Raw genomic sequence first — 127,487 nt, 5'->3', positions numbered from 1 at the left:
TGAGGAAGGGGTTGTCACCTTCAGGCTGTGCAGGAAGGCTGCTGGATTTCTGGGACTTTTATCAAAATAAAACCAGCCAAGACCCATATTACCACACAAAGCAGAGCCACTCACAGATAAATCTATCAAATAAGATGATTGGGGAAACTTGAAACAGAAAAGAATATTTTTATATCTATTGAATACATAAACCAGCAAATCCTTAAAACACAATGATTGAAGGAGAAGGAGGTGCTTTCTGGTGAGGCCCCCCAGCCAGAACCTTTGCTCTTCTGTCTCCTAATTGTCTATTTTTAATTTTGGAGTTATTATTAAACTTTGGAGTTGTTAGAAGAGAGTGGAACCCATTTTTCACAGCCCCAGGCAGGGCTCTGGTGTCACCCACAGCAGCCCAGGGCTGGGCCATAAACTGGAAGCTGAGTTTATGACCCCACACACGGGATGGAACCACATCGATTTACTCCAAGCAAAATAAAAAAAAAAGGCCCATTAAAGCTCACAAAGCACAAACACTCCAATTGCACTTTAAAATCTCGGTGCAATTCCTGCTGCAGCCTGGTTGGGCTTGTGAAGGTCTGGAGGGACCATGACTCCTTTAAAGCTTATTAAAAACCCAAATCCTGCCTGTCCCCTCCTTACAGGAGCATAAATGACCCCAGGGAGGATTCACCCTCAAGGAAAGCAGCAGTTTGGTGAGAGCAGCCCAGGAATTCCCAGCAGGAATGTGGGACACACAGGGGTGCACAGAAGCACCTCAGTTCATTTACAGAAAAAAACCCAGTGTGCACAGCAAGATATATAAATTGAATTCATTTCCTCTCCTCCCATCCCTTGCTCCTTCTTTTTCCCCCCTTTTGTTTAAAAGGAATGCAAATTTTTTTGTTAAAAATTGCAGCAAATCCAGCAAAATTCAGCTTTACCAGCTGCTCATAGGGGCAAACCCAATCCCAGCACAGGCTGGAATGCACAGCCAGGGAAAAACCAGGCACATGAGGAAAGGGCAAAGATTAGATGGAAACAGCAATATTCTGAAATAAGCATTCAATTAGGGCCCTACCAAAAGAAATCAAATCCCAAATAGGGCACAGCTCAGCTGCAGAAATTAAAGATAATACAAGAGACCTGCCCATAACACACTCAGCCTTTGGTGTTCCACACATTTGGGGAATCCTAAGCAATAAAACTGCTGGAAAGGTTTTGGTACACCTTGCAAGGGATTGTCAGCTGAGCTCCAGGAGAGATTCTGAAGGGAAATTATTGTGGTAAAGGCACCAAAAATGAAATCTGAGAGGGTTTGAAGGACTGGGAATGGTGCAGGTTGTTGTCCAGCTGACAGCACAGCACAGCCAGCCAAAATAAATCTGGTCCCTCTCTGCAAGCAGTCCTTCCTCAAATGCCTTCCTTTGGAGTAACCTTTTATTTTAAGCAAAATACACAAACAAAAGAAAATAGTGTCAGTTTTACTATTGTATACATGAATCAAAAATATCCCCTATAATCATCACCAAAATAAATTATTGTCCCGGTCTGACATGGTGGGAAACTGCAGTTTTCCTTTCATTCAAGTGGAGGACATTTTATGGAAAGATATTCCTCAGGGATAACATACATCTTCATGGATTTGAGTCGAGAATTATCAGACACTTTATTTATATTCTGGCTGTGCATATTAAATTTAGTACTGTGGGAAACACAACAAGAGCCTGATGAGGATCTCAAATGGTCGTTTTTATGCAAGAGAAATGAAGGATGACACTTTGAAGGGGGAAAAAAACCCCTTAAAACAGCAGCTTCCCATGAAAATGAAACAGCAGATCAAATCTATTTTGATATTTGGGTGACTGCACCCTTGTTCTTTAGGCAGGTAGCTCCATGCAGCACTGCCCCAGTAAAGCACTTTACAGCTGCATTTTAGGACAGAGAACTCAGCTAAAAAAACCCTTCCCTGTCCCCGTTTTCCCTCTTTTTTTTTTTTTTTAGGCACAAAGCAAAAGAAGTTTTGTTTAAGGGGCTGGAGCAATCAGAGGGATCAGAGCTCAGGTTGCAGACGTGTCAGCTTTTCCACCACTGATCCTGTTCCTCTCAGCCATCCTGCATTTATTTTTAAAAGGTCATTAAGCAAGACACAAAAGGTGGAGTGCAACGTTACAGATTTATAACCTGGCTGGGCTCTGTCTGGAACACAAAGCTCAGGTACAGGAGTCTCTGTGCTCTGCCACATCAAAGCCCAGCAGCCAAAGATATTCAGAAGGGAAATTCATATCTGTGTTCAATCCCTCAGCTCCCTTTAGTCAGCCCTGGGTGTATTTTGTTGATTTGAACTCGACCCTTTCCCCACACTCAGCTTGGCTTTTGCTGTGTTGCAGCACCTGCCACCCTCATGGAAGAAAACTGTAAATTACAGCCAGAGGTTTGGGCCCAGGTAAATCAGTTAAACCAGAGATTTTGTGCTAAAAGCTGATCATTCTTCAGGTCACTCTTAATTCTTGCTACTTACACTGCAGTTACTTAGAGCAGCCAGATCTCTGGAGTACGTTAAAATCCAAATTTAATGTCTTTTTTAACTAAGCCACTATTTGAACACATACACACTGAAAACAATCACCTTCCCTCTCATAATTCATTCATAATCATTTAAAGGAAAAAAAAAATAATTGGAAGGAAAGGTAAGAAGTTTAAACACCCAGTGTGACATCCTTGCTCACATCTCATGGCCAAGCTGCTCCTCTGATATGCTGCCAACTCTTTATCAAAGAGCTTCCATCCCAACTCTCTTTGTTACCACTTAAATGCTGGGGCTGCCTGTGCTCTGAGAGTCTGTGGGCCCAGAGATTGATTCCCTGGCGTGTGTCTTCTAAACAGGAACGTTTATATAATCCAAGCTGCAGATAAAAAGGCACGGCCACATGGCAAGCAAACATTTCCAATGTGTTAGCTCCCGAGCAAAGGCACAAACAGGAGCATGTGCTCATGGCCAGTGAGCAGCACTGGGGCCTTCCTCTGTGGAATCCTTTCAAGGAATGTTTGGACACAAGAGGAATGGCTTTGATTTAAGGGGTTTTATTCCCTAGCAGAAGGAAAGCACCGTGCAACAAGAAGTGATCTTTCTGTCCCGCTTGCTGGAGGCTCTCAGCACAAACCTGCAGCGCTGAGCTGTGGCTGAAATCATCCCTGCATGAATCCCCAGAGCTCCAGCTTCAGCCAGGTCAGCCCTGGCTCTGCAATTACACCCTGGGCTGGTTTGAACTGGGAGGGCTGGGCCTGAGCCCCAGCTGTGTCCTGACAGCGCTGAGCTGAACAGGATCATCACACTCAAGAGTTCAAGGCTCTGCTCCTGACCAAGTGTGCCCAAATATTTCACTCTGCATCACACTGGGGTCTGTTCATCCTGCCCCAGGGCTGAGCTCTTCCTCCTCCTCTGGGAATCCCAGGTTTGGGCTGGAAGGGACATTGAACATCCTCATGCCACCCCTGCCATGGCAGGGACACCTTCCACCATCCCAAGCCCTGTCCAGCCTGCCCTTGGACACTTGCAGGGATCCAGGGGCAGCTGCTCTGGTCAAACCCCTCCCGTCCTCTGCCCTCCCCAGGCACCGGGGGACAGCTGTCACCTTGTCCCCCTGTCCCCTGGAGGAGGGCTCTGCCTCACAATGTCCAGGCTGAGCTCTGTAATCACCCTGTTCCTTGCATTGTCTCCCTACTCCAAACATCACAGCACAAACACCGTTTGTAAGGGGTTTGATTTGCCAGGGCTGGTGTTGGATCCTTATTTTTTTTCTTTTTTTTTTCTGGCCCTGCAGCAGCAGCTTCCCTTTGTTGTTCTGCAGCTCCCAACCAACACCCACGCTCCAGCTTTCCTGCAGCTCCTCCTCGGGGGCCCGAGGTTTATTTATAAGACACATCAATATCTTCCCCAACAAAATGCTGCGTTAGGTGACGGCACAATTTCACTGCATGTTAAACAAACAGGAGATCTAACCCAAAACTCTGCTTTCTGTATCAATTTCAGCGAGCTTCAAAGCAGATTATGCAGAGATGCAGCAATTCCTGGAAAAACTCATGTGTGATGTAAAGACTGAGCCAAACCTGTTGCCTCAAACTTTTTCATTGACTCCAAACACAGCATATTATCCATCACCTTTGCAGTTTATTTGTTGGTTTAGTTCCTTCCTTCAACCTCAGTTTGACCAAAACCTCTCAAATTCACGGTATAAAGACAGTGGAATCTGAAAGGTACTTTGAGAAGAGTCAGAAAGAACTTGGGATTCAATAGTTCTATGCAAAATAAACCTCAGAAAGAACCTCAGGAGCTCCCTGTGCTTCCCATGCTCAGGATCAGGGAAAACCACAGGATTTTAACCTCACACAGAGCTGAGGAACACCACTGAGAACGTTCGCTGCGGTTTGGAGACAGCATTTCCAAAACCCAAAAAAAGCCATCACACCCCACAGCTCTCCCAGCCACTTCACTTGGACTTTGCACTCAATCGAATGCTGAAAAAAAATCTCAGCAGCACCGAGATAAAAAATTGTCAGAGTACAGGGAGTGCTGCATTGCCAGCTCACACAAACACTGACAAAGCCTCTGAAGCATCTGCTGCTGTTTATTTTTTTGTTTGCAGGGGAGGGAAGTGCATGAACTCTGACCACCCAAAGCATCTCGTGACCTACCTGGGGACATCTCTGTGCTCTCATCAGGAGCTTTAAACACGCTGCTGAGGGATTGAGCAGGAATTACCAAAGCTGGGTGAGGTTCAGCCATCGGGTCTGTCTGGAATGACCCTAAACACAAATAAAAGCTGCATTTTACCCTAAGTTTTCCTCATTGGTTTCCTACGCTCACAACTCCCAGCGAAATTTAATTTCTATCAAATCTAGAAGCATCCTTAATCTGTTTTCTCCTTTGTGACTCATTTTGCTGAAGGGACCTTATCAACCATTGCTTTTCATTTTCACAAACAGGAAATCTTTTACACACGATCGAGGAAGCCGGAGGCTTGTCCCGAACAAAAGGCACAATCTCCCCAGCTCCTGACAGGTTTTTATTTTCCTGAAACGATAAATCAGCAAGCATGGATGACTGCATTTTACTCACTTCTTGCTTCAATTTACTGGACCTGAGGGAAAATGGATAACAAAAGGTATAATTAATATAATTAATCTCTACGTGGATGCTCCGGGCCCTGGGCCAGTGGCTGTGCCTGGAGCTCAGCACGTTCTCAGGACATGAGCACAGCTCACAGATAAATCTGGGATATTTTGATCCAGGAAAAAGCAGGGATGGAGCCTCCTGAGCCAGCCCAGGGGAGGACAAGGAGCAGGGGGATGCACTCTGGCTGGACCAGCAGCTGCAGAACAGATCCAGCACTTGGATCAGGCTGGAAAATGCCTTTGGATTTGGGATTTCAGGGAAGGGAAGGGACAGTGGTCACTCCTGTGGGCAGCAGGGTCCTGCAGGGTTGCTGCAGGGGGCAATGAGGGTTTGGCACGAGAGGTGCTGTTCCTGCTCTGTCCTTCCCCTCCCTCTCAGAAGCACCAAAAGCCACCCCAGGTCTGCAGATGTCTGACTGACCCACCTCCAAAAGCAGGAGAAGTTCTTCAGCTCTCCACACACACAAAGGGGCCAGGGAAAACCCCAGCACAGCTCATTCCCCACTGCCCCCACCTCACCTCATTTCTGAGCCCTCCTGCAAGACCTGCCCAGTCCTGCTGCAGGAAGCCAAAGGGATTCAGCAGCAGCAAATGGCTCCAGCTTGGGCAGGGATGTGATGCCTTCATCTCTCCCATGTCCCCTGCTGCACTCTGAACCAATAAAAGCTTTACCACTGACAGCAGCATGTATGAACATCCTCGGTAATTAGAGTTTTTTATCCTTTTAAATTCCACTTTCAGTACCTCAAAGTCTTAACAGAGGAAAATTCCTCACAGGAACTACTACAGCCCATATTCTTTATGTGGAAATTAAATTTTCCACACTGAAAATGCCCAAGTGACACCAATGACACCGTGAAGTGACCACACCTGGAAAGAACGACCAATGCTCTGAGAATTGATCACCAGCAAAGTGTCACCTCTCAGTGCAGCAGCAACATTCCCACCCCAGCCAGAGACACCCTGGGCACGCTGCTGCCTGCTAATCCTCGGATAAATACCCACCGGGCATCTCCAAGGGCCATAAAATAAGAACAATGGTTCATTTCCAGCTTAAACATCACCATGGTGCTTTTGGAAACACTCAGAACCGAGGTGATGCTGCTCCTGACATCAGCTCTGTGCAGACTTTGCTCTGGTTGCCAGCTCAACCAGTGCTCCACTTCCTGCCAGGAGAGCAGCAGGGCTGTGAGTGCAGCAGGGCTGTGAGTGCAGCAGGGCTGTGAGTGCAGCAGGGCTGTGAGTGCAGCAGGGCTCCCTGTGAGTGCAGCAGGGCTGTGAGTGCAGCAGGGCTCCCTGTGAGTGCAGCAGGGCTCCCTGTGAGTGCAGCAGGGCTCCCTGTGAGTGCAGCAGGGCTCCCTGTGAGTGCAGCAGGGCTCCCTGTGAGTGCAGCAGGGCTCCCTGTGAGTGCAGCAGGGCTCCCTGTGAGTGCAGCAGGGCTCCCTGTGAGTGCCCAGGGAAGGGGCAGCACTGTCTGCAACCATCAGCTCAGTGAACAAACAGCCCTGGCTGCAGCAGGGACAGCCCAGCACTGCCCTGCAGCTCCCTGAACAGACACCAGAGCAAAGCCTTCCTGCACCTGAGGGATCGCTTCACTGCTGGTATGGATTGTTTTCAAGTAATAAGTGTCATTATCATCAACAAAATACCCAACTTACCTTCGGTAAACAATGAAGAAGCAGCGAAGAATCGCTGGATGCACGCCCTGTGCTTCAGCTCTTGGATTGACAAAAGGCATTTAAAGCTTCGTGGAAGCAGCACAGACACTTCAAAGCAGGAAAACAGTTATTAAAAATTATCTGACAAGAAGTGACACTTCATCTGCATCCACAGTATTTAATTTGTTTGAATAATATAGTTACAGATAAACAGGTTCACTCCATATACAATTACCAATACCTTTGTTTTAATACAGCTCATATTCCAGTACATCAACACTATTTTATTTACAAGGCATTTATGTACATTAACATCTTTCTAAAGTCAGTGCATTGTCAATAAGTTTTATACAATAATTTACAAAGTGAATGTAGTTAATAGTTAACTTAATAAATTTACTACTAATTCTTGAATTAATTTAATTTAAAAAAATTAATTACAACCAATGTAACAAACACAGAAGATCAAATAACATTAGTAGATTGTGCTACCTGCTTAAATAAAACATTTTAAAGTAAATCAGTTGAAAATCTTTCACTTTTCATGGAGTTTGCGGAGGGAGGAGTAGACAAGTGGGTGTTGAAAAAGCTTCTAACCTAGAAATTCACAAGTCATGTTTGCTTTTCTTTAGGCTCAATGTTCAGACCACTTCAAAGAGAAAAGACCACAGAGGATAAGGAGCAACACCTGACAGGTAAGACAAGACTCATTTTTGGAACAGATTTGCTGTCCCCAAAGAGGCACAACCTCCAAAGGCTGGGAGGGCTCTGCCTGAGCAAAGACAGCCAGACCAGCTGATACCATTTCTTAAATGGATAAACCCCAGATCCTCCTGGAAATGATAAACTCACTGAAGGTTTGGCATTCTTGTCAAACACCCCACAATGAATCCCAACATTAACAGCAGAGAACCACGGGAGTAACAGTTCTGTTAGTGAAGGTACAAAAACCTAGAGAACTGGGAAGATGATGTACGACAAAATGAATAAGCTGCTGAAGCTCAGCTGGAGAACAAAAGGCCAAAAGAGTGAAAATTTTTATCTTCATTCAGATATGCAAACAGTTTAACACTGAAAATGTTTCAAGAAATGCCTGCTCAAAAAAAAACCAACCTTTTTTTTTTTTCCAGTCTCTGCTAAAACTCATGCAAGAAGCCCCTTGAATTACAGAGCATGTTGCAAGGGCATGGAAAGCAAGTCTGCTTTAATTGCAAGTATTTGCATAACCTGGTGCAACAAACAAACACAAAAAGGTAATTTGAAAAGGCAACCAAATTTTTGAAAACGAGAAACTGAGTTAGGAAACCAATAAAAAAAAAAACCAAAACCTCCATCCATGAATGCTACGACAGCTACCTGACAGCCACAGCTTCTTCCTTTGAAATACACAGTGGATATTCACAGCCATTCACTCCAGAGCCCTTACAACAACAACAGAAAAACCAAACAAACTGTGGGTTTCACTTGAATCAGATGCATTTTTTCCAAAGTGCAAATTTCAAAAAAGCAACACCAGTCATGAAACAATAAGCTCAAGCATCTCTCCTTCCTTCCAAAAGCTGGGAACGTTTTGTGCAATGTGCACATTTTAAGACACCGTGAGTGTAATCACAACTACTCTCTCCAACCTGAAGTTTCTTCTTGAGGCAGCTCAAAAAAGGGTTTGAGCCAGCACTCTTCAGGCAGAAAAGCCATTCCTGAAACATGTTGATCTGCACAGCCAACACGTGGAGAAAACACAAGTAGAATAAACCATTCAAGTGTAGAAATTAATCTCTTCTCAAATGATGATTTGGTTGTGCTCCCAAACACACAGAAAGAAAGCAACTGACACACATTAGTGGTGGCAAAACTGGAAACTTCTCTTCTCCCCATGACAGTAATTTGTTTCCATTTGTGCACTTTTCCTTCTCTTGCCTTCCCTGTTTTGCCAATACAATGCAATAAAACTGCAGGAAAAAGGAGGTAGCAATATCATGTTGTCCAAAGACAACACTACAAATTGTTTTTCCCCATTACTTTAAACCTAACGAGAGCCTCGGGGGGGTGTTAGGACAGTTGGTAAACTCTACCCTACTCTGTTTAACTCTTATTTGGATGTTTAATTCAGCTCTTATTTTGGTCCTAGTCGGCTTTGCTCAACCCATTGGATTTTAAAGGCCAGTGGCAGTCTCAGATGTCCAACATCAGAAACGTTTCGAGCGTGTAGTGAGAAAACAGAACAAAACGATACTACTGGATATTAACTGCTTAACCAGGGGGGCTCTTTTTGTGCTTTCAGCTCACAGGGGACCACGACAAGCAGGAGCTGTTCTCTGTCTCAGCCACGCCTGCCCCAAGGGCACACCCCGGGCTTCCTCCCTCAGCCCAGGCTCACTGCAGCACACAGTACTTCTTGTAGTCAGACTCGAAGTCCTCGTCCATGCTGCTCGTGTCTGCCATCTTCTTGCCATCGATCTTGGGCAGGAACTGGGCATAGTCCACCCCCTGCTGCTCGTAGAACAGAATGTAGGCAGAGTCCGTGTCGATCTCGTCCGGGTGCAACTCCTGGCACAGGGGAAACACCCGGGAAAAGCCCGTGGGATAACTGTTGTGCTTCAAACACACACTACTGCCCCCCAAAAAAGGGTATTCTTAACTGGGTGTAGCACCAGGAATCCCGTGTTCTGTCTCCCCTCTTTGTTAGCTCGCTCCACGAATTACTTGGGAACTCTGACAGTTTTATAGTGATGAAAGCAAATACTTAAAGCTGTCAGAGATGAGTTATTCACCAACTGAATACAAACTGCTGCCATCATGGAAATGTATTCCTGGCTTTCCATTCTTAGCCAATTTTCCATCTTTGCACGAAATAAGCATCTTCCCTTAACTGTGGGAGCAGCTGATGAACAGATGTTACCTTGGGAAAAACCTCACGTACAATTTCAGTTAATAATTTTAATATTTATCTGATGCAGCTTTGGAGATGCTCCTGATTTCAACCAGCAGCTCTCCACAAATGTTTGATTTAGTGGAAGCCCATGGCAGAGGGGTGGAATGTGATGAACTTTAAGGTTCCTTCCAACCCAAACCATTCTGTGATTCTAAAATTTCTTTAGCTAGAATTTCCCGTTCTAAATTTCTTTAGCTCTGGGTAACCAAGGCAAAAAAAATTATTTGAAATAATTATAATAATGATGTGAAATAATGAGGAAAAGAAGTGCTTTACCTTGCAGCTGCTGTCATTGTAGCAGTACCACTTGTTGTTCGGGTTTTTGGCATAAGTGACGTAATGACCCCCTCCCATAATTCCTGAATGGCACTGAGGAAAATGAAGAAGAAAAAAAAATCCTGGATCAACCATCCAGTGAATGATTCCCAAGTTCATTATCTGTGAGTGAGGAATCTGGACAATCTGGACAGCTGGAGCTAACTCTACACACACAAAGCAGAACAAATCAGCAGAGACTTTCTTCACACCCAGTTTTAGGGCAAATTTACTGCGCTGACTTTTACTCCCCTTCCCTACACATCCCCGTGCTGGCACGACCCCACCAAAGGCATTTGGCTTGAGATAGAAATTGAAAGCAGTGTCTCAAGGGCAGTTCTGGCAGAGCAGCAGCCACTCACCGAGATTGCATAAAGGTTGTAGATGGGGTTGACCCAGACATCATCTCTTTGGTCGTCGGCCGCGTCGTCCTCGCTGTGGTTGTCGCCCTGCCCGTTGCTGAGTGAGCTCTGCTCCCACAGGAACCCGTTGGCCAGAGTCCCCTCGCTGTCCTGCCCGGGGTACAGCTCGCTCTGGCTGCCCCCCAAAGCCTGCCCTTTAGTCAGGGCCTCCCCCTGCTCGTGCTCAGCACCGTTCTCCCTGTTTGCAGCCAGGTTTTCCTTGCTGCTGGACAGTTTGTTTTTCCCCAGCTGGGGCAGCCGCAGGCGCCCTTTGCCTCTCCCCAAAGTCCTTGGGCTGCTGTTGGGGCTGCTGTTTTTACTTGAAGGGCAGCTGGTTCCACTTTTCCTCCCCAAGGATGGAGATGCTAGGACAGAAAGCACAGAGATGATTAAGATGAGGGCAAATGCAGTCTAGGTTTCTTTTTAAACTGGTTTTTTTTTGAATAACCGAACATTAAACCCCACTGTTTCACTGCAGCTCGTGAGTGACACATAGAAATAAAATCCCATCTTTGTGCACACACACCCATACACCTAAAAACTGAGATTTAACTCTTTTATGCAGGAGCACTCCCTTCAAATTCCAGCCCACTTACACAAGTGCCAATACCTGCTGTCACTGAGCAACTTCTTAAATTTTCTTTCATTTTTTATGCCAAATCTTCACTAAGAAATGTTTCCAAGTGTAGTGCTTTGGCAAAAAAACCCAAAAGCTCCCAAACACTAAAATTTTGTACATAACAACATTTTTCCCCTCCAAACACCAGCACTGAGTGGAATTTCCCCAGTCATTGCCTACCTTTGACATTATTGAGGACAGCAGTGTTTAGGGAGGATGGACTCCTGTTCAGTGTGTCCCCTTCTCCAGCTGTGCCTGTCACCTGCACATCTGTTTTCCTGGTGTCCCCTTGGCCAGCCCGTGCCTCAGGAAGGCTCTCAACCTGCAGGGTGAGCTGCTTCCTTTGGAAATGACTTGGATCCCTTTGTACCAAAAAGGCACTTGGGTCAAAGTTTTCTCTGGGAAATTTGACAATTTTCTGGGATTTTATCCAGCGGCCGTTAACGAACTGGAATCTTTTCAGGTGAATGATCTAAGGGGAAACACAGTAGAGAAAATTATTAAAGAGGGGCAATGACATCCCAGTGAGTAATTTCACTGTTCAAAGAGAGATTTTCCCAAAACATACACATTTTGTTCTATGTTAGTAAAATAACGCTCTGTGTGACAATTTGGATTTTGGGTTGAGCTGGTAAAATATAGAACTAATATTTTCACGTGGAAATGATGGCAAAGGTTGCTTCAATTCAGTGATCAGCACTGTCTGTTTTGACTAGGAAGTATGAAAAATAAGAACTGCAGGTGTTCCATAAGCAGAAAGGAGCTGGTGTCACCATCTGAGCATGAGTTCTGTCAGAGCAGCTGACACTGAGCACAAACCACCACCATTTCCTGCAAGGCAGCAGCTAAAAACATTCAGAAGGTTTTGAGGTTTGCTTTATTTGCCTGCAAACTCAGTCAGTTTAATATTTATTATGATTATTATTTAGTCAGTGCCCCACCTGAGAGTGTGAGCAAAGCAAATTATCTTATTCAGAGCAAGGCCACTTGGGAACAATGTGCTTTGGGGTTGCTGCTGAGGAGGAAAACGACACAAGATCCTACCAAAATAGGGGGAAGTCTCCAAAGGTCCAGTTTTTTGGTGGCCAGACAGTGGGTCTTGCACTTGGAGCAGTAGTACATCTCATCCTCCCCCAGCTCCTCCTCACTGGTGAAGGCTCTCAGACAACTGTCCAGGTTGATGGGCTCTGCCTGGGCTCGGCGGCTTTGCTCAACACTTTCGTGTTCTTCCACGATCTGAAAGGGAGAGAAAACTTGTCTCTGCCTTGGAAATGTAACACACACTGCTCAGAGGAGGGTTCTCCTCCCAGGATCACACAAATAACTTCACTGGGTTGGTCAGAATTAAAGATAAAAATGAGATGTGGTAAGTTTTAGCAGAAATTTTATTTCGGTTATGAAGAGGTAGATAAAAGTAATTCACTGTTCTCATACTTGGGCTCTGCTTATAAATTATCCATGAAGCACAACTTTATAGATAAAACTCATAAATTGGAACAGTTATTCCAGATTAACCCAACTGCAGGCTTACTTTCAGATGTGTTTTGCTGGCTTAATGAGGAAATAGGTTTACTCACATGCATAACTGTTTATAGTTGGAGAAAACGTATCAAATTAAGACATTTTGTAATGTATTATGTAATATATTATTATATATCTTGACTAGCTTAAAAGCACTTCACCACAGACAGCAAATGCACTGCTGTGGTTCTTTAAAAGCTTCCCTTCCACACCATTAGACCACGTAAGAGATCTACCATCGAGACATGGATTTATCCAGAGCACACTGCCCTGTGACTGCTGCCTTGGGTTTAACACAAAATGGACAGAAGCAGCAGCAAACAAACACCAGAGGCTGCAGTGGGAGGTGTTTGAGAGGTGCTGACCAAGAGCCCAGGGGCTGTGCTGGCACTTTACCCGCTCCTGTGAGGTCTGGTAGCGCAGGTGCAGCGCCGTGGGGTCCCAGTCCACAGCAATGTAGGCATTGCCCACACAGGCCCTGTCCTCTGTGCACTCAATCTTACAGCCACGGCAGAACCTGCAGCAAAAAAACGTTGGATGTGGTGTCAGTGAAGTGTCCAAGCACTTTTACATTAATTCAGTTCTGCTCCTTGGTTTGAATCTTTCAGTGCAAGGCGTTTTTATGCAGGGTTATTTGTGTTTTTACTGCAAAACTTCACCTGAGTGAGAGATGGAAGCAGCTGGGTGAGCTCCACCATCTGCCTGCACATGAGCCAGTGGAAGGTGTCCCTGCCCATGGAAGAGGCTGGAATGGGATCATCTTTAAGGTCCTTCCATTCCATTGCTCCAGTGCTGACAAAACCCAGCTACAACCCCCAAAACTCCACTGCTCTGTCTCCACCAGTTATTTTCACCATGATAACTAATCCTAAGAGCTACAAAACACTTCTTAAAATATTAAGTTTATGGCCTGAATACCTTCCAGCAAGGGTCTGGAATTTTTATTAGCAAGTCTCTGTTTATAGAAAATTCCAAACATCCTTCCAGGGGTAAATTTCTTATTGCCCATTTTGGATCTTACCCTTCAAATGGCAAGGAACTCACAGGGGTAGATGAATTACATCTAAAAATCTGGATTTGTGACAATCCCCCCAAACCATGCAAGTCTGTGGACATTCAAAGCTGCACACAGAGAGAATTTTGTAAGGGGTTAATAGCTTTTGGATAATCTCATTTCTGTCTCCTAATTTAAAGTTTCTGTGGCAGCAGAACTTTCAGCTCTGCAAGTCATAAAAGCTGTGCTGCAGTGCAAGTCTGCCTGGAGAGAATTCTGGTGAAATTACATTCCAGATTCTTATTGTTTGATATTACCTCTGAAGTCTGAAATGTACCACAGACCCATTACCATAAATTACCTTTCTGCTGGAGTGATTCCCTGCTGTAAATGGAAAAAAGGACAATTTACCTGTACCATGGACACCAAGCACAAGAATTTCCATCCTTCTGAACTACCCTGAGGGTGAAGGGGTACTGATACCCCATGCTGTCATCACTGAAATAGAGGAGAACACAACATCAAACAGCAGCACTCACTGCAATTACCTCCCTTCACTGGAATTGTTATGATCACTTAAAGAAAACCCTCAAAATGATCATTTTGGTTACAAGTTACTATTAAAAGCTGCCTTTCCATGGCTTAAATTTGTCAGATATAAATAATTATCAATCACTGGATAAGAATGAAGCCAACATTTAAGTGCAGCTACATTTAACTGTACTAAAAAGGATTTAATTTTAATTACTGCCATTATTATGAGAAATCAAACGAACACAATTTTACATCTTGCAAGCAAGTGTGAGGCAGTGTATTCTAACTCAGATGCAAGGCTGAGGTGCCCAACTCACCAGTCCTGTGCATGGTTACTGGCTTCCTGAGGAGGGAGGGGGCTGGCCAGCCTGGAAACCTGGATCCACACAGCATCATAGAGGTCCCTTTTCCGGGTGTGAACTGTGCAGGGGACAATCAGTGGCATCCCAAAGAGACTGGGCCGATTCTTCTGAGATGAGAGAAAATACAGCTCTGTCCTCATCTGCGGGGAGCAAAAGGAGGAGTCAGATGTGAAGGTGCATTAACTCACAGTGCAGTAATCACCTGGATTGCTGACCTTGTGACTTATTTCAGGCCTTGGCAATTAAAATTAATCAATAATTCTATCAAAACTACACTAATTCCAGTATTAGACACTGTAAATTTTTTGCTCACTGGCTTGAAAAACGTTTATATTCTGTGCTATTACGGCGAGGTTATCTGAGCACATCAAACACAACCGCGTATAATTATCCTGTGGACATGAATAAAAAAAAAATAAATCTTTGCTTTTTTCAAAACGTCTTTGCAGGCCTGCAAGGCCACTGACCATTTTCCTGTGCACTGCAATGATGTAGCCAGTGCAGGGGCTGTCACACAGCGAGGGCACGTGGCCGTTGAGGGTCCAGCTGGGCGGGCTGCGCTCCGTCCCACATGGCACCACCGTGTTTGGCATCCCGTTGGGAATGAGGCTTGCCTTGGGAACATCCCCGTTCATCAGGATGCTGGGGGCTCCGTTGGCTGATGGCCCAGTTGAGATCTCTGCAGGCAGACAATGGAATTATCAATCACAGCTGATCTCGGGGGGTTTTATCATTTCTGTTCCGTGTGGGTACCGAGCGCAGCCCACGCCTCGTCCTTTCCTTAATCCTGGCTTAATGCTCAGGTTTAGTCCTGAGCTTCTGGCCACTGAGCGGTTTAAAGAAGCAGGAAAAGCAGTTTTCTCTCACCTGTCTGCACAGGGCTGGAGGCTGAGGTGGGGGAGCCAGGGATGGGGATCTCAAACGCACACAGGAAGCCGCTGACAGACAGCCGGACCTTCTGGTTGTCCTGAGGGAAGTTCTTCAGGAGAGAGGGAAAGCTGCTCAGGCACTTGGACACCTTCAGCTGGGACCAAAACGTCTTCTGTTCCTCTGCAAACTGCAGTTATCAGCTCCTCCCTCCCTCCCATCTGCCTCCTTACACCTTTCCGGGAGAATAAAGGAGCCCCAGCCCTCTGCAGGAGTTATCAGTGCTTCTCTGAACACACCAAGAGCATCTCATTTCAAACACTACAAAAAAAATCCACCTGGAAATATCCACACACACCCTAAGCCAGCCACGACTTACGGTGCTGATTCTTGTCTGTGTTTAAACTCATCACAGCACCTTGAGATTTATTACCTCAAGATCAATTTTTTTCCTATAAATACCATCAGCAATCAATTTTAATCTATTTACAGCAAGCCAAATTACTGTTTAAGAATGAAGTAAGTTCATACAGAGAGATAACTAAGCTGATTTTTTCATCATACTTCTAGTTAAATTATTTCACAGCTCTTGTAAGCAAAGTTTAAATGTCAAAAATAATAAAAGAAGCAACAAAACCACCCAAAGCAGGTTGCAGCGATAATTAATATTTCTTTCTTTTTACCTTTATATTGGAGCTGTGCACCTCTGCAAGCAGAATCTGCTCTGGTTTGAGGCCACAGAGTTCACTCAGCTGTTTTTTCAAGCCTGTGTACTTCTCATCCATGTTCAATCTCAGCCCATATCGAACAGGAGTGGTTCCATCTAATTTAATTACTGCAAAGGGGAAGAGAAACACCCTGCTCAGCAAGCCAGGCAAGTTTTAATGACAATAATACATTACAGCTCCCTCCTGATTGGAAAATACGTTTTCCCCAACTTGAATGGATGATTTATTTTATTTTCCCAGTCAATTTTTAAGGTCTGCAGGCGATGTCACAATGTCAGAACACCTCTTGCTGCAAAGGCAGTAGAAAATGGTTTCAAAGTTTATTTCACTTTTTTACCATCTTTCCTTTTGCCTCTTTTCCAGCAATCCACAGTTCCTTCAGAGCACAGCTCATGACCCATTTTGTAATTTTCCCCCAGCCCCTGTTTTTCCTCTGGGCAGATTTAGGACAACCTCCACAAGAGAAGGAAGAGAAGTTCTCAAAATCTCCATTTTAAAAAGGTTTTGCATTAAATCCTTCAATCAAGACTAAAAATGGGCCATCCTTTTCTATTTCTAAATGTTTTATCTTGGTTTAACTTCAGTGTTCCAATGAAAATTCTTGCACTCTATTATATTAAAATGGCCATATTATTATTAATAAGTGGTAACACAAAATTTGATGTTTTACAGCTGTTCCATTTATACAGATTTTATTTTAGGAATGACACATTCACTCCACTCACCTGTAATTTCTAGGTGCATGTAGCTGTCCATTGGCAAAGGCAGGGATAAAAAATTAAAAGGGTCAAACCTAACACTTATATGCCCACAAGTTTTACATTTCACTTGAGACTTCAGCTGCCCATGAAATAAATCTACAACAATGGATCTGTTTCTTCTCAGATGGTTTTCCCAGGCCTGAAACGAAGCACAAAAAATATAATACACAGTTAGAAATGGGAGACTACTTCATTGGTGTCCTAAGTTTCCCTGGCCTATGGGAGTCAAATTATTTACACAAAAGTTATTTCCTAATTTATAAGAAATAGGAAGTATTTAATTATAGCACAAGTCAAGTCCTCAACACAATAATCAAGGTATGACACCATTTAAAATATTTCTGAGAGGATCATCAGGCACCTTGAAATATTTTGATACTCTCTAATTTTGAGTTGTTTCAAAATGGTTGTGAAGTATCATCTTCATAATTTTATTACAACAATTAAAATTAATTTTCAGCTCAAAGCCGAAATTATCTCTGTAAATCACAGCTCTGACAGGATCCAAAAGCTGCTACAGTCACAAAAGTGTTGCCACAGGCAGCCTCATCAACAATTTCTCACCTTAGTACTGCAGAAAAAAGAAAAAACACCCAAAAAAAGCCCCAAAGCCCAAGATTTGAAGCCCCACCTCTGCTGCCACTTCCCAGTCTGGCCGACCATCACTGTCCTTCAGTTCCACGTATGGCTTATCATGAACTCTGTTCAAATCCTCGTGAAGCCCATCCAGAAGAAAAGCCAGAAGCTCCTGTGAGTCTTGCTGCTGAAAGCCATTAAACCTTGGAGCATATTTTGCTATTGTCCACTATTAAAAAAAAAAATCCAGAAAGAAACTTCTTTAATATCATGTAAAAAAATGTAAAAATAAAGCAAAATATTGTAGATTAGACACGTGCTGTCAATGAACACAACTTCAGTTACCAAGAGCTGAAGGGAGCCCCTTTGCTTTCTGAACAAAAGCTCATTTATACAGGGAAATGCATCACCTTTTGTGCCTAAAAAGAGGCTGTAAAAGCCACTTCTCATAGCACAACCTGCATCAGACCACACAGCTCCTTTGGCCTTATAACCACAAATTCCACCAGCTCTGATGAACACTGGCTCCTTCTAGGGAAGACTCTGAGTCTCCAAACTGCTCCAATACAGGTAACACCAGAAAAAACAGTGAATTTCTGCTTTTCCAAGAGCTCCTTGTTTTAACTCACCCTCAGCTTTAAGGGGGCTATGTTCTTCTGGGTGCCACTCCACAGCTCCTGGACCAAATCCCCATAGCACTTGGCCATGTGTCCTTTCATTCCTATGGGATTTGTCCTAGAAATCACAAAGGAATTAACACCAGATTAACATTTAAGCACAGCTCAAAAACCTGGAGATGAACAAGAAAAGCTTCCAGCTCCCAGAAACAAGAGGTTGTATTTCCACACCTCTAATGTAATATCTGCTGCAGAAGCTGCTAACACTGAATTTAAATCATTCCTTCACACTGAATTTGAGCCTGCAGGAGCAGAGAGCCCCAAATACATGTTCCAGCCCCCCAAATGGCAGTGCTGTCCCCCAGGAATTACCTGTTCAGCTCGTAGAGGTGCCTCCCTGAGATGAAGTAACGTGTCAGGGGCTGGGTGTTGCTGACACACTGGATGCTGGAGTTCATGAAGCACGTGTTCCCCAGATTGCTCAGGCCTGTGGCACCCTTCTCAGTAGGAACTGAGCAAAAAAAACAACCCCATCGTTTCAGCAGATGAGGAAATTCAGGAGGTTGTAGCAGCATCTTCTCACAGTAAGCAATTTAATTGAACCTGTTCACAGTTATGACACTACACGGGTGCAGCGGATGTTTAAAATATCTGCTCTCTCTCAACCCTGCTTCACAGAAATTTGAGGTATTTTGTTGATCTGATCCACCACAGAGAGCAGTGCAACCCATGCAGAATATTTACAGGTGATTATGGTACTGAAAATTCTGCGTTCATTTGTTAAAATCTTAATTATTCCTTGCTTGAACAAGATCCAAGGTAACAAATAAAAAATCCCACCCTCCCACATTTCCAGCATTTAAGTTGGTATAAAGGCCAAGCAAAGCAGCATAAAAGACCCTACCCAATGTGAACAGGATTTGTGTTTGAAAGAATTGTTTCAACATTTCAAGTCTTTCTTTGGATTTTTCTCATCATAATCCAGCTACTCTGTGAAAAACTCACCTTTGTGTCTGTCTATTTTACTGCTGTTTGCTATAAAAGACATCTCTTCTGGCCAGCTCATGTCTTTGTTTCGAACTAGAAAAGGACATGAAAAGGGGTTTTTAAAAATTGTTACTTACTCCAGAGAGCTTACACAGCTGAAGAGGTTTAATTAAAAAGTTCTAATATTTGGGATTAGAAATGTGCTTACTCCCAGCTATTATTTTTGCTAGTTTCCATTTCAATGTTTCTAATCATTATTGGAACTCATTTTAACACTGGCATCCCTCCAACCACACCAGTAACATCTTTAGGAAGCAGCCTTGGGATTGCTTTTGCTGTTGAATAGCAAATTTTTCAGTGCTTATTTTAATTCTCAATAAAGATCCACCAGGTCTGAGCAAATCAGCTCACGAGCCACCTCCATTATTTTGTGTTGTTGCAAACCAACAAGAGATCCAATTGTATTTCAAAATAGGGACAAAATACATGTAAACTTTCCTGAATTAGCTTTGCCATCACCTCCCCACAGGTTCCCTCTTTAAACCTGTATTTTAGAGGTATAGTCAATTCTACTTTTAATACCTTCTATTACTAAATGCTGCTCATCTTGGATTTTAAGGTATTCCAGTCTGTGATCTTCATCATCCAGCAAAGTGAGATAGTTCTGCAGGAGAGAAAAAACCAAAACAATCCACATCACAAAATTAGAGTTCTGCATGTACAACACTCTGAGGTGAAACTCCTTCACCTCAAACGGAAATTAAACACAAAAAACTCTGAAAAACAAACAGCAAGAGTCTTTAACTGTAAAGACATTTATGGCCACTGTGCATGTGTAGGTAATACACATCAACACACAACTCAGGGAAGGAACAAAACACAAAATACACATAAAATAACAAAGCAAGGAAGGGAAAGGAGCAGGATTACCTCGCTGTTGTAGAGCCAGAGGCGCATGTCCTCCTCCTTTATCCGTAACCTCTGGGACAGGTACTCGTGGATCTCTTTGATGGTTTGCATCCGACTGAAGCAGCCAGTGTAAGCCAGGACCCTTTTCAAAGGAGCATTTGGGGAAGGGACATTCCCTGCATCCAGTGAGAGAATGGATTTACTCACATCAAGAATTGTGCATTGAATACGCTCTCTGTAAAAAGTATTAACACTCGTAGTGCTCGTGTTTGTGAGTTAGGTGGGAACTCAGGTGTTACTGATCCTTTGGGACAACAAATTTGCTGTCACACAGCAGATAAAATACCTCCCCCTTCTTAGCAAAACCTATTAGAAAATTGCTTCTCTTAGATACTCGTGGGAAATAAAAAAATTCAGCAGTTTTACAGGTTTTCACCATTCTTTTTGTCTCTTAAAGATGTGGTATGAGAGGCAAAGGGGATTTTCAAAATAAAGAGCTTTGAAATTTCATATGGATTTCCTTTTTGAGAGAATGTTGTAAGTAAAATTAGGTAAAACACACCCAGTCTGACTATTTTTGGGAGTAGCATGACTTTGCTTCAGGTCTTCTGTGGGGATGAATGCTGCTCTGTGCACATGAAATCAGCCTGGCAGCTCTCAACAGAAGTCCTCTTAAAAACTAAATTTCTTAAAAACAAAATTCCTCAAAACATTCTGGGAAGACACCTGGGATTTCCACCAAAATTCCCCAACAAGCTCACATTTGTAACAACAAATTAACTGGTCAACACTGTTGCTCCTTCTAATGGGAGCTCATCCTGAAATAAAACATTTGCACTAGAGATGAGATCAACTTAAAGAGGGTGGCTTTTTTTGAGCTTTTTTTTTGTTTAAAATTCAGAAGTTCCCCACTCCTTATAAACATGAAAAGCTTTTATTATGCAGCCAATCCCAAACTAGGCAACTGCAATACTTAAGTCGCCTGAGAATTGACAAAATTCTATTTTCACTGTTGAAAGATTACAACAAAATAAACAGTATAACGTGAAAAGGTGCAGTATTACATTATCACATGCAATTTGACAAGAGAGTAAATGATACCTTATAAATCAGCAAAGCATCAGTCTGGCTTCAGTATACCAAGCAAAGTACTCAGGGTTTTTTTTAAAAGAAAACATCATTTTCTGAGATTAAGGATCAGAGGATTAGTTGTAAGATTACAGCAAGAAAGCACATCGGAGAACTCCACAAGATTAATAACAGATTGGACAATCAAATTAGTGCAGTGCAAAGTAATTCCAAATCAAGATCAAATTTGGCACACGAGAAGATTCTCTTCATTGGAATTTGGGCATTTTAGGCTGTCCAAACAAAGCAGTTTCCATTGGATTAGGTCAGGCAGGAAAGCTGAACTTGGGCAGAGGCAGTTTGTGCAGCACAGCTCGAGGGCACAGGCAGCTGCTGACCACACAGAGGGTTGAGATCCTACCAAAGCACTGAAACACTGAGCATCTGCACCAGGGTTTGACCCACGTTCTGACACTAGCAAGGCTGGAGGGTTGAATTTTCAGCAGTCAGGTGAGCCCATTTTTGGCCAAGTGAACAGCAGGGATTCCTTCCAGCCTCTTGTGCAAGGCCAACTGGGAACTGCAGAGAAATCCTGCAACACCTCAGCTGAAATGTGAAGCCACAAGCTAAAGATTACTCTTGTACAATCTTTTGGTGAGCATTACCACCACAGTCATGACAAAGAGATTTTAGCTGGGTGTTTGCATTTAATTGTCTTTTGAACTACATCAAATAATAGTCTTCATATTCCATTCATTTCATCGCTCTCTAAAGAGCATTAAATAATTTTGGGCATTAAAGCCCAGCTGCCCAAGTAACTGAGAAGCACTTGGCTGAGCATTAATTGAATTTATTGTGCCACTGCACTGTCAGGGAAGCACAGAGGCACCTACTCCATGGCTACAGGAATCACTCCCAAAAGGGGAATGCCCAGCTCTGCCTCTTCTGCTCAGTTCAGTCCTGCAGTGCCATTTCTCACTCCCAACTCACCCATAAACAGGGGCAACCAACTGATTCTCCCTGGAGGAGAGGGCAGGGACAGCCCTGCAAATGCTCCCTGCTGCCTTTTCCCTGGAGCAGAGAGCAGGGGGAAGGCCCTGGATGCTCCGTGGTGCCGCAGGGCCATCGAGCTGCAGCACAAACACAGCACAGGAAGCTCCTCCAGCTTGAGCTGGCCTAGAAACTGCACAGGAGGGGTGATGGTTCTTGCTGCATTCTTCAAGTTACCTCTGGGCAAATGCTGAGGGAACATTCTGAGGCTCATCATACCCATATTGACCCAGACGTTGGACTGCTGGGTGCGCGTGGCCGGCTGCTGCCGCAGGAACAGCAGGTACCGAGGGAACAGCTCCAGCTCGGGCACGTTGGTCTTGCTGTTCTTGATCACCTGCAAAACAGCACATTGGGAACACTTCAGAGATTCACCTTGCAAGTTTGGAGGGAATGGCAAGAGGAAGGGGAGTGATTCCGTCATTAAAAAGAGGTTAAATTATTAAAAAACCAAGGTTTTTTATGAGGAGACAAAAAAATCCGAATTTCTCGTGGGGTTTTTAGGCAAATATGCCCAGGAATGACAATTTCCTGATTCCTAAGCACTTTTTTGGAGCTTATTAGCTGCAGGTTGTCAAAAGCAAACACCTTGTTTAGTGCAGCATCACACCATGGAAAGACTCTTTTTCTAATTCCTGGAATAAATGTGAATCCACAATGAACCTCATTAATTCCACTCAGTGTAAAATACTTCCAACATGAAAGTTTCACAGCTGTTGAAAGAACTGACAAATGCAGGATAAGACATTTGGGTTGAACTTTGTGAACCACAGGATTGACTTAAAACCTTCATATTGTACAAACAGGCTGCAACCTACTTTGGCTGCATTTTGCTGTGCTGACAGAAATTACCCCAAAACACATTTTGCAGCTTTTCAGCCACCACTCCTACAAAGATTTTGCCACCTAGATCTGCCCAAACAGACAAGCAGAAATAGAAAGAATGTTCAGTCTTTTTGTGACCATGTGAAGCAGATGAAAACAGCTCAAGCTGTGAGAAGGAAGGTACCACACTGAAGTGCCACAGTATTCAACTTCAGCTACAACAAAAACAATGGTGATGACATTTTCTGAAGGGGGAAAAAAAAGCACATTATTTTGTGTATAAAGTGATGTGGCCTTTTCTGGATCATGAAAGGTGTTTGTTTCCATGGAGAATGTGTGGGAGGAGGTAAGAAGCCAGTGATTTTTCCCTGTAAAATCATTGTCTGCACTAGAGCCAACAGAACCAAATTGTCAAAAAACATAGAGATAATCCTCTTCCATCTGTGACACTGAATGTTTGTGACACCAACCACCAAAAATCTACTGCTACCAGCACAAAAATCCCATCACATCCTTTTTTTTAACTGCATCTCCTACAAGGGAGTACCTGACAGAGAACAAAGCAGCCAGTCTAAATAGACTCATGAGAAATTGAAGAGAAAGTTCCCAATGTTTCCAAGTGAGCAGGTTCCTGCAGCTCCCAGGAGCTCCTGAGCAGCCATTCTGACAGAGCAGAGCCTTGGTCTGTTCTTTTTCCTGGACTCAGCTATTGCCAGCTGCTTTGGAGCTCTTCCCCAAACTTTACCCACTGTGTTTCTGTGAGGCTGAACCTGAAGGAGCAATTGTTGCCTTCTCCCCAACTCCATGGAATTGTCAGAGAGAAGGAACAGGTTTGCAGAGCTGCAGGTGTCCCACTTGTCATTTTACAGCTTTTTTTTAAACATCTCAGCTTTTGAAGATGAGTGTTTTGATGGCAAAAGGTTTTTAAGTTGACCTCAGGTTTGCTTTTGTGTGCTTTAGCAAACACCAGCAGCATTCCTGCCCTGCTGCCAGACCCCCTGGGATTGTGCTGCAAACCTCCAGCTGAAGAGCCACAACTTTCCATCCAGGACCAGTCTGGAGGCTGCTTTTTTCCCAGTTTGCTCCTCAAGACACAGGATGAAGCAGGAGGCGACTGTAAGAGGTTACACCTCGTGCCACTGGACAGATTTTGGTTGTTAGAAAGTGTCTAAAAATCCCAACTCACCGGCCTGGGCAAGGACAGGTTTGCTCCATACCAGTGGTAAAGTGCTCTCCAAACTGGTTCTGGCACCATGACATAGTCCTTTCCTTCCACCAGCTGTGGAGATCTCTTTAACCTTCCACCCTCCATAGTTAATGATGCAGCCTTTAAATAAAATAAAATAAAATAAAATAAAGGTTTTGTCACATCTCAAGTGGAGAAATTAGTACACAGCCACAATGATTTTAGTTCATGAGCACAGAAGACTCTTTAATTATTAAAAGACTTCTAAGTAACAATTAGCAGCTGCTTTTCACACAGAGATGGTAGTTGAATGTAAGAGTAATTAACGTTCAAGTCTCATTATTTACTGCTCCTCTAAAAGCTTCTGCAGTACAAAATTCATGTGTTTTGCTCTTGTGTCACCTACTCCAACAACTCTGAATAGTAAACTCCCATCTCTGCTCAGCATTGATGCTGCTGCTCTGTGTTTCATGTTCTATTTGCATTCATACTGCAAAAAGGATCAGGTTTGTTTTACTGGATTGTTATGCAACAGCAGTAAATGCATATTTAAATGGAAATGCTGAAGTGCTCGATTACCGAAGTATTTTACATTTAATGCAGCAAGCTTTCTTTTCATAAACACCTTTCCAATTGTAAGCATATTTTGAGTGTTTCTTTTCTCACAAAACACAAGAGCAGCTGTAGAAGCAGAACACAATTTTTCCCTCTTGAAACAAGAGTGAGAAACCTCAATTTTGCTGTATGACAGAGCAGTGTTAATTCAGAATTCAGCTGAAAAAAAGCCAACATAAAAAAAGCTGCGATGAAAGAGAGCTAAAATATGCTTTTTCCTCTATTGCCATGCCCTTTACCTTCACTGGCTCCTGTGTCACCAGGGGCTGGTTATCAATAGCTCCTGGTTTCTGGGGGTTCAGCTGCAGCAGAGCATTGCCATTGGAGGCCAGGAAACACTGGTTGTTATTGTCTGAAGTGTTGTGCTGCCGTGCAAAGCTCACCTCAGAGCCTGGGGTGCCAGGGTACAGAGTGTCTGAGCACAAAGCAAGAGAAAGAACAGGAATCATTCACTCCCTGATCCCATAAACCACAAAGGAATGAGCTACACTCTTGTAGCCTTGTTTTAAAGAATAAAAAGTTTGCCGCCCTTCATCCTGCAGTGAAACATGCAACTCTTCTACCTCCAGAAGGATCCATCTATTCTCTCTCAGAAAGGGATTTATGATTGTATGTTTTATATATTTTATATCATGATTACACAAACACAGCTTTGAAACAGCCTGATCAGTTTTGCAGGGGCAAATGTGGTGAGCATTTGGGTGTCATCTGGATGTTTGGATATCAAACTCCTAAAAAAACTCTTTAAAAGATATATCCATCAATGCTTTGTTTTATTTTTCCTTGAAAAGGCAAATAGTTTTATTCTTATAAAAGCTGCTTTGGTCATGCAGAATTTCATGGAAATTTCAATTAAAATAAAAATAAAAAAGAAAGAACCTTTGTCTCTCTGCCCTTTGTTTTCCCACACCTCTATACTCCAAAAAAAATCACAGCATTTTATCTAATTTCGATCCAAGTTATGATTTTAAAATATCAGATGCAACCTTCAGATGCCTTACAAGGAAAAAAATACCCAATTCTCAAAAGAACTCATGGAAAAGCTGGAGTAAAACCTCTTCTTTCACAAAGTGACTCCTAGGATCTGCACAAACTCATGCAAATTTAAGTCACATGCCCTGTAAAACCACAACTGTGCTTTTCCTCATGGTTTTTTTGCTGTTTCTTCCCTCTTTTTACCATCATTACATGGCAGAGTATAGCATCAACCCTCTTAAAACAACTTAATGTGAAAGTGGGGGGAAAAATCCACTCAGAAAAATCAACAATAAGACACACAAAAAAAAAAAAAAAAAAAAAAAAAAAAAAAAAAAAAAAAAACCAAAAACACCTTGAAAATAATTCTGGAAATCAATCCCAGCATAACAGATGAAGTGCTGTTAAACCAGACTTTGTGTTTAGCCACCACACACTAAAAAAAAATCCTGAAAAAACCCCTACAAATCCTGCAATCCAAGCTGTGTTATCTCTCAGGCTGGGGTGGGGTCCATGCAGTGGGCAGTTTTCCCAAAAGCTGTTCTACATGAACCCTCCAAGGAAATAAGATGCTTACTGCTGCTGGTGGACTCTGAGGCTTCTGAGGCAGTGGAAATATTATCTGAAAACTTTTCTTCTGGTGCACTGGAGTCATTAAGACCTCCCATTTTGTCTTCTCCCTGCTCTGGGGTATTGGCTGCAGCAGCTACCAGGGGATTCTTACCTCCACTCAAGACAGATGAAGGCTCTATCACAACTGGGTTTGCATCCTAGAGTTGGGGAGAAATAGAAAAGTTAATTATCAGCCAAGATCAAAGACCTCTCAGCCAAAGCAGCCACCAAAAAGTCACAGTTCTGTGACTGCTTTTGCACGTCACAAGATTTGCTGAAGGAAAAATGCTCTCTACATTTATCAACAACAACAAAAAAATTAAGCAGAAATAAACACCCAGAATTGTTAAAACAATCAGGTAAACCATTCTGCTATTGATATATATATAAATATGTATCCCACTATTTGATTGTTAAATAAACAAGAGTCAGAATTCCAAAATTGTTAAATCAAATAAACCATTCTGCTATTGATATATATATAAATATGTATCCCACTATTTGATTGTTAAATAAACAAGAGTCAGAATTCCAAAATTGTTAAATCAAATAAACCATTCTGCTATTGATATATATATAAATATGTATCCCACTATTTGATTGTTAAAACAAATAAACAAGAGTCAGAATTCCAAAACTGTTAAAACAATCAAATAAACCATTCTGCTATTGATGTATATATATAAATCTGTATTCCACTATTTGATTGTTAAAACAAATAAACAAGAGTCAGAATTCCAAAATTGTTTTCCCCACCTAGATACATAAAAATACACCTGTTTTTAAACAGCTGTAATGACAGACTGCAAATATTTGAAGACTTGAAGTTCATATGGTTGAATGAGAACAGCAAGCACAGCAACAAAAAACCCACATTTTTTTTTCATCAAACCTACAAACATTTTCACAGAAATTCTGGTGTGTTTTTTTTTTAATTTCTGCTGGAGAAGTGCAGTGAGTAATGGCCTAGTGCATTATGGAAAGGATTAGGGATGAAATCCTGTGCACATCTGAGCACTCACACCAGGGTAAGGATCAAATGACCTGGCATTTCTGGCATTTCAGCCCTCACTTGGCCAATTCATTGTGCACAAAGAATAATGGTCATTACAAGGTTAGTTAATGCACACACTGCAATTTTCTGAGTACTTGCAGCTATTTGTTTTTATAAAACAAATCAAGTGCTTCTGTGATTACTTATGAAGGTATAAAAAACCTCTTTTGAGAGGTTTATTTCACTTGTTTAGCCTGCAAATAATATTTCTCTCCAATTAAACTTTATTAGATTTATTAAACATTTTGTATTTTGTACAATTCAGTGGTGCTTTAGCTTAAATATTTCAATTAAAGTGTATTAAGGAGCACCCTGTACCTATAAAGTTTTAGTAGGACTCCTTTGATTGGGTATTAGACTATTTTTTGTCATTGCCTCTAAAGCAAATTATTCCAATTTCCTCCTTCATCCAGAAAATTCAGAGTGTATTTGTGGCCCAAGCCAAGTCAAGCCTAAAGTGGGCAGCTTTATTATCAAATGGATCAGAAAACATGAAAGAAATGCTCCTGTGAGCATGGTTTTTATTTAAAAAAATTTATTAAAATGCAGGAATGATGAAAGAGATGAGAATTTAATGAAATTACAGCACCAAGCTCCCCACATAACAATGATTCAGCAGAACAATTCTTTTCCACCAAGAGACAGGAGATGCTCAATTCTGAGCATTATTGGTTCTGCAGTCATTTCCTCCACACTGGTTTTTTTTTTTTCCACCAACACATTCAGAAAGACAAGAAATCACTTATTCAGTATAGATTATTATTATTATTATTATTATTCTACTTACATATTTGACATATTCTTTCCACTGGTGCCACCAGGGCATAGCAATGAGAAACCAGTTGTGCCCAGGCTGGAGGCCATACCTGCTCTCTCTTTCCAACCAGCCTCTGCACAGAGAGAAAATGGGAATTTTTAGCTCAAACAGGGAATTCTCTGGTCTTTTGAAAACGCTAAAAGGTGGATGTGAAAAGTATTGAAGCTCCTGAGCAAAGCACACACCTGATAATCTGTCCTTCCTCCTCTGGGGTGGCAGGTCTCAGTCCCAAAACTATGTGACACACCTGGAGAAAGAAAGAAAAAAAGAAATCCCCATTAACAGGCCAAAAAAAAAAAAGCCAACAAACAACTCAGATGAGACTTTTCAGCATTTAATAATAGAGCAAGATTACTGAAAATTGAATAAATCCCTAATAAAAATAAAGTCTTTTGAGCTGTGAGATTCCCAGTTTGTTCTGACTGTTCAGATAAAAGCACCAAGAATGTCAAAGGTCACACAAATATTAAGGTGAAGAGACAAGCAGTTGGCATTATTTTCTGGCTGTGACAGATCAGATGCACAAATCAGGATGTCTGGGTGTGCTGGAGAGAGGAATGAGGAACTGGGAGAGGGCAGGTGGTTGGGAGAGGATGAACCAAAAGTTAAAAAGAACTGAGAGGGAAAAAGTTGGGAATGAGTGGCTCTATGTGGGACTGAAAGGGGAAAAGCTGAGAATGAGTGGTTCTAGATAAGTTGGAAAGGGAAAAAGCTGGGAATTAATGGTTCTAGATAAGACTGAAAAGGAAACAAGCACTGGAGAGGCTGAGGGAGAATTTCAGAGCAGAACAACCAACACAAACAATGGCCAAAACCACTCTGCCAAGTGCAGATCATTCTCTAAATGCTGATATTTTAATTTCTCTTGTTTTAAATTTAGTTTTGAGCTGAACCCAGAAAGAAAAGGCCCCGTCTCCTGGCCTGGGTGGGGTTTTATTCCCAGTACAAACCAGTGTCAGGTGGCTCCTGTTTCACTCCTGTCCCAGTAAAGCTCCTCCACTCTCCCAGATGGTTTTGCTGCTCACCCCATGAGTTACAACCTTCTCTCCTTCTGTCCCTTTTATCAATTTGTATCTCAGCTGGAGATTTCTAATCACTGCTAAGATGTCTTATTTAAATTTATATTACAGGGGGAGAGACCATATCACATTTGGAATGAAACAAAGGCCATTAGCCAGGGGGAAGCAACAGATTTTCCAGCACACACAACACAGCTGGGTCTGGTGTTTCTTTTTGAAATTTGTGTGGCATTGAGCTAAAATGAGATTCTTCAGATAAACCAAGCCCTCTGCAAACAAACCCATTTGTTGACAAGCTTTCCACTCAGAGGATCTGGCTTTTCTCTCTGCAGATGAGGTAAATGACACCTCAAATAAATGCCCCGATAAATCAATGGCAGACTCTGCCCTGTGCTTTATGTGATAAAGTTATTTAAAAAAAAAACCACATTAAAATTAAAATCTAAAATGAAAACACAGCAGCTATGCCAAGAGAAAAAAAACCATTGTAAATGAGACTTCCAGTGAGCAATGTGCAACAGTGGTGATGTGTAATCAGCATTAAGACAGATTTATTACATCTTCACTCACTCTTTGTCACGACTGCAGGGATATTTGTTAGTTCATCAATATTTAGTTATGAGGGGATATTTGATGCCAGACAGGCCAAAAATAAAGTCAGCCCTTCTGGAAGACGGTTGCAACTTCAGCAAACATGATGTAATTGGAGATAAAATGAATTTGAGGAACTTTCCAGCTGTGGTGTGGCTGGTGGCCTCAGGATACTCTCACTCAGTCACCCTGAAGCTCCTGGGAAAGCATCACTCAAAATGCAGTTTATAAAGTAGTCACAGGCCAGTTAGGATTATTATTATTATTATAATAATTTAAACTCCAAGTCTCAGCCTCAAAGGAAACCAGGTAAAGAACAAACTGCAGTGGATGAAAACACTCTTTGAGGGTTATTTTCTGCACAAAGCGAGCCAGAGCTAAAATATGGATTTCAAGGATTTAGAAAAATCCAATTCAAGCTCAATTAAATCTCAATTCAGCACACACTTAATCCTCAGCTTCTGCAAGTGAACAGTGATAGGATATCCCAGCTTTCCAGGACTGCTTCATTAAGGAAGCAATGAGAGGTACCTTAGAGGGCCTTTAGAGAAAGTGTAAAGGGAAACTGGTTGTAAAACATAAAGGGAAAGAATCAGAGATTTTTTTTCTCATTCCTTGGCTTACTTTCTTGGCAAAGATTTGCCACAAAAATAATTTCAAACACAGCTTTTGTCTAATGGAAAATGTAATTGCTGATACACTCGAAATTTCATTTTCTGCACAGTGCACCAGGTTCTCTTGAACAGATGAGGCTTTTGGGCATCTCCATGCACTGCAAGGAACAAATCAAAGAGAGAATCATCCTGCCAAGGCAGCCCAGAGCTGCAAAGCCACATCCCCTCCTGTGCACACAAATGCTGATGCTGCACTTCGTGGCCATGCAGAAAGCTCAGCAGTTAATTACTGTAAATTACAACTTTAGATTTCCCCTAAACATACCTGAAAAAGCAGATTTAAAAATTCATTGGCAAGAGAACTCTTCACACTCCATATCTGGTAGTCCTCCAGAGTGAGGTGTCCGAGCTGGAAGGGGAGAGAAGGGAAGGGGAAGGAAAAAACCATCAAAAGATGAACCTGGTTCTGATAAAATGCTCATTACCTGTCTCATAAAAGGCATAAATCCCCAGGGGATTGATAAAAATTAGCATCTACCACTACTTAAATAAAATTTGATCCAGGGAAAGAAAAAAAATCCAGTTTTAGCATAACACAGGCAACTTGAAGAACTGAAGAGCTCTGAGAGGGTGACCAGAGCCCAGTGTGGGACCTCTCCAGCACTCACACCCAGTGTCCATCACCTGCAGCCACTCCACACCCACCCTCCTCTGAGGGCTGGCAAAAACCAGTTTGGGGCACCAAGGCCTTGTGATCTCACCTAACAACACAAACCTCATTAATTCCTCATCACCTGCCAAGTGCCACTGGTGGAACCCTGACCATGTCAGAGGGATCTTCCAGCCAGAGAAGGGATCAAGCTGATTTTTTTTTTTAATTTCAATTTTTTTTTTAATATCTGGCAATATAATCCAGAGGCAATTTTCCAGCACTGGCAGTTACTCTGCCTCTCCTTACAGACCATTTTCTCCAGAGTTCACCCAGGTCAAAGCTAACACACGAAAAGAGGTTAAATAATTGATGTAATTACTGCACCATCAGCTCTTTCCAGCACTACACTGATGATGCAACTATAAAAATATTCTCAAGACTGAAGTCTTCTTTTTTAACTCTTTGTGGAATCAGGACTGCTGCACACTTGCTTATAAACAACCCTTTTTCCCAAGAAGCCAAACAATAAAAACCTCAAAGGATAAAGCAGAGAGAAGCTACAATTTCCACAGGTTTGGCAATTAAAGAACTACAATGAAGTATTTGCCCACCACTTTGTTGGAGCAGAAGCAGGCAAGACAACTAGTCAAACATATAATTAAGCATTTCTAGACATTCTTCATAGTTTTTCATAAATTATTTATTATTTCCAGACACTCTTTCCAATTAGTGAAGCAGAGGATGAAATAATGGAAGCACCTTCCACAATATTTTTTGTGGACATCTCCAAATTTCCAACTTCCAAAGAGCAAAGAGGAGACTCACAGATAATTACAGATTTACACCCAGCTCCATTTAAAGCACGACATAAACCACCAAGATTTTTCTGTTGTGTCATGACAGATGCTTCCACAGGAGGATAATGCGTCTTGACACAGCATAAAATAGAAGATAAACTTCTGCACTCTCTCTTTTAAGATCAATTTTAACAGGAAACAAAGAACAGTTTCCCCAGCACAGAAGTCAGGCATTAGATTTAAAACTGGTGTTAGTTATGCACAGCAGAGCCTTGCAAACCGTGCAAGGCTTCCAATTAATTTCATCTGGTTATGCATTTTGAGTTTAGCTTCAAGTATTAAAATGGCTTATAGAATTCAAACATGCTCTTTCTTCCACAGAACAACGTGGTAAGTTTTAATGGAAAACTGACATTTCTTGAAAATGATTCTTTTATTGACACATCTCTGCTCGAAAGAAAGCACTTCCTTATAAATAAACTGAAGATACAGGGCTATAAAAATGACAAGGAAAGAACAGCAAATTCCTACCTTTGTGTTATCATGCACATGTAAAATATCTTCCACGATTTCAGACAAACTCATGTCCAACTCCTTCAACAAAAGGATTAGAAAACAGAGTTAAAGTCTCCCAGCAGGACGTGCTCAGAATAAAAATAAAACTCTAAGAGAGACTGGAAACTCTCAGTAATTCCAACCAAGGGCTCCCAGACAAAAAGCTGTGGTTTTGTAGCTGTCTTTATGTGAAATAACACGAATTACAGACAAAGCAGTGAGCTTTGGGCAGCTCAGGAACACATTCTAAGCAAACCTTGTGCCTGGGGCAGGTGACAGCTGTGGGAGGCAAGGGACAGCCACATGTCCCCAGCTGAGGGAGCACCTCACTGAGCCCCACCCCAACAAGATGCACATTCCTCCTCTGGCAGGATGGCTCAGCAGACAGAAGGAAATCAACTCACAGGGATTTTGTCTGTCCTGTTGTCCTTCCACACCTCTAGAAGTGCCACCACCATGTCCTTGAGCTCGGTGCGAGACAAGACCCCATCCCTGTCCACGTCAAACACCTTGAAGCAAACTGAGGGAAAAGGGAATGACTTTGCTGTTAGAACCACTCCATAAATCTCTTTTTTTAATTTTTTTTTTCTTTATTCCTTGCAGCCCCTGAGCCTGCAGAGCCCCCAGCAGCTGGTTTTAGTGCTGACAGTTCTGGGGGATGCACGTGTGGAGGTGAGGAAATGGAGCAGCTGTGTTTAATAAACTCAAATCCAGATCCCTGCAATCCTCTGCTGTGTTTGCTGATGGGAAGTAGCAGGGGACAGATGTGCATTCAGAAATTTCCAGGGAATTACCAGCTTGGAAGTTGTAACAATGTGGTTTTGGAGAAGAAGGGAACAAAAAGTTGTTTCAAAACACAGGAACCTTGCAGGGAGGCAGCTGGGAGCTGGGCAGTGAAAAGCCACAACATGCTATTTACCACAAGACAATCAAATAGGACATTTGTTTTCTATTATAGATAATGAGTAGCTAAGTGTTTGCACTTTCTATATTGAGATACACACTTCTGCCTCAAAATGCAGAAACACTGCAAAAATAACTTCTGAAATGTAGTTTTTCCCCAGTTAGATAATTTACATGGAACTACTGATCAGCTGTAAAATACATGGAATTAGGTTTAATCATCCTTTAGAAAAGAAAACCGTGAGATTTAAAATTCCTCTGTTTTTTTTTTATAACTCCTAAAGTCACCTTTCACAGACTTGTTCAGTGGGAAAACAATCTCAAAAAGGTGAGAACAACTAAACCTCATTGTTCAAACAGAAAAAAACTCCTCCCAACTTAACAGTTAAATTTTGCATACTTACACTTCTGTCTCTCTGCCAAGGGTCCCCTGCAACATGCTGAGAGCCCACAGGAAATTTCTTTAAAATCTATGTGATTGTCTCGGTTTTCGTCAAAAGCATTAAACAAACCTGCAAACCACAAAAGCATCTCCTGTTACAGCACCTGAGAGAGGCACCCAGCACCTCCACCAGGGGTTCAGGGGCAAGGAGAAGTACAAACACTGGGTCATTTATTCTCATCAAGTGTGATAAAGGTAATTAAGCACTGCTAAGGCCATTTAGAGGTGGGTGAGGTGTCTCCTGGATGGCTGATCCAGCCAGGGGTGGGGAAGGAACCAAGAATTCTGAACAGTTCTGCCTGGTGCTCACACCCTCCTTGTAATGACTGATTTAGAGCAGAACCAGCACGGCCAGAAATTCCTATGGAAATCACGGAATTCCACTGCAAATCCAGCCCTTAAGAGCTGTAGCTATCAGCCTTCAAAGCATTTAAGAGCTCAAATCATTCAGCATTATTTATCCCATAATTTATTTTTTTTTAAGCAACAGTGCCTCTACAGAAGGCAAAGAATGACCAGAAACCATTCAAGTTTTCCCCACGGCAGCTGTGGGGAAGTTTAAATCACTAAGTAGATAAAACACACTTAGAAACAAAAGGATGTGGGGGCATACATCTCTGCAGAACTGGACATAAATTGTGATTTTTATGACTTTCCCATTTGTTACTTACTGCTGCCACTTATCAGCAAAGCCAACCTTTTGGTAATAAAAGAATTGTCACTCCAGGACTGCAGCCCAGAACTGGAGTGCAAGTGGAATGTCCCTGAATGCCCTCGTGCCATGCAGCAAATGGCAATGGGACAACTGCAACCTCCAGTTATTACCAGAGTGGCCTCAACTGGACAGACCAGTTTGTTTGTCAGGAGAAATAACAACCCACCAATCTCCTGACTGAGTCTCCTGAATAAAATCTTCCTTCCTTTGCACTGTTAGGGAGGAGTGTTTCATTGGCTGTGTGGTACAACAGCTGACTTGCACACTGAGCTGTCATTTCACAGCTGAAACTCCCATTTGGCAGTTTAAAAATGCTCAATTTTCTCTCATCCGGGGCCAACAGTTTGTTTTGTCTTCACAGAATCTTAAGAAAAAAAAAATTTAAGCAACTATAGGGCAACTTCTACACGAAATCTGATACATTTGCTGCCAGCTGATAAGAATGCAACACCTCCTCCAGCATTCCAGATTTCCCAACAATGAGAGCTCTCTGTTTTCCAGAACTCAGGGAATCATTTCTGATCGAGCTCAAAGGCCATTTCAGAGCAGACACTTTGAAAAGGCATCCCACTGTAAGTGAGCAGAGGCTCCTCACTGATCTCATACCTTCACTCAGGGATTGATGGATTGGGGGGGACACCAAGGGGGCAAATGTCTCCAAATCAAAGCGGCCAGTCCTGGATTGAGCTTTCAGCAGCCAGTAGCGCTTCTCCAGGTCGATGATGTCGGATTCTTCCACTGCAGAATCAACCAAAAAAATAAACCAAAATTACCTTCTTTGGCCACAGAATCCTCCTACCTATTCACCATCGAGGAGTTCACCATCAATCACATCATCAGAGGGGTGTAGAAACACAGAAATTCACTGAAATTCTGCGTCTTCACACTGAAATGTGAAAACACAGAATTCACAGAAATTCACTTTTCCCACTGTCAGAGCCTCTTCGTTTTTCACCTGTTTCTTTTTGGTGATTTCAACAGGCAGATTATATCTGCAGTGTTTTCCCAAGGTATTCAGTATTCAAATCCTAAAAAAAGGCATGAAGTAGCATTTAAAAGCACCAAATCCAGATCTTTTATGGAAAAGAATTATGTAGTACTTGGTTGCCCTTAAAAAAACTCCTATTTAAAATTTTTTAGGTTTTTTATACAGTAATATTAATAATTAATTATTTATACAGCTAAGTTAATAAGGCTAAATTTTAATGTGGCATTTAAATGTTTTATCTCAGCATTATTTTTTTTCCCAAATATAAAACAGTTTGTTTCACTTTATTATTTAGCCGATAGAATTATTTATAATTATTTCACTTACAGTAAACACAGAGGAGTGGTTACTCAAACCTACAATGCAGAGGAACTTAAGAAGCAATTTAAAAAGGGAAAAAAAACCCCAAACCCAAGAAATCAAACAAGGTGCTAAGCAAGGATAGATGAAAACAGCCAAAGGAAAAACTTTTCTGTTCCTTCAAAACATTCTATACAAATGCTCTCTTTATACTTTATCCTTGAAATTAAATATATATATATCTCTAAAACAAGATTAAATTTCTTCCCAACAATACTTTCAACCTTTTTACATATGCAAGTGTGTCACAACAGTGCTTTAGGTCAGTGCCAATTAATTGGTTCTCAAATAGATCTGTAATGACAAAGCTGTCTATATTAAGAACCACTACGTGTGATCTCATTCCCAGATGGTTCTGAGCCTCTAAATCCACGCCACTTTTCTAATAGGTTTAACTTGAGCTATTTGGCCTGGTTTAGTCCACAGAAACAATAATAATCCTGTAAGGCTTAAGAACAAGAAGGGCTTCGCCTAAAAAGTTGTGTCAAATTGAAATCTTATTGATTTCTTTTCCCCATTTCTGTCATTAGGGGCAGTAATTTACTTTAAATAGTAACTTAGGTAAGCTGCAATGAGCATGAAGCAGTTGTAACCACCCAGCAGGAGCATCAGATGATGCACCAAAAACTTACACGAGTCCTTACCCTCGGCAGCAGGAAGAGTGGAAAAGTCTGAATAAAGTATCTGGAGTTGGAGGAGTGGAAGGGCTTTGCATTTTCCTGTAAGGTGTTTTTAGCCACCAGTGACAAATGTTCCTTTCCCGTGTGCCTTCAGAGCAGGCACAGAGGTGACCAGCCCAGCCCTGCCTCCCCAGCTCCTCAGGGCATCATTCCCAGCCCCTGGGCGTTCACACAGGGACACAGGAGCTGATCCAGAAGAAAAACTCATTTCCTTTCTCCTCTCCCCCTCCTTCCCGGATGGATCAATCCCCTGATTGGTTTTACCATCCCCTGTCTCTTGGCTGGGGTGTAATCACAAAGTTATTTGGGTTGGAAAGGACCTTTAAAGGTCATCCCAATCTCCTCCATGGACACCTTCCACAGTGTCCAACCTGACCTGGAATGTTTCCAGGGATGAGGAATAGCCCAGCTCATCCCAAAACCTTTCTCCCTCATTTAAACTCTTAGTTTAAAGCCATTACCCCATATCCTGTCACCACAGCCCCTACTGAAAGTCTGTCCCCAAATACGGGAGGAAGCAGCAATCCTAATTTATAAAGGAATATTATTCTAGCAGAAATCAAGAAAAAGGCATAGAGGAGGTATTTCTTTAAAGATCAGCACACAGAAACATCAGATGTGAGGAGTTTCCCCTTCCCAAACAATGGCAGAGGGGAGGCTGTGCTGCCATTTACAGGAATTCCACTTCCACCTTACTGCTCTCCTTGGCAAACAAAATAGGCTTATTTATGTTCTCTTGTGCATGACCATGTAAATCACTTTGCTTCCTTTTAATCCACCTCTGTAAGTAGGAAGAATAACAAATGTGTGAGCTGCACTTCATTCTTCAAGTGATGCAAGACTGAGAATATTCAAAAGGCAGCAGGAAGCTCAAATTGTCCTCACTGAAGAGTCAATTCGCAGAACCCTTTTCTCTGGCAGGTGCAATATTTGTCCTTAGTAATTAAGAACTGAAAGAATGTTATATTTTGATAGAGGACCTCTCTCAAATACCTGTAGTAGAAGTTAGTTGCATTCAGATTTTTTTTTTTTTATTTTACTTCACAGACATTGCTACAGTGGTAACTCCATTGTTTCATTATTTCATCTCAAAAAAGAAAGGTTATCAGAAAACACCTCGTGCTTCTGTTCACAGTGGGTGGACTGACATAATGGTCCCTTAAAGACAGAGAATTTCAAATAATCACCTTGAAAAGAACAGCTGATAAGTGTTAGCACAAGTGTTACATTTTTATTCCTGCCCCAGTGCTCTGACTTTCTGCACCAGAGCCAAGCACTTGAGAAAGTAAAACCAAGTAGTAAATAACATTCTTAGCACTGATTAGCCTTACACAAATCAGGTTAAGCACGAGCAAAAATGTGACAAAAGAGTATTTCTGGTTCAGTTATAACAAATTGTAGCCCAGTGCACCAGTTGCAGCGAATAAAAGGGAGCAGGATTTATTGGATTGCAGCACAGGAAGTTTAACTGCAGCTGAGCAGCAGCTGTTGCATAATTTGATTTCTCCAGAGTGATTTTTTTGCACATAATCTTGTAAATCAGTCTCGAGATATGCAGTGCACCATCTATTCCTCCATGAGTGCAAACTAAAAGGAATCCCTGGCAATTGATGATTACACACATAATCATATTTGTTACTGAAGTTAAATGAAGCATGGGAAAGGCACACTACACTTAACACCCAAACATACCAATGGGCATGACAAAACACCAGATTCCACTGAGGTTTTGTACAGATAAAAGATTTTATCTTTTCAAAATATATACTTTTTCTCCCTAATGTCTCTTCAAATCACATCAAAGTGTAAATTGGGCTTTCATTCAGATTACTTAAAAAGATGTATTTTATACACACAATAGAGGCCAAAACCTCAGGACACACAGGCTTTCTAGGCCAAATAATTATTCATTTTGGTAATTAAAGACATGATATGGTTATTTGAGGTCACATGGACATGATGCACCTGAGAAATTTAAGCAGTTTACTACCACATACTGATTTATGTCTCCCTCATCACTTGCCCATTAGAAATACAAAAATACTTTCTGGTCTGTAAAAAATTATGAATACTTCTTTTGGTTCAATTCTCTAAGAATTAGACCAATATAATCAGAGGGATGCTAAGTACTACTGAAGCACAGTCATCTTCTTGTAAAGGAAGAACAAATAAACGTTTTCAATCAAAACAGCATCTGTAAAACTACTAAAAATGAGTTAATTTAGAACGTGGATCAATAGGCAGGTGCATGGCAGTGATAAACACTAAGCCCCCATGTTACATTTTAATGCCATTCCCACAAAATATCCCACAGATACCAAGCCATGAATAATCTTCTGCCTTAGAACCCAAATTTAAAAGCCCCTTTTCATTTCAGCCACTGCTGCTTACAATTCTTTATACGACCAGAATTCACCAAGTATTCCAAGAGACGGCAAAAGTTCCATATTTACCCACCTATGGGCACAATCCTCTCTGGCTCACAGCAGCAGAAACATACCATATTCCCAACATTTTACCAGCCCTTGGATGGTTCTCCTGGTCACCATGGTGTGCTGCAGGCAGACCCCCAGTCCTGCTGCCAGGGAAGGCTCTTCATGGCAAACACTGCCACCAAACACAGCTCCTCACTAAAAAACTCTCCTTTGTGGCTTGCAAATTAACCCCCAGAAGACTCTGGGACTCAGAGCTGCTTTGCAAGACATAAAATAGCCTGGAACTAAGAGGATAACAAGTGGCAAAATACAGATTAAGTGACACCGAGGCTTTTACTTATTGGCCTGGGCTACTGGCAGACTTTCATCTTTGTGTTTTTCCTGATTAAAAACAAACACAAGGGGAAGGGGATGTTAAAACCTGGGCTAAGAGAGATCCTTGTGTGTGTGAGACACGAGCAGGCAGTGTTCATCCAGCAGAATATGGACTGTCAGTGCCTCAAAGGTGGGACCAGGGAGGTGACAACAGCACAGCTCCTCTCACAGCACAAGTGTTCACACTTGGGAAAGGCAGCACACAATGAAACCAGCTCTTAAAAGCCAAAATCTAAAAATCCAAAATCAGGAGTGGCTTCTAGAGGCTTCCACACATCCCAGAGTGGGTGCCCCAGCTCCAGAATGTGAATTAACACCCAGCCAAGGGATCCCCTCACAGTGCTCTTTCCCATCTTGGTCCTCCCACGGAGCTGAAAATCCCAACTCATTCCTGGTTTTGTGCTGGCTCCAAAAGTGCCTCTCCCATTTCCACCACCCTGCTCATCCTCATCCAGGGCTGCCCTCATTGCTGGCACTAAATGAGTGAGGAATGGATATTCTAAAGTAGAATTATTTGCACTGATTGCAGTCGTAACTGCACCTCCAGAAAGAAGAGGATGGATTTTTCTGACAGCGCAGGAGTCTCCTCCATTCAAAGGGGGATTTGGATGTTATTTAATCAGAACTGGGTGACACAAGAACTGGGTGACAAAGAAGTACAAATTAAACATTCTGTCAGTTCAAAAACCAGCCACCTGATGAACAGAATTATCTTCCCTTTGGAAAAAGGGCTGAAAACCTGAGTATCTCAGCCCCATTACATGACACTGAGTCACACCAAAATGACACATAAAAAAGGCAACCAGTACCTATGCTGCAGCAGAAAAAAAACCATTTGCAGCTAAATGAAGGAAATCAATGAGGTGTTCCCTGAGTCACTGTGACAGAAATGTGGGATTTACAGGCTCCACCAAAGTGCTGTTCAATGTGATGGTTCAGAAATACAGACATACTAAATAAATTTAAATGCACATGATCATATTACAGAACTGAGAAAATCCAAACTACTGCTACTTGGTCACTCCTCAGGTGTAAGATAAATTCATATCCTTGAAATGCTTTTTAGGAACAAAGGCCAGTTATTTTGGCAGCTTTCAAATAAAATTATTCACATTTCTGATTTAAGTGAAACGGAACAAAATTTGATTAAAAGCAGCAAGTGTGTGCAACTTCCCGTAACTTTAAAATTTCATTCCTAATTATGTGTTGAGAAATGTAATTAAAGTCATCTGCACACCAAAACAAATGTTATTTACAAAGGAAAAAATTAGTATTCCTTTGTTTCCCTGATAGCCTGGCTCATTAAGCAAATTTAAATGGAGTCACTGATGCTTTGCAGTGAAACGGGGGCTGTTTTTAAATCAAAGGGAATAACTTCCCCTATTTTTATCACTGCCATTTTTTTCTGGCCCTGACATATTGTCCAAGGAGCTGCATGGGAAGCAGAGTGTGAGGTAAGGCTGGGGAGGTTTGTGCCAGGAGGTGCAGCAGGACTGAGAAATCCCCAACTGCACTCACCAGTGAGTGGCACAAATTACCTGGCATTTTACAAGAGAAGAAAGTGGAAACCTTTCCCTCTTTCTCTGGATTATGTTTGCCTCAGTTTACCAAACATCATCTCACTTCCTGGTCCCTCCAAAACAACCATTCTCCCAGGAAAAAATATTTAAATATCACTATCAATATAATAATAATACAATAATATATTAATATTAAGATACTTAATATTAACTATATTAACAAGCCTTCAATAGCTCTCAGTGTTTTACATATTCAGCTGTGTTAAAAATACTTCTGTATTGAATTTCTTACTCCTTGGAGTGACCTGATTAGGCTGAAATTACCTCCAAGTGCTCGAGCACTTACATTCCTTGGTTTTGCATCTGTTGGATGAGATTCCTACACTGCTGTAACTCACAAGGGAATTCAGTAAAATTTAATTTCATCTAGAGGTCCAAACATAATTGTCACATGAACCTTCCAGTTGTGTGGACTGTAACCACATCACCTCCATGAATTTCTGGAATTCACTGAAAAGCTCAACCCCAGCTCTGACATGATAGTACCAGTGACAGGGATATCAAAACCAGAAGTGAGAACCACAATAAATATGAAATAAAATCTATTAAAACAGTAGCTGTTAAATTTAAATTCTTTTTTTTTAATTCTTCAGATTCAGCATAAATAAAACTTATTGCGAAAAGCAGTAAAAACTGTTCTGGAAGTTTCAATTTCAAAGCATAAAAAAGGAGCAGATCTCAGTTTGATACAGGTGAAGAGCTTTCCCAGAGCTAAACTCCAGAACACTCAGAGGGTTGGGGTTGTTTTTCACATTCCTCTTTCTCTGCCTTGTCTATGAGACCTCAGAATATTCAGTGGTTTTCTGTAACCTCAATGTCTCCTGCTGCCTTTCATGTAATGCAAATAAATTACCTGTTCATAAACTCCTAACTTCATCATGCATTTTCATTTCAGATGGTCAGAGAGGAGTTTTGAGTGCCCTTATTTCAAACCAAGAGGATAAGAAGGGTGTGTTGCTTTATTCAAGTAACTCACCCACGAGAGGATTCAAAGCCACACTGACACCAGGGAGGAAAATCCAGGAGACAACATGAAACACAACCAGACTGCTCAAACCCCCGACACCTCCTCCTCCCAGGGATCCTCAGGGACAGAATAGATGCTTGCATTACGCTGCTACATCAAGTGTTCTTTATCAGCCTTTTGTTTTTAGATTTAATTTCAAAACCAGCTGTTCCTTCTTTTACATTCACATAGACATAAGGAAGCACTTCTGCTCTGGAAACAATTCCTGTGCGTGCTTCTCTTTAGTCAATTCTACCACATGCCAGGAATATTATTTATTTTACTGGAGAAGCAAATTAAGAGGCAACACTTATTTTTGAAACAAATATTATTTTCTCAACTCTCTCAGTAGTTTTACAACCCACTGTAAAGACCAAAAATAAACCCAGTATTACCAGCCAGCCACTTCAGAAGATACTCTTTTTTTTTTTAAGCTTCCTTGGTAGCAAACTTCTCTAGGACTGTTGTAGCCTCAGCATTATTATCTCTTAAAAACAACAACCCAGTGTCCTTGTACAGGACATTTTAGAGCACAGAAAGCAGAGAAGGAAGGAGCTCAGAGGAGGAATTTCTCTCGCTGAACCGAACGCAGCGGAGCAGGGAGACTCAAGGCACAACCACTGTGCTGCCCGTGACCTCTGGCAGGTTTTGTGAAGATGTGCAGCACGAGGAGCACCTTTACTCACAGTGTGTGACTCCAGCCAGGGTCTGGTAGAAGGTTGGGGTGTCACTGTCATCAGTGAGGGTCACGTACACCCCTCCCGAGAGCAGCCACCGCGAGAAGGTGAAAGCGTCTTTGTTGTGCAGCAGCCAAACCCTGAACTTCTCATAGTTCACCTTCTCACCCTGCAAGAAAAACCAGAAAAATGGGAGCTGTTTTTCTCACTGCTGCCAGTAAACAGGAACCCATCCAGCTGTATGAACAAAAAATTGGGACAATCTCCTGGAAAAAAAAAAAAATAAGTGCTAATGTAATTTTTCTGCTTGGAGCCATGCCTGTTTTTCCTTTTCCTTTTGAAACAGCAATGGGAGGGAAATTAACTTTCAGTTCTCTCTGCATTTCAGCCACCTACTCAATGTGGCCTTTGGAAACTCATTTACCCTGAACATCAGGTGAAAGGGATGAAAAGAAAAATGGTTACTTGCAATTCAAAACAGCAGAGGTTATTTTGATGAATTTAAATGTATTATTATAGATACCAGCTCTGCTGCACCAAAAAAACCAGGTGCTATAAAATCATAAACATTCTGTTCTATCTGTGCAGGTATACAAACAACAGAGGAATCAGATTTGGGAATAACTAATGCTGTGATTAATTACTACAGGAACATGGGGACTTTTTAGCCTCTAGTGACCAAAACCCACACTGGAGTATAAATGTGACCATGACATTCCCAGGATCTGCTCACTCTGGCTCCTGGAGCTCCCTGATCAGGAATACATAAAAACTACACATTCACAGAATTTCAGGGCTGTTTAAACCATTTATTTGAATCCTTGCCAAGCTGTGGCCATGAAAGCATAGGGATCAGCAGACTAATTTCTCCAGGACCTACAAAACTACCTCAAATAAAAGCAAACCCATTATCAGTAGACAAACTCATTATACGGAGATTCTCATCTCCAGGGGAAATAAACGGGGTCTGCAAAGTGGAAGAGGTTTCAAGTCATTGATTATTTAAACTCCCCTCATATCACAGACCATTAAACTTCACTGAATTACATCTCTACAGAATCCAACAATTTGCATTTGGCCACGGACTATCTGCAACTGCCAAGTGCAGAAAATTGAAAATTCACTGTATTCCCTTTGCCAGGCTGCTCCAATGGTTCATCACCAGCACTGCTGAAACATTTGCTTCCTATTCCCATTGCAGGGGATTGTTTCAGTTCCAGATACTCATTCTTTTTATGCCTCTTCTTCTAGACTATAAAGAGTTTTATATTTTCATCCAACAAATCCCAGACTGGTTTGGGTTGGAAGGGACATTAAAACCCATCCAGTGTCACCCCTGCCATGGGCAGGGACACCTTCCACTGTCCCAGGCTGCTCCAAGCCCTGTCCAGCCTGGTTTTGGACACTGCCAGGGATTTAGGGGCAGCCACAGCTCCTCTGTGCCAGGGTCTCCCCATCCTCACTTTGATTTCTTATTCTTTCATTTCTCCAACAGTCGGGATCAAGAGAAAACAACATTTTCTCACCCCTGTTCTACTTTTTGCACTGCTCTTTGTAAAAGCAGCAAAAGCTGGGTCATTAAAACTCCAGTTTTCCCTGGAAGGACAATGAAGAGGGGCAGAAAAACTTTGGACAGGAGGAAGAAAGCATTTGAAGCAAGCAATGATGACAGCTGAACTATGACAGAACTTGAGCAATGCAGTTATTACTGGGTTTTTTCCTGCATTTCAGAAACAAAAGTAAAAGTCAAAAATATTCTAAAGCTTCTATCTCTAGCTGAGTACATGCAATAATTCTGATGAACAGAAGTACCTATAAACATCATTCCTGAAATCAAACCCATCCTCCAGAAGGCAGGCAGGAAGGCCCACAGCAGGAGCATTCAACTTTCTCACTCTCCAGCAATGACCGTGGATGATTAAGAGCCCAGTAAATCCTGCTGAGTGGGTTATTACACTATTTTCATTTTAAAAGAAAAATCAATATGCAGCATTTTCTTGAACAGGAAAACGCTCTGAAGCCCAGATTGATACTCATCTTCCTGCAAGGCTTCATAAAGTATTTCTGGATTTCTTGGACAGTGTGCAATTAACTTGTAGGGTGCAATTCATCACACCCCACTGATGGGAAATTAGAAATAGGAAATGGCACCGTGGGGCAGCTCCAGAAGCTGGGCTGCAGTGCACTCAGGATTTATGATCCCAGGCAGGGCTCAGGAATGCAATCACTGCCTCCCAAGCCAACAGGACACCAGGGCCAGATCAGAGCCTGGCTCAGGCAGTGCCCACAGCCAGAGTTATCTCCAACACAGAACAATAAAATCTCAAGTAATGAAGTAACCTGATAGCCACAAATAAAGCTTCCAGTCAATCTGGTCAATTCTTTTGCCAGAGGAATGTACAATGATGTCTCCATTTTCCTGGTCTTAATCTCTGGTAACAAACCAAGTAAAAAAAACCTGAAAATTCAGCAGGATCCCTGGAGTCCAAGAATCATCTATGAATATAGCAAAGCACCAATGTCCTGCTTTGGAGGAGGACTTCAGCAAGCTCCATAAAGATTACATCTCTCAAACAACCTCGAGCATAATTAAATGTTGTAGCTCCTGGCAGGAACAATGATACAAAACCATTATTTTGAAGCCACCACTGCTTTTTTTAAATCCAGGCTGCAGATTTGTTTTCTTCTCAGCTTTGTGTTCTAGATTTCTTCCCTGCTTGCAATAAAATGTTCACACTAATGACTAAGTTCCCAGCAGCAATATTAGTATTTAAATTTACCTGATGACATGGTTACCATTGGGAAATGATCTCTTTTTCAGGAGCACAGAGAATGCCTGCATTTATACACCAAACACTGTTCCCATCAATAGAAATTCCATGTAATACCACAACACAAAACCATGAGCTTTTAGCCCATTGAAACAAGGTCAGTTTGTCCCTAGACGTGCACGAGTATGAAAAAGAAGCTACTTAATGTAATCTTGACTTTTTTTTTTTTTTTTTTTTTTGTAAATACAACAAGATAAAAAATGCATGACAAACCTCAGAGAAGCATTTCTTGAGTGACTCTGGGACCTTCCCATCAACCACATGCAGCATCTTCTCCATCTCCTCACGGACAACATAACTCCCAGATTCATTAGAGAACAGGCTGAAAATATCTGAGGAAACAGAAATATGTGCAAACATCTATTTTTCAAATTTAAAGTTTATAACTGGCTGAGAATGTCAAACAAAGGCTGTGCAGCAACTAAAGGACTAAAAACTTAGGTTGATCCAAGTTCAGTGTAGGCTCACAAGGTTTAGGTCTAGATCTTCTTTTTGTTTTTTTTTATTTTTTTTTTACCATTATAATCAAAAGAAAAATGAGTATCATCAAGTCAGATTAACAGAGGAGACAAAACAACAGAAGTCAGTAGGCAGATGATTTTTTTTTTTTAATATCAATGGCATTCTCCTTGCTCTGCCCACATACAGAGACCATCAGGCTTTTTGTGGGACCCCAACACTGACATTGATGATGACTTGGCAAATAATTTCATTTTGATGAATACAGAAACCAAAAATGCACCTAATTTCGAAAACTACAGCTAAAAATGCTTCCAAAAACCCCTGTCTTCACTGTAAAATGGTCATATTTCACATTCACAAGCCACTGTCTCACTGTTACTGTTTGAAGTCACACCACTTACATTTTGTTTTCTCCTCCTCTCTGCCTCGTGTGAGTAGAACTAATCCAACTATCAAGTTATTGAAGTGCAGCCCTTTGGATATTCCTCCAAATGAACAGTAGATAACCTAGAAGAATAAAATAGAGAAGTTAACCAGAATCAGGGCAAACAGAGATATCAGAAGTAAAACCAGCAGCTTGTACTGAGGCTCCATCTCAGTGGTTTTTAGGCTCATCACCTCACATTTCAGCTAAACACACTTCAGTTATTAATTGTGTTACCCTCTTGCAGCTCTTTGGTACATACAAACAGCCTTTGCTTAGTGAAACAGGCACAAGTCAGGAACAGCAATACAAAATCTCCACGTTAGAACCCTCCAGTGAAGACACTTCTCTCTTGCTCGTGCTGCTGTTTCCCCAAATTTCTTTATCAGGGCTGAAATCTCCTCCTGGCTGGGCTCTGATAATCTCAAAGGCATGCAGCAGGAATCCCCAGGGCCAGGCTGGCAGCAGAGAGGGGAACACCAGAGCCCTGTGAGTCACTGCCCCACCACAGGGTGGTTTCCCCGACAAGCCAAAATTAAGCCAGGACTGGGAGTGGCCAAATAAAACCAGTCCTGAGCCTGGCAAGGTCAGAGCTGGCCAAGCCACCCAGGGCTGTGGTGGCAGGAAGGTGATAAGGGAACACCTGAAGCAGAGTGGCTGCAGCAGATTTCCTGCTGCTCCTGCAGCCTGGCTGCACACACCTCAGCAGTGCTGTGAGCTGCAGAAATCCTCTCCTGGGCCATCCATCCCTCACTCCCTTTGGACCACTAAGATCTGTCTGCAGGCATGGCAGTGTCAATCCATGCACAGCAGGATCTCACTCTCCATTCTCTTCTCACATTCTCCCCACCCTGAGCCTCACTTCCACTCCGAGACACAACGTCACCCAAATTCCTGAATTTCCACAGGGGGCTCAGATCAGCCTCTTCTGTGACTAAACTTTAATGCACTTACAAATGCTCAAAGGGCTGAATTATTAAAACTGAATTTGTGCTTTATTTGGACACAACAATTGTAGAGGCTTCGAGGCAGAGTTTTGAATTCCACACTTTTTATGTCTAATCCTTCTGTCTTCACCAGATGCCTTCGAGGCTGCACTGCCCACGTGAGCAATTTACCTTCTTGTTCCACTGGAATCATTATTTCCTGGAAATATGCAGCTAAAATATCCTCTCACTTCTGCTGAACTTTGTACATCTCAGCTGCCACTTCGGATGAGCACCAAATATTACATTTATACATTATTTCAACACAACACAAGGATTGCTCATGAGATAAAGAGAGGAAAGGGATTCTGTGGATAATGTCCAATGTATCAGGATTTAATATATGTAATTACAACCACGGGCAGCTGGCACTGCTTGGAGTTTAGCTGCTTCATCATTCCTTGGGAAGAGTTTATAAACTCTGAAGAGTCATGTAACACATCATTCCTAAGTGAGGAACTCCTTGCTTGGAACATTTTTTCACGTTCGTGTGGCACTTGGAAAACTCCTAAGGACATGCACCACCAAAATGTGATGCAATTTTGTGTTTTCCAAAATTACTTCATGCTGTTGCAGCTTTACTGAAAACAGCCACACCCAGGCAGAATCACAGCAATCTGCATTTCAGAATGTAAAAATTGCTATCATTATATAGCACATAGTATTGTTTTGATATAAAATTTAAGCCTGACATGTTCTGCTTCATGGGCAACTGAAGAGTATAACAAGATTTAAAAACCAAAGTTGTGCTCATGCTTCACCACCTGAGAAGCTTTTCTGCAATTTAACAACACAGACACATCTCTAAATTTCCTTTTATTAATATCTTCAACTCCATTCTCCCAAGAGATCCTCCCAGAACATTAAAACGTGTAAAAAATGTTTTGTGTGCAGGACAATCACCCAGATTACTGAAGTTCCACTGGTTTCACTTCTCTGGTTTATGTCCCATTTAAAATTCCTGTGTTTTTAATTTAACAAAATTCCTGAAGGCCTCTTACTCCTGAGAGATGAAAAACCATTATTCACAACATGCAGAGCACACAGCCCAGCAACCTGAGGCTCCAAATGATCTGTTTTAGTGACTGAAAGCTGCAAACTCCAGGTTTTTAGCTGCCTAATGACTCTGCCTGCCTCTCCCCATCCTGAAGCCAGGAATTACAAAGCATCCCTTGACTCAAATCCCAATTTTGGCCCAATTTACAGTTTTCAAGCTCACAGATTTGATAGTGCACTGCCTGAGTACGAATGCTACAAGTACATCATAATTTGTACTCAAATTTTGAGATGAGTTCTGATGAGAAGCCATCAAAAACCAATTAGGAGTCTTCCATTAATTTTATTTCACCACCTGGAAACCAAGAACTGCTCCATAACCATCATGAGTGTTAAAAAGAGATCATCATCACCAAAATTGTGTCTGTAAGGACAGATTTTTTAAAAAAAATAAAACCAGGCAGCAGCCATTTGTAACTCCAGAATCTCTGTTTGTGACCAATTCAGTAATTTAATCCTTAAAAGGGATATAAATGTATAAGTTAACACAGAACATAAAATCCTCAATATTTTATACTATTTCAAGCTAATCATCCATTGTGGAACATACATTTTTTTGTTTTATCTTAGGGGTTCCCAACTCTCAAAACATCCAGAAAACACTCAAAAATTCATACTGAAGACAAGCTTTAAGCTCTGGGCAAACCAAACCCCTCCTTTTCCACTGCAAATTTTCCTGCTGAGCCTTAAACACCCACATAAAAAGCCAACTGTTTACAGAAGTAAAGTAGTATCACTTAGGAAAACCAGGAGGGGAAAGAAAAAAAGAAGAATGAAGAAAAGATGAAGCCCAGGAGAAGGAGCCCTGCCAGAGTGTAAAACCTTCAGCAATGCAACACTTCAGCACTCACATTATCTAAATAAAACTGAGACTTGCACGCTGCCTCTGAGGTCAACAGCTCTGAGGGTGCCAAAAATAGAAGCTGTGACTAGAAATGACATGGAGCAAGAGATCATTTGAAAGGTCTGCCTATTCCCTCTACCAATATTATTTTGATATCTCTCTCAAGAAAGGGGTAAGTCCATAAAAGAAAATAACTTTGCAAACATGCACGTGTGTAGGTTTGTATTACTAGGTTTTTTTAGATGTATACACATGGATATATGTTTATATCCAGGTTGCAAATTTTGATTCTGGTTATTTTGCAGCTCATTTATACATTTATTATGAACAAATTTGTTTTTAAGAGCTTGTAAAAGTTCATCTTTAGAAAAAAAGTAACAGCCAACAGAATCTCAAAGAAACTAACAGCAAGTGCCATCTCTGGAGTAAATAAAACCTGTTATTATGGTCTTGTTACAAATTCCCAATCTTTTAATTGTCCAAATTTACACCTGGATATTCAGGTTTACTTCAAAGCCATCCAGCAGGTATTAATAGTGTTGGGAGCAGGTCTCAGCCCAGCACACCCCTGACCACCCACAATCCATTTTCAGGCAGACAATGTGCATTGTGACGCTGCATAAAAATGGGGGAAGCAATTCCATCACCTTCATACACATTTGTGTGGGCACAGCAGCATCCAGCTGCCCCTTATCCAGGGCTTTTGGCTTCCCAGGAAAACAGCAAGTTCCCAGCTCACCTCAGCAACTTTGGGAGGGACCCCATCACCCAGAACTTCTCTGATGAAGCACTGCTGGGTCATATAATAGGAGAGGCCACAAGTTCTCTTGAAAGCATCTTTGAGCCTCTTCAGTTCTATGTCTGTAACTGAGAACAGAGGAAAGAAAAAAAAAAAATAAATTTGGTCAATAAAGATGTTACAGAAAGGTAATATCTTAAGGAATATCAAAACCCCTCCTTACGTTTACTTTTACAACAAAAAGACACGGAGGAATTAAATGCAAGATTTCCCCTAAAGAGTGGGGAAATGTGACTGGGGAAAATGAGATCTAATAATCTAATCTTGCTTGAAAAGAGGGAAGGGAAGCAGACCTGTGGTTACCATCCATGTGAGCAACAGCTCACTGCTGCCTAAGTTTTCTGAGTACAATAGTGGATTGTAATTTGTTCTATATCCAGCACCATTTTTGTCACACAAAGGAAAATAAGGCAGCTTTATGATCAATTTTGCATTGCATGCAAGCCAGGGAAATTATCTGCAACCAGCAGTGGTGAATATTATTAAGAGCAGCTCCAACAGCATCTTTCAAGCAGCTTCATCTATTAAGCAGCCTGCTTTTCTGTATTAAAACAAATACTTGATCACCACTACAAGTTCAGGAGACAGTGCAGCGAGGTGTGATTGAATAGGAATAAAATGTTGGACTACACGTAATTCTTCACCCAAGACTCCCCTGCACAGCCAAAATCTGCTTGTCAGCTACACCTGTTCAAACTTGTTCACAACTGTAAAGGTGGAAAATGTGATGACATCCTGCTCCTCCTGGCCTGGGAGCTTCCCTGGAAAGAGCTGCCTCCAGATTTTATAAGCACAGAGGAACTTTCTAAGAAAGTGTTTAAGAAGGGGAAGGATGTCGTGGAACAAAACAAACCCTCTGTCCAAAGCCAAGCTGCAGGATCCTTTGGAAGTCCCTGAGTGGGGCAGAAAAAGCAATTTACCATGCAGGAGCCCAGGGAAATGATGCTGCACAAGGGAGCTGTGTCACTGTATTTATAGCAAGGCATTTTCCTTCCCCTGCCATCACAAACCAGACAGGAACAACACTGCCATGGCCAAAGGCCTGGGTGAGCTTTTTGTCAGCCAGAATAAAACAGAGCACTTGAGGGCTTAATCCAGCACTCAGTAAAACATCTACTTTTTCAGTTAATTCATTCATCAAAAGCAAAAATCAATCCTTAGAAGTAAATCACATTAAAACATTCCTCCCTAATTTTAATCCAAGTCAACGCTGAAATAGATGTTGGCTCCACTTAACAATTGTGTAAAAAGAGAAATTGGGTTATGCTCCCTCTCAAATTTTATTAAGGATTCTGGGTACTTCTGACCATAAAGAAGAAAAAAAAAACAACGAAGTAACTAAGAGATAAACCTCCAGTGTGACCCACACAGCACCAGAGCTATCAATTAGCACAGTGGTGATTATCATTAGCACACATCTCGTTTTACTAAAATGAGCCTGCTTTAATTACATGGCAGAAGAATGTTGATCTCATACTGTCACCTGCCTTACACGGTGTTTAAATTCCATTATTTCACGTGAACATCCACCCAGAGTCACCGTGTGCCTTACTAAAGGTGATGCTTTAATGAACACTCAGAGAGGAGGAAATGAAGGGAAGTGCTTCACCTCCTATCACCTTTCAGCACAACAAATCTTCAGCCAGCAGGGACAACTCCCCACATTTAATGAGTGCTGGGATTGCTCAGGGATCAGGGAAAGGGGAAACTACTGGCTTGGTAATTTTGCTAAAGCAAAGCAAACAACCTGGATCCTAGACTAAATCAAACAACAGCTCTGGGATGAAAATATTCTCATTTATTTTGCAGTTTTTATATGCTTGCACATTTTTAACAAAAATAAACTCTGTGGTCTGGTTTCTTCTCCCCCTCTGTTAATTTTTTTGATCTGCCCACCACTTAATCCAATCTAGTTTGGGGCTTTTGGCAGAAGTTTCTATGCAAACACAGCACTTGCTAAGCTGATGCCTACAGCAGCCCTGATTGCTGAGTGTGCACTCCAGGCAGGGCTCAGGAGCAGGAAAATCCCAAAAAGTATTTCCCATAAGCCATGGGAGTGACTGAGTGCCAGCCAAGGTGAGGGGAAGGTTGGCAATGAGACTTGTCAAGCAATACCCCCAAGACCTTCAAAAAGAGCTGCACTATCAGGGTATTTAACAGCAGTGATAAGTCGATCCTGCCAATCCATATTACATCTCAAAAGCGAGTCATTATTGCCAGAGCCCACTCAGTATTATTGTTTGCATGCAGAAACTACCAAAAAGGTCATGGAATAACAGGAAAGGTAATTACTTCCATTTCTTCCCCAGGAGCCATTAAAATGACTGATGCTGGCCATTTAAAATCATCTGCAAAGCTTTGTAAAGATAAGTTCATTATACATTTAGATCCATGCACATGAAAGTACAACTGAAATGAGCAGAGCATAAATCAAAGATATTATCAATGTTTACTACGAGTCTGGAAGGCAAAATATTTGAATACAAAATCCCAACACCAAAGCACCAATTATTCAACGGAGATAGAACATGATGGCATGTTGAGAGGAAATAAAACCAAGTCTTCAATTATTAAAGGAACATTTCTAGAAGCAATACATCTATTACTATAATAATATTAGAAATTAGAACACTCTCACATCCCCAGAAGCTGCCTTTTTTCTCTCAGTTCCACAAGCCCAACACACAGGAAGCAGCACAGAACACAGAGAGGTTTTTCATCCTGCCTTTAGACACCAGCGTGGCTGACAGACCTGTTTCCCCACACTGACTGAAGTTCTTTCATTAGGAATATTCCCTTTTTCCAAAGGCACAGATTCCCCAGACACTTCCAGGAGCCAGTTGTCTACAAACACCTCTGAGAAGAGCATTCCCAAGCTGCTGTCATTAGACACAGCAGACAGACACTACACTCTGGGCTGCACCCTTGTTGTATTCACAGCCTGGCAGGGAAAAACACACACTGACAACTTCCCAGGATGAGTCTGTGACAGTGAACACAGCAAAAACCACCTTCACATCCCACCTGCCAATAACAAGGCGCCACAACCCCAATGTCAGCGCAGGGAGAGCCACTCAGTTGGCAACTCACTTTTAATTCTTTACACCTTGAGACCACACAGGTGACTTTTTGACCCTGAGGTTGATTCAAGGTAACAAACTCGAGTTTTGATCATTAGATATCGTGTGATAATTCTCCAAAATCTATCTGCTCGCTTTCCAAAAATCACCAGTGAAAGTCGCAGACTGTCACCGTGCCTTTGTCAACTCTGCTAACACAAAGCTCCTGGGCCACCTCAGCTGGAGGGTTTCCAGGAAAGCTGCAGACAGTTTAACAGGAGATTAGTGCTGCATCCACCTCTCCAGGGAATATTCCAGCTCCAGTTTGTTTAATAAAGTTTAAATGAAACCACGCAAGCTCAGCTAAAAATGTCACCGGGCGCAAAGTAATTGTAACAAACCATCAGCTCACCAACTGCCCAGGGTATTTTTAGTTTCCCCAGTGTTAGTTAAACTTCAGGCTGTTTATATGGCTGTACTATTTCACTTTTTTTTTGTTTGAATTCCCATCTCTCCAGGTAATGGAATGGGTGCTGCCTTCCAAAAGTGGCCTGTGCTGGAACCCGCCTCGTTCTGCTCTGCTCTCACGTATTTGTCACCAAGTCATGCTGGAGTTTTCCTTTTGGACTAAAACTGTATCTGAAACTCAGAATTATGCAAGTCCAACTCTAGATTTAAACCTTGTTTTGTCACTCTTATAAAACTTCCAACAAAACTGGAGCAAATGAACCCTTCCAGAGGAGCTTTGCAAGTTCTGCTGCCACATTCTCCATTCACTTCAGGATCTCTATTCCCTTGAGGCATTTTATTTCTTTCCACATCCTGTAGCTGTACCTGGGAAGGTTCTAAAATACCCTGTGAACAATGTAGGGTTTGGGGTATGGCACCACCTCTGTCCCCTCCAAAAATCACACTGAAAGGCCAAGTTTTGACAACAAAAACTGGGCAGCAAATACCTGCCTCAGCAAAAGTTGTTGTGCTGTTACCAGGCTGCTAGTGAAAATTATGAAGAGTCATCATAAAAACATAACTGCATGGCTAAATACAAGTAATATTGATATTTTTGCTTGTTCATGTCCTGTTTTGGAAAAAGAAAGAGGAGAAAATGGTTCCATCAAAGCCAATTCCTCACTTATCAAAGTACCTACACTGCATATTCTGTGCTATTTCTTTAGAAATATCTGCATCTGAGCTAAGGTTTGCAAAAATTACCTCAATAAAGTGTTTTCTTCAAATACTGCGAGAAGGAACTTAAAAATCTTCCTTAATTATATCTGGTTTTGATGATGTAAGTCTTGAACACAAGGACTATCAGAACTGCCACGTACCAGTCTCTGCTTAAAGGTTAAAAGGAAGGGTTGGTCAGGCCTCGTGGAGTTATTACAGCTCAGATAAAAATTATTATACACCTTACCTTGATACGTGCATCAAGAGCAAACATAATAAATGTATTCAAAATTTCTATTTAACATTTATTTGCAAAGTCAGGCCAGCCACAAAAAGACCTTCCCTTACAATGCTTTTCCCCCCCGTCCTTCAAAATTAAAATGTAAAATGCTGAGAAATAGAGGCTGAGACCCAAAGCACAGCTTCCCAAAGCAGCCACTTGTCTGATGGAGCAAAGGTGACAAACAAAAGCAGTTGAACTCTTAATACTGCCTGAGACATCCAGGCAAGAGACACTTAACCTCTCCATGTCTCATCTCAGCACTGAAATGGAAATAAATTCCAGCCTGCATCAGACACGTGTGTGATGAATGAGCTAAGATATTGTGTAAAAGCTACTCCTAAAAAGCTGATTTAATCAGTGAAAAGGGCAGAACTCCAAGTGTTTAACTGAGGGGAAGGTGGAATTAATCTGTCCTGGCCACTATAAAGTGACCAATTAACATCAGGTAGAACTAATTGGACGCAAAAACACCTCCAGAATCACAAAATCACTCTGTGCAAACCATCACTGCCATTTGCCACACCAAAATCTTGGTCCCAAAAGCCTGAAATACTTCATTTGACTGTGTGAAAATAAAGGATTTGTTCTGGTTCACAGGTTGCCAGCACAAAACCCAAAGCAGCCCAACCAAGGGGGGAAAACCACCAGGTATCAACAATGCTGAAAGTCAAAACAGGAAACAAAATATTGCATAAGCAGGAAGAGAAAACACAGGATAAAAAGGTCAGTCAAGGTGAAGGGTCAAGAATATTTCCAGGCCATCTGACTCAAGCACTGGTAATTTCCCCCAGAAATGAAGCAGCAAAATGCCCTCAGTCCTCTCCAAACACACCCCAAAATCTGAATTTTCAATGTCACTACTGAGTGAAAGCAGCTTGCTAAGTCAGCACCTTAAAAAACAAAAATCCCACCAGCCCTGCACATCACAAGTACACAAAGCAAGAAATAATTTGCAACCATCAGCATAACACCACATTCATTCTTTACTAAAAATAACCAAACCTGAATTCTAATAAAACTGACAACTTGTTCATCCTTCAGAAAGCAAAAAAAATTCACCTGTCTCAAGTTCTTCCTCACTTCCAGCTCAGGTTTTTTTGTAATTCTAATATTTTGATTTTTAAGTGACAATTTTAGAGGTTCAATATCAAACTCACAGGGCATATAATTCTCTAACCAGACAATTATCTTCCCTGTAATCACTCGCTCAATATTTCCCTTAGGAATCTTCATCCTAGTTATACATGGAAATTTTATTACTTTTTTCATTAGTCTTTATTGTGACTTAATGGCTGTGGTTATGAAGTTGTCAAGAACCAAAGCAATTACTAAAAAGCTTCAAAGAGGTAAAATGTGCAAGTGAAAGTAAAGTGTGTTTGGGAACAACCCCAAAGTGGAGGAACCAACTGCAAAATACAATTGAGATAAATGAACCAGCTCTGACTAAAAAGTCAACCTTCCACACCCACACACTCTCGTTGAAAAGGAATCCATTTGGGAATATTTGGGGAGAAAACACGGATTAAAAACTCCTGCCTTCCCTAATGGAAAAATGAATCCACTCCTAAGGAATCTTTCAGAAGTGGAATATCAGAAATGGCACCACTCAATTTACACAGGACACCTCCAGAAAGGTTTCACACGACATTGACCAATAACAGGAATTTAAAGAGAACAACAACAAGGTTTGGGTATTTAAAAAAAAAATGGAATTATTCAATCCAGCTGCATTTTTTTCTCTCCTACCTATTCTTTGGTTTTGGTAGCAGCAGCTCATCCTGTGGATAAAGCTCTCCCTGGTTCTATCAGCCCTTCCCCTAATGCATATCAAAGGTTTAACATCTCCTGTGCAGGGAGATTTAGTCATTACAATGGGATTTGCCAATTTTCTCTAACACAAATACTTAGCATTTATGTGATGCTTTTAATCTTCAAAGAGCTCACTCCTCACAGCCCCCAGCCCCAAAAGAATGGCAGCATTCCCAGCCTGCTTTATCCCTCTCTATCTCCATCAGGGCACGTTGGATGCTTGGATTAACTCTCCCAGTAAACCCAGTGTGGAGAGGAACTGGTACATCACAGCCAGTGAAATAATACTAATAACACTAATACTACTAATAATAGGAACAGCACCAACAGTGAAATAATCCTCCCACTATCTGAGCATGGGAATCTTATTGGCTGTATTGTAGATCCTCAGGAATTAAAGGAGCTCCCTGGTCCAGCCACGAGATAAACCTGAAAGAACCTGAAAATTCACCAAACTTTGCAGATCAGCAAAATCTGCTTTACCATTTTTACAACTGCAAATTTAAGCACAATGAACTGGAATGTTATATATTAAGGACAAAAAGTGGTTTGTGTTATCAAGTAAAGAATTGGTAAACTCATTCTCCATGGGTCCCTGTCCTCTGCTGGTTGGGAAAAGGGGGACGAGTTTTAAAAGCTTTAAAAGTAGTTTTTAAATGGTTTTAAACAGAGCAGCACTGAGAACCCTGCAGTACCTTCCAAAAGACAACATGGACTAAAACATAACCTGGAGTCTGGGATGTCCATCTTCACCTGAGCTCCCCAAATCTGCTTCCCCTTTCCACTGCTATTTTCCTCTGATGCACCTTCATAGCTGTGGTTTGTCCCTGATTTCCCAGGTGAATGGTTTAGCTCTCAATCTTTCCAGTACTGAGAATTAATTTTTAGTCCTCTTTAGATTAGAAACTAAACTCTGCTTTTCTGAGCTGTCCCTTCATCAGTTTTCCTGGCAAACACACTGAGAGTTTGTGTTGTTGTAGGTGAGCAAAGCAGCTTCTGTCACAATTCAAAAAAGCTGCTTCTGCTTTATTACCACCATGAAAATCATCCAGAGATTTATGCTTGTTAAGATTCACAAAATTACAACATAGAACTCATTTCCAAGAAATAAACACCCTGTTAAAATGAAAGGCAAGTGCCAACTCTCTAAATGCAAACACCACATAAGGACCGTGCTACAAAATAAATTGTAATATAACAAATATTTCATATCCTGTCTCCCAACAGTGCTAAATGCAGCTGTAATATGAATTTTCTTTAAATAAAAAAAAAAAAATACAGTCTAAGCCTGGAAGTTAAACAGAAGCTACAACTTCTACATAGGAAGGCAGTTTCCCATCACCTTCAGTGAGGGTAAGAGGCAAGGAAGCAGCTCTAATTTGGGATTGCTGGCATAGTTTTGATCAAATATTCACTCCAGTGTTGGCCTCTGGCAGCTAAAAGAGCCAACTCTTGTAAAGCACAGCACTTACATACTATGACACCAATAATAAAAGATTCAGATAATATTTATACATGGCTACATCTTCATTTCTAAAGTCAGAGGAAAAAATCTGACTCACAAGTCAAGTGTTCTGGCACAAACTCTCCACAAGTGTGTATTCACATGGCCAAGAAAAGGCTCTCTGCTCCCAGCCTCCCTATTCCCAGCTCTTGGGGACACATCTGTCTAAAACAGCATCTCAAATTCAGATGTAAAGGGAATATTTTAGTGTCAGGTCCCCAATTTCTGTCCTGTTGCACTGTTACAAACACACAGTGACAAGCTTGACAAACCACCTGTGAAAGGCTGAAAAACACCAGCACAATCACAGACACTGGGCTGGGGAGTGAAGAAAGAAAATAAAATAAAAACCACCACGTGCTTAGTTCTGGGACCCCATTACACGTTTGGTAGAACACCAAGAACTGAATCAGAGCTTTATTTTTTACCAGACAATAGCAAACAATTTGCATTCCTATTTCCAAACTCCACTGCTGCATCTCCTGTTTAGAGAATCCTCAATTAACAACACCCCAGGATTCAGATTTAGGCTTCTCCTGAAAGAAGCCATACTAGTTTTACATTCCAGGATTTCTCACTGAGGATATTCAGCATTAGAGGCACATTATTCCTAAGGCCCTCCATAGGGAAGGATGAAACAGAATATTCAGATCCACCCTGGAACAGCTGCATGGGAAAGCAGCTCAGATGGATGGGATGACTCCAATTCCAGAGATTCATGTGAACACACTGCCCATTGTCGCACAGAAAAGGTGTCAGGATGACTCTACACCAAAGAGCCCCAGTGCCCTGAACGGAGGCAGCAGCTGGAATCTCTCCCTGAATCCCTGGAGAGACTCACGAGATATCCTCAAGGACATTACAGTCTCTATTAGCAGCAGTACATTTACATAATAAATGATGAACGTTTTACGATTCTATATTTATCAAATATCTTCTATTCTGCTGCTTAACCTCTGTCCCTGTGACACTGTGGCCTCTGCAGATATTTATCCTGTGTTCTGCACTGGAATTGGTGCAGGCTGTGGTTTCCTATCAGCATTGCAATCTGCCCATTATTTAAAAAACAACATGAGTTCTCACAACACATTTACACCACAATTCTTTAACCCAGGTGATCAGAAGACAACGCTGAATTGCAGGCAACAAAAGAAGCGGGGAATTGGTAAATAGCAAAAAGATCAATTATAATTCTTCAGGCAAAGACAAATCATGTTGTTACTGCAGGATTGGAAAACAGGGACCAAGAAGTGCTCACATTATTCTTCCACTGATAACAACCCTCACTGAGATGCTGGCACAGCCCAGCCCAGGCTGCCCTGACTGCACCAACTCATCCTAAATTCATCCTAAAGCACTCCTGCTTCAGCTGCACAAAGTGCAAATCCACTTTTTCAATTTTTAAACTAAAATCCAAGCTTTTAACTGTATCACATCACGAGGGAAAACGTGCTAGAAATCTTGACAAGACTAGGAAATTTCCAGAGTAAGATTTTTGCTTCTGGATAATACCTAACAGCTAGAAACAGGGATTGAAAAGAAGTGCTTCTTCAGCCCAAAATACATTCATGATGCCACATTCAAGTTCATTTTTAGAACAAATTCAATCTGCAAAACTCAAGTTCTCATAATTACTATCCCAATACTTTCAGTTCTTTTTCCCCCACATCCACAGACTTATTCAATCTGGTACTTCCTGTTCTGTCTAGGGCTCGGTGTTTCTTCCACTTCTTTTTTTTTATTTATTTCATTCAAGGTCTCAGAATTTTAAAAGAACAAATTTTGCCAACTAATGGAGTAAAATAAATCATTTGGAACAATTCCAGCACGTGAAGGGAGCTTACAAGGAAGCTGGAGAAGGACTCCTCATCAGGAACTGGAGTGGCAGCAATAGATCCAAACTGGAAGAGGGTAAGCTTAGATCAGATAGAAATTCCTGAGCTGAAATATTTTAACAGGAATTTCTGTCACAAACCCTGAGCACTGCCATTGTCACCAGACTTGAGATAAGGAACATCCATTCAAAACACAAAAGAAACATAAGCATCCATTCTACCTTAAATACTTAACATGAAATTAAACTGTGAGTGGATGACAACTGAAAGACCAGCTAACAAAAAGACAGATTCAATGTGAATAAAATCACTGGTTTTGAGGAAGAATTCCAATCGGGCTTGTAGAGTAGGTTTTATTTTGAAAGGATGAAGCCTACATTTTTATACAGAATGCAATTCTCTCTCATTTTGGCCCGGTGACATTGCCTCTCATAGCTCGTGGGCCCAATTCAGACTCTAAACTAAGTGAAACAGCTTCAAAGGATTTGAACATTAAAAAAAAAAAAAAATAAAACCATCCAAATAAATGTTAGAGATTCTTTTTGCCTTTGTAGCTGCTGGCTGGAAGCAATGCCTGGCTCAGAGCAGCTCCCACTGCCTGGCCTGTGGCTGACCAGGAGGAAGTCACATCTCTCTTGAAGGTACAGACTGTCTCAGTGACTATTTAAAACCACTCCAGAAGTCAGAACTGCAGTGTCTGACAAAGCCAGACGTCCTTTCTGCCCATCTCAGCCTGCCCACTGTTTCCCACCACGAGGGAAGGGTGGCCCTGCTGGTTTTTTTCAAGAGCATCCCTGTGCCTGGTTTGCAGAGAATTCCTCCTCAGTGGGCACAGAACCTGGGCAGTTCATTAATACACCATGAATACCTTGTCCTGCCCCTGGTTTGCAGAGAATTCCTCCTTGGTGGGCACAGAACCTGGGCAGTTCATTAACACAACCATTTATATCTTGTTCTGCCCCTGGTTTGCAGAGAATTCCTCCTTGGTGGGCACAGAACCTGGGCAGTTCATTAACACAACCATTTATACCTTGTCCTGCCCCAAACACAGCCCGTGGGGAAAGCCCAGGTGGCCTCAAAAGCACATTTCCCAGGGATAGGAGAGCCTTGTCCTGGGTGGTGAGTGGTTAAAAGGAGGATTTCCACAGCCTGGAGATCAGGGCATGTCACTGGATGTGCCAAGTCACCCTACCTGTGACAGCTGAGCACTGCAGGGGAGGCAGTGATTCAGCCAGGAACTATTTCAGGCCTTGCACCAGTCCCACATTAAATAACATTTACACACTGGGAAATAAACCCTGGTCACTACAAACTGCCTGATTAGCCCTTGTCCAAACCTTTCTCAGCCACCTCCTTTTATTCAACACCAAATAAAGGCCCTGTTGAAAATGTTACTGTAGTTTTATAAGAAAAATGGGGTTTTGTTGAACTTTTAGATTATTAAACCAAGAGTCTCACATCACTAGGACTTAGGCAAATGGCAGTAATATACTAAAATAATTAAGGAATTTCCTTTAATTGCCATTCTAATGAATTCATTAATAGGCTACATAGAAAAAAACTGGTTGATTATAACGTTTTTAAATAGATTTGGTGAACTACTATAAAACCCATATGCAGACAGATTCAGAGTCAAACCATGATCTGAACTCAGCTTACAGCCATTAAAAATCAGAAAAGCAGAAGAGATTTTACATCAGTTTAATAAAGCAGCATTTCCAAGTGATGCACTTCCCAAAGCAGCCCCACCTGTAGGGACCACGTCAGCCCTGCTCAGCTGTAAATACAGCCCCATAAAAACCCCATTTCTCAGAGGCCTTAAAATTCATTATGTAAAAGAGAAATGAAAACTACTATTACACAGCTCTCAGCTGCAAACATTAAAGCCACACAACCTATGAGATATGGAGTCATCACTAACAAAGGTAAGGTGTCCCTGAAGAAATCACAAAAGAAAATGTGCATTAGGATTTTGCCCCTCCTTTTAGGCAAGCAGGGAATTTTATTCCAGTAAATGCTAGCAATAATCCAGCATTCAAAGTTTGGTGAATTAGGCCCTTTCAAACTCTTAGGCAGAATCTACCTTAATGGATTTTTCTTCTACATTCATCTTTGCCCAAAGGCTTCATTGTCTCATTATGTAAATGACCTTTTCATATGAAAATTAAATGTTAAAGATGCTTTTTGTAGTTCTTCAATACAGCAAATATCACATGGACATTCACAATAATTCAGACTAAGTACAACTTATAGAAAAAGCACCTGCTTCAAGGAATGGAACAAATTAAGAAATAACTTGTTTTTAAATGACTAAAAACTGAAAGTCTTAATTAGAATTAACCCACAGAACTTTCTTTTCTATACAGAAACTCAAAGTAGGAAACCATCAGGGAAAGAAGAGCCCTAAAGCAGACCCTAAAAACCCCAACTGGGCAGTTCTGGTTTACATCAGGCTTGGAAATAACCAAATGGGAGGGGACAGAAACAGCTCTGCTGTTTGAAAATGCAACACTTGTCCTACCCTTCTCCTCCATCAGCTTTCTGTAGGCTCACAGCACTTAGAACTGCTTCCTGGACCAGAACAGAGCAGGACTATGTTAATAATAATTAATAACTAAGTCATACAGATGCCATAAGAGCTCAAGACTCATCAGACCTCCCATACAGCGCATGATTTATACCAATGGATGGCTTCACAACCTGACCAAAGGTCCACTCAATTTCCAGAAGATAGTGACACTTTGTGAATGCCAGATATTAGTAACATCTGGGGTTTTAAGCACAGAAAAATCCTAACCAGTCTTACCCCAAAGCAGGAGTCATACAATAAACCTAATTTTTACAGAATTCAATAGACACTTCATGCCTCACCTCATCACATTACTCGTTAATGCTGTGTCCTTTTTCATTCTCACAGGCTTGTCATCCCTTCAGAGGCCCATTCTTTGAATCTGATTTCATTTTTTTTGAGTACTAAAGAACTGAATGCCTTACTTATTTTATGAAAGGAGACAGGGGGCCGAATTCCCTTGAGCAGAGCAAAGGGGTGAGGGTTGTTTTACTCATTCCTGCCGCAGTGCCAGCAGCCAGAAAGCCTGAAACTGTTACAAGTCAAGTAAACAGGATTCAAAGTAGTCCCCTCTTCTTTTTTTTTTTTACTTTCACATTTCATTAGAGATGCTTCATCTCACACTGAACAACTTCCTAGTTTCTATTTTTGTCCTTTTTTTTTTTTTTTTTTTTTTCTTCTGTAAGACACTGTCAGGTAGATTTAGGACTTCATCAAAACAAGCCTTTACAAAATTCAAGCTGAACAGAAATATTTTACAGAATCTATCAGGTTGGAAAGTATCTCAGGAGGTCACTTGATTCACCCTTGTGCTTGAAACTGGGTCAAGGCTGAACTCAAACCAGCTTCCAGAGGGTTTTGTCCAGGCAGAGCTTGGAAATCTCTAAGGATGAAAGTTCAACAACTTTCTCTGGGCATGTGTATTTTAAAAAAAAAAACCTGGTGTTACAGGAGAAAAAACTAGAAACTGATTAGAAACCATAAACCAACTGATGGAATTGATTAAAATACAAGAAAAAAAAAGCTCAGGTTTATGACCTGTGAGATATATAGGCATATAATCTGTAATCCAAATAAATCTTTGGAGGACTCAGTTTCAGCCTACCCCAAGAACAGAAAACGTATTACACACAGAATAGCCTGACAGTGGTCTTTTCACTTATATCAAGATATTTAACACTCAAAATGAGGATTTGTTCAGCTTATCCTGTGACCTCCAGCCCCATGGCTGGAATGATATCTATTTAAACTCCCCTGGCAGCTTTCCTGCCTGCTTTGATTGGAATCTCCAGTAACACGCTGACAGGACAAAACTGCAGCTAATATTGTCAGCCTGCTCGTATTTACAGACATGATTCACCTGAGAAGTGAGAGACCAGAGGATTCCCAACGTTTACTGAATCATAATTCACCTTTTTGAGGGTTTTTTTTTTGCTTTAAGACGATCCACTTTTTCTTATTTATGAAACATCTATGTTCTTAAATCCTCTTTCCTCAGACTTGCATCACCCTTTGCACTTGAGCAATCACCAAATTTCTGCCATGCTTGGGAACCATCTAAGAATTGCTAAAAACCTACTATAAGGATGCAATCAGCTCCCAACAGAACCACAGCACTTGCAGCAGCCTGAGCAGGAGGCAATATCTACCCCTGATTTGGAAGTTTGCAACTGGTATTTCATAAAGAACCTCTGGAGGCCACCAAAGGTATCTCAGGAAAGGAAATTTACAGTTAGCTGGCTGAAGTTCACTCCACCAACGTTCCTCATTTCCAATAGGAAATAACTTGGGGAGTTCTAAGCAAGAGGCTGAAACCCCCTGAGCTCACTTCCCTAAACTTGGGAGGTGAGGAAGAGGAGAAAGTGCTGGCTGCATATTGCAGCTGAAGAATTAGAGGTTAAAAACCAACTCTCTTCCAAGTGCAGCTGTAAGGAGAAGGATTTGGGAGTGCTGCTGGGTGAGAGGATGGACGTGCTCCTGTGTCCTGGGCTGAGCCACAGCGAGGGCAGCAGCAAATGGGGGATTCTGCCCCTCTGCCCTCCCAGGTGAGATCTCACCTGCAGAGTGCAACTCCAGAAGGTCCTGGAGCTGCTGCAGAGTCCAGGGGATCAGAGGGATGGGGCAGCTCTGCTGGGAGGAAAGGGTGAGGGGATTGGGATTGTTCAGCGTGGAGAAGCAAAGCTTTGGGCTGACCCAACTGCATCCCTCCAGTACCTGAAGGAGCTGACAAAAAACATGGAGAGAAACTTTTTACAAGGGCCTGGAGTGCCAGGACAAAGGGGAGTGGCTTCACACTGACTGAGAGTGGATTATATTGGACATTAGGATGAAATTCCTCCCTGTGAGGGTGGTGGGGCCCTGGCACAGGGTGCCCAGAGAAGCTGCCCCATCTCTGGAAGTGTCCAAGGCCAGGCTGGAGCAAGCAGGTCTCATGGAAGGTGTCCACAGCAGGGAGGTGGAACAAGATGATCTTTGAGGTCCCTTCCAACCCAAAGCAGTCCATGATTCTAACAAGCATCTTCTCATCAATCCATGGAAGCTTCAGTAGAATTCCCCAAGTCACTCCTGCCTTTGAAATCCGTGTTCAGCAGAGACTACTGAGGTGCCCTCCCAAAACAAGCACCACGACTGAATGCCAGCGTTGTGAAATAATTACTGCTCTGTGAATTTGAGCGGCCACTTGCAGCTCTGCAGCTTTATAAACAGGAAGTGTGAAGCTCTGCATTCATACCTGCTTTCATCATATGACACAGCCCTGAAGCCATCAAATACTGGCTGACATAACAAGGCTCGCTGTAGAATCCAGACTGTCTCCACAGTGGATTCTGTTCCTTCTGATAGCTTAAAAAAGAAAAGGCTGAGAGACTTCTGGGCATTTTCACCACATGCCTCTGAAAGTCCAGGCTCAGAAAAGTACAGGTTTATACCTTCAGAAAATAACATACCCTGAAGAACCTTCACCTCTCTAGCATGGTCAAGCCCTTGGTTTTCAGCTATGAGAGAAAATAAAGCAGAACAATCCCCTTCGTGGAATACAGAAAGAACAAACCACTAAAATGGTTCCCTGCTCGTTTTTCCTCAAAAGATGTCTGGGATTTCAAAAGTTAATTTCATAATCTGGTGTAATAAAAAGCAGTTTTCCATGGGCTGAAGGGCTGAGTCCATGGATTTGTCACCAGGCTGAGATCGACAGCCTCAACTAGATGATTATATATTTGCACAAGTTTTCCATCATCCTTCTGTCAGATTTATGACATCAGTACGCTTGAGGATGTTAATGATCAGACACCAGATATATTTGCCTTGATTTAAATAAAACAAATGTAGCTATTTTTCAAATTCAATCAAGACACAAAAGGTCATTAGCAAGATTTATCCTCTGCCCACCACACAACATTAGTCATTACTGGCACACACTCACCAGCCTCCTCGTGGGTTAGGGCGGGTTTTTTGTTACTTTGATGGCCTTGGTGTTCTCCTGTTGGTACCATCTTAGAGACACACAACCAGGGAAGAAAACTGCCTTTAAAAACCACTATTCCATGAGCTCTCCAGAGGCAAAACCTGTGGAATTGATACACCTGCAAGTTTTGCCTCGCTGTTAGTCAGCTTTTTATTTCCAACAGCACTGTTTCTGTGCTTTCGTTTTGCTCTTTTCTCAGAGATCACTGAGCACAGGACCAAACACAATTAAATGGATTTATCAGCAGTCACTCATTTCTCCAAATTCTATGCTCACTGACCATGCTGATGCTGTGGCAGCTCCCCTTCTTCCACCCTGCACTCATCAAACAAAAAATTTTACCTCGCTTTGAGCAGGAAAACTCTGCCTTCCTCTCTGGCTCAAATTTGACAGATCCATGACTATTCACCAACATTTCTTTTAAGTGGTTCCCTGACTCAATATTTAGCATAGATAATTTAACTGGAAATGGCCTGAATTACACCTGCTCTAAGTAGCATTCACAGAAACTTTAGACTACAGATTCTACAGTCCCATAACTCACAAGTATCTACATAAATTCATGCTCAGTCGACAATTATCCTCTCAAAGGTACTGAAGCAGAACACATTAACAGCCACTGGAAAATACACTCCAGAGGGATCTGAAATAAACTGGCCACCAACACCACACAGGCATCTCTCTCCTGGAGAATTCTTATTAAAATATTCCATATACAACAGTGAATATACAATGCAGGAGCTGCTGTGCTGGAGCTAATGCAACAGTGATAAAAAATTCTTCTTTTTATAGAGTTTTATTGGCCCAAAGACACCCCTCTGAGGAACTGGGTGTCAAGACTTGCAGCAGGAGAACTACAAGATAAGGCAGGCTTTAGAGCACCATCTCCTTGCCAAGGCCAGAGCACCCAGACAGCCTGATGGCCACAGTGGCAGGAGTGGGAAATCAGAGACAAACTTTGGAAAATCCACCAAAAATCCCTGGCTGACTTGCAGCACTGCCCTAGGAAGAAAACTGCTGCTGGAGCTTAGGCCTAAGAAAAAAAAAAAGCAACAAGCTCAAGAGCCACAGCACCAGTTCATGCCACCACAAATTTAGTTTGATAAAATAACTGACAAAATTTGACGCTCAGTTTGGAACAAAGCACTTCTGACTTCACCTCTAATGACCTGCCCAAGGATTTCATCTCCTCACAAAGAATCCATCCTCAGAAGGAGGTCTGGAAGGGTCAGGAATAGCTCTCCTCACTCCTCATACCTCTTCCACAGCAGCACTACTTTGTGCCTCTGGCTACTATAAATAAGACGACCACAACTGGCAAAATTCATAAAAAGAGAGGTCTAAAATAGCATCTTTGCTTGCTTTGCCCCTGCCAGGCTGCAGAGAGAGCTCAGGGAGGCTGGTGAGACTCCTGTGACCTGCACTGGTGGACACAGGACAACTCCACTGTCACCACAGCAGTGTCAGCTGCCTGTGCCAAGGAAAAGGGGGAAAATCAAACAGCAGGACTGTCTCCTGCTCAAGGGTGGAAAAGGCCATCCTCACCAGCCTGCTCGGGCACTTTCATCTCCTGGAAGAGAAGTTACATTTTAGCTACGGTTATTTATATTGTGAGCCTTTAACCACAACCCCTCCTCACCTCCCCAGCCTTTGGTTACTACCAAAATGGAATTGCAACAGATGAAATTGCTTAAAAGTCAGCCTCATTTTCTGAAGGCTGACAGAAGCAAGCAATTTTCCCAGGTATTCTGAACAACTGAAATTCAAATTGGTGACTCAAATATACGATCACAGCATTCTGAGTGATTGCCACAAGTACAGGTAACCACTACTGATTACTCATGAAGAATCCCCAGCAGAAAAATTTCCACAAATGTCACCTAATACAAAACTTTCTCAGCACTTAACAACCAGGAAACGATGTTAGAGAAGGTGGATCTAATTGGAGATAAATATATTTGGCTTTCTTCCTTTTTTTTTACTGTTTACATTTATCCATTATCTCTGTTTGTATCCACAGAAATGCCACAAGTAGCAGCAAGGTTCTGTGGAAGTAAGAATGGTCTAACAAATAATGTTTTGATAACTGGCCTGTTTTATACATACACTGATTCACTGGTTAAGTAAACAACATAAGTTATTTAGCAAAACATCAATTTATAACAGAGTGCCTAAAACAACCTCTCTGGTCTCCTACAGAAAAACAGTATTGAAGGTCTCATATAGAGAAGAAAAACATCCAAAAGAAAAGTAACAAAGAGAAGTATTATAGTCACTGCACAGAAATAACTTCTTATTAAGAAGAAATCAATCTTATTAATTATGAAGCATCCAAATCAACTTCCTTGATTTTGAAGCAGCGTTAAGAGTCGAAATCTAACTTTAAAATCCAAAAACACTTGCTTTTTTTTCTTATTTATCAACTTTGGAACGTACATCGTGACCAAACGAGCGTCTTTTCCACCAAACAGCTTATTTCAAACGCTTCATGATATATTTAGCTTCACACCTCTACCAAGCTGCATTTATAACTCCAGCTCTTCCAAAAATACGTGCACCAGGGCTTTCAAAGACTTCCTATACTTTCACTAGCAGTGAAAATTCTTCAGGGCTGTTATGTTCGAGATCTGTAAGGCAAGTGACTTTGAATCATACGTTTGTTTCTCCTGCTTGACACTACGTTGCTCCATTCCCCATCTGACATGGCATCCCTCAGAGGCTCCACCAGGGGAAAAAAAAAATAAAATTAGAAAATGTTTAACAAAACCCCCCATTTCACGTCAATTTGTTCCTTTTTCAGTTAACACCCAGCGGTTCCTCCCAGTTCTCCCTTATCACTCCTGACATGCCTCTCACATGCAAGCAAGGAATAAAAAGGGCAGCCATAGACTGGCTCGGGCTTATGAATTTTATCAGGGCTTTAAATATCAAACAGGTGAGCTGCTTTACCTGCACTGCATCACGTGAGCGAACAATAGGGCAACAATTAAAACACCTGTCCTCCCTGTAAAACCATTTACTGCCGAATTCCTGTCCCTCTTTGTCCTTGGACTTGGCTATCAGTTCCAGAGCCAGGGAGCTTCCAGGGTGTAGCTTGCTGTCGCCTTGGAGCCCTGCAGCTGCAAGATTCGCCATCCAAGCTTGTTTATGTTTTCCCTTCGCTAGTTCCTCTTTAAATCCTGCGGGAGGGACCCTAAAGCGGGCTAAGAGAGCGACACGGAGCCCCCCGAGCCACATCCATCCTCCCGTGCGGAGCCGCAGATCCCCGAGCACGGGGGAAGTAAACACGAGGAGCGGCAGGGCAGAGCCGGCACTGGGTGACAGCCCTGTCACACCGGCCTTCCCCGATTGATCCGGGCCGGCCACACACGGCCCGAGGCCGGCCCGAGGGCGGCGGGCAAGGCACGGGCACCGGGCACCGGGCCCTGCCGGGGCCGCCTCAAAGAAAGGGGGGGAAGAGAGAGAAAAATAAATAAACTGATAAGATCGATCGATACATAAACAAACGACGCGCTGAGGGAATTAAGGGGGGGAGAGACGTGAAGGGCGCGGCGAACGGAGCCCCCGAACGGTGCAAGCGCCTCGGCGCGGGGTCCGTCATGGAGGTGCCGCCTCACCGCCCGCCGCCGGGGGACAGCGCGGGCCGCCCCCTCCCGTCTCCCCAGCGACCTCCTGCCGGCCTCCCCGCCGCCCCGCTCACCCCTCCGCAGGGCCTCGTCGTAGCCGAGGAAGCCGATGCGGGACTCCTTGGCGCCCATGGTGCCGCTCAGTCCATGGCCGCGGCGGCGCCCGCCGGAGCCGCTACCGACGGGGGAGGGGGGGCGGGGCCGCCCGGGGGGGGCGGGGGGAGGAGGAGGCGCGCGCCCGCCCCGCCGCCGCAGCCTCCATCGCGGGTCACGTGGGGCGGGGGCGCGTCACGTGGGCGCTCGGGGAGGACGGGGCGGGGCTGTGATTGGTCAGAGGCCGGCCACACCCCTGCGCCCCCCCCCCCCGCCCTCACGGCCGGCGGCCCCTCAGGGGCGGCTGAGGGAGAGCCGCCACCGAGGGCCGCGTTGTGCGGCGCCGCTGCCTCCTCGGCTCCGCTCCTCGGCCGCACAGGAAGGAGTTGTGGCGAGGAAGGACGTGGCTCTCTCTCTCTCTCTCCCGGTTCTTCGGAAGGTGTCGCTTGCGAAAGATGTCAGCGCTTTCCCCGTAGCGTGCGCGCCGGGAGAGGAGAGGGGCTGCGGTGCGATGGGGCCCCCGGCGGAACTGCCCCAGGCTCCTGTGGGAGGGTGAGAGTGGCAGCAGGCTCAAAGCGCACAGGGAACAGCCCCTCGATCCTCGCAGGGGATAAGCCCTCAGCCCCCTCAAACCTCACAGGGATCATCCCCTCAACGCCCTCGAGCTGCACAGGCAACAGCCCCTCAGTGCCTTGGATCCTCACAGGGGATCAGCCTTCAGCCCCCTCAAACCTCATCCCCTCAGTGCCCTCAGACCTCACAGGGAACAGCCCGTCAGCTCCCCCAAAACCTCTCAGGGGATAAGCCCTCAGCCCCCTAAACCTCACAGAGATCATCCCCCCAATTCCCTCAAAGCAAACAGGGAATCAGCTCCTCAACCCCCAAAAAAAACTCACAGGGGACCAGCCCCTCAGCCCCCTCAAACCTCTCAGGGCACGGTGGTTCTCCTCAAAAAGTCCTCTGAAGTCGCGGGGCTGCAGGCGTGGGGTGACAGTAGGAGGTTCCTGTTCCATTAAAATGTCTTTTCACTGTCTGAAGCAGAAACACGGGCTGAATTGTAAAAGGATCAAAACCACCCCTGCCCTTTGCTGTTCTGCAGCGTGTTTGCTTTTAGCATTCAGCCCAGGACTGACACAGAATGGGAGGATTTCCCAAATGGCTTTGTTACAACATTAAGCCTGCTAACCTACCCTGGGTCACTCCCCGAGCAGAAAATAAGGAGTTTGAAAGAAAACACTGATTTCTAAGGGCAGCTTGTTCCAAGGATTGTTCCTGCCCTGAAACAAAGCCTGTGAAAACACCAGTTGCGAGTCATTCCCTAAGTTACTGTTTCCGCACGGAGCGATCTTGCCACATCGGAGCTGCGGAAAGGTCAGGCCCGAGTCGCTTTCTCGCTGATGTAAGTTCATGCGTAGGTATTTTTATAGCAAACATTCCAAACAAATTTCATATCTGATATGCAAAGCCAGGAATGCTGCTTACAGAGACACGGGGCTCCAAGGCCAAATCTCTCCTCGTGCGAGCACACTACAAATGAAATAAGCTCCATAAAGCCTCCTTGTATCTCTTCTCAATTATTTTTTAACCTTAGGTGTGTGGCATATCAAAAAACCCATAAATTTTCAAGCATAAAATCTGACACAAAGGGACCTTTTACCCCTCTGGAATACAGGCTGTGAGGGGGAGAATTTAAGTGACTTTTAAAAATATAAATTAAATTGGTGGAAATATACTTCACCCATCAGCCACTGGTTATGTATTTATCATTTAAAGAGTAAAGGTAAATGTAAAGGTAGCAGAGGAGTAAGAGGATATAAGCTCCCTTGATACATATATCCTCTTATTCCTACCCTACCTTTGCATATCTCTTTTCAACATAGTTCCTCACCAAGCAGCTTCCAGTTTAGATACAAAATAAACCCTTTAAAACATTTGAGAATTAATTCGACACACGTGTCAACGTGTCAATCAAAAGCCTAAGTTGGCAATGCCAGAAACAGCTGGAGAAATCTGTTTCATCTTGTGATGAAGTGAAATATTCCATGGCATTCCTAGAGCCATGCTCTGTTTGTGATGGATCCCTTTCCTAAAGTACTAACCCTCAGCTGAGGGGATGGGGTTTAATTCCTGCCTTCTCTGTGGTGTTCCTGTGTGACCTTACGGCCAGCAATAATATTGTAATGTTTTGGTTTCTCCTCTGAATTACAAAGATAATGACAGAATCCCATTTTGCCTGGAACGAGCAGCACTGGGACGCAGCCAGCCCCAAACTGGCAGAGCAGTTAGAGAAAGCAATTAGAGCAGGAAGCTTCAGTGCTGGGGTAAGGCAGCTCCACACCAATTCCTGCTGGTTTTCAGGCCAATTTCTCCATGACTGTTTATCCTCAGGCTCTTACTAGAGAGCAAACAGCAAACCCCTGAGTACCAAGGCTCAGCAGAGACCTGACACAACGCTGCCAGGCCTGTTTTGTCTACACCCAGCAGTGAGGGACCCTCCAGGACAACTCTGACCCAATCCTCTGCAGTATAGGGGGTTTAATGACAGATAAATAATGAAAAAAGTTTATGACTGGAAATCATAATTATAAATCAGATCCTGCCACCAGCCTATAGTCACAAACAGCTGACTGGGTATTTGGTGCAAACGAGGAAGCAGAACCCTCTTGTGAAGAGTTCCTTCCACTGTGGGAAGGAAAAGGGATTGAAGTGATGGGTTCCTAATAATGGCTAACATTTCCTATTAACCAAAAAGCCCAGACCTCTTCCAAAGAAAATGTATGGTACTTTAAGAAAAACACAATTTAAAGTGGAATCCCTCACGTCCCAGAGGTACAGACAAGTGTCCAAGAACCAGCAGAATTTTGTTTGAAGAGCTCTTCAAAATCGTTTACTGGATCCATTGTACACAGCATGGCTGCACCAAGTTTAATCACAGAGATACTCTGGATTGGAAAGCCAGGCTGGAGGCTCCCAGTGGCACTGTCTTTGTTCAGATTAAATTAAGCATGTTCTCAAAGGCACTGAAGCAGGAACCCAGAGATAAGGCTGTGTGTGCTAACCCTGGATTAGATCTGGCAGCAAGTTTTCACTGAAGCCTTATTGGGGAGCACGAGATTATAGATGATGCTGCTATTTAAATGCTGTGTCAAAGGTAAATCAAACTAAGAGACAGCAAATTTAGACTTGCATTAGATGAATTGAGCTCCTCTCCTGTCACAGAGAAGTGCTACGTATGCAAATCCAGCTGGGCACGTGTCCTTTGGATTGCTGGAATTTATTAATTATTCGCTAATCAAAAACTAATTCACAGGCACTTAGCAAATATCTTTGAGTGTCTCTGCATCACTGTCAAGGATCTGAGGCAAGGCAGGTATTTATTGCTGCACAGCCAGGACTGCTGCAGTCCAAGGCTCCAGGAACAGGGAACAATCCACACCCTCCAGCCCCAGCTCAGTGGGAATCTGCAAGAAGGGGCTTGGAGCTGAAGTGGAAAGGGCTGGACTCAAAAGGGATGAGCCAAACGAGAGGAACTGCTGCAAACACTTCTGAGAAGAGCACTGTAAGGCCTGAGGATTTCCTCATTCGTGTTCACAAAAACAGAAGCCAAAAAACGCAACTTTGTTGTTGGCCCCTTAATCTGTGCCTCCTTCCCCAATATCTGTCTTCTCACCCTGGGATATTGTTAATTTTTTAAGGGTTGTGCTTGGCAGTGGACAAACAGGACAACTTTTACCCCTTCCTGCTTCAGACAGCCCTGACAGGAGTGTGGCAGGACACATCCCAAATATTTGAGAAGAGAAAGTGGGAGAGAGATCAGGATGCAACGAGAGGGTTCAATCAGGTCTGCAGTGGTCAGAGCTAAATGGTTTCACATCTAATTACGGTGAACTGGTGAATGAGAAAAATACCCCGAATTTGCCAGTCTGATTCTGATGTTATCAGGGAGAGAGGAAATAGAAAGGCTTCCTCAAAGAATACAGAACAATATGCAAATTGAAACTTCTATCACATCCCACATTTTCTAGGAAACAAGTGGCTTAGAGTGGTAGCAGAGGGTGACGGATTTATACGAACTCGGGGGGAAATAAAAGGAGCAGATTCTTACCAGGTCCCTCCTGTTGTTGTCATGTACTCCCACACTATTGCCAGCATGAACTTTGTAGTGGAATACTGCAGGGGAAAATGAAAAATGTAATTGAAGAAAGTTTTAAATTAAATTAAAATCATCCCCCTTGTTGAAGGGACACGTTAATAAAGGCAGTGCTCAGCAGGGCTGCAGTGTGGTGTAGCCAGGGGACTCTCAGAGTGAGATGATTGGGATTTTTTTTCCCTCATTTCAGGTTTGAGGGCACTTCTTTTTTCACACCTGCCCTAGGGATCCTCTCCTCCCAGCACTCTCAAGGCTTTTTGGAGCACTGGCCCTGCCCCAGCAGCCAGGCCCTTGCCTGGCATCATTCCCTGCTGCTTCCCGGCAGCAGCGGACACTTCATCCCCTCCTTTTTCCTGGTGAGCTCCGAGCGGGGCGGGGACACGGCGGAGAGCAGCGCGTCCCTCTGTCCCAGAGGGCTGGCAGTGCCGTGACAGTACAGCGCGGGGGTGACACCGCTGCCGCGCCGGCAAGAGTGACAGCCCTGCTCTGCACTCCCACGCGTGACAAACGCCAGACCTGTACTTCAGGTTGTGGCAGATACAGGAAACGGGTTTGGACAGCGCTGCCCAGCCTCTGCAAAAGGCAGCAAGGGAAGCGGGAACATCCCTCAGACCTCATCTGAGCTGAGGGTTTCCTCTGTTTAATTCTGCCACCCCTTCATGAGAGAATTAATGAATGTTTCTGCTGAGCCACTTACCCCTGGATGTTTGTGTTCAGGGAGCCCGTGACGGGTTGAAAGCTGCTCAGAAGTGCTGCTCACATTACTGCTCAATCCGTAATTTCAGCTCCAGTTATTAATAGTGGGATCTCCACGGCCCAGGAAAGTGAGGCACGTCACACGTTCGCAGCTATTTTAAGGTTTGTGGGTAAGTGGTCCCCCACTCTTCCTGCAGTTGCCTTTGAAAGACAGAGAAGAAAACACCATAAGGCACCCTCCACTCTTGATATTCTCCTAAGCAAAGCTTCTCTGTGCGTGGAAGGGTGGCACCATCACACTTGAGGCCCACAAAGAACAGTAACAAACTCTTCTTTCCTGGTAGACTTTGCTGATGCTCCTCCAACCCAGGAGTAACAGGGTGCCACAGCTAATGGCTCTCACAAGTTAAGTGTAATGCCTTGGGTATTTATAAAAACATCACGTCCTTCCCGATTTTCTATCGACCTGTTTGATTATGCCTTACACAGGGAAAGTGTGACAGAATTAATCAGCCTGCTGGAGTGCACACTAAGGGAACAGATGAGCTTTGGCAAGGCTGTTGTTAGCGCTGAAAAACTGTGACAAAAAAGAGGCAGACTGCAATCCAGACGCGTGTCATTCAGAAAATGAGACATGCTATGATTTATCAACGTACCAGCAATTGATGGGAATAGAGATCTCCCATTTCAAAGTGTTGTCTCTGTGTAGATTAAGAGTAGTATCTGTCACCAGGAAACAATGGGAAAAGAAAGATATTTGATAAAAGCAATTCTGTGCACTCTTGTAGACAGAAACCACCGTGGCGTTGGAAAGGAGGCAAAGGATTTCTCTGCAGTTCCATCCAGGGCAGCAAAAAAACCCAGCCTTGTGACAAGAGGAAGTGCAAGTAATTAATACCAGGAGATCAAATGAAAGGAGTGGCTTTGCAAGAAGTGACTCACGTTGACTCTGCCCCAGCAAGGCCCGGATTGCTCTGGGGAAAGAGGAGCTTTGTGGCCCCCAGAGCACAGCGGGCTGGGACTCACCACGGTGGCACCACGGGGCACCTCTCCCCTGCAAAGAAAGGGCTGCTTTCTTCTCAGCTCAAAGGCTGCTGCTCACAGCGTCCCCAGCACTGCAGCAGTTTGATTGTTGTGTACAGAGAAAGCAACACCAAAGCATCAAACACGGACCAACTTAGGGAACGTTTTGCCAGCAGCTGATCCAGTGGGAAGCGCATCTCAAAGCAGCGGGGCAGCGGAGCAAAACAAAAGCCACGGAGCCGGGACTCTTGTGTCATTTGGCACATCCTGGCGCTTCCCTTCATTCTGCTTCAGGACTTGCAAGGGAAGGCCAAAGCTTCTTATTTGCTAATTAAGGTTTCACACGATTCAAACATTGAACAAAGGACATCCCCAAACAGAGAGACCTGCCAGCCTTCGTGGCCCTGCCAACAGGCTGATGTCTCAGTTCAGTGCTCTCCCAACACGGAGTGAAAGAGCTCTGGACAATGGCATATCCAAATGTGCACACACACACACATTTTTATGCTGGCATGCACACATTACCTGTGAGAGGCTTCCAAAAGTTCCACCTCCCTGTTTTAGTTAAGGACACTTCAGACACCCTACAGACAGGGGTGAAACAGGCATTAAAATACCAGACCTTTATTTTATGGTGTCAAATGGCTAATAATAGTAATTAAGGATCTTAAAGTCCTTTATCAAGAGGCATTATCTAAGATGGCATCATGCCTGTAATCAGAGTCAATGAAACACTGTTTGATCAAGCCAAGAAGGCAACTAAAACAGTCTGATGAGTTGCCATCTGCTCAGGCCACCCCACCCCCTGAATCCAGCAGTGAGCCACTGCAGGACACTGAAAACCAGGTTGTTTTCCTGTCATTTCAGCTGAACACTCAGTGCCTGTCCATGTGTTCCAGAGGATTCCCAAACATGACAGATCACTGCTGGACGTGCAGCCCTGACAACACTGTGCCTTGCCACTCGTGGGGATGGACTGTGCCCATGCAGCAAGGTAAAGCACTGGGGGTTAATCACAATTTTGCCTTCCATTTTAAGTATTTGCATGTATATTTATTTTATAAAACATATGGTTAATTTACCCATAAAAGCCTTTGGCACTCACTCAGCCTCTGGGTAAAAGTCCAGCTACTCCTAGAAGAGCTTTTGACCCAGCAATTGTAATAAAATTTAGGCCTGGAGAATGGAGTAGACTCTTGAGCAGATTCGTAGCAATAGAAGACAAGTTCAGGGTAGATGGAGGTTGCCAAATTGTCACAGTTTGAAAAGAAAATTGGTACATTCAAGGAAGGAGCAATTTGAAGTTCTTATAAAGCACTTGGACACCACAATGATGGGCAGGAGTTTCTTCACTCATTTTGCTTTCTCTTATCACTTCCCAGCTGTTTCTTCCACTTTCAGGTAGTTTCAATTTATCCTTCTATTTTTACCCACACAGTTCACTAACAGCCTTTGAGTTGAGATTCTTCTGGCTTTGGTGATGAGGTGCCAGCTGTGCATCCCTGCAAGCTGCTGCACGTACGACCTTGAGAATTTCTGGGAAGCCAATCAGGAGATGCTTTTAAACAGGTTCCTATCTCCCAGAGAGCATCTCTCTGTTTTTAGCTTTAGATATATATCACATTATAACATCCAGAGCCTCGTGCAGACATTACCCAGCTAATGCCAGCCCAAACCCCTCCCAGCCTGTACCCTCTTATTGCCTAAGTAACAGCTCCTCCATTCCTCTGAAGCCAGCCCAGGGAGTTCTTTCTGCTGCCTTCTCTGCAGGAATATTAAACCAGAATGAGAAAGAAGAGAGCTGTTAATTTTATGTCACGGCAAGGAAACTGAAGGTCTTCAGATCACACTTGCCCCTCAGTCTTTTAATTGCAAAATTATACTTCAAGATTTGACACAAGTTTCTCACCTCCCTGTTTTCAAGCTACTAGCAAGCAAAACCAGACAAAAATACTTTTTTTTTTTTTCCTACTCTGCAGAGCCTGTTAATTTCAGTTAGGTGAAATATTGCTAATTAGTAGCATATTCTAACAGAACTTGTGATTTTCCAGAGAGCTATGTCAAACTGAAGCAGATGAAGGGTCAGAATGTGCCAATCCTTTCATTGTTGTCACTTTGTGGTTTCTGTAGCCCCTCACCACGTGCCCTCCCAGGTTCTTGGAGCCCTTGGCTAGCACTGCTCAGCTGCTCCACAGTTATTCCTCACACCAGACCCAGCAACAAGACATGCACAGCACGCCCTTCTCACACTTTCTCTAAACATTAGGTACAACAGCAGAAATAGAAATTGGAGATTTAGAAGCAAGAGAAACGGGAGGCTGGGTGGAAACAGATGACTAACAGAATTTTTGCTAAATAAAAACACAAAAAGGGTAAAAAATATTCCTGAGCAGACATAATATCTTTCTTTTTATGGATAAGCACTAATCTAGGCCCTGGAACACTCCCACTTCTAGACATGATGCTTAGTAACCTGTTTCTAATTTCAAATTTAATTTTAATGAAAATAATGGGAATACTCCTTAAATAACTTAGAATGTGACTTCCTGTGGCCCTCCTCCAGGTCCCACACTTTCTACTTTTGCCATGAGACTGAGATGAACTCCACGATGCTTGACCAGCAGTGTGCCAAGTCCCTTCCCTATCATCCCTACAGCCATCCACAGTGTGTTTCCTTTTGATTAAACCTCACCTTCCAAGATGCAAATTCATGCCCTGCCTCTGGAAAACACCCTGCACAACAGGATCTGAGCATCTAGAGACCTCACTGAGAGTTACACAAGCAATAAATCCTCAAAACCCCATTTTTTGTGCAGGTTAATGTGCTCTAAGTTACTCCTGCCATAAACAGCAGAAAATGCACTTCTTTGCATTCCAGCACATTGTGGGAGATCATAAAGGCACTTAATATATTATTTAAGCCATTTAAGCGAGATGGCACAAATGCTGTAATTAGCAACAGTTCTCCAAATCCCCATCTGCCAGACAAAGGCTCACGTTCAGCATTTCCAGGCTGGTAGGAGGGAGTCAGAACATCACAGAAATGAAATCCTTGCTCTGCTTTTTTCTCCTCCTGCCAATCTCAGCAGAGCCTACGTCTCACTACAGCTACTCCCCTGCACCACCATACAAGAGACCAAAGCATAGCATAAAGACTGCCCTTTTTTGGGCTTATTTTAAGAGTAACAGGCTACTCAAGGCTTTAAGAAAGAGAAATGAAGCCACTACTCTTGACTACTACATTCTGCAGGTTGGAGGGGAACTTGCATCCTTTTTCCTTTGAATAAAACCAAAATACAACGAAAACCAGACCTTGACTTCCTCTAGAAAAACCATGAAGTGAAGTCAGTGTAAAGTGGGAGTTTAGAAGCACTCCAAGCCACCCTGAGTGCACTCAGGGTCAGGCCCAGGGCAGTGTGATGGGAGGCACAGGTATGAGAGGAGAGGCAGCCTGAGCACGCAAAGGGCAGCAGTGACAGCACAGGGATGAGACCTGCAGTCTCCTCCCTGCATCTCCCAGTCCTGATTTTACCAGAGGTGGATAAAAGAGATGCAGATGTGTTTATGGTTTCCCCACACCACTGGTCACCAGTCACACTTGTGCGTTGACCACATTAATTGCAAACAAGTGGCTAAATGAGCAAGTACCAGAAAGGAACTCCCCTGGCAGTTCAGATGCCTCTAATGATGCCACACAGAAACAATAACTGGCCCAAATTCTCTTTCAGATCCCTTCCCTGACACAAGATTTGTTAACTGGAGCCAATAGGCCCTCATGAAGATCATCTTCATCACCCTTAAGGACCAGGAAAGGGATTTCCAGATGGAATTAGCAAAGCCTCCACCCTTACAGTCTGAGCAGTTGCTGAGTGTCATTAATCATCCCATCAAATGGAGCATTCACCACCCTCCTGGTAAGAACAGGTTGCTAGAAAACATTCCTCATTACAATTCCTATTTGGCATTACACTGCAGTGCATCTGGCAACAGTGTTTGGGTTGATGTTTAACTAAACCACATGTACAGGCAGTTGGGTTAAGTACAATGCAGAATACCTGTACATTTATCTGTGTTTATCAGCTCTCCTTCCTGTGACCTATCAGTACATAAATACCATATCAGATGCCTGCATATATTATATACACCAGATTCATCACATTACACGTGGTAATCATATTAAATCTGCCCAAAGCAACAAATAACAACCAGCAGCAGACACAGAACATCTTCACAACTGCTTCCTTTTTGGCTCCATGCCTACTCTGCACTGCAAGAGCTGCTGCACCAGAGGAGTTGGTTAATGTTTGCACTTGCACAGCTCCTGGAAGATGAAGGCACTCAAATAGAGAAATTAATATTCACAGGAGAGCTGTCAGGGGAAAAGGAAGAGTTTTCCCTAAGGTGCACTGTATCAGTACATTGTGTTTGACTGGCACTTGGGCTCCTTTCCTTCACAGGGAGAAACAGAAGAGGCATCAAATTATTGCACTCTGATTTTCCCCATCCAATGAGACCATCCTCTCAAAGCATTCCTGCTGCAGGCAGGCAGGACAATCTGATAGATTTCCAGAGATGTGGTCTGTCTCATGCCACCTTCCAGCAGGTGCTTTTCCAAGGAGAAAGCACTGTTGTCTCCCAGAGGAGGGGGAAAGACACAGCCACAGGCTTCTCTCATGCCAGGAGTGAGCCAGGTTGATGGACAACTTCTAAATGCAGCAAGATCCTCTGATGAAGGCTGGCCAGAGAAGTCCATCTGTGCCTCCCACTTACATATCCCTGGCTTTGGCTGAGCTCCGAGTGCAGCCAACACTGAAAGGGAGAACAAAGCCTTGGATTTGCAAGGGGAACCCAAGGCCCTCTCAATCCTCTGCTAAGCAAAGTGTACACATGATAAGCCAGGAGAGCCATTCCATGCTGCAGTCACATGCCATGTGGAAGCTGTAATCTCACAAGGACACAGATATGGCCACACAAATATGGGTTATGCCTGTGCTAACAGCCAGCTCCTGTCCCTGGAGCTCCTAAATGGCTTTAACCTGGCTGCTAATGCAGGTGAAAAGGTTATACTGGAGAAGTTTCATTTCTCCTGGCTCTGATCAGCCAGGAACATGTTACCCTTTGGCACCCTGACTGGAGGGGTGAGGACATAAGCTGGCTTCTCCTTGGTTCCAGTCGTTGCAGGTGAGGAGGAGAGGAGCTGCCTGTCACAGCGGGGACAGGTGACACGACTGCAGGCAGCAGGCACAACGAGAGGGTGGTTGGGAACAGGCATTGAGAAACCAGCTGCATTTTCAACACCCCCTTCAACCAAACCACTTCCAACAGAGTCCTCACAACAGCCAGGCTGAGGCAGCACAGCTGCACTCACAGCTATCACCTCTGCTTCCCTCTGCAGAGCTTATCTTGTGTAAAGTCACACCTAGCACTGTAAAACCCTAGTGTGAGTTAAACAATTGTATTGTACCTCAGATGGTCCGAACAAACCTCACTGCAAAGTTAACAAGAAATTGCCTTTGCATCCACTCAGCACCTGCATCCAGAGCTGACAGGGAAGTTCAGACAGGGGGGAGGAAGAAAGCAGACACAGGAGGGAAAATGCCACAGACGTCTTCGGGGCAGGGCTTGTCTTAATGGATTTTTGTCATCATTGAATTCAGCCCTGGGTAAAAGCCAAACTTCCCTAAGACAGCCCGAGAACAAGGACCTGCCTCTGTCTCAAGACCCATCCTTAGGTGCCTTCCCAAGGTGACACCTGCCCTGAGCGTTTGGCTCAGCAGGAGCTCAGCGAGGAATTCCTGACCGGGATCATCCCAACGTCTGCCAAGAGCAGCTCTGGGCCTGGGCACGGAGCTCAGAGAGAGGGGCCTTTGTGCAGCCCTGGGGGGACTGTGGGTGCCAGAGGCGACCTGGCACAGGAGCACAGCTGAGTCACAGCTGCAGCAATTGCACCAATTGTCCCAGGGACACAACAATGGCACTTGTCTGACTGGTCAGGCCATGACGGCAGCACACTGCAGTTCCCTTTGTGAAAGCATTTCTCCTGGAAGTAAATTTCCAAAACAAAATGCCTTTAACTCCAGGCCTTTCCAGGCTTCTCCCTGGCAAGGGCAGTTTGCTGAGAGATGGCGTGCAGGGGAGAGAAATCTCACTGCTCTTGGCTTTCACCATCACCTGTGAAGGAGGTAACGCTGAATTCCCATGACACTGGGATGGGAATTGAGGCCTCAGCTCCCTAAGAACACCCAAGGTCCCTGTTCCCCATCAGAATAAACGCTGTGCCAAGGGTCTGTCAGTGATTACAAACCAGACCTGGGGAGCAGAATGAGGAGGAGGATGAAGTTTGTACTCACATGCACAATCCACATCTTACCCTCTGCTCTTTGGAGCTCTTGTCTCCCTCTTCCCAGGATGGACACGAAGCAACTGCACAGTCTGTAAAAGCACATCAAGAACAAGCAAATGAATAAATGCCTGGTGAGAAAATGGGAATCTTGATCCCCAAAAGGTGTTCCTGCTGTACTGATTTAAGGGGATCACCACACCCTGCAGCATCCCTGTCCAAGGAGAAGCCTCTTATTGAGAAATCTGTTTATCAGCAGTAGTTTCCCTGCTGCTCTGGGTGACTTTTTACAGTCTATGGAGATGTTTGCTCATCCCATGCTTCCAGCCATGCTTTACAGACCCAATCTGACCCATACCTTTATCTGATTCCGTAGGAATTAAACTTTGAAGCAGGCCACAAGTTTAGGTACAGCCTGGGTTTGCCAGCAGCGATCTCTGTGCCTGAGCATCACCTGGACAAGGGAAGGAAAATGCCCCAAGTTCCCTGGGAGCACAAACTCCAAAGGGTTAACTCAGAGCCAGCCATAAACATCTCCTGACAAAAGGCTGGGTGCACCAGGAAGTTCAAAGGTCCACAAGAAACATGGACTTTAGGGAGTTTATTAAAAAATAATTAGAATCAGATCCACCCAAAAAAAAAAAAAAAAAAAAAAAAAAAGTCAACTAAGAAATTGTTTTGAGGAAATCAAAAAACAGGGGCAACTTTGTTGGGTTATTGGGACATTTGCCTGCTTCACCTTAAGAAGGGAGCTGTGGTCATTTGATAGCTGGCAGCGATAAGGCCACAAATTAATGTGAGGCCACAGGTAAACAGCTCTCTCCTCCAATTAGAGAGAAAGGGGAAGCCAGCCAGCTTTTGCTTTTAGTTCATAGCGAAACAAAACCATTTGTTTCTTTTGAAGGCTCCAAGAAGATATTCCACCCAGGAGGGAATCAAACCTACTGTAAAGAAAAACCCAAATTCCTGCTGGTAGCAGAGACCCCCGAGAGTTACAGAGAGGCATTAAAGAGGCGGCTGGCAGCCCAGGGAGGCAGGCGGGGACGGGGGCTCCTGCTCCCTGAAACTTGTGAGGGCTGCAGAGAAGGAATTCAGCTCCATTTCCAGCACAGCCCCTCCCTCAGCTAAGGGCAAACCCCTCTGCTCCTTCACACAAGCCTTAAAAAGCAAAAAAAAACCCCAAACACCCTCCCAATCCTTTTGCTCCCCTAAAAAGCCACCAGCGAACCACGCAGCATCTTCCCGCAGCAGCAGGGGAAAAGGCCAAGGCAGGCGCTGGGTGCTGTGGGGATGCTGAGGCTGTGCTGGGGCCGGGAAAGGCCAGCGGGAGAAGTGACAAACGCCGCCGTTATGTAACGGGTGACAAATGCCTTTTGTTATGCAAGACAAGTGGGAGAAAAACCAGCATTTCGCGACTCCCCGCTCGAGCACAAACAACAGGCTGAGGCTCCGGGGGGCAGCGGCACGCTCCGAGCGGCAGAAATAGATGCCTTGGAAACGCCTCCTGATTCGGATGAGTCAACAGAAAAAGACAGAATCAATATTTAATTTTCGGGGATTGAGGTTGTCAGCGCGGTGATTTGATAATTCGAGGGGTTTTGTTAAGGAGAGAGACAGTGGGAAGCCATCCACCAGCGTTGCACATCAGTCATCTAAAATGAGAGATCTACATCCCCTTTGCTCAGCACTTGGGGTTCTAGGCTTTTTAAATTCAAATTTTAAATTGGTATTAAAATAATTTCATAATAAAACCAATGAGCCAAAAAAAGCTACACGCATCTGAATTTAAGCACTAGTCCCAACTCTGCTTTTACACTCAGTGAAAATCCCAGATTCAATCCTCAGCTTCGAGCTAGAGCAGAGAATCCGCTGCCCTCTCCTGGTTCCTGGCTGAAAGCTGCAGAAATCAGCCTCGCGTCTCGCTCGGAGAACGAAATCAGGCTCCTGGGCTCTCTGCGACCCTCAAAGTGTTTGGTTAAAAAAATTGAAAATCCACGCAGCGTGACCTCTGGCGTCAGAAGATTCTCTTTCCCCAGGGATTGCCCAAGGGATGCGCAGCTCACCCAGCTCAGCGCAGGGACCCAGCGCCACACGGCGACAGTGACATCCAGCGGCAGCGCACAGCCACCCGCAGAGCCCTAAAAATGCCAATTCCCTGTGCCGGGAAAGGGCTGGATTGAAGCGCGGGGGAGCTGCGGGCAGGGACAGCACGGCCACACGGCTGGCACTGCCACACGGGAGGAGCCCCGGGTCCCCCTGCAGGGACAAACAGCCGAGGGAGGACGGCACCGGTCACCCCACAGCGCCCAGGTTAAGCAAGAGTTATTGCCCAAGCATGAGTCAACGTGTGGTGCTCGTTCACAGAAACACCTCTAAAAGCGGCTGTATGTTCCTTTTTTGTTTGTTTGTTTAAACAATTGTGTTGTCCTTCAGAAACTCCTTCCAGAACTCACAGCAAAGACTCTGAAGCAACCTGAGATCAGTTGTAGCTTCAGGAACAGCCGAGTCAAAAGAGATTGTCACCTCCAACAGCCGCAAGGTCACCACCCAGCAGTGACAGGTGAGGGACGCACACAGCACTGCCACACCCAGCAAGGTGAACATTCTCCTGTTCAGGGACAGGCGAGGCACTCACACAGCCACTGTCACAGTGCCACCGAGCAGGGTGAACATTTTCCTGCTCACACAGAGCCTTTACACCTGGGTTTTCTACAGAAGGATGAGTAAGTGAAAATGTGATGAGGGCTGGAGAAGCCGGGCAGGTTGAGCTGCTGCCCCAGACACCGGAACAGGGCAAACAGCAGCTGGAGAAGCTCCTGCAGCCGGGGAGGGAGTGAGGAATGAGCCATCGCTTTGTTGGCACCTGCTGGTAATTAAAGTGTCCCTACCTTACAATCTGGATGCTCCAACATAGTTGTGGTTTGCTCTGGGCCCACCCCAGCCCAGCCACACGTTTGTCTTCCCCAACAAAAATGCAGCCCGACCTGTAGCAGGGGTGTTTGTGCCTCCCAGTGCCTCCACTGGTTACTCCAGCACCTGCACACCCCAAAGGTGGAACGACACGGGGACGGGAGAGGCAACTGCTGACAGCACCGGCTCTGCCACAAACAGGCGCCACAGGCTGCCCGGGAAGGAGCATTTGTCCCACTTAAACCTATTTTCAAGCTGCTAAAACGCAGCCACATTTCCTGGGGGAGTTCTCAGGCATTCAGAACCAGCTCGTTTCTCATCTCTTTTCTCCCCAGTCTCTCTCTCTTTACCTCTGAATGTCCAATCTGGTCTGTAACAGCTCGGAGGGAGCGCTTCAAGTCTAAATTGGGTAAACTAAAAGTCAAAACTCAAGAGCTGCCAGAAAAGGCGAGCCGGGAGGCTGAGGAGGAGCCCCTCGGTGCCCCAGGCGATCCTCCCCCGCGGGGCTGGGGACAGCACGGAGAGAAAGGCACCGGAGACACAAAACGTGCCAAACGCCCCAAATCAGCACAACTGAAACGCAAGGAACACCCCGAGGGGCTGCGATTGCTCAGCGCCCAGAGGATGGGCCAGCAGAGCAGTTCCTGCTGTTCCCGTCTGTTCCTGGTGACAAAGTGTCTGTGGTTTGCAGCCACATCCAGAAACCACCCAGCCAAACCCCCAGAGCACAGACTGGGCCCGCCAGGATCGGTTCTGCCTTCCAGTTACTTTGAGGGGTTTTTAAGGTTCCATCAGAGAGGTCAATGGGAATTGATCAGTGCAGCATCCTCACCTGACAAAAGCAGGGAACCCAGGCAGTCTCCATGGTTTCCTGGCACCACAAAGTCCTGCAATACTTGCAGCGTCATAGCAACCAGCTCCAGCCCAGCAAAACGAAAATTCTGTTATTTTAAACCACAGGATCTTATTTTTGATGGTCCTGGAGATCTCTATGGGTTGTACATCAACACCAAGTCTGGGTTAAGGCTCTGGAATTACCAGACCCACCTTCAGCACTTCATTCCTCTTGTACAATCCCAAATCATGGAAGAGCAGCTTTCGGAGAAGCAGCAGCTGCTCCTTTCCTTGCTGGGGCAGAAACTCCTCATCCAGGGAGTTGGCAGGGCTGGATCACCATTGGGCTTGATGATCCCAAAGGTTTTTTCCAGCCTGAATGGTTCTGGGATTCTGAATGACTCTGGCTGGGCTTTGGGGTTGGCCACATTTGATTTATGGTTCAATCCAGCTTTAAGGAAACATCAGAAATATCAGTAAATTGGCCCAGAAATCTTTCAGTCTGACCAGTAAAAACCCCAAAGATCCTTCACTCCCATGTGCTGGAGTGGGACAGCTGGGTGTGGGCTCAGTTACTGCCCTCAGCTCTGAACCCAAGCAAGAAAAAACCCTCCTAGATCCCTTTGGGGGACCATTCCTAGAATCAGGACAACAGATTTCCTGTTTAAATGTGGATCCCATCCCCAAACTTGGGCAGGGGCCTGGGATTCCCAGCTGTGCTGGCCCTGGACACCGCCAGAGGCTGTGGGAGGATGTTGTGTCTCAGCTCCTGGGGCAGCAGAACACACATTTGTGTGGTGCAGACCTGGAAAATGAGGAATTTTCTCTGGATAACAGTAATTCCTCCAGCTAAAGGTAACCCCAATGTAGGAGTGCCTGTGGCTGCTTTAGGAAAACACTGTCTGCCCTCAAAGTGTCACACTGGTTTAAGAGAGAACTGAGCAAGACTAAAGGCTGCTCAGGACTTGGATTGTCCCACAATTTTTCCAGCAGGATTTGAGGTGACTTAGAAGTGACAGGAAAGCTTTCAAGGAAAACTGACTCTGCCAGAAATAACCTCCATTTCCTGACCAGGCAACATGAGCAAAGATTTCACCTTCGAGGACTCCTGATCCAAGAAGGATCAGAAAATCTTTGGAATAAACCAGAGGATGCAATGCACAGGGATTGCCTTTCCTGCTGCTGGGTTTTAGAAGGTGGCAGAGGCACAAGAGCTGGACTTGCTCTCCCCAAAAGCCAGAGGAACAGCCTCATTCATACCTCAGTTTCCCCTTCACCTGGGCAGAAGTTTCAGGGTTGCTGCTGTTAATTCTTCCTTCACACCAGCAAACAGAATTATTTCAGAGTCTCCTGTTGTTGGCTTGCTCCTGGCAGTCTGGATCCAGCACTCCCCAGCTGTCATTTCCCTGAGGAAAAGGGGAAGAGTTGAGAAAGCTGCAGGAGCACACACAGCCACCCAGGGACATAATTTCCATGGAGGGAATTGAGGCTACAGGGGCAGAGCTGGCACTGTCACACCCCTGGGGACTCCAGGGTCACCCCCGTGAGCCTGACCTGGGCTCTCAGAGCCAGGGGACTGCCCCAGGGCATTCTGCCTTTAGAAATGGAAATCTCAGCCCTGTGACAGGAGGGGAGGCCTCTGCCTGAGCTCCACACACAGCTGGGGAGCTGCAGGACACTCAAACGACACAAACCTTTTGAAAACAAAACCCCCAGAAATGCTGATTTTAACCCGCTCTGTGCTCAGGCAGCCACACCAGATGCTTTGGTGCTGCCAGCGCACACTTGCAGGAGAGAATTTGTGTTCCCATGGCTGCTTTAGGGGGGAAAAAAGACCAAAAGAAGGGAAGGATCCAGATCTTGCAAGTAGCACGGGCTGCCCCCTCCCACAGGCACCAACACAAGCCCCATCCACGAGGATTCACCCCCAAAGGCAGAGATTTCACCTTCCCCTGCAAGGACAGGCTCAGCGGGAAGTCGTAACCAATTCACTGCAGATACTCCAGGCTGCGGGAACACTCTATTTATTAGGTCAATATTTCATTTGAGCAATACAGTTACAGAATATCACAATGCTGGTTACAAACATCGGATGGCTCCGTGGGCACAGAGGATGGCAGGGACAGGTGGGGTACAAACCTTCCTCCTGACACCACAGGGAGGGGCAGCTGCAAGGTCTAGTAATGAGCAAGATACTTTTATATAAATGAAGGTGGCACTACAGGTGGAGATTCTGGTTTAGAGGTGGGTTTGTGTAAGTAGTTCAATTTATACAGTTATACAGTTCAAGCAACATCTTTTTTTCCTTTTTTTTTCTTTTTTTTTAATGCTATTAAATTAAAATCCCCTGTAGTTCAATAAAGTATAAAAATAGTACTGAACCTGGTAATATTCAATAAAATGTAGAATTCATTCACATCATTAAGTAGTAAAGAAATTGTAAAGTTGTAGTTACCATGGCAACATTGCTTCCCAGAAAGGAACATACAGAGAAGTTACACATATGGTACCTGCGACGAGTATTTAGCGATCCAACACTGAACTTGTGCACCACAAACCAAGTTTCTAAATATCTCTATATATTTATATAGTATATATCTTTTCCATCTTAAAATTTACTTTTGAAAAGAAAAAAAAAAAAAATGTGCACTTCAACAAACTCACTAAGGCCACTCATGCTATAGATACCGAGGATTGCAAGGAGTAGTGGAATACGAGACCCTAGAGCACACACTTTACACCACCCAGGGACACCTGTGTCACCGCCCAAAACGTTCCTGAGATTTAGGGACAAAAGCATTCCCAGCGCTGCCAATTCTCTGTTGGGATCGGGGTTTATTTCTAGACAAAGGGAGTTTCCCCCACTTCTCCCCTGGGCTCTCCCCGGCCCAGAGCCACGAGGGCCCCAGGGCAGGAGTTCAAACTCACCCCTCAGCGCAGGGGCAGCTTTGACCTGACACCGGCCACGAGTTTTCTGATAAGGGAACAAGGACTTCAGATAAACTCAGGCTGTGCACAGGCAGCAGCAGGAGGGATGTGCTGAGAGGCTGGAACCAGCAGCCCCTGTCCTGCTGCCAGCCCGAGCCCAGCCCACCCACATCACCCGAGGGAGCTTTTGCCAACAGTCCCGTCTGAGACCGGGGACTTCTCCTCCCTGCGCCCTCCCACACTTAGGACTGAAACGGGGATGAGCTTCAATGTGCATTTTGCACCACGAGAAGCAGCAACGGCACCTGGAGCAAACTGCCCCCTCACTGATCCAAACAACCTCGCACTGAAAGTGAAATATTGAGGGTTTAACTTCGTCAACAGTGGAAAGGATTTACCTTAAGGTGACACCCACGCTCATCACTTGCACCCAGTGACTCTGGGGTGATTCCTTTACTCACCTTCAAGGAAAAGATGCGTTTCACAGGATTTCCACTCCCAGGTCTGCCCTTCCACTGCCAGCCCAAACCGCCCCTGGTGGGTGCACTGTGCATCCAGAAATGCCACTCACTCATTCCTGGCTGGATGTTCCACCGTGCCAGGCGCCCACCCCACCACTGAGCCGGCTGTGCACAGAAAACCCGCCCTGGGCTGTGGCAGGAGGGGACAGAGGAGCCACGGGGTGCTGGAAAACCCCACAGGTGGAGAGCAGAGGGAACTGCAGCCTCTGCTTTCAGCTCTGCCCGCGGCAGGACTGGAGTCACCCTACAGCATCCACCCCAACGAGTCCTTTACCTGCCTCTGGCACCATCCCGGCAGCTCCTCACTCCTCAAAAGCATCAAACAAACTGTAAAGCAGAGAGAGCACCAGAAAGAGCGGCAGCACAGCAGCCCAGACAGCTCCAGGTGCCAACACAGAACCGTGAACAGCTCCATTTGGGAGACAGGGGACCAGAAACCCACGGGGCCAGTGCGGCAGCAGAGCTGTCCCTGCAGCAGCAGAGCTGTCCCCTGCCACCCCCCAGCAGTGACAGCGCTCGGGCACAGCCACCCTGCTGCAAAGGGACAGCGGAGCTGCAGGAGCAGCTCAGCCCCAGGCAGGATTCCCTGCAGGCACAGGAGGAACACGCCAGAGCCCTCAAGGATCACCACAACAGCCCTGAGCCAAGTCCTCTGCCAAAGGGATCCGCAGGGAGCTTTAGGACCTCCTTGCTCCCAGCCCAGCTGATGGAGCTGCCCTAGGAAAGGACACAGGAGCAGCCCCGGAGCGGGGACTGCAGCCAGCACCCAACACTGCAGGGACACCTTTGGGTGGCTCCTGCCCAGGCTGCAAACCACGAACAGGGACACAGCCAGGGCTGGGACAGGAGCAGTGGCTCATGCAGCCCACTGACTGGTGTCAGTCAAACATCCTCATCCCAAACAGCCTCCAGAGCTTTGGGCCAAAAGCTGGAGCCCCAAGCCTGGGAGCACAGAGTGGATAAAGGAGCTCCAGCCCCAGGGTAAACCCAGCACCCAGCCGGCAGCTTTAACACTTCTGCAGCACAGAGTCACTCAGGTTCTCCAGGACAGCTTTAAGCCACTTCCCTGCCCGAGTTCAGACACTGTCACATACTTTGTTTAACTTTAACTAACTTTTAATAGGACTTAAGAACTCATAAGAACTTTTATAACTTGTCAGTGCCATGGGCATTAAGGGAGAAGAAGGTTTTGCCTTGTATAGCTGAATTTGTCTGTAGCTCTTACACAGTCATGAACAAAAAATTGCTATAAATAAATCACATTTTAAATCCACACATAACTAAGTTGGATTTTCACTGAGCAGCTGTTGCAGACACACTGCAGTTAAGTCCTAATACCACGGGGGGTTTTATGCAAATACTTCTTTTCACCTCAGTGAAGATATTCTAAGTATGCAATCATTCATTTGCATTCACTAATTATGTCATTGCATTTTAAAGTTGATATTACTCAGCCTTCCCCCCCCCAAAAAAAAAAAAAAAAAAAAAACAAAAAAACAACAAAACACTTGAAGGCACCAGAATATGAACTATTGGCCTGTAAAATTTCACCTCTTGGAAGAGCCATGAAGCTCCAAGTCATGTCCAAAACCTGTTTCTTCCCTGAACATCATCCAGCACCTTTCCCTGCCACAAACCCCATAAACCAATGAAAATGCTGACCCCAAACACAACTCCCAGCTGTGACTGGCCAAGGTCCAAACCCTGAAAAGAGGGGGACAGAAGCCCCCAAACTGACAGAACCCACAGATCCCAGAGCCAGGGCACGGCTGGTGCCACTGGCAGAGCTGAGGGAACAGCAGCGAGTCGGTTCTGGTTCGTGTTACAGAGACTTCCAAACATCAGCCAACATCAGGAAACAGAACAAACCCCAAAACAAGACCTGACCCCAAAGCCACACAAGCACGCAGCCCCCAGGAGAAGAAGAATTAAGACAAGCTAGTGAGAGAGGCATTCTCAGAGGGTCTGTACAGCTGAGCTCTGCTTCGTAAAGTAACATAAGGAATCGGTTTCTGGTTGTACTCTTGTTTAATGTAGAAATGAAGCATCACAAAAAAAAAAAAAAAGACCTGTTGTGCTTTTTGGCATTTTCCACTGACCCCTGTGAACTGTACAGTAAGTTGTGTTCTCCAGAAACAGCAAATGGAACTGGATTGGAATACAAAACTCTTCACTGGTATAAACAAGGTATGGCCTCCGTGAGCAGAGGAAGAGCCCGTGGGAGAGGACAGGAGCAGCTGCAGCAGAGTGGAGCGTGTGGAGCTGTGGCACTGCCAGGAATCTCTGCAGAAGCTCACTGGGCACAGACAAACCATCAATTCACTTCCTAGCTCTGGATCTATCACATGGATATCATTTGCACTGATCAGACACCTAAATGAGAGAGTTCTACCGTCAAAGTGAATGCAGGGGCAGAAATATTAACTTAAAGCCACTGGTCCAAAAGCGGTTTTTTTAGCAGGCTGGTCCACTGAGGTGTCCTGGTCCTGCTCAGGTGGTGGCACCGAGGACACTGTGGTTTGCTGGTCTATGGGATCTGCACTGGTCCAGTTCAGGGCATCCACAACAGCACAGGTGGCACTCGGCGAGCCGATGGTGCTCTCCAGAGTGGGTCTTTGCCACTTTTCTTGGTAAGGCAGCAGCCAAGGCCAGCACATCTCCCTTTGCTGGCTCTTTACCATGAACTTTGCTACAGTGAGACAGCAGCAAGACCTTTCTCCTACAGCTCCTCAGAGTACAGCTTTTGTTCTCTCTGTGAATCAGCAGAAAGCTCTCGATGAAACCTTCCATCCGTAATAAGAATGCAACTCTTTTGAACTCAAACAGTTTTATTTAACGTTTTCTTGCAGACTTTTCTGCAAAGTAGCTTCTTTTGAAAGAAGAGAGAGAGAAGGGGTTTGGTTTTTTTTTTTTTTTTTTTGGGAATACCAAGTTAAAAATGTGAGCCGAACTAAACATGCCATACACATGCTGAGAGGAATTTAACACACATTCATCCGTATGGGCACTCTTCAGTAGACTGGACCAGTGTTTCAATGCAAATTCCAGCCCCCAGAGAACTACATGGTTTAGATTTCACAGTATGACTTTTCCCCCTGTAAACCCGGGGGGGGAAAAAAACCTTAACTGGTTAATTGACCAAGTTCTTAGCTGCTCTGTCCATCGAGGTTCTGAGACATCAGAAAAGACTGGACCACTTCTTCCGTGGACTGGGGGCTGGTGCTGACGTCCTCCAGCGCATCCGTCACCGAGAACTGCCGGTCCCGCAACCGGTTCCAGTTGGCCAAGATGTTGTGGTACTCAAACACCTTCTCGTAATTGCCAATGGAATTGTACAGTTTAATGAGACCTCTGTAATCGTATTCAAGTCCACTGTATCCTTCGCCAAAAAGCTTCTTTCCTAAAGGAACCCAAGAGAAAAACTAAATTGAGAGGTGAAATGTCCACGGGCTGCATTCCGAGTGCTCAGGTTATTTTTACCAATGAAATTTGCCTACATTCTCCACTTATGTTCCAGCCACAGAATGTTGGCTAGAAATTAACAGCCAAGTTCTTTTCTAAAAGCTTGAAGTTTCCTGTTAAAAGCTTGAAGTTTCCCATAGTCACTTACCAATTGCTATGGATCTCAGATAAAGCTTTTCAGCATTTTCATACTGGTTCATGTCATAGTTGTAGAGGGAGGCGAGGTGGCCCACCGAGAGGGCAACTTCATAATCCTCCTGCCCCAGGAGCTGCTCCTTGATCTGGATGGCCTTGATGTGCATTTCCTCTGCTTCCTGTCAGGGCCAGAGTCACACAGCTCAGTCAGACACGCTCACCACGCCAGAAAGAGAGGGAAAAGTCAGTTTAAAGAAATTTAACTATGTAGCAGCTCAAACAGTAGCATTTGTGACAGGCAAAAAGTAACAAAGCCAAACATCTCCCAGCTCTTTAGCTAAGTGGACCAGCAGATTGCAGCACCAAGCTCTGTCACCCTCTGAGGGCATCATTCACCTCCATGGATTATTTTTGCACAAAGCTTTTGGGGTGAATGCTAAAGCACAAGTTTTCCAAGCACAGAACTACCAACTGAACTGGGAATTGTGGACATTGAGAGCCCTCATCTGTAGTGACACATTTCAGCTGACCTGCAGATTTCAGGTCAGGAGTGAAGTCTTACCTTGAACTTCCTCATGGACTGATACAGTCTGCCCAGGTTGCCGTAGTGTTTGGCTGTTTGCACGTTGAACTCCCCAAAGGCTTTTTTAGCCAACTGGAGCGAGGAGAGGTGCAGGTCATGAGCCTCCTGGAGCAGCCTCTGCTCTGTCTCCTTGTTGTGACAGTCTATGGCAATCTCCTCCAGGATAAGTGCTGAGGGCAGGAGACAGGAGCTGTTACTGTGCCCAGCCCAGAGCCAGGGACCCCAGACACCTGTGGGGACACAGCTCCCAGGCTGTGTCTGTCACAAACTGCTTTCAAACTCTTTATATTTGTAAAAATATAAACATATTCTTATATTCTGCAATTTTACTCCCTCACTCCAACTTGTCTGGCTATGTCTTACAAGTTTAGGGTTTTTATGTATTTTACAAGTGTGCTGTAAACACCAAGGACTACAAACACCTCCCTGAGAAAGACAACTCAAGCTACATTGCTGGTAGGGACCAGATGAACACATCCAAATGATTCAAACAATGAAGGGAACTACCTTTAACTCTCTTTGAAGAGGCCAAGAGGAGATGGTCTTCTGGGAGAATGTGAGTGATAATGCCAATAGCACGTTCAGCATGGAATCTGAGAGTTGAAATTAAAAAAAAAAAAAATCAGGATATGTTTATGTACATCACCAGTCAATTAATAAGAATTTAGAAATATTAATGCAATGAACATTTTTCTTCATTTACAGCACTAACTGTGCTGCTGTTTGTTGTACTCACAGTGCATTGTCAAATTTCCCAGAGCTGTACTGGTGAACATATGAGGAATAAGCCAAGTCTTCATGAGCTGTAGCTACGTGGATGTTTTTACCTCCAAATACTGACTGCCGGATATCGAGCGCTGTCTGCAAGGGTTCCAAAAATACAATTTCATCACTTAACACAGAAAAAAAACCCCCAAATTCATATCTATGATGGATCTACTGGCTCTGAAATTCTCTACATATTTGAGACACTAATTATATAAAAGATATGAGTCAGAGGAAGACAAAGAAAGCAAAACCCCATGGCAGGCGACGTTCGGGGTTTTTTTTTTAAGCATCACGATTGCAGTAATTAAATCGACTATTCTCTCTCTCCATGAATTAACTACAACATCTGAGAGATGAAAAACATCAAGAGAAACAAGCCCTGCCGCCTACCTGATAGATGGCAACAGATTGGCAGATATTGTCTACGTTGAGCAAGTAAAATCCGTAGTCTAGTAGCGTGTCAGAGTATTTGGGGTGCTTGGCTCCAAAATGCTCCCTGCACAAACACACCTCCATTACAAACTGAGGCAAGCTGAGTGGAGTTTCAGCAGGGCTTTTTCTGGGGTGGCCCTTACCTGGCAAGGTACACGGCGTGCTTTATGAGCTGCTCAGCCTTCTTGAACTCCCGTTTCACCACGCAGGCCTGGGCAGGGGAGGGAAACACGTGAGCAGCTGTGCACCCAGGGACACAACGCCACACTCGGTGTTCTCAATTCCAGAACATCATTGTGGGTATTAAAGGACTTTTTGGTTGTTTAAGAAAAGCAGCACAGCATTAATAAACTTTGTTTCTCCTGTCTGCCTGAAGGGACTGTGCTGTACCAGTGCAGACTAAAGAAGGAGCAGAGCCCTTCCAGGGAAGTTCACAGGTTAACTTTGTCACACACTTGTGCAGCTCTAACCCACTTTCAGAAAGACACAAACAGAAACAAACTCCCTCACCCATTCTGAGACAAACACAACCAACAGCCCTCAGGGCCAGAGGAGAACTCTGGAGGTAACAACCTCTCCTCAGCCACCTTTGGCAGCAGTTTGGTCCCCAAAGCTCCAGGGAGATTTTAGAGTCACCTTTGACGCTTGTCGTAGCACATCCACCACCACTTTTACAGGCAGCCCAACTGTGATCTCCTTCATGGCTTCTATGCACCACTTATAGGCCTGTGGGACACAGAGGCACCAACACAATGAAGCTGGAACTTCACAGCATTGGAACTTTCAGAAAAAGTATCACCTGCCTCTGAAAAGCTGGTCATTTACATTGCAAAATTTAAAATATACAGGTTGGTTGCTTATGTGTAACAAATTGTCCAGTAATGTCTTAAAAGACAGACTTAAAGACCACTTTTAAAGTTAATAGTGAATATATAAGTATTTTATATTAATCTAAGGTTTATAGTATCACAAAGAGTTTTACAGACAGAAGAGGGTACTTTATAATCTTTAAGCTATCCTCACAATTCCCACTGTGCAGGACAACACCCTGTCAGTGAACTTAGGCATCAAAAGAAAACCAGTTAACGCACTAGTTACACTTCAGACAGAGTTTTACAAACCAGGTGAAGAGGCTGCGTTCTGCTATTCACTTTCAATTACTAAAATAAGTTTTTATATTTCCTTTACAGCTGACCAACACATATGAGTGGAGTAACACACTGGTGTTACCAGTGGTCCAAGTGAAGAGCACACAGACAGAACAACACGTGCCAACCACAGCAGACCAATGAATCACTGCCCTGCAGTGGCCCACAGGGCCCCAGGAGAGCTGCCCAGCAGTGATGAGGAGGGGCCAGAGGCAGCAGAGCCCCCCAGGCTCACCCACCTCGTCGTAGTGGCTCTTGGCGAAGAGCAGCGCGCAGAGCTCGCCGTAGAGCGCCGCCTTGTTGGCCTGCTGCCCGTGCTTGGCCAGCTTCTCCATGTAGGACTGGGCCAGCTTGAAGGTCTCCTCGCCCAGGTGGTACTTGCAGTTCCCGTTCCGGACGTGCAGCAACCTTGGGGGATGCAGAGAGAGCTGCTGAGGCGGCTGGGGAGAGCTCTGCATGCACCAGGGGTCTCTGGGGGACAGGGCTGGAGCTGTCCTCCCTGGGCACAGGGCAGCAGCTTTTCCTGAGGACATGTCACAGGATTTTAGCTACTGACACAGCTCTGCATTGAACCACACTGGTGTGGTGCCTTTGTGTGTTATTGCCCACCAAATCCGTTCTTCCCAATACTGAAATTGGGAAGAAATCCCTTCCACCTCCTTCTCAAACAGCCACTGCAGGTACAACACAGCTCATTTTGCTGCATCTCTACACTTCCCCCACAAATCCTGAGTAGCTCCAAGTGGGCATTTTTGTGCTTTGGGGAGATCTTCACATAAGATTTAGCCACATCCACTCCACATGAGATCCAGCTCCCCCAGGAGAGACCATTTCACTGACCACAACCACTGAAACACCCCCTGCTCTTCCCTCTCCTACCCTGCTGCCTTCCCATCTGAGGATCAACACCCAAAGCACTGGTGAAACCTACTCCTGGTTCTCCAGAGGAGTTACAGTTCCAGCTTGTGGCATTTATTATAAATAAAAGCAAAGGATTTGTGCCTCAGTGCAGGCTGATGCTCAGTGGCTTTAACGAGGTGCATTTGGAATGGGTGTGTTTTGATATTCCAGCCCCAAGGGCAGAGCTGGATTCCCAGCCAGGGCAGCTGCTCCTGCTCCATGGCAAACACCTGCCAGTGAGCAGCCGCGGGATTGTGGTGAATGAACCTCCACTGTCCCTGCAGGAAATGTGTCATTAGACAGTGAGTAACAGAGACTGAAAACACAGGCAAGGCTTGGGAAATCAGGGCAGCACAGCACAGAGAGAACTGCACAGAGGGAAGGGAAACAGAAGGAGAAGCTCCAATCCAAGAGGCTCAAACTCTTTGTGGGTTAATGTACAGAAACAGCATTTTAGTCCTGACATGATACATTAGGATAAAACTTCAAAGCAGCTGTTAAAGGGGAAAGAGTGAACAGTGAAGGTTTTGCTCAATTTCTTTTCTAAACCTGTTTCTACTTGCTCCAAGTAGAGATTTAAGCTACTGCAGCCATTAATAGTAGTAATTAATACTATACTACATAATAAATACCCCCAGTAATACAGCTCAGTTCATCCTAAAACCTCAGCCTGTCCAACACTGTCCCTCAGACACATCACCAAAGTCAAACAGTAACAAGAAAGGAAATAAAGTTCCCATTTCCCTCAGCAGGGAGTGAAGGTGAGCACATGACAGATGTGCATTTGCTGCACAAAGAGAACATCAAAAGAAAAAGCCCTTCAAAACCCTGCAAAAGCTGCACAAACTGCAGCTCTCCAGTGGGAAACAGCCCCATGGCTCAACGACAGGCAGCAAAAAGCAACACCCACATTTTTCCTTAAATAAAGCCTCAGAACCAAACACCATGTACAAGTGCACTGTGTGCCTGGTCACAGGAACATTCCAGCAACAAGAGACAGGAATTAGAAAGAAATGAGAGAAGAAGCAAGTAAACAGTTTTCCTGAAGAGAAAAACCCATTTTGCCAACACCATTCAGTTGGGAGCTGCTCTGCAACATCAAAACCACGGAGCCCAAATCCCACGTAATGGAATAATCATTGGGGATAGCACTGCAATTTAGATAAGCTCCTGGGAAAGATCATATCCAGTGTCTGGATGCTTCAGTCACAGTGCCTAGAAACAAAGAAATCTCCCCAAAACCAAGCTAAAGCCAAGCCAATCCTCTAGGATAAGCAGAGTTTACATGATCCAGTTCTGAGTATCAAAAAAATCCTTCATTAATCCAAAGGAATCTTAGGAGATAAAGCCAAGAGGAAGAGAAAAGGCCTCGGGACGTTTATGCTAATGGCTCTGAACCTCCTTTGATGTCTGCAACAACAGCTTTTGGGGACTAACCTCCCCCAACAAACTCAGCCTCTCAGAGCCAACACAGCAGCTTAGGAAGTCTAAAACCACCAGAAGAAAACAACCCAAGAATCAGCCAAATGTGTAACAATGAGGTGGGAGAACCACGTATTTGTACCTTATTGTTTAACACAGAACACAGAGAAGGCAAACCAAAAGGAGCACCACACTCCCAGCAAAGCAGGGTACAAACTCACAGAAACCTCACACACTCCCAGCTTCTCCACAGGATTTACAACTGCCAGGACAAGGAAACACCAAGTTGTGCCTAAATAACACAAAGCTTCACACGTTTTTAAACTCTGTTCTATTAATAATGCCATGTATTAATTCAGCTCCCAGAGATTTCACTTGTTAGCTTTAGAGCAAGAGCTGGCACCTGAAAAAAGTCTGGTACTTTTAAAAGCTGGAATCGAATTTTGTTTCCTTAAAGCTCCCCCTAACTCCAGTGCAAGCCCAGTGTGAGAGCCTCCTGCAGTGGGGTCAGGTGGTGACAGCACCAAGTTTATTCTCAAGCTGAAAGGCAGCAAACTGAGCACAATGACTGCACTGCCACGTTAAGGTGTTCAGATTTTACAGATTTAGCCCTACTCAAAGTGTTTGAAGTTCTTTCAGGCTGACACAACACCAAACCATCGATGCTGAGAGTTTAGGAGATGCCAAAACATTTCCCAGTGCCCCTGCTGCCCAGAGGGGTGATGTCCCAGCAGAGATCCCCAGGGAACAATGGATGTCCCCACCAAACAGAGCCAAGAGCCCAGGTCTAAGGGCTCACTCTAACACAGGATGCCTTTCTTCTAGCACAGAATGAAAACCTCCTCTCCACAACTCTTGTCCAGCAGACACAGCTCTCTTTCCTCTCTCCCTTTCTTTCTCTTCTTTTCATTTCTATTTGGAGAAGGTGACAGAGTTATTTTTAAGCAACTCCTCCAGCTTGCCAAAGAGCCTGATACAAGGAGCAAACTTTTTTTAGATTAATTAGAAGGCAAAGGACCAAGCAGTAACTGTGGCTCTATATCCAGCACTGCCCAGTTCTAGGAAGCTGGATACGTGTGCCAGGCTCCTGGCACCATCTCTGGAATGCTGGCCAGCAGAACCAGGCACAGCAGTGTTGCCATGGCCCTGGGGCTGGCACAGGACATCAGCAGCTCTTGGCAAGGCTTCTTTACTCTTCATGTTTGCCCAGCCATAAACAAGATGCAGGGCTTTATTTGGAGCAGATTTCCAAACAAGTTTTGCTCTAGATTCAGATAAATACAGCACATGCTTTGTTCTTTATTACAGCAGCTTAAAAAAAAAAAAAAATTAAAAAATCCTGCTTTAACTCTGCCCAGCAACCTCCAGGCACCCACGGGCACATCTGGAGTGTGCAAAACCACGTTGGTTATGGTGAGAGCAACAAAACCCAGCCTGCAGTTCCTCACACCTCAACACACAGGGGGAAGAGAAACAGAGGCCTCTGTTAAAAAAATGTGAACCTCTGCAGGCCCTGAGGAACAAGGCAGCTTCAAAACTCTAACAGCAAAAAAAACCAAAACAGAACCTTTTTCAAATGTTTTCAGCTGTGGCTGGAGGTGCCCACCAGAACTGGACATCCAGATCTATACCCAGGCCCAGAGCTAAGCACTCAGCACAGAGAAAGAGAACTCACTGGATCTGGAATCAGGAAAGGCAAGTTTTGCCTTTATTTCTGCTCAGCTGGATCTATATTGTCTGCATTTGGTTTAGGCAAATTCTCTTTGCAGTAAATAGAACTTCAGCAAAGTCCAACACAGAACATTCCTTCACATGCAAAAATCCTTGGGAAAACAAGAACTGCTGGACCACTGTTATTATCCAGCAGTGTTACCCATGAGAGATTACACAGGACAGCAAAACACTGGGTTTTTTAATCCATTGTACTGTGCTGCCAACTTAGAAGCTGAAAATCCAGGGATTAGTGTAAAACAAGCACCTCCTGATCTTCAGCTCTAGCCAGGAAAGTGTTTTGGTGCAGCAGAACACTGAAGGAGCATTTGGAGCTGAGGAGCTCCAAGTTTTCCCAGGAATTCAGGGTGAGCTCACCTCACACAGCACTCCACAGCACGGAACCAGTGAAGGATTTCATCGTGGAGGGTGCACAGCTGAAGGCAGGAGAGGAAAACCTTCTCAGCATCACTGTACCAGCCTGCATCTGACAGGAAGCCCCCTGCAAAAATCAGCAACAAACAGCAATTTGAAGAGCAGAAAGCATTTCCAAGAGAAAAAGGGTTTGCTCAGGTCTTGCAAGATGATCACTTATTTCATAGACCAGTTTCTACAAACAGAAATCCTGTCAAGGTCAAACCCTCCTGACCTGGAATGATGAAATGTGAGAGGAGAATTCTCCTACAGCTGAAGGAAATAATGCTTTGGTTTAGGATGGGTTTTTGGTATTACAGGGTTTTGTTACATATTTCTGTCAAAAAACTCCCCAAACTTACCTACACTAAAAGCATGCAAATTCCTCATCACATCTGCAAACCAATTTTAAACCTAAACAGCTGGAACGAACAAGTCTATACATTCTTAGATATTAAAATCCAATATATTTCTTATAAGACACCAAGTAGCTTTCTAAAAATTCCATTCTAAAACACACAGCTCTTTAAAAGGTCTATCTTTAACAAGAAAAAAATTCATGTTAGATTAACTGAAGCTTGCAAGAGAGAAAGCCAAGAGCCCACGAGCAGCAGTTACCTAAAACAAAGCCAATCTGGATTGCTTTTTCCTTCACAGCAGCATCTGACTCTGCAATGTAGGAGCACCTTCTGCTGAAGGAATAGGCCAGCACAGAAGCCACCTTGACTCCATGGTCCATCAGAGCCTGGAAACAGTGATGGAGCAGATGTCTGCAACAAACACAGGCAGAATTTGGTTACACACAGAAGTTTGGAAGCAGCCATGGCTCTCCTGAATTCCAGAGGAGAGGAATCAGCCCAAGGCTCCTCAAACCCAAAGCAGATGGGTACAAACCCTCCTGTGAGGCTGCACTGATGGATCCCAGGTGTGGGCACACAAAGTTCTTTTCCCTGGAAGCCGAACACAGGCTGCCCACACAGGATTAAAACTGGGAGACAGTTTCCAGCTCAAACTCACCAGGGAGGAGCCCAAATCCCCCTCCCTCCGGCGCTGCAGACAAACGAGCTCCATCAACATCACACACACGCCATGGGCGGGACCGTGTGTGAAGACTCAGAGCTCAGCCCGGTTACAAAGAATCTGCTCTGAACCAGTCAACTTCTGAAACGCCACGAATTGGAATATTTAATGACAGGAAAACTCTCCAAACTGGGGCAATCCTATCAGCTTCCCTCAGGAGTTGCTAAATCAGCAGGAAATGGGTGACTGCTGCTCCCAGGGACTCCGGGCACAGACCTCTCATGTTGAGCAACTAGAGGGGGTTTGTTTGCACCATTTGTTGTTCTTGTTCGTGCCTTTTTTTTTTTTTTAAACATCTCTTCCTGGATGAGAGATTAAGAGGTGAAATGAGAATTATTGATCTGTTAAGATACTCACCTTTTATCTAAAGCTCGTAGCACCTTTGCAAAAACTTCTAGTTCACAAAATTCACTACCCAGCTGGCACAAGCGGCCTTGTTGGTAAAGCTGAAAAAAAACAACAGGTAAATTCAGATTAACATTTCGTTTTTCTGGGAAATTCAGTTTACGAGCAAACATAACTTATGGTGAAATCTAAACTTGAATGCATTGAAATTCAGCAGGCAAAAAAGTAAGATCCTGTATCAGAAGATTTCACCTCAGGAGCACAACTGCAGCGTTAAAATCTGAATTATGAGAGGTCCATAGGTGGTTTCAAGGGTTTGGGGTTTTTTTTTCTAACTGTGGGTGTATTTCCAGGTGTTTGTGCCCTCCTGCAGCACCAAAACACTGCCACATGTGAGCCACAAATCCAAGACAAAACCAAGAAATGACTGAAGTCAGCAAAACATACAACTGACAGTTGTGATACCAAACGCTTTCAAACATGTTTCAATGACACACAATCGAGGATGAAGCAATGCAAATAGATCAGATATAAATAAACCCACAAGTTCTGCACGGGGTCACTCACCAATGCCAGCACTGCAGACAGGCACCAGCCCTGTCCCCACTGACACCTGAGATTCCACAGGTAAATGGCAAAACTGGAGCCTGTTCATGCCTTTAATAAAAGCACTGGCCTGTTTTATGCCCACAGATAAGCAAATTTATCAGCTGAGCTGCTCACAACAAACCCGACAGTTGTCCATGCAGTGCACGGTTAAGTTCTGCTAAATTAGGCTGTAAATGCTGTGGATTTACACAGGTACAAAGGGAATGTGGAAATAAATGTCAGAGAAATCCATTGTGAACTATTAATCCCCATTACCTTCAAGGCCCTGACCCACAGGTGAGCACATGACCCAAGGCAGCACCACTCCACACCTGCCACAGGCACCATCAGTGCTTAAATGAAAATAGGAATATTCCTCCCAGCTTTAATAATGCCCTAAAATGCTTCCAGTGATAAGGATCTGGTGTCTGGGTCACCTTTTTCTCCACAAACACTGGGAGCTGAGGAATTAATATTCCAAACACAGCATGTGAGAACATCTCCAGCCAGAAATTTAGTTCTAGTCAACTCTTATAAAAGCACACGACACTGGCTCTAGAGCACAGCAAATTTGTTATTTTAACAACACAACCTACCTAAAAAACCACAAAAAGCCCCACACAACACTTCAAAAATACTCTGACCTAATAATGTCAATTGCCAGAAATGAATGTTTTCCTTTTCGTTATCTACTTTGCTGGGGGAACATTAAAAAAAAGAAACACTTTTTAAAAACCAGAGCAAGTTTTCATGCAAAGTTACTGCTCAGATAAAGCAGCGTGTCCCTGCACTTCAAAGGGATCAGAGCTCCTGCTGGATTCTCTCTGGCACTGAAGGAACAGCCAGGCTGCTGTATTTAAAAGCCACAGTCATGGTTAGATGTTCTCATTCCTTCAGCACAGCTGTCTCATAGCAAATGTGCTACAAACACTAAAATGTAGTTTCTGCAGTTAAAAAAAAATAAAATTAAAAAAGCTGTTTAAACTGCATGCCCAAAGTGAAGGTGGGCATGCCATCAATAATGGATGAGATCGTTTCTGGAGAAAGCTTTGTACATCCCCAAAAGCACTGTAGCAGGATTTGTAGCAGGATTTGTGGCAACCAAAAATACCATCAGGTTTCACAGTTCTCAAGCACAGTATCACTCCCTCCTATCACCTTGCAGTACTAACCCAAAATCCCCGAGAGCCCTGGGTTATCAAAAATTAACTGTAGTAAGACCTTTAAAAATTTATACATTTATGAGGTTACATAAACACTTCCTGTAAGGAGAGAATCCCTCTCACACGAGATCCTGAGACTGCCAAGGAGTAAATGGTGGGGTGGGAGGAGAAGGTCCCACAGCACCCTCAGTTTTGGAACATCACTCATTTTGGGCACATGTCAAGTTTGGCTTGGGCTCCAAAGTCCGAGCTGCAAATTTTCACTGCTCTGACTTGAAATACAACATCTTTGGGACTTTTGCTATCCCTGTAACCCCTTCCCTCGACATACTGGCAAACATTTTGAGGAATTAACTCAGCTGGACGCCTCTTAGAACTGTTGTGGCTGTTACAGAGACATTTTCAAACGCAATTTGACATGGAAATGGTGAGTATACGTCAAACTGTGAAGTAATTCCAGGAGATCCAGTACCACTCATTGAGAAGCAGTGGGGAGGACTGAAGAAACGATTCTCTTGTTAAAGCTCCAGAGAGACAGAATTCCTGACCACAGCCTTGCTACATAACACGAAAACAAAACAAAACAGTGATTCAAGAAAAACATGCCCTGACATGAACACAGAGCTCTGGACTCCTAAACTGTTCTGCTCTGAACTGAGAAAAGTCTTTCAGACAGCAGCTTCACCTATTTGGAACCTACCAGGGATTTATTTTTCTTTAACTACGGAAAAATGACTCAAAGCCTGCCAGATGACTCCCAGCTCCATCAGGTGACATGTGAGTTCTGGCAGTGAGGACAGGTAGAAATTTCATTTACAGGTGGGTTGTGACACACATGCCCAATCCAGCTGTTGTGCCCAGCTGTGAGGAACTCACCACAACCCTCCTCAGGACCTAAGGCTGGATGTTGAATTGCATGTCCAGCTGGGTGTGTTACAAAAGCTGCACGCTGTGGTGTCTGCAATTTAACATATTAATGACATTCACTTGTAACTTTATTATTATAGCTATTAAAATTTATTATTATTCTATTAAAATTCTTGTTTTTCTCTCCCTGGGTAGATTAAGCTAAAAAAAAACAAACCACCCCAAACTTTCTCAAAACATAATAAAAATATTTTTTTAAATCATTTTTAAAAGCAGATGGGGTAAATTCCAGCCAGCTGCACAAAGATCCTCTCGGAGAGGAACTGAAGACAACGCAACTCGAAAAATATGCTCCTGTTGCTCCAGTTTGGAAGAGAATTGAAAAACATGGATATTTTATTAAGAATTACAGAGGAAATCCAAGCAGCTCCCCAGCATGTTTTGTAATGCCTGATCATGGAATATGGAGTATCAGACCAGCCTGGGGAAGGACAATGTACTTAAACAGCAGAATTTGGGAAAAAGTTGGGCTGAAACTACCATCTTCCTTCCTCACTCAACAAGGAAGGAAAAGGTTTACCTGGGTCAACAGTTCACTGAATCAATCTGTTGACAAATGACTCACTACCAAAATAATCAGCTCGAAATTGAGGCACATTCCATGCTTCTAGATCAATTTTAAAATCATCTACAAACCCTCTAGACAAGCAGTGCTTCTACTGGGTATTGTTTAAGGCATTAAAAACAAAAAAAGGAAAACTGCAGCTCTCCTTGGAAAGCAGGATGCCAACTACCAGGCTGATCTGTATACAAACCTCAATCAAATTAATAAGCAAGGAATAAACCAATACTATTATTGAATTAGCAGGAATTCAGAGACAACTTTCCGAGCCCAGTGCTTGCACACCACCAACATTCCCACCTGCTCTGCTCCCTGGGTAAGAGCTGCAGAGTTTGTGCTCCACAGGGTCCAGCACAAGGGATGATACCAAGTCTGAACCTCAGCCACAAAAATGTGAGAGTCTCCTCAGGAACTGGGAAAACTCAGCCCACTTGGAGCTCCACCAGCCCAGAGGAAATGAACTGGAAATAGGAATTATTGTTCAGCAGGAGCGCAACACCTCTGTTCATGATGTGACCTCATTATCTCAATTATGATGAGTTCTGGTGTCTCAGCCTCAACAGGGATACTGGAAGGGTAGGGAAGATGGAAGATAGCAGGATGAGGGAACATAACCCAGAGTTAGAGATAAAAAAAGGCAGTCTGAGCAGTACAAGTTCGAAGACAAGAAGTTTCAAACCCATAAAGACATAACAAGGAAAGACAGTTCAGTTCACATCTAAATTTAGACTGCAGAAATAAGGCATGTGTTAATAATAATAACTGGCAAAAACTCATGAGGTAATGATCCTCCTTCCCAGTGAGGCTTTAATTTGAAGAGGTGCTGGAAGGTTGTGATTTAAGCCCAGCAGCATTCGGTGACAGGGAGGCTGTACAGTGTGTGAAATCATCTTCCCACTCCCACATTTCATTTGTAAGCCCAAAGGCAGAGCAGCACGAGGGGTTCAGTGTCTGTGGGGGAACAGCAGGAGCCCCCCAGGAAGCTGTGGGTGCTCTCCCCCTCTCTCTGTGCTGGTGCCCTTGGCTGTAGCTCCCCGGGCAGGGAAGCTCAGAGCTGAAGCAGCAGCACAGCCACACTTCACTTCAGGGGAGTTCATCCTTCTCACTCTCACCGAATCCCCTGGAGACTGAAGCCTTGGGACAAGCTTCTTTTATCCTAATGGACAGAAATGATGCTGATAATGATTCCCCATCAGTAAACTCAAACCTCTGCTGCAATGCAGAGAAGGGACATTCTGCTGCTTGTTGTCAGCAGTCAGCAAATTCCTGTTGGTTCGTTTTCTTTGGTTCAAAGAATACATAAATGTGACAGAAGCCAAATTAATGTCACCTCCAGCTGCTCCTGTGCCTAATGATCTCACCAGAAAACGTTCCAAGAGCAAATAATTTTCAAGAAAAATCAACTGGAAGAGAAGAGAAACACACAACCCAGAGCAGACATTCCAAAAGGAAAATGAACATGGGAAGGAACTCCCTGTTGACCAAATACCAGTCCAAGGTGAGGCTGGCACTGTGTAACTGCAACAAACACCTGGGACAGGGAGCACCAAAGCACCTGGAGAACCAAAGCCAGGAGATAACTGTGCAAAACAGAGGCACAAAGGAAAAGAACTGAAATCTGTACAAGACACTGAGTAGAGAGTTCAAAACCTGACTTCTGCCAGCAAACTTGATTCTTTACAGTAACATCCTCCCTCAAAACATCATCCTCACCCCAACAAACTACAGAACATAATAAGTTGATTTTTCAGGGATTTTTTTGTTGGCTTGTTCATTGAGATTTTTTTTGGACTTGCAGTTTATTCCAGCTGTCACTACTTTTTAATATACAATTTTGGCATTTTGCTCATATGCTGAATCTCAGTTACATTTCTTTCTTTGGCTTCTAAACCCTACACACCCCTTCTCTCTCTCATTCTCCCCCTTCAAAAAAACCCTAACTAGTTTAACTAGGAAAAAACCCAACCAGGACATACACAAGCCTGGCAAACACCCAAAGGAAACAAAGTATGATACGCATGTACATTTTTATTTTTTCCCCCCAGAGGCAGGTGTTACTTGTAACAATAGTTATTAAGCTCCTCAAAATACAGCTGTGATTAATAAGACATTTAAATATTTTGTAGCTCAAATGCAAGCTCAGAAATTTCCAGGATATCCTCACAAGCATCCTGCTCTGCCTCTTATTTTTGTAATGGTTGCAAGGAAAAGTCAAACAGTGCTTGGGGAAAAAAAAAAAAAGAGATCTGCAGTGATACCCTGCTGCAGCAGAGCAGGTCTGGTGTTTTACCACAATCATGATTATTTGATAGTGCCTTGTTTTGAGCTTTAGTCACTGTTTGAGAATGCTCCAGAAAGATAAATATGCTCAGTATGAGGAACCTGCCTGTTCCTGTCACCTTGCAGCAGAACCCACTCCTTATCACAGCCAGGAGAAGGTGCTGCAGCTCTCCCAGAGCCAGTCCCCCTCAGGTTTGTAAGGATGGCCCAGAAGTTCACAGTCCTGGAAGGTGCAGAGGAACACCAAACGGGAGTGGGAAATAAAGGCACTAAGGTGTAACAATAGAGCCAAACACTGGGTTAGAGGCTGCCCTGGGGAGCACCACCAAGACACTGCTGGCATTTTCTTCCCTTTTCAATACCAGCACTTTGCCTGTCTCTGCTGCTGTATCTCACCTCCAGCTTCTGAATCAACCTGGGCACGCCTGGCAAATGTTCAGTTGGAGTGTTTACACCAATGAACACGATAAAAACATTTTTGTGTGGCCACAGACAATTAACATCCACAGAGCACAACAAAATCTGACTGGTGCCACCTTTTATTTTTTGTAAAAATCAGCGACAGTTTCTCAAGTACCACAAACCATGACTAATACCTAGATAAAAAAATCTATTACTTACAAGTTATGTGCGAAGGACGGGAAACTTTTTTTTATTCCTTTTAATCGTGACAGAATGAAAGTAATACAGGATGCTAACAAAAAACTGACACCCTCCAGCACAGCAGCAACAAACACCATGTAGTCAAACAAATATTTAGAGGTCTTCTAATTTTCCTTACTCTAAAGATTGTTAATAGCTTTGGAAATTCTGCTTTAAAGATCCCAACAGTCAGGACATAGGGAGTATGGCTCACCATGATGAACTGGGATTTAATATCCACCTGATATTCAAAATAACTACCCAGGACCAAAGCAGCACACACACAGAGGGATGCTGTCCCCAGCCTAAGCTCATTCAGCTGCCCCTGAATGATAATTTGAGCGTATTTGATGCTGTTGTCACCCAAAAAGAGACTCAAGAACCAGTTACCAGGTGTCCCATAGGCACACAGAGAAATGCAAACACAGTTTCAGAAGACCTGTGATCTGGGCTTTGAGGCAGACACCACTCAGTGAGGGCTGACACTTCCTTTCAGCTCCCCAGCCAGGCTTTAGGGACATCCATGGATAAGTCACTTAGGAAGTGACTGTTAAAGAGGACAGCCACAGAACCACGGCACGGTTTGGGAGGGAAGGGAGTCTGAAGCAGCTCCAACCCCTGCCAAAGGCAGGGATGTCATTCTCTGGGCCAGGTCACTCCAGGGCCCATCCAAGCTGGTCCTACACAGCAAAGATGACACTGAGGACACAAAAGCCCAGCCAATTTTACAGCCACAGAACACTCCCTGCAGCATGGCCCAGCTGGGTTCATTCTGTGTGAGGACATCCTGTGCATGTGGGCTGGTAAGGGGAACATTGGTGAACCTCACACAGTTCAAAAACTCCCGTTGTGAAACACAGAAATTACAGGAAAAGCAAGGGGGAATGGCTTCAAACTGGCAGAGAAGAGGTTTAGATTAGAGATTAGGAAAAAAACATCTAAGGTGGGTGAGGCCCTGGCACAGAGGAGCTGTGGCTGCCCCATCCCTGGCAGTGTCCAAGGCCAGGCTGGACAGGCTTGGAGCAGCCTGGGACAGTGGGAGGTGTCCCTGCCACGGCAGGAATGGGATGGGATGTTCTCTAAGGTGCCTTCCAGCCCATCATTCCAAACAATCACTGCCATTGACAGCAGCTGTATTACCCATACAACACAAACACTTTGGGACAGGCACTTATCACCTTTGTTATCATCTGCCCAGCAGGATGGCAAACCCGGGTACACAGGCAGAAGAAACACACTGAGAGCCTCAGAAATCAGATGTGCTGCTGGACCTCCTTCAGCACGGAGCCGATTCAAAGCAACCACTCAAGAGTGCCAATAAAAGCATAAAAAGTCAGTGATGTGCTAAGCTCACCTACAGAGGAGTTTTTAAACAGCTGGGAATAACATATCCTTGGATATTTCTATCATCAGAAAGAGGTTTTGTTTCATGCTGTTAAAAGCCACAGAGCACCATCCTTTCACCTGAATGAACAGGCAATGCCAAAGAAGTTTATTTGTCAAGGGTCATACTTATTAACAGCTGAAAGCAACCCTCAAAATATTCTTCCACATGGTGATTCTCCTATCTTTAGTCTTTAGCTGATATGTCAATCACATTATTATCTGTGAGCATGCTCATATGTCATAAAAATGGGTTTCCATCCTTCTCAGCACCTGAGGCAGACATGAAATAACCAGGACACAGAGAATGCACGTGCCTGTTTCAGTGCTAGAGGAGGAATTTCCCTGTCCCCAGTAAATACTACTACTCTCCATGTATATGATGGGTCATCACCCCCAGTTCATAAGGATTGGTCTATAGAATTACTTCATCCAAAAAGTCCTAAATTTTTAGAAATTTGCCAGCAGAGGAAAGGAGGGTTTATCCTCATCTTAGGGTTTTGGGGGTTTTTATAGCCACTGGTTCTCCCCTCACGAATGCTCATTTCCAGCTGTTCCTGCACATGAATGAAATGCCTGTTTAGTGGACAATAATAAATTAATGGACCATCTCAGTGCACCTTTTACACCAAATCTGTATATTCCAGGGGCAGCTGAACGAGAAACAGCCTTTTCACCAAGGAATAATTTAATGCTAATAAACTACAGCATCAAACAACTGTCAGCCCTTTCCATCTGGTTCCTCCCAAATCATTTACAGTAGACCACGGCGAACTGCTCCCTCAACCACTGACATCACCGTGTCCGACACATTATTCAACAAAAAAAAAAAAAAAAAAAAAAAAAAAAAAAAAAAAAAAAAAAAGGAGAAAAGGAAAAAACCTATTCTAGCACACCCAGCTCGGCCTCATCCTGCCCACATCGCTCCCCAAAGGCGACGGGCACCTTCCCCCTGCGACCCCCAAGGCCAGGCCTGGTCCCCCCCGGGCTCTCCCCAGCCCCTCACGGCGGCCTCGGGGCGGCTCCCGGGGGCAGCCACAAGGCCCCGGCACGGCCCCAGCCCGGAGCCGCCGCTCCTCCGGCCGCAGCCGGGCCGAGCCCGCAGCCCCGGAGCCCCCGGGCCGCGCCTCACACCGCGGGCCCCGCAGCCCCTCAGCCCCGGCCGGGCCAGGCCCGGCCCGCTTCTCCTTCCACGTCCCGCAGGCCCGGCCGGGCCCGGCCCCGCTCGGCCGCCGCCGTACCTTATAGTACACGTCGAACTGGATGTTCTCGGGCAGCGAGCGGATGTCGCGGCGCCGCGCCCGCCCGTAGCTGTCCACGACGGCCGAGATGGCCGTGTTGTAGAGCGTCTCGGGCACCCACTCCAGCTCCACGGCCGCCATCTTGGCTGTGCGGAGCCGCCTTCCCCTCCCTCCGCCTCCCGCCCGCTCCGCCTCACGGGGCTCCGGCCGCCTCCCGCCCGCTCCGCCTCACGCCGCGGGGCTGCCGCGGCTGCTGCATCGCTGTCCGCTCCGCCTCACGGGGCTCCGGCTGCCCGGTCCGCCTCACGGCTCCCGGAGCCCTGTCCGCTCCGCCTGACGGCTCCCGGAGCCCTGCCCGCCCGCCTCACGGGGCTCCGGCTGCCCTGTCCGCCTCACGGCTCCCGGAGCCCTGCCCGCCTCACACCCTACGGCTCCCGGAGCCCTGCCCGCCCGCCTCACGGGGCTCCGGCTGCCCTGTCCGCCTCACACCCCGCCGCTGCTACAGCCCTGTCCGCTCCGCCTCACGGGGCTCCGGCTGCCTTGCCTGCCTCACGGCTCCCGGAGCCCTGTCCGCCTCACACCCTACGGCTCCCCGAGCCCTGTCCGCTCCGCCTCACGGCTCCCGGAGCCCTGTCCACTCTCCCTCACAAGGCTCCGGCTGCCCTGCCCGCCTCATACCCTACGGCTCCCGGAGCCCTGTCCGCTCCTCCTCACGGGGCTCCGGCTGCCCGCCCGCCTCACGCCCCGCAGCCGTGTCCGCTCTCCCTCACGGGGCTCCCGCCATCCCCCCGCCTCACGCCCCGCGGCTCCCGGAGCCCTGCCCGCTCCTCCTCACGGAGCTCCTGCCGCCTCAAGCCCCGCTGCTCTGGTCCCCCGCCAGCTCCCCCTCATGCCCCGGGGCGCTGGTCTCTCTGCCCGCCCGTTCTCCATCTCTCCTCGGGGCTCTAATCCCCCTGCCCGCCCGTTCTCCATTTTCTCCCCAGGCTCTAGGCCCCCTGCCCGCCCGTTCCCCCTCACACCCCGCGGCCCTGGTCCCTCTATCTGCCCGTTCTCCATCTCTCCCCGGGGCTCTAATTCCCCTGCCCACCCGTTCTCCATCTCTCCCCGGGGCTCTCAGCTCCCTGCCCGCCCGTTCTCCGTCTCTCCCCAGGCTCTGGTCTCTCTACCCGCCCATTCCCCCTCACACTCCGCGGCCCTAGTCCCTCTATCTGCCCGTTCTCCATCTCTCCCCAGGCTCTAATCCCCCTACCCGCCTGTTCTCCATCTCTCCCGGGGCTCTGGTCTCTCTACCCGCCCGTTCTCCATCTCTCCCGGGGCCCTAGTCTCTCTCCCCAGGCTCTAATCCCCCTCACGCCCCGCGGCTCCCAGAGCCCTGCCCGGGCGGTAACGGGGCACTGTGAGGGAACTGCCCTGGGATAATCAGGGCTATACTCTGGGGTGGGGTTTTATGGAGGGTCTGGAGCATCCCCCTGCTGAGGAGACACTGCGGCGGCTGGGCCTGGCTAGCCCCGAGAGGAGCGAGGGGATCTCATTAAGGGCTAATAAACCTCCCAAAGGTGTCAGAGGATGGTGCTGGGCTCTCGCCGGTGAAGAGACAAGTTCTACCCCAACACGTGAGGGAGGTAAAGCCTTGGAACAGCAAAATCTCCTTTCCTGGAGACATCCCAAACCCACCTGGACACGTTCCTGCTCCTCCTGCCTTGGATCAGATGGGCTTTAATAAAAAAATCCTTCCAAACCTATGGATTCTGTGAGTCCCCACAGGCAGCCATAGGGAGGTGGTGTGACCCCACTAAAAAAGGTGGGGGACTTTATCTTTTAGGGCTGAGCACCAAATAATCAAATATCGCCCCTCACACCCTGAGCCCCACCCAGGCCAAACTTCTCGTAGAGCCTAAACATAACTTTCAGCTCAGCTGTGCTGACACCCAGCTAATATTGGGCTTTCCATGACCTCCAGGTGTGTTGGCAGCTCGTGTGAGCACTGTTTGGTCACCCAGAGTTTGCTGTCACAGGACAGTGTAATCATAAAAAATGAAAGAAATTTCATTGCTGTATGTCATTTCTGTTGCTTGTGTTTTCTTAGCTCATCCAGGACTGCTACTGTTCTTTTTTATTTTAAAAATTAAAGGAGGCAGAGCTCCTGCTGTTTTGCTTTGGGCACGCTATTTTTAAAACCCAAGTTGTTGCTACTCCTCCCAGTTTTGTGAGAGGACATTATTCTTTGTCCTCTACTTGCAGAAAGAAATGTTATGGAGTGGGAAGAAAGGAATGTGACATAAACAGACCATGGAAGATTATTTTGTCCTTTTTCTTTCTTGCTGGCTTCCTTTATTTTTTTTTTTTCCTATTGGTGACTTCAGATTTTTCTTTTATTCTGTGAAATGATGAGGATTCGTTTCACCTGAGGGAATACAGCTGATTCCTGTTGGAAATTAGTCCACCTCAGGGGTAGAGGCTATTTAGCTCAGTTACTTTTGGAGGACTGGTAAGAGCAGCACAGAGCTGGCTTCTAGTGCATGAAGGAAAAAAGCATTGATAGCATATTAAAAAGGTATTTTTTTTAACTTATAGCACTTTTATATTTTGCTTTAAAATAGAGTATCTAGTAAATTTTCTGGGGGAAAAAAAAAAGTGAAGGTAAATATGCTTTTCAAGTGCTATAGTAATAGACTTCATCTTCTTGATAAATTAATGTTTTAAAAAATGAGCCAGGCTGCACTTTCTACTGCCTGGAAAATTTTTTTTTTTTTTCTAGATAAAACTAGAGTGTGTGCCCATTCAAAAAAAAAAAAAAAAAAAAAAAAAAAAAAAAAAAAAAAAACCAGAAATAAATGTATCTGTGAAGGAAGAACAATGTAAAAGTTCTCTCTGGATCTCTGGATTATGTTGTGTATTCAGTCTGTAACTTATTTTGGTGGAGCCTGAAAAATAATCTTCATGGCAAAAGCAATTTAATCTCTAGGTAGAGATAGAATTTAAATAGACAAGAGTTTGGTTTTTATTAAGCCTGCATGATTTAAAATATTTATATATTAAGCAATTTGGTGTTCTTTTATCATAAGTAGTTTGTTGTTAAAGGTGTTATGGTGAGTTGGTGGAGTCCTTAGTTGCTGTGTTGAGGTAGTAAATAAGCTTCAAAATAACACATTTAGCAGCAAAACTGACTTACAGCAGACTGTTTTATTGCCTAATTTGCTACTCCTTAGTTATAGAGTCTGTTTAATTAGAGTTTTTTAATTTTCCTTAAACCATATTGGGAGCTTATTAACAAACCATCTCCATTCAATAATGTGCTTTTCACATCCGGGAATTATTTTAATGCAATGGCTCATTAATCATTGCAGATGTTGGAAAATCCCTCTGACTCCAATGCTTGTTGGCAGAGCTTCTGATGGATTTCCTTATCTTTGTTGGTATCTTTCTCTTTCCTTTTGTCTTTTTTTTTTATTTTTTTTTTTAATGTGGAGAAACAGTTAAAGGAGTTTTACGCACGCTGCCAACGCCTGAAAGCAGAATATGAGGATGGATGTTGTTTGGGGAAAAGCCTTCAGTCTGGCTGGCTGCTGCAATCTGAGCTTTTTGAAGCTGCAGCTGGGGCTCTGAACCCCTCACATGCACAGGATCTGGAGTGTGGCACATCTGGGTGTCATTGCAGGGGAAGGGGATGCAGACAGGGCTCACCGGGGTAAATGTAGAAAGAAAAATCTAATCGTGGTTATTGTGAAAGCAAAAACTGTCCCCAGAGATCAAACAGCCTCTGGGTTGTCAGAGCTCCCTGTGTGGAAGAGATTTTACATCTGCAGATGTGGTTGTGTGATTTTAGGAGGGTGGGCATGGAGGCTGCTGATGTTCTGCCCCCCCAGAAAGCTCAAAACCCTTAAAAAAACCCTAAATCCCAACCAGATATTGAGTTACTATTTCTGGACACCAGTGGCTTGCTGAAGCTCCCCTCTGTTGGAAGAAGCTGTTCCCACGGAAGGCTGAGAGCTGGGATTGCTCAGCCTGGAAAAGACAATCTTCAGGGTGACCCAACTTCAGCCTTCCAGCACCTGAAGGTTCCTGCAGGGGAGAGGGACTCTTTCCACAGGGCACAGGGAATGGCTCCACATTGGCAGAGGATGGGTTTTAATTGGATTTTAGGAAGAAATTCCTCTCTGGAGAGTGGAGAGGCCCTGGCACAGGGTGCCCAGAGAAGCTGTGGCTGCCCCTGGATCCCTGGAAGTGTCCCAGGACAGGTTGGATGGGCCTTGGAGCAGCCTGGGACAGTGAGAGGTGTCCCTGCTCATGGCAGGGGTGGGAATGAGAGAAGTTTTAAGGTCCCTTCCAACCCAAACTATTCCATGGTTCCTTTCTGTATCTGTATGTGAAACCATAGCTGGATAACTAATAAGTGAATTTGGTCTGAAAATTACTGCAGAGAACAGAAGTGTTGTCTTTGTCTCACAATTTTTGACTCTGTAACTGAGCCTCAAACTGAAAATAGGTTTTTTTGGTGATTTTTTTTCCTGTTATGCTCAGAAATTTATATTTCATCCAAATTAAGAGCTGAATGTTCATTAAAGCTCACGCAGGAAGCAGCAGAATTACCTCTCCTACAGCTGCTTTTTTCTCACTGCTGTGCCCTCAGGTCAGGTAAAGTCACCTGCAGCTTCACCTGACTCATTTTTAGCTGAAACCAATTAGGAAGTGCTCACACCAGGAGATTTCTGATGGGTGGATTTGGGAGGTGATTTTTGTCAGAGAAGTGATGATCAGCATTTGGGAGCCCTCTCACTGACCCAGTGCCTGCCTTCTATATGCCTGTCTCAAATGATTTTGTCAATAAATAAGTCCTATATATATTTTTTTTTTCCCCAGGAATATAATTCTAGAAAGTTTGGATGGAAAATATGGAATCTCTTTCATGTGCTGCCAGTGAGAGAATGTTGTTTGCACGCTTTCCTCAAAGGTAAGATACTTGTCAGGGAGCAAAAAACAAATGTTTGTATCATTCATGTGGTAACCAAGAGGAAGTTCAGTGTGGATGGAGTCAAAATTTTGAGCTAACTCATCAATGGGAAGTGAAGATTTGGATCATTATCTGCCATGGTTTAGGCTTTTCAGAATGGCCCAGCAGTTCTTGTTTTGTCATGGATTAAATGCTTGTTTATGTGAACAGCTTTGTGTTTTTTTGATGACTATAGCTGGGCATAGTTAGTGGAAAGAGGTTCTAAGAAAACAATAAAAACCTGCTGAATTTCCTTGCAGTATGCTTATTTTGAAGTGGGAAGGAAGTGAGCTGACATGGATAACATATGAACCTACTATATCTCCTTGATGTGGATATTAAAGGAACCTTGAAAATAGTTTATGGGGAAGTTGTTGGAGGCTTCTAATTTTAAATTCTTAACAGGAAATCATTAAACTGTAGAGGAGCCAACGTAACAGACTGTTGCTCTAAAACAAGAGCTAAATGCAGAGCATCCACATGAACTTGTCAGATCTTTTTTTAATAGTATTTTTTTTCCTTTCCTTTCATGTTTACTGTAACCCAGATAAATACATTTTCATTTCTGCTTTTCATATACATCTAGTTCAGGATCCTATTCTGAATGGGATGTGAAACCAGGGCCCTGATGGTCAGACCTGGGGGCAAGAGGGGAAATTCCCATTATCCATCAGAGCCAGGGGTGTTAATTCCTTGTGTGGTCAGGTCCCACCTTCCTCCACTGCGGGGGAAAAACCTTTAAAAACGTGGATATTGTTCATTTTTAGTTTCCTCTTTGGGGTGAAATTGCCATGCTCTGTGTGAGCCCCTTGCTGAGATGATTGGCACATTTCACATGAGCTATGCAAGAGGTGTAACCACCTTTGGGCACTGTCAGCTGATGAAGCCTAATTAGGGGCTTAATTAGGGGCTGGAGGAAGGAGAAACATTCTGAGGTGTCTGTAAGCACCAAGACACAAAAGTGAGTCCCCAAATACAGAGATTATCTTCAGACAAAAAAGGCTTTAAGGACGTGGGTTTGCCAAACCGAGTGGGCACTGCTGCTTTCTGCTGTAATAATTCATATAATTAATAAGTTTGTACCTAAAATATGAGCTTTTCTGAGTCTGACATTGAGCTGATGTGAATATTCATGTGTTGATAATTACATATATTTCATCTGTCAGACAAAATGAGTCATGGCTTTTGCAAAATATAACTTGGAGTGTCTTTAAAGCTGCTGGGGAGGAGAGGGCAGGATGCTGCTCCCCCAGTACCAAATTATGATGGGGAATTAGGAAGAATTTAAATGGACCTGTTTTATTTCTTTTGGTTGTCTGATGCAGCTGAAGGGAAAAAATTCTGCTGTAAAAAAATATAACTAGTTTAAGCCTATGTGAGATTCTTTAAGCCCCAGTTAAAAGAAAAACTGAACTTTTCATCACAAAAGGAATCATGGCCTTTGATTTTGAGAAATGATTTTAGGTAGTTGAACCAGAGCATTCTGAGGTGGATTTATTTCAGCAACTCTTAGACAAAATGGAGATAAGCTACCATTAAAGTCAAGTAAATATCTGATTGTGTTCGGGTTAGAAACATTTCATGTGAAATGAATTTAATTCTTACATTAAAAAAGCTTTTAACAGTGAGTGGTTTAACCTGACCTCTGCATCTAAAATATATAACTGAGGAACAGGCAGTTTCTGCTTAGCATTTGCTTCCCTTAAGCATAAACTCAAGAAAAGCACTCCCCATTTTTATAAATGCATCAAAATTGCTAAATTGCCCTTCAGTTATTGCCTGTTCCTCAGGTCCTGGGGTTTGGAAATGGCAGTGGTACTTTCTGCCAAACTTCATCTTTATTCAAAGTTTTTCTCCCTGCATCAAACTTCATCTTTATTAGAATTTTTTCTCCCTGCATCTTCAAATTTTATATGTTCCTATTTCTGTGAGGGTCTGGTTTAGTTGAAGGTGTTTTTTTTTTTTTTTTTTTTTGGTCAGCTGAAGGACTTCAGAAGAAAATGAGGAAATATGGTTTGAGTTGCTGCAGGATCTGCTGGTTTTGTGCCCTGTAAATCTTGAAGCACTTTGCTTTTCCAACAGCACTTTGGAGAGTGTAGTTGTTGCAGGCAAAACCATCTTTAATGTATTGTAATTTGATTGAATTTGTGAGTGCAGGTATGATTCATATGGGTTATTGTCTGGATTGTGGAAGCATTGACAGAAACGAGGCACTTTTTTCACTTGGAAAAGCAAAAGGAATACTTGGTTATAAAAAGACAGAAATACCTTAGGGTTTGAAAAGGACTTTCTTCCCTCATAACTGCTTTTTTCCTTTGTTTCCTTATTTTTACCAGACTACCTAAAGTATGTTTATGTGAAGTGTAGGAGTAGGAGCCAGTCTGTGTGGTTCTGCTCCTGGAGCAGCTCGTGGTTTTCCACTCAAAATTATTTAGGAAAGCATTGCTTATATTAAATGAGACTATTCCTCACATGACAACATATCTGGCTACATTTATCCAGCTACCAGATAGGGATATTGGAGTTTTTTGGAATAAAGGGTCTGTCCCTGTGATGACACTGTTATTTTGTCATTTTTTATTGATAGTTTTAAGTCAGTTTGTTTGTTTTCTGGTTACTTTGTAATTAAATAATATCCTGCAGTGGGGGTGGCAGTGCAGGCCTGGCAATTGATGTGTCATGTCCATGGTTTTTATTTTAATTAAGAGGGAAATAGTGATACATTCTGATGTTTGGGATTGCATAAAGCCCAAATTAGTCATTGTCTCCTTTACGCACTGTTGAAATGCCCAATACACTTACATAAAATACTGTTATGAAACTTCATGGTCAGATTTTTGGAGCAATTCTATATTGGGATTGATGATCTGGTGATTGATCTGAGGGTATAAACACCTGTAAAGTAGGAAGGGATCATTACCTGATTGGATTAGTGTGGATTAAATCATTAATGGCTCTAACAGGTTTGCAAATCCTCAGTGCTCTACGAATCCAAAGCTTTGTTGAAATATTCTTTTTTTTATGTTTTAAATACTGGTGACTTTAATGTGGTTGATGGAAGGAAATCCAAAAGGCTTGCAGTCCTGAAGCCAAACAATTATCTCCAGGGAAGGATTTTTGCAAAATTCCTTGGTGGTTTTTGCTGTAGCGAGAAGGGGCTCTAGGAGCTGGCAGTAAAGCAATGTCTGGAATTTCAGCTATAAAAACGAAACGCTCAAATCCCTCCAGAGTGAAGGAAAAGTCTTAAATGGTCACGAGCATAAAACGGTGCAGGGATGTGTGATTCCGGAGGGGTCATGGATGGAAATCAAGTGGGAAAACAGAGATGAAAGCAAGGAACAGGGAAAGATGGGGCTGAGTAACCGGGGGGTTCCTGGAGCAGGGAAAGACGGGGAGGGTTTGGGGAACAACCAGGGGATCCTGGAGCAATCCTGGGAGGAATCTTGTGCTTCCAGCTGCGCATCCCGCTCGCCGTGCTGAATTCTGTGCGGAGCCTTTTCGGAGCGCGTGTGCCGGGGGTGACCCGGGGGACGCTCTCCGCTCTCGGCACCGTCCTCGGGACGGCCAGAGGAGGAGCAGAGGCGGATCTGTCCCCTGAGCAGTGACAGCACCCCAGGGACCGGCCTGAAGTTGTGTCAGGGGAGGATCAGGCGGGAGATTGAAGGTTCTTTCGCTGGAGAGTGCCGGACACCACCGGGCTCCGTAGGGAACAGGCACGGCCGCGATGCTGCCGGGGATGCCCAGGCTGGGATTGCTGGGGTGTGTGCGCAGGGGCAGGACCGGCGGGATCGGGACAGGGGCGGCAGGACCGGCGGGATCGGGACAGGAGCAGGACCGGAGGGACAGGGGCAGCAGGACCGGCGGGACCGGGACAGGGGCAGCGGGACCGGGCGGGATAGGGACAGGGGCAGCGGGACCGGGCGGGATAGGGACAGGGGCAGCGGGACCGGGCGGGATAGGGACAGGGACAGCCGGACCGGGCGGGATAGGGGCAGCGGGACCGGAGGGATAGGAGCAGCAGGACCGGCGGGATAGGAGCAGCAGGACCGCGGGTCCCGCCCGGGCTCCGGGGCGGTTCCGGGCTCTGTGTCGCCGCTGCGCTCCCGCCCGCCGGCCGCAGGGGGCGCCGCGGAGCCCCGGCCGCGCCCGCCGCCCCTTCCGCCGCGGCGGGGCCGGCAGGGGGCGCTGGGCGGGCCGGGCCCGTTCCCGTTCCGGCGGGCGCAGGGAGCGGCAGCGGGAGCGGCCCGGGGCCGCCGCGGACATGCCCGAGCGCCGCCGCCGCCTCCTCCTCCTCCTCCGGCAATAGTCGTCGTCGGCGGGCGGGCAGCGGCGGGACCGCCGCGCGGAGCCGCTCCCCTCTCCCCGCTTCTCCCCATGGAGGGGCCGTACGCGCTCGGGGTGAGCGTGTTCTCCGACCAGGGCGGCAGGAAATACATGGAGGACGTGACCCACATCGTGGTGGAGCCCGAGGCGCCGCCGGCCGGGGCGCACAAAGGCGGAGCGGCTCCCGGCGCCGCCGAGCCCCCGGCCGAGAGCGGGCGGCGGCGAGGGGGGACCCCGCGGGCGGCCGAGGACGGGCCGCAGCCCCCCGGCCCCGGCCCCGGGCGGCGGCCGCGCCGCTCCGTCGCCTTCTTCGCCGTGTGCGACGGGCACGGCGGGCGGGAGGCGGCCCAGTTCGCCCGGGAGAACCTGTGGGGCTTCATCAAGAAGCAGAAGGGCTTCTGCTCGGCGGAGCCGGCCGAGGTGTGCGCGGCCCTGCGCAAGGGTTTCATCGCCTGCCACCGCGCCATGTGGAAAAAGCTGCGTAAGTGCCGGCGGGCGGCCGCGGACCCTCGGCGCTCTCCCGCGGGCTCCGCTGCCCTCCTCCTCCTCCTCCTCCTCCTCCCCTTTCCCTCCCGCACTATTGTCAGCGCTTCCCTCCTTCCCTCCAGCGCTGCCATCCCCGGGCGGAGCGCGGCACGGCAGCCCGGCCTCTCGGCCGAGCGCTTCGGGAGAGCCAGGAAAACTGGAGGGCACGCTGCGAGGAGAGAGATGTAAACACAGGGCGAGGACACGCTGCTGTGTTACGTAGCTGGGCATGGTGCGGTGGTAGGGCTGCAGTTTGTTTTCAGCGTGGTACGCGTCGATTTCCCAGTTCGGTTCATTGGGAAGGTCCTCATCTTGTTGCCTTGGGTAATCGCACTGAACTGCCCCTTAGGTTTCCCTTGCATCGTGAAAAGGAATTTTAAAAAAAGCCATTTTAACTAGCTGAAATGGGCTGGGAACGGTGTTTTTCCCCCTAACGGTGCTTCCGACTGTTTTTGTGAGTCCTGATGGAAGGATTGAAAGGTGGCTGGTGTATAACTCATATACGAGCATGGGGGAATACGCGGTGTCCCTGACAAAACAGAAAACACACTTAGTATCCTGAGGATGGTTTTGGTAGATCTAAATACTTCTCATCGTTATGTATTTATGTGTGTATTAGTTGTTTAATTGCAGTAGCACTGAAGTTTGAGTGGTAAATAAGTCAGTGTTAGGGAGAGGAGCATGTCCAGACAAGTGACAGTCATCATTCCTGTGCTCATCCTCCTCCCCGAGGTCTTGTGAGGCTGCAGTTTGAGTTCCTGAAAGGCTTTTTTCCTTTGTACGATGAAGGTTCTGACTTAGCGTGGTCGTTTATATAGAATGTATAGAATGTGTGTACATTGTTTATGCATTTAGGCATTCAAAAGCCCCAGAGAAAAGAAGCAAAAGCAGCGTACAGCGTGTGAAGGGAGGCGTGGAACATGGTAAAACTGGATCCAAAATAGTGACAGTGACAGTTGGGCTTGGGAGGGAAACCTGAAAAGCAAGAATTGCACTCAGAGCACCTCGGGCTTTCAATGAGGTGATTCAGGAGGGGAGGAGTGGTAATTATAGTTTCAAAACAGTTTCATTTTCCTTTTTCTTGAATAGCAAAATAGAGAAGTTGTGCAAATGTCCGATACTTGAGGAGATAACGGGGGAAGGAACAGTGAGTTTGAGGCCACAAAGGGAAGGCTGTGAATTTTAGAAGCACTAGAACTTGACCACAGCCTTGGCAATGGGATGTGCAGCCTCCTGTGCTGCCGGGCTGGGTGATAAGGAGCAAAATATGTGCACAGGGGGGAGATGGCATGGAGGGGGAGAGATAAGGAGTTGAGTTTTCTGGCTGTTGTGTCTGGCTGGTGTGTTATTTGTCACGGGGACTCTTGTGTGAGCACCGAAGGCAGGGAAAAGAGCAGGAATCTCTTGTTTAGCAAACAGCACCGGGGTTGTGGAAGCAATTAAAATTGTTGTGAGAAACAGCAGAGCTCTGGCTGGGAGCCTTTGATGGCACTTGGAGGTTGGTGTTTAGTAAACTCCAGAGTGTGTTTGCTCCTCCCGGTTCCTGCTGCACGTGCTTAACAGCCCGGCTTTTGTGGGACAAGCCCATCATTATCTCAAGTTTATAACTTCATCCTGTTAGGGAGTCCCAGCGTGAATTCTACTGACAGGCAATAATTTTCCATATTCTCACGTGTAAAGCAGCTTTTTAACTGTGCGTTGGTGACGCTGTGGACACGGAATGGAGACTGGGTATTCTGGTGTCTTGAAGTGTGTGGGAGAATGGTTTGGGGTTTTGGGCAGGAGGAGGGAGTCTTTATTGCTGGCTGTTGGAAGGGAAGCTTCTACTCAGCTGCTCTCTTAGTTGTTGGAAGTTCTGGAGTCATCCCCTGATAGACACAAACCACGCTGGTCATGACAGTAGCTGAAAAACAGAACCAGAAAAATGTCCATTTGTCACCAGTGATCGTTTCTGGTGTTAGTTCTGTGGTAATAAAATTCTCTGAATGCCAAAGATCTTCCGGAGTCAGAGTTCATTTTGAAATGAGTTGAGTTTATGAGTTCAAAGTTACAAAGTTGAGTGTGAAGGGCAGCAGAGAGGGGGGAAAACTGTTTTAGAAAGATGTGCTGTTGATGCTCCTGATCTGTGGAGGGCTTGAGTCCCTGGATTTGATTTTAATATTTGAGCTCAGAAGAAAGCCTGGCAGTTCTGACACTTTTGCAGGTTCCTGGTGAGACACAATCTCTACAGAGAGAACTGGGCTGTGTCTAAAACTTATCTCTGAACAGGAGCAAGGCATGAGCTACAGTCTCTGGATGACAGGCAGATAATTCCTGGTTTTGTTGAGCCTAAAATCTGAGGCTGCTGCATCATTCTTTCTCCCACAAGTGGGTGATTTCCTTCTCTCTGCTCCCCATCCCCATAAACACTGATTTGACTCTCTAATATATTTTATTGCTGTTCAGAGGTTGTTGCACTGACAGAAACTCATTAGTTGCAGCTTGTTTTCTATTAAGTGCATGGTTGAAGTCCTCATTACCACTTGGCTCCCTCCCTTGTTTGCTTTCCATTTGGAATGTGTTAGATTTAATATCCACAGTTAAAAACTGCCAGACAAAGTACTTCCAATAAGCTGATTGAATGTTCGTGTTCTTGAAATAAAGCTGCTCCTAGGGAGAAACTGTGTTTTAGTATTTAGAGCACAAAGCAAGAACTGTTGGAACTTAAATGTTTAAATTGTGCTGGATGTCTTGGTAGCTCTCACTGAGGAAATGCAGCTTGTGTCTTCATACTGCCTGTGAATTCTGCTTCTCCAAATTCTCCTTTTCCATCAGCTCTCCTCTGTCTTCTTCCCTCAGGCACCCCAACATCATTCAGTGGCACTAGAACTTCAGTTCCTCATTTTATTTATTCTGTTTAAAGCTTTAAAAGATTGAAATGTTTGCTTTTAGAGAGGCTAAGGTGTCACTGTGTTTCCTTTTCTCTCCTCCTGCGTTTATTTGCCGTGTGTTTGTTGCGCCGCGGTCACAAACAGAGAACGAGATGCTTTGGCAGCCTGAGCTGGGTATTTCCTGCAGACAGCTTGTGTCACAGTGGAATTTTTGTGTTGTGCTGTGTGAGCCTGACTTGTGAAGTGCAGGAGATTGGATGTGACAGGGAGATGAGGCTCCCTTTGGAGTTTGTCTGAAGCCGTGAGTGGGTGCAGCGAAGAAGAAACATGAGGTTGCTGTTGACAGTTGGAATCAACTGATAACTGGGAGCTGAGCCTGCTTCTGCTGGGTGCTGGGGTGGGGAGGAGGCTGCTGTGGCTGGGCTGGCTCCACGGGGGTGTTGTTGTCTCCGTTTGTACAGTTTTGGGAGAAGAGGAACTTGTGTAGACACAGAAATAAGAAAGGCATGAGAGAGAAATATGGATTGGATGTAACTGGAGAGAGTAGTGTAATAGGAGGTGGTTTGAGGGCAAAGCAGCTGAGGAAGATTTTCCTAACCAGGTGTAGTTGTGTTATCACTCTGAATTCCAGGGGTATCCCCTGTAGAATTTAAGGAGAGCCTACTGAGATAGTCTGAATCCTCCAAAGGGAAATGTGAGTCAAACATTTGAGACGTCATTCAGCGCAAAATGTTGCTGTTCAGCCTACGAAAGTAAAAGAGCAGTTTTTCTCCCTTCCAAGGTGTCATGGGTTGAAGCAAACCTAAACCACAACACGAGGGGATCAGGAATGCCCACAAATCCTGATTGCCAATAAACATCCTGACAGAATAACTGAATTTGGCACATTCCTGTTCCTTCAGACAGGGAAGCGAAGAGCAGATCGCTGGTTGTAGCATCCCACAAACCTCCGAGACGCCCTTCAAGACATTCCCAGTCCCCCAGAACTAAACCTGTGTTTTTGGTGTGTTTTTTTGCCTGGTTTCTCCCTGCAGCAGAGTGGCCCAAGACCATGACAGGGCTGCCCAGCACGTCGGGGACCACGGCCAGCGTGGTGATCATCCGCGGCTCCAAGATGTACGTGGCCCACGTGGGCGACTCGGGAGTGGTGCTGGGGGTCCAGGATGACCCCAAGGATGACTTTGTGAGAGCTGTGGAGGTGACCCAGGACCACAAGCCAGAACTTCCCAAAGAAAGGGAGAGGATTGAAGGCCTCGGGGGCAGGTAGGTTTGGCTGCTTTTCGCTGAGCTCCTCGTGGGAGGGCACGCGAGGTGCTGAATCTCAGCTGTTTTTCTTTTGTTCTCGTGATTTTTTTCTTACAGCTTGTTGGGGAATAAATGACAGGGATCCATTGTTACACGGTTGTGGTTTATGGTACATCCAGGATTTTAATTTCCCAGTGGGTCACGCAGCTGAGGGGTGCTTACAGTTCAAAATGTTCACCAACAACTTTTTGCAAGCAGAAATGCTTGGTTTTTTGGCCTGTTTTCTTTTAAATTCTGAGGAACCTGCAGGTTGGGCGGATTGCCTTTTCACATGGGTAAAATGATAGGAGGTCTGGAATATCCAGTTTGTCACAGCACTCTAATTTGTCAGGCATTCTGCATTGTCCCTGAGGTGACAATCAATGGCAGCTGTTGAATCAACTCTTCGAAGCTTCTGCTTAGGGAACATGAGAAAAATCCTGGATTTGAAACAAAACCCTGCCTTTGCTGTTTTAACACCACAATTTAGCTCCTGTCTTTCCAGGAGCCGTCCTTTCCCTGGCAGGAGCTGGCAGATGCTGGCACATCCCAGCTGAGGTGGGTGTGTGTTCCCTGGAAGGGCCCTGTCAGGTGGCACAAATGTTTGGAGACAACCCCCAGGGCTGGGATCTGGGAGCTCTGCCTTCTCCTGGTGCCACACCAGATGGATGGGCACGGTTTCCTCCTCGGAGCAGGGACCACTGAAGGTTTTCCTGCTGACATCATTCATCTGGGAGCCCAAAAACCTTCAGATATTTGTGTCTCTGGCAGGTGGGAGTTGATCAGGGGCTGTTTTGCAGGAGGGATAGCCTGCAGTTTTGCTGTAGGTTTCCAGGGTGTTTTTTAGAGACTAGAAGTCTCTGAAGGTTCAAAGAAGCATTCCCTACAACTTAGTATCTACAGGAATAGTTAATCTTAATTTTTTAAAAATTTTTCCTGTCACTCCTCCTGCTTTTCCCAGTCTGGCTGTGAGGCACATGGTGGGAGTGAGGTGGAACTGTGCAGCTGTGTTGGGAATGCCTTGTCTTTTATGAGAACAAACTGGTAACAGTTAATGGGAGAGCATGATGGACTCTTCCATTAAAATGCTATTTTCCCAGTAACAACCTGAGCGTGGGATGAGGTTTTCTTTCCAGCAGTGACTGAAGTGAGCTCTGTGTGGCCATTAGCTGTATAAGTGGATGAGATCAAGTTTTAGGATGTGGTGTTTGTGACTTTGCCATGCTCTGGATGGAGCTGAACATGCCCTTGTTGTTAAGGCCTTTGAAGTGTCAGGAAGTGCATCTCGAATGGCTTCAGCATGAGGAATCTTGAGGCTGTTCCAGAGCTGCTCAGTTTCTAATTACCAATGGCTGTTCCTTGGATGAAAGGAACTTTCAATATCCAGTTCCTAGCCTGGTTGGGACCAAACTTTGCTGGTTCCTGGTTTCATTAGCTCTAATTCCTTGATGGTTCATGCTTATTCTTTTTTTTTCTTCCCTGCCTGACAGAACTGCCCCAGTTATTTGCTCTGTAGTTCCTTTGACCCTCCAGTGCCATCTGGGAGAGTTAAACCGGTGCTCAGTGCCTCAGAGTAGGTGTTCACATGCAAATGCTGAGCTGTTCTCTCTATCTCCTGCTTCCTGCAGACACCAGCCCGGGACAGTTCCTCTGTTTGTGTCTGCCCTGCTGTTGGTGGCCCTTCCATTAAGCAAAATCCTTCCTTTTCTGCTGTTTGAGCTGTGCCATGCTGCTCTGTGCAGCCAAACCTTGGGAGGTGTAGGAGCCTGAAGGAGGAACTGTGTGGAATTTACACCCGAGTGAGCTGATGTTGGTGGCCCTCGTCTGAGGGAGGCAAATCCAGTTCTGCTCTGCCTCTGATAGATTGAAAAGACACTTTTGCATGTATTGTAACCAGCCAGAATTTCTCCCAGGTCTTCACCACCTTGTCTTTTATTTTCTTCTGCTCTCCATCTCTCACTTTTCCCCTTTGTCTTTATACGGAACTGTCGAAGTGCTATCGTGCGTTTTGAAATACTCATCGTGCCGTCACCGTTACCTCCACATTTGCATATTTAACTGGTTTTGTTCCCGTTGCTGACCTGTGCCCCTGTCTGGTGCTTGCAGTGTGATCAACAAGTCTGGAGTGAACCGGGTGGTGTGGAAGAGGCCCCGGCTGACCCACAACGGCCCCGTGCGCCGCAGCACCGTCATCGACCAGATCCCCTTCCTGGCCGTGGCCAGAGCCCTGGGTGAGTGCCCTGAGCTCAGTTCACCCCCTGCCTGTGCCACAGCAGCTTACAGGGCTCTCCTCACTCGCCTCCTCTGAGTCTGGGCCTTTAAAGTGGGTTTTTAATGCAATAATACGCTGTGTTTTTTGAATAACGCCGTAGCTGGGGAGGTAGTCACCTATAATTTACGAGGTTTTCAGTGTCAGCCCTGCAAGGATGGGATTTAATTTTACCACCAGCTAGGCAAAAATTACAGTCCCATTATCTCAGTGAGAAAGAGCCAAGTGTGCTCTCCCTCCTGGAGACACACAGGGTTTGTACATTGTCACCAGTTTTGCTGGATGATGTATGAAATGCTTCAGTCTTTCTTTTGTGGAGAATCTTTTTCTTTTTTCTTTTGAGGATTGGCATAGAATGGGATGAAAGTCAAATCTATTTAGCTAGAACTTGCCTTTATGGGAGCACTAGAGATGAGAAACTGTCTTTGAGGAGCACCTCATTCCAAGGACAGAAAGGGATAATGCAGGACAAGAAAACTTGTGATGAATGGGTTTTTGGGAAGTACTCCTTAACTGAATTATTTGGTTTCTCTTACCCATGATTTTTAGTGTTTCTGGTCATTTTTCTCCTTAAATTCCATTGCAGAATGCCAATCTTTGGCTGTTCATTTTTTTCTCCCTTGGTGCAGTGAAGAATCTTCCGTGCAGATACACCCAGAATAGGTTTGATTTGATGGGGTTGTGGTTTTTACCTGTAAGAGCTGTGCTCTGATTCCTTGCTGGCAGCTTGGCAGGCCCCTGGCAGTGCTGGCAGAGCTCCTGGGTCAGCTGGCAGTGCCCATGGGGACAGGCTGTTCTGGGACCAGGCTCTGGATCATTCCAGAGCCTTGCTGTGTCTTATTTCACAGGCAGGAATAGCTGTGCCACAGGGATTGCTCCAGAGTTGAGGAGAATTTTTCAGCGATAACAAACATGGAAAAGTCAATTGTGTGTCAAGCAAGGAGTCCCAGGTGCCTAAAAATTAAAAAAAAATTAATTTTAAGGACTTTTTTTCTGTTTCTGAAAGTCTTTATGTGCCATATTTCAGGTAGAATAGAGTTTATTTTGTGATTAGGAGAACTGACTTGAGAGTTTGAGTAAATCCTTTGGAGTTACTGGATGAGTAGCAAAAAACCCTTCATCCCCTGAGCAGCAGCACATCCCTGTTGTTCCCTCCTGCAGGACAGGGGAGGTGTGTTCCTCCTGGATTGCAAATTTTGATGCATCTTTTGTTTTTGTGATTGCAAGTTTGTTGCCTGTCTGGAGAGCTCTTGCTGCCTTTTGGTCTGATTGCTCCCAGCAAGCTGAACAGAAGGATTTGGCTGGG

The 127,487-nt window shown here is 44.7% G+C and overlaps 3 protein-coding genes and 1 long non-coding RNA gene across 11 annotated transcripts in view; 2 read left to right on the top strand and 2 right to left on the bottom strand.

The window, feature by feature from the left end:
- Nucleotides 1-6,973: 6,973 nt before the first annotated feature.
- On the bottom strand, nt 6,974-70,361 carry USP32 (ubiquitin specific peptidase 32). Of its 6 annotated transcripts, none has more exons than XM_066333529.1 (34): nt 70,259-70,361; nt 49,866-49,993; nt 46,218-46,323; nt 45,568-45,686; nt 42,533-42,692; nt 35,029-35,160; nt 33,670-33,777; nt 32,767-32,882; nt 32,339-32,401; nt 30,684-30,767; nt 28,320-28,381; nt 28,105-28,207; nt 26,229-26,421; nt 24,916-25,091; nt 24,062-24,202; nt 22,228-22,387; nt 19,954-20,108; nt 19,606-19,687; nt 19,042-19,116; nt 18,409-18,547; nt 18,049-18,154; nt 17,475-17,648; nt 16,808-16,982; nt 16,038-16,189; nt 15,355-15,466; nt 14,955-15,166; nt 14,443-14,627; nt 14,003-14,089; nt 12,994-13,114; nt 12,121-12,312; nt 11,257-11,548; nt 10,419-10,822; nt 10,018-10,110; nt 6,974-9,356 (listed from the first exon to the last, which is right to left on the bottom strand). In XM_066333529.1, exons 1-34 carry the CDS (start codon nt 70,344-70,346, stop codon nt 9,183-9,185), a joined length of 4,869 nt encoding a protein of 1,622 aa, XP_066189626.1. In that variant the 5' UTR covers nt 70,347-70,361; the 3' UTR covers nt 6,974-9,182. The 6 variants fall into 6 exon arrangements, with proteins under 6 accessions (XP_066189626.1, XP_066189628.1, XP_066189631.1 ...); XM_066333531.1 differs by having other exon boundaries at nt 22,270-22,387; XM_066333534.1 differs by having other exon boundaries at nt 26,376-26,421.
- Nucleotides 69,622-76,387, top strand: LOC136370221 (uncharacterized). Its single transcript, XR_010745139.1, has 3 exons — nt 69,622-69,885; nt 70,598-70,732; nt 74,968-76,387. It is a non-coding gene; the product is annotated as an uncharacterized lncRNA (long non-coding RNA).
- Nucleotides 76,388-90,744: 14,357 nt separating this feature from the next.
- APPBP2 (amyloid beta precursor protein binding protein 2) lies at nt 90,745-111,713 on the bottom strand. Of its 2 annotated transcripts, none has more exons than XM_066333528.1 (13): nt 111,595-111,713; nt 101,147-101,235; nt 100,328-100,479; nt 99,674-99,797; nt 95,503-95,671; nt 94,752-94,841; nt 94,259-94,326; nt 94,074-94,179; nt 93,652-93,776; nt 93,423-93,508; nt 92,895-93,085; nt 92,346-92,511; nt 90,745-92,135 (listed from the first exon to the last, which is right to left on the bottom strand). In XM_066333528.1, the coding sequence occupies exons 3-13, from the start codon at nt 100,446-100,448 to the stop codon at nt 91,882-91,884; spliced, it is 1,500 nt and encodes a 499-aa protein (XP_066189625.1). In that variant the 5' UTR covers nt 100,449-100,479; nt 101,147-101,235; nt 111,595-111,713; the 3' UTR covers nt 90,745-91,881. The 2 variants fall into 2 exon arrangements, with proteins under 2 accessions (XP_066189625.1, XP_066189624.1); XM_066333527.1 differs by lacking the exon at nt 111,595-111,713 and adding an exon at nt 109,921-110,096.
- A 1,586-nt stretch (nt 111,714-113,299) lies between these two features.
- The window catches only part of PPM1D (protein phosphatase, Mg2+/Mn2+ dependent 1D), a 26,000-nt gene continuing 11,812 nt past the window's right edge, over nt 113,300-127,487 (top strand). The window contains exons 1-4 of one of the 2 annotated variants that reach the window (XM_066333526.1): nt 113,300-113,332; nt 114,781-114,871; nt 123,663-123,891; nt 126,019-126,143. In XM_066333526.1, coding sequence (XP_066189623.1) covers nt 113,315-113,332; nt 114,781-114,871; nt 123,663-123,891; nt 126,019-126,143 — 463 coding nt within the window. In that variant the 5' untranslated portion in view covers nt 113,300-113,314. Of the gene's footprint in view, nt 113,333-114,780; nt 114,872-119,104; nt 119,715-123,662; nt 123,892-126,018; nt 126,144-127,487 lie in introns of those variants that run through there. The other variant, XM_066333525.1, reaches the window with a different exon arrangement.

Source organism: Sylvia atricapilla, chromosome 20, assembly GCF_009819655.1.
Source record: "Sylvia atricapilla isolate bSylAtr1 chromosome 20, bSylAtr1.pri, whole genome shotgun sequence".
Classification (NCBI taxonomy): domain Eukaryota; kingdom Metazoa; phylum Chordata; class Aves; order Passeriformes; family Sylviidae; genus Sylvia; species Sylvia atricapilla.
Note: the sequence above shows the minus strand (reverse complement) of the source record. Positions and strands in the feature narration are given on the sequence as shown.

Coding starts and splice junctions, on each gene's coding strand:
- USP32 (XM_066333529.1), bottom strand. CDS start 70,346: ATGGAACAGGAACCTCCTACTGTCACCCCACGCCTGCAGCCCCGCGAC. Junction 28,208..28,319: donor GAGGAAGGACAGATTATCAG/GTGTGTGCTTTG, acceptor CTCTCTGTGCAG/AGGCTGGTTGGAAAGAGAGA. Junction 18,155..18,408: donor CACCTCTACGAGCTGAACAG/GTAATTCCTGGG, acceptor TGTGATTTCTAG/GACAAATCCCATAGGAATGA.
- APPBP2 (XM_066333527.1), bottom strand. CDS start 110,061: ATGGCGGCCGTGGAGCTGGAGTGGGTGCCCGAGACGCTCTACAACACG. Junction 101,236..109,920: donor AGTTCGACGTGTACTATAAG/GTACGGCGGCGG, acceptor GTTTTTTTTCAG/CTTTACCAACAAGGCCGCTT. Junction 93,509..93,651: donor GGGAAATTTGACAATGCACT/GTGAGTACAACA, acceptor TTCAACTCTCAG/ATTCCATGCTGAACGTGCTA.